The following is a 117,772-nucleotide window of genomic DNA, read 5'->3' as shown; positions in this document are numbered from 1 at the left end:
TGTGGCTGGGGGTGCCCCGAAGCCGAGCCTCCTCCTCCCTCCGTGGGCGCACTGTCCTGTGCAGTAACTGTGCGTGGTGTCCGCAGGGAAGACGGGGTGCACCATGGCGGCCCCAGGAACAGCCTTCTCTGTAGTAGGAAACCTGGGCGCAGAGCGGCGAGCATCATCCGTGGGGTCTGGCCGCCTCCGTGCGTTTGCTCTCAGCAACACCGAGAAGACAGCGGCCAAGGGAGGAGGAAGGATTAATTCAGCACAAGTTGCATCGACAACCTGAGCGATCTGGACAACTGAGTGACATTGGCCGTATTTCGATAAACCTTCATTAAATACGCGGGAATGCCTTTCCAAGACCAGATGGCCGTCAGACAAGGAGGGTCACCCGCCGAAGACCTCTCTGCTCCGCTGGGAACCGGAGGCCAAGTGTTCTTACTCCCCTTTGCGCCCTTGTGGTAATGTGCCTGGAGCAGGTCAGGGGGGCCCCTTGTAACGCTTCTGAAAGAACATACCCCTCCACATCTCCCCCTGGGTTGTCGGCAAGTCTGAGCTGCCAGAACAGTGGGGCCGGCAAGATGAAGGTTCATAGGAAAATGGACAGGGACCAGAATAGGAAGCAGGTGATCAAAAATGTTTGGAGAGGGATGAACCAGCCTTTTCCAGAAATTCCAGGACCTTTAAACAAAAGCCCTGTCTCCATAAGAGTTCTTCTTCATAGAACTGATCACTCCTGTTAATCCATTGCATTTTATTTGACAGCAAAGTTCCAAGTGCCAAGGGTTGTGGATACAAGATGAATCAGAGAAACCTGTTCACAGTCGCATTTCTCTGCAGTGTTTCTAGCATCTTCCAATTTGTTTCTGCAGTCAAAACCCATGAATCATGTGTGCCAATCTCTACCAGAAGTCTAGATTCTACATCAATTTTTTAACAAAAAAAATTTCCTTCCCTCCTCTCCATATTTGTCCCCAACCGTTCCTCTTTTCGAGATTCATGTATTCATTCATTCATGCTACAGCAACGACAAAAATAACGACAATGTGCTGAGTGTCTGTCATGTCTCCGTACGTGAGCCAAACACAGAAACAGCCACTGGTCCTTGGAGCTTGCGGTCCAGGGAGGGCGTCAGTTTTTAAAATTGAACAGTAATATCATTACAAATTACAACTGCTTCTCAGAAGGACAGATGTGGGGTGTTGGTGGAGAAGGTAAAGAGGGCAGCTCCTACAGCGTGGGGTGTCAGGGAAGAACTCTTTGAGGAGGCCACAGTCGGGTTCAAGTGTTACTTTGCCCCAGGTTCACCCGCAAGCAGGTCCTGAGACATGGATCCGGGTGCAGGTAGTTTATTTGGGAGGTTGGTCCAGGAAGCTGGAAGAGAGCACGTCAGGGAGGAAGGGAAAGTGTACAGGATATGATATCTAGCCGGCCATCCCTGTAGACGTCTGGGGCTCAGTCTGGCTGGGGTCCCTGGGGGAACTCTCTGGAGTGCACCTCAGAACTGCTCGACCATGGCTTGGAGTGCTGGACATATGTTCATCTGATTTCCATCCCCCAGACTCAGAACTGCTTGACCATGGCTTGGAGGGCTGGACATGTGCTCATCTGCTTTCCATCCCCCAGTCCTACAGTTCCATCCCCACTGGCCTAGTGCGGGTTCCTCTGGCCGAGCAACTCCTATACCTTCTAGAAAGACCGAGCAGTGGGTTTGGGCTACCAGCAGGTGAGTGCTGGGGACTGTGCAGCAGAACCACAATCCAGAGGACTGCTTGTGCCAGAGCCTGGGACAAGAGCAGGGAAGGGGCTCTAGGAAGGAGGAAGAGCAGGGAGGTGGAGGGAAGGGCAGGTGGGTCGGTGCTCTGACCGGTCAGAGTGAGGAGGACAAAGTGAGCAGAGGAAGAGTGGTGTGAAAGTGGGAGGAGGATGAGTCCGGGGTTTAGGAAACCTCTTAAGGTCTTTGAATATTATCCTGTATCCCTGCTCACATTTGAGCGGGGAAAGATACTCTCCACCGACAGTCATGACATTTGTGGATGAAGCAGTTTTATCTCTGCCTTCCCAATCTGTATACCTTTTATTTCCTTTTCTTCCTGCATGAGCCAGGACTCCGTCCCGTGCCATGTGAGAGAGAGTGTTGGGAGGGACACCTTTAACCATAGGGTTAACATGACCTTAGCTGCAGGGTTTCCATGGATGCTCTTTATGAAGTTGAAGAAGTTCCCCTTAGTTGCTTGTCTCATGAGAGTTTATATCATGACCAAATGTTGGATTTTGTCAAGTGTCCTTTCTGCATCTATTGATAGGATCGTGCAATTTCGTACTTTAGTTTGTAAAAGTGATGGATTACCTGCACTGGTTTTGAGTGGCAGACATTTTGGCTGCACTGAGAAGAGATGGACGGAGGTGAGAGTGAGGAAGAACGCATGGAATTGGGGAGCTCGGTCTAAATACCCGGGGGGGTTCCAGTGAGAGATGGTGGAGACATGAAGGCAGGGAAGGCCAGAAATGCTGCAGGGAGAACATCCTTGGCTGGTTTTCCTGGGCACGTTATAGGGGGGAGAAAGAGAGGAGAAGAGGCTCAGTGATGGTCCCACGCTGGGCTCTGCACGGGGGCCGATGGCACTTCAGGGAGATCACCGAGTGGTCAGCCTGCATGGGCAAATGGGTGACCTGGGGTCCTGTGACATAGGAACAGGTGCAGGGAGGGTGGTGGCAGAAGACACGCTGCATGTGGCAAAGTGGAGGCTGATGTCGTCATCAATTCTTTCAAGTCTAGGTGTGAAAGACATTATCACCTTAGGACAGGAGGAAACTCTGGTTTCTGGGGAGATTTTGTTGTAAAGCCACCATGTCCAGAGTGGGCTTGAAGTCCGGTGGGGATGTTGCCAAAGAGAAGGAAAAGTTCAGGATGCAGCCTCATTGAGGACATGATTCCTGCACACATCCCCTCCTCCTGCACCAACATGTTTTACTTTATTTCTTGGAGCAGTTTCCGGTTTACAGCAAAATTAAGGAGAAGGTGCAGAGACTTCCTACGTACTGCCTGCCCCCCCCACAGCCCCCCACTGTCCATGCCCCCACCAGATGGTGCCTCTGTCAAAACAATGAGCCCACATTGACCATCGTCACCCAGAGTCATAGTGAGCCCCATCAGGGTTCACTCCTGGTGCTGGACACCGTGTGGGTTTGGACAAGACTCACCATCTCCTGAACTCGAAAGTCCTATTCAGCTGTTTAACTGATGCCTACATTTCTGTGTCTCGTGAGCATCCAACCTCACGTGTCCCACCCCACAGGCCCCACCCAAGGGTGCTCCTCTTGGATGTTTCCCATCTCCTCAGTGCGGCTGCAGCCTTCCAGTTTCCCGAACAAAATTGTGTAGATGTGTCACTCTCCTCTTCAGAGCCCACACTGGTCAACACAAAAATCTCTTGCTCTGTCGTCGAATAGATCAGAAATCCGAGGACTTCTTCCTGCAAGCCCGGATGCTGCCGCCCTGACTCTGGCCACCAAGGTCCCTCTAACTGCAATGGCTCATACTGGTCTCCCTGCTTCCTCAAGGCCCCTCTGTGAGATGTATGTCGGATATCACACCTCTGCTCTCCCAGGCTGATGGTTTTCCTCCCTCGCTGGAGAGCGCAAAGTAGTATGATCCCCTCTGGGTCTTGTCCCAACACTGAGGCCTTTTTCTGACAGATGGCATCAGTCCTTCTGCCCCCCCCCCAAGAGTCTCAAGGGACATTGCTGCCCTTCTGCTGAGTGATATTTGCCCAGCTGTCACCGAGCCCTGCTCCCAGCCTGGCTCACACAACCTTCCTGACCATCCGCTTCCCCACACTCGTGTCCGTGTGACATATGACATGCTGTGTGTCTCACTTTATCCTCTCCTGTCTGCTGTCATCAGGCCATTCACGACATGTTCTCAGCCTCTTGAACAGTGTCCTGCGTTGACAGACTCTGGGGAATATATTTTCCAAAGAGGTAAATTCAAGAAGAGGAGAACACAATAAATCCAGGCCGCAGAGAGGGTGCAGTAGGGTTGGACAGGGTGCCCAGGGAAGAAACCCACCTGGGGGAAGTGGACCGGCGGGGAAGAGGACAGCAGAGGGCAGGGGTCTTCCCCACATTAGTCTGTGGGCTCTCTTCCTCCCCTTGGCCTTCACACCCCTAGTGCTGGAGTACCTGTGGACACCTGGGTGCAGGGTGGGCGCTAAGTGGACCCCTGCACTGCCCCCACCCCTGCAGCACTGGCACTCCTGATTTGGGGCCACAGAACCCCAGGTAACACCTTAAGTGGTCACAGAGCCACAGGACCAAGGGGCCCCTCCCACTGAGTCTGCTCTCCCCTTGACCCCCTCCTGCTGACCCTTCCCGTTATCTTCCTATGACCACGTCCCTATGAACTCCTTCCCATGACCCCCTTTCCGTAGCCCCTTCCCCCTGAACCCCTACTCATAATACCTCCTTAAACTTACAGTGTTGTATTTCAATTATATTTTAATAAAACTGGGAAAAATAAAAAATTCCCTTTTTTCATTTGAATACTGATAAACGGTAATAAGGAGAGGATATAGTTTAATAGGCTTTATATGAGACTGGAGTTCCCTGCATCTTCTGACTTTCTTCTAAGGCACCAAAACCGGGAAGCCGGCTCACCCAGTAGTCAGTCACTTCCCTCTGAGCATGCTCCAAGCACTAGCGCCCTTGGTCACGCCCACGGCACCCGCAAAAACCAATCCACAGCCGAGACTCCGCTGATTGGCATCCAGCGGGAAAGACCCTGGATCCCGATTGGGCACGCCTATTGTTGTGGGTGGGCATAGAGGGTCGGAATCCGGAAGCGTCGCAGCGCTACTTTGGCCCTGAAGTTGTTGGCGCCGGGATAGAGCTGGGGTCGCAGCATCGCCATGGCAGCGCTGAGACGGCACGGTATGTTGGGTAGGGGTCTGGGGGCGCGGGCGGGGGGCGCAGGTGGGTAGTGGGGAAGGGGACGCGGCCCTCCCAGTTCCTGCTCTCGGACCCAGACCCCGGACACCGGGCCCACCCACCGCCGGGAACCCAGAGCACGGGCCACCTCCTTCCGGGACCCCCAGCCCACTCTCCGCCCGGGCTCCATAGCCCTCCCTGTCCACCTCTCTCCCGAACCCCCGGCCTACCCTCCGCCCGGACCCCAGAGCCCTGTCCACCTCCCTCCCGGACCCCAGAGCCCTGGCCACCGCCCTCCCGAACCTCAGAGCCCTGGCCACCTCCTTCCGAGACCCCCGGCCCACTCCCGGCTGTACCCCAGAGCCTTGTCCATTTCCTTCCTGGATTGGGACCACCCACCACACAGACCCTAGAGCCCTGTTCACCTCCCACCCAGACCTGGGACCCCAGCCTACCTCTAGCTCCATCCCTGGCCCACCTCCTACCTGGTCCCCAGACCCTGACAGGTGTTGGGGAGGGTGGGGGTAGAGAACGGGGATCACTGAGGGCCAGAAAGATCACCAGGAGCCAGGAGGACCCCCACCCCCACCCCCTTTGGGTCCCCGGTGTCTCTGGGATCCTCATCGCAGCCCTGGGTGTCCAGGGGCACTGGGCAGAGGCAAGGAGGCCTGTGGGACCCCAAAGGAGGGAGGAAGGAGCACATTTCCATGAGTGACTGTGGGATTGCAGGGTGGAGATGGGGCGGTGGACACTTCCCAAAGCCGATGCAGGGACCTGCGGCTCATACTGAGCAGTCTGCTTGATAACTGGAATTCCTCCCTGGGAACAGGTCAGAAGCCTTTTTGAGCCTCATTTTCTTCACCTGTAAAATGGACATAATACTCTACCTTGTACCCAGCCTTTGTTAACTGATAATATTTTCAACCAGCACTCAAGGGGCGGAATACAAATGTATTGGTTAACATTTTGGAGTCTTAGAAACTGTATCTTCTCATTACCACTTAATCCTCAGCATTCAAATGACAAAAGGGAAGGTTTTGTTTATCCCCAGTTTTATTGAGATATGACTGCCATTCAACCCCGTACCTGTTCCACGTGGGCAGCACAGTGATGTAACGTGCGTGGACGCTGCCAATGGTCCCCGTAAGTTAGCACCTCACGTAGTCTCCTTGTGATGAGAACTCGTAGGATTTCCTCTCTTAGCAACTTTCAGCTCTACCACAGAGCATTGTAAACTCTGGTCGCCGTGCCGTACGCGACTTTCTGGGAGTTACTAGTCCTACAGGACTAGAACTGGAAGATCGTACCTTCTGACCGGCTTCTCCCAATCCCAGTAACCACCTCCCCTTCTCTGGTAACCACCAGCCTGTTCTCTGCACCTGGGAGTCTAGGGTTTTTTTAGACGCAGCAGATAAGTGAGATCATGTGGTATTTGTCATTGTTGGACTTACTTCGTTTAGGGCAAGGCTCTGAGGGTCAACCTATGTGGTTGCAAATGGCAAGATTTCCTTCTTTCTTAATGGCTGAATATACCACTGCGTGTATACACCACATCATCTTGATTCATCCATCCTGGAGGGACTCTTAGGCTGTTCCATGCCTTGGCTCTTGTCAATAGCACTGAAATGAACGTGGGGATGCAGATATCTCTTCGAGCTCCAGATTTCATTTCCTCTGAATAAATACTAGGAAGTGGAGTTGCTGGATCACAGGGTAGTTCTGTTTTTAATATTTTGGGGAGTCTGCCTTCTGTAGTGGCTGCACCAACTTACATTCCCGCCAACAGTGCACAGGGTTCCCTGTCCTCCACGTCCTACTATTTGTTATTTTTTGCCGTTTTGATCACTGCTGTTCTAACAGGTCTGTCACTGGTTTGGATTAGCACTTGGTAAACAGTGGTATCGAACATCTTTTCATGTGTCCTTTGACCATCTTTATGTTTTCTATAGAAACATTTCTATGCAGATCCTCTACCCACTTTCTAATTAGGGGGTTCGCACTTGTTGATTTTGGCTTTTGTCGCATGCACATCAGGTGTCATTTCAAAAAAATCACCAGGACCGTCACTGAGAAGTTCTTTCCCTGTGTTTTCCTCTAGAAGTTTTATGGCTTTTGAGTGAAGGTTTTTGAGACATTTCTTAATGTTGCTTGGACTGGTTCAGGCTGTGGTTATTTTTTTCTTCTTTTCTAAGTTTAGAATGGATGATTGTGGTTTTGCCCTTTGAAATGAAAAGCCAAGTGTCCATTATAGTTAATAAGTGCTTGCTTAAAGTAAGCAAAGGAAACTAATTTCTCAAAAAGGCAGAATATGGAGAGTACTAGAGTTCCCTTCTCTGTGGCTTCCTTTATGGGAAAACACCATGCTGGTGCCTCCCTACTGTACCGCATCCTGCTGAGTTTTGACTTCTCCGTAGTGAGCTCTAAAAACAGATCATCATAGGTTAAGATGACTTAATTTCTAACCAGTCAGATGTTAGGCTCCAAAAGGAACATTAAAACATCTTAATGAGTACTCAAAGCACTGTTTTTACACACACACACACACACACACACACACACACACCATAAGTAGGACTAGAGAATCTGCAGGTTAAACTGAGGTTCTTGGGAGCAGTCCCAACCCAGGTGGCCATTGTGGTTCTTCGTGGTTGGCTGATAAGCCCTGAGGGTTTCTACTCCCTCACACAGGAGTCCTTCCTCTTCTACTATGCGTCCACCCCTTCTCTTCATACCTTCTCACCCCGTGTGTGTTTGTGACCCTTCCAAGCCTCACACTGAATGCTCTTCCCTCTGCAAGAAATCATGGTCCTCTCCTGTGCCTCGTCAATTGTAAAGGCCTTTCTCAGCTCACTGAAGAAAGCTTTCATTGTTTTCCGCAGTCAGGAGTCTTCTCTGAAAAGACCTCCTTTTCCCATTGGATCGGTGATAAAATTGTCAAACAAAGTTAGGTTGTTTAAGACGTTGCGGTTGGAAGGGTGGATTAGTATGTATTAAATGTAAGTGGGAAACAAAATATTAGCTTTCTGAGTCTTTTTAACGAGATCACTGAAGAGCATGTCTCTGGGATAACACTCCCTCTTCCAGAAACACCTACGGGAGATTATAGTTGGAAAAACGTCTAAGCACTTGTAAATTGTGGAAGCATACGGTTTGGGAAGTGTGTGGTGCATGGAGAAGGCCGGGGCCGGTGCAGACTTGCGCTGGCATCCCTGCTCTCTCGCCGTCCAGCTGCCCTTCAGAGACACTGCTTCCCACAGTGGCTGCATCAAGTCAACTTCACGCAGAACTCTTAACACTGGCTCACATGGCAAATGTGTATTGAGTCTGCTGAGTGTGTGTGGCATCTCGTTCAGGCATTGGGGACACAGCAGGGAAGCAAGTGCTTCGCTTCTAGGGAGGTTCCAAGCTGTTCCCTGGGCTAGGGTCACGGTTGCTGATGAGGACACATCCCAGGAGAAAGGAACTCAGCTCTGGCATGTGACACGGGCGGGCTGGCAGTCTGTCTGAAGCGGTGGTCCTAGGGTTTTTCCCTGAAAGGTTGCTCCCACTGGGCTGTGTATCCCCCTGATGCCCTAATTTCCCCTCAGACAGCGTGTCGCAGAACTCTGCGGCATTCACGGGGACGATGCTTTGCCTTTGCAACAATACTACTTGAGTAATTTTTTTTTATTTACTATGCTCTATTTTATGCGGGAAAATGTGTGAGCAGTACGAGCAGACATCTCCAGGGCCAGACTCCGCACGCCTCTGTGAGTGAGCAGACAGATGTGAAATGCACAGCCCTCCATGACTGACGTGAACCGCACGGAGGCCCGCACATCCTATGTGGTGGCTGGAGTGGCTTCCTCCCTGCTCGGGGAGGGCGGGCGCATATCCAGCAGGGAACAAAGTGCTAAGTCAGGTGGGGTGGCCGTGCTCATGGGAGCCGGTGTTGGAGGAAGCCGGAGGCAGCAGGACAGCACTTGGAAGCCGGGAGGGTCCCCGGCGGATCAGGGATCAGGTAGTAGCTGCCCTGAGGGCCGGCTTCCCCGGGGAAGAGGTGTGTGGCGGGCGAGCCGGGTCCCCATGTCACACAGCGCCGGCCCTCAGCAGCTGCACGGTTAACCCTTCAGATGAGGGAGCAGGGTGAGTGTTCCCGCCACCTGCCTGACAGGCGCCTGTTCGTACCTTTCCGGACAGCTTCTTGTAGCAGGTGCGCAGCATCTCAGGAGGCGCCTCGTCCATCTGTAGAGGACCTCACTGCTGCACTCGCCCGGGTACGGCTTTGCTGCTTGGAGTGTGGACGGTGAGGATGGCGGCTCCTCAGACGGCGCCTCCCGAGAGTCTAGAGCGCCCCGTCCTCACCCCTCCCAGCTCATACTGCGTGAGGCTGTGCGGGCTTTGGCCCGCGTCTTACGGGAGGTGAGCTCCCCTGGCCCCCAGGACAGGGGGTGCTTACGTGCTGAGGCAGGGCAGCCTGGTGAGAGTGCGCTGTCCATTTTGGACCGGGAGGAACACACTCAGCTCCTGTCCCTCACTCCCTGGCACTCACGACCGCACCGTGGACGCCCCTGTCCCTCCCTGCTCCTGTACTCACCAGATGAGTTGTAGGTGGAGAGAATTAAAGGAATGGATGCAAGTCAAGACCATGGCAGAGTGCCTGTCCCCCAGCAGCGCACCTGTCTCTCATCCAGCACCCCCACCCTTCAGTTAATTTTTGTTAATCCTAAGATGTCTCATCAACATGAAACGGTCATCTCAGCCTCTCATGTTATCAGGATTAAGTGAGTGAGTGCCCGTGGCCCTGGCTTCCCACCTGCACGCGCTGGTACGTTGGTTGGGATCCTGAACCTGGCCCTGACCTGTCTCTGCCTGCACCTGCCTCCTGTGTTCATGAGGCCGACTGCCAGGTTGGGGAGTGCGTGTGTGATGCAGATGGTCCATTGCTTTTTTTTTTTTTTTTAACGTTTGAGAGACAGAGCACCAGCCAAGGAGGAACAGAGAGAGAGGGAGACACAGAATCCAAAGCAGACTCCAGGCTCTGAGTCGTCAGCAGAGAGCTTGACACGGGGCTCCAAGTCGTGAACCACAAGATCACAACCTGGGCCGAAGTTGGGTGTTTAACCGACTGAACCACCCGGGCGGCCCTCCAGTTGCTTCTTAATAAGAATTTGTTCCCGCCATGACTGGTCTTCCCAGGGCGCACCTCGCCCAGGAGCCAGGAGTGCGAGCCACAAGATCCTTGTCCTCCAAGGACTCTCCTTGGATGAGATCTGAACTGTGGTGGCCTCAGTTCCGGATGACCGAGCTCTTGTCCTCATCCCTGTATCCATGACTCTGTGGGAGGGCTCTGTGGTCAGCATACCCTACCCCTCACCGTGGTGCTCTCTGTGTCCTGGGTGCTGAGGATAGCGTTCCTAGACCAGCAGGACTGGGATGGGGCGTCTATGTGTGCATGTCTGTGTGTGCACATGTGAGTCTGTGCGCATGTGTGTCTGTGCTTGTGCATGTACATGTGTGTGTCTACCTGTGTGCATGTGTGTATCTCTGCATGTATGTACACATATGAGCCTCTGTGTGCATGTGTGTGTCTGTGTGTGTATCTCTTTGCACATGTGTGTCTGTGTATCTCCGCGTGTGTGTCTGTGTGTGCATGTGTGGATCTCTGCATGTGTGCGCACATGTGTGTATACATGTATCTGTGTGTGAACATGTGTCCATGTATGTGTTCCCCTGTGTGCACGTGTGTCTGTGCATGCGTGTGTGCATGTGTATCTCCACCGTGCACACGTGTGTCTTCTGTACGTGCGTATCCACGTGTGTGCGCACATGTATGTCTGTGCGTGTGTATATCTCTGCATGTGTGCGCACATGTCTCTTTGTGTTCGTGTGTGTGCACACGTGTATCTGCGTGTACATGTGTGTATCTCTGCGTGTGTGCACATGTGTGTCTGTGTGTGTGTGTTCATACACCTGTGTGCACGTGTCTCTCCAGTCATACCTTCAGCCTTCTCAGTGCCGACGAGGTCCTCTGTCATCTTAGAACCTCAGGCTCTGCTTGGGTTGCACCTCGGTGGGAAGGAGCCCTCCGTTTCTTTGGGCAGCTGCGTGCTCGGTGCCAGCTGGCACAGGGTGACTGCTGGGGCACAGCTGCATCCTTATGCCTGTGATGCTTCTACAGGAGACATGGTCTGGCTTTACTGGTCACAGAAATTGCCCAGGCCGGAGCCAGCAAGGCTGGATTAGCACCTCCACCCCATGGCGCCACCTCCCCTGATGGCGTGCTCCCTCCATCACACACGGCTGCCTTCTGCATCGTCACCACCGGATTCCTGTCTGAATCCTTCTACCAGGCAGGCTTCCTGTGCTCAGTAAGCATTTCCTGAAGGAAAGAATGAATGAGTAAGTGTGCTCAGTAAGCACTTTCTGAATGAATGACTGAGCTCAGTAAGTACTTCCTGAACACATGAATGAATGAGTGTGCTCAGTAAGTACTTCCTGAACAAATGAGTGAATGAGTGAGCTCAGTAAGTATTTCCTAAGCAAATGATGAATGAACTCAGTAAGCACTTCCTGAATGAATGAATGAATGAATGAACTTAGTAAGCACTTCCTGAACAAAGGAATGAATGAATGAATGAGCTCTGTAAGCACTTCCTCAACAAATGAGTGAATGGATGGGCTGTTAGTACTTCCTGAATGAATGAATGAATGAATGAATGAGCTCAGTAAGCACTTCTGAAATGAATGGCCCAGCGACCAAATGCACAAATGGCTCCATGTAAACCAAGGGGGTTGGGTGAATGCTGGGTCTTGGCCGCCCAGGGCACCTGTGCTGAGGGTAGGGACCCTGAGCTGCAGGTTTCAGGCATCACAGGGATAGTCATTTGCTTCCATTAAAGACCCCCCCGAGACTGGACAGCATAACTGTGGGAAGGGGCAGTTACAGTGGCAGGAGGGCCAGCTAGCGTGTTGTTGGGGGTTCGTGGGTATGTGGAGACGACGGGGAGTAAGGCAGCAGCTGCGGGGGACAGAAGCTTCCCAAAAACCCTGGATGTGAGGACTGACCTTGTAGGTTGGCAGTTACACACTACTTTCTTCAGGATCAGACACGGTCCGGTTGGGGTGTGTGGTGTGTGGGCAGCAGGTTCCATCCCCCAGGGTGGGACGCTGCTGTTCAGAGGGTGGCAGGCCCCTGTGATGGCACTCCCTGTAATCCTCAGTTGTCCCCTCCATCCGGGGGGGCCATCTGGTATTCTTGCGTGACACAGCCAGTCAGGTGCAGCCACAAGAGGACCCGGAGCGGAGGCTCAGGAAAACCAGGGTTGTTACACTCCTGGGTCCTAGAGACAGGGGCATGACATGGGGATGCCCCAGGAGGGCCAGGAGGCAGGGAAGGATTCACACCGTGAATGGGCTTTGTTGGGCTTGGCTGGGACAGGCCGGCAGGGCATGGTAAACAATTTGGGACCGGCTAGTTTGAACAATTTTGGTGAGTTTTGAGCAATAAAGGTGGCCCTTCTTGCCTTGCACCAGGGCCCAGGATGATCAACGCTGAGGGTTGCTGCCCCTGGGTGTAGGATCTGACGGGGGAGGCAGGTGGAGGGGTCCTGCTCCTGGGTGCAGGGACAGATGGGGGAGGCAGGGCGGAGGGGTCCTGCCCCTGGGTACAGGATCAGACAGGGGAGGCAGGGCGGAGGGGTCCTGCCCCTGGGTGCAGGATCAGACAGGGGAGGCAGGGCAGAGGGGTGCTGCTCCTGGGGACAGGGACAGATGGGGGAGGGAGGGCGGAGGGGTGCTGCTCCTGGGGGCAGGATCAGACGGGGGAGGCAGGGCGGAGGGGTCCTGCTCCTGGGGGCAGGGACAGATGGGGGAGGCAGAGTGGAGGTGTGCAGCTCCTGGGGGCAAGGCAGATGGAGGAGGCAGGGCAGAGGGGTGCTGCTCCTGGCGGCAGGACAGATGGGGAAGGCAGGCCGGAGGGGTGCTGCTCCTGGGTGCACGATCAGATGGGGGAGGTAGGACAGAGGGGTGCTGCTCCTGGGGGCAGGGGGGCAGGGGGACAGATGGGAAGGGAGAGTGGAGCGGTCCTGCTCCTGGGTACAGGACAGATGGGGGAGGCAGAGCGGAGGGGTGCTTCTCCTGGCGCCAGGACAGATGGGGGAGGCTGGGTGGAGGGGTGCTGCTCCTAGGGTTGGGGGTAGGGGGGCAGATGGGGAGGGAGAGCAGAGGGGTGCTGCTCCTGGGGGCAGGGTGACAGATGGGGGAGGCAGAGCAGAGGGGTGCTGCTCCTGGGGGCCGGGCAGATGGGGGGGGGGCAGGGCAGATGGGGGAGGCAGAGCGGAGGGGTCCTGCTCCTGGGGGCAGGATCAGACAGGGGAGGCAGGGTGGTGGGGTCCTGCTCCTAGGCGCAGGGACAGATGGGGGAGGCAGGGTGGAGGGGTGCTGCTCCTAGGGACAGGGGGCAGGGGGACAGATGGGGAGGGAGAGCAGAGGGGTGCTGCTCCTGGGGGCAGGACAGATGGGGAGGCAGGGCTCTGGATGGAGCAGTTTGCACATGGACGTGACTGCCCTGCTTTGCTCTCTCTTAAGAATGGGCTGCCCTGGGAGTGGTGGTCTCTGCAGCCAGAAAGTTTTAAGATGTCAGAACATCGTCTCCCAGCTCATCCTGGAACAACACGGGTTTGAAGTGCATGCGTCCACTTGTACGTGGGTGTTTTCCGGTCAGAACCGTGCAGTGCGATGAGTGTGTTGTCCCTTCCGAGCGACTTTCCTAATGACCTTCTCTTCTCTCTGGTTTCCTTTGTTGTGAGAACGCACGACAGGATACATGTAGTGTACAAGGCAAGTGTTCACCGACTGCTATTGGCCAGACTTCTGGTCAAGTTTAGGGAGACTCACAAGTTCTCCTGACTGGGGAATTTCAAGGACACAAAGGTCCGTGCCCAAACCCCACATCGTTCAAGGGGCAGCTGTACCCTGAAGGTGAACTGCGCGCAGCGTGTGGTGACACTGGCCTTATCCTAAGGGCTCTGCCAGAAGGCACACGTGAAGTGTGTGGTCCACAGTCACAGCCCGGCTGATGGTGACACAGAGCAGCACCGGCAGCCATCATGGGAGGGCATTGTTTGGGGGGAGGCCCACGCGTGCCCGGCTCGGGGGCTGGAGAGGAGGCTCCTGGAGGAGGCCCAGTCCCCAAGTGGAGGTGGCTTTAGGGACACCCGTGGGGTAACGTTGGGCAGTGGAAGGAGCGGGCACTCGCCAGTCTGCTTTTGCGCAAAGCAAGCGGTTAACCTCCCTACTCGTGCCAGTGACCCGCGGCCAGTCTCACCTTGTGCGCTTTGGGCAGAATTCGAGATCTGAGCGACGAAGAGCCACTCTTCGTCGAACTGGGAGCGATAAAAGTTCTGGAGTAAACGTGACGGGTTATCCTGGGTCCCCAGGATGTTGAAGCAAGTTTCTCAAGGCCCTTGCTGGGCCGCGCCCTGGGCCGCGGCATGTCCTTCGGGGTCCCGCGTGGGGCAGGGCTCCGCCATGCCCACTGGTGGCTGATCCAGTCAGTGATGTTGACACTCTGCAAGAATTAGAGACAAACTTTGGACTTTTCTTTAATGTGAAAGTTTGGGAGAAAATGAATATTCGGTGTACATCAATCCTTACACGGGAGAGCACGTGTCAGTCAGGGTGTACGTTCTAAGTACGTCCCATTTGAGAGCAGTCTCTGGTTTTATTTTGAGTACTGTTTCCCTTTTAATGCGTATTTCAGAAAGCTTGCCAACTCTTGCTTAAATCTTAGCTAATCATTCTTACATTTATGATTCTATTATGAAACTCATTAAGAAAGTATCATTTATTAAATTAACATATTATACTGAACTTTTCTATCTTGTGAAGTGATATAGTGCTATTATCAATTTATTCCTTTATTCCTTGATTACAGACAGTGGTTAAATACCTTGCTTCATTATTGGGATAAAATGGAAAAATAAAACATTGAACATTGTTGAGAAAGCTATGGATAGGCTGGCAGGTACCAGGCAGGCATTTGAACGCAGTCTTTATGGCAAAAATAAAATTCAGAACATGAGATCCCAAGAAATACAGTAACCGTGAGAAATTTAAAGCATCTGTTAAAACAAGATACTCAGAAGTCATCCATTTCAGGATGGAAAGGGGGGATGGCTTGACCTGGCATTTGCTGAGTGGGAGATTTCTCCCTTCTCGCTGGAGCCGTGACTGGTGCGTGTGTCTGTCACTGGTGCACTCTGGACGGTTTTCCTCGCGTCAGGCCAAGGTGAGGACAGGGCACGGTCTCTCAGCCACGGCCACCGAGCTTCTGTTTTCAGTAGCAGTGTTTCTTGAGTATGATTTCAGGAAGCCTGGCAACCGTCAAGTTCTAGATGATCACTTTTCCACATGTAAGTGTGTTCACCAGAAACCTAGAGAGTGTCGTAAACCTATTCTATGTTTTCCTCTCAAGCATTTTAAAGTTATGTGGATATTTGGGGTCCCTTCCATTTTTGTGTAGTTCCAGTGAGCATGTAGTCGCGTTGGCCATGCTCCTTCCCAGTAATGTCCACCCTTTAAAAGACTGCTTTTGAACTAATTGCCTTCCTCATGTCCCAGACTAGCCCCACACACGTTTTGCTTGTCCCCTCAGAGTCCCGCTTTTCCAGGAGACCGTGGTTTGCAGGGATGAGAACATAGGTTCTGACAAATTTGCCTGTAGAATCACAAACGAGTAAACACTTCTCATCCGCACCAGACAGCTCTCCAGATGTATGGCGTATACTTAGGAGGACTAAATGCACAGCCGCTCCCCGACTTTAAATAAAGTAGACTGTGAACACAAATATTGAGCGGAACCTGTATTACTTGGTGATCCAAGTGAACTTTTTTTTAAGAGAAAGAAAAACATTCCTGATATTGATGGGGGGGGGGGTAACTTCCTCAGTGGTGTCAAAGGTCATGGGGTGCTTTTTCTGTGCCACCTTTTATAATTCCCTTTTGCTTTTTTTCAGAATGGAATATTCTAAAAGAAAATGTTCCTATTTCCTTTCCTTTTTTCATAAGAGCTTTTTCAAATGGAGCACACAGCCGTTTTCCCCTATTGTGAGACTGCCTGGCTAGGAAGTGCTGCAGAGTGCAGCCAGCTGTCCTGCAGGAGTTCACCTGGGGGCGAGGGGGGACTCACCTGCGGGGACTCACCTGGGGGGGCTCACCTGGAGGAGCTCACCTGCAGGGACTCACCTGCGGGAGCTCACCTGGGGGGCTTACCGGGGGACTTACCTGTGAGGGCTCACTTGTGGGAGCTCACCTACGTGAGCTCACCTTCGGGGGCTCACCTAGGAGAGCTCACCTGCAGGGTCTCATCTGTGAGGGCTCACCTGGAGGAACTCACCTGCAGGGACTCACCTGCGGGAGCTCACCCGGGGGGCTCACCTGCAGGGGCTCACCCAGGGGACTCACCTGCAGGGGCCCACCTGTGGGAGCTCACCTGGGGGAGCTCACCTTCGAGAGCTCACCTAGGAGAACTCACCTGCAGGAGCTCACCTGGGGGACTCACCTGGGAGACTTACCTGTGGGGGCTCACTTGTGGGAGCTCACCTGTGGGAGCTCACCTGCGAGAGCTCACCTGGGGGGCTCACCTGGGGGGGCTCACCTGCAGGGGCTCACCTGGGGGACTCACCTGTGGGAGTTCACCTGGGGGCTCACCTGCAGGGGCTCACCTAGGAGACTCATCTTCGGGGGCTCACCTGGGGGAGTCACCTGGGAGGACTTACCTGCTTGCCCTCCAGAAGCTTGCTGCACACCGCACGCATGGCATTCTCGGGCTTCTGCTCTAACATCACAGCAAATGGGAAAGCAATTCCTTGAAATGCTGCCGTTAACACCTTTGTTAAAAATGGAATATACTCTTCCCTTTTTATGCCCGAATGTGAGATTTAAACCCAGTAATTGCATTGAAGAAGAGTTAACATTTGCAGTGAGTAAACACACACACACACAAGGTCAAAAGGTGCATTTCAGCAAACCAGAGATGAAAGACTTTTTAAAAATGATGCTTTGCTATGTACCAGCATCCTGAAAGACATAATGATATGGTAAAACCTTGGTTTGCGAGCAAAAATCATTCTGGAAACATGCTTGTAATCCAAAGCACTTCTTCTACGTGAAAGTGAATTTCTCCAAAGAAATAATGGGAACTCAGATGATTCGTTCCACACAAAAATATTCATATAAAAATGATTACAATACTGTACTATAATACAAAATAATAACAACAAACCAACTGACCTGCACTTATCTTTGAAACCCTTCATGGCCAGCATGAGGAAGACCGGAGAGAGGAGGGTTGCTATGCAGGATGACTTTCACTGTCACCGACAGAATGGCTGCCATCTGTTGGCTCAACGGAATCTTTTTCTTTTCGTGCAGCTTTAACAAGAAACCTACCCAATGACACTTGCCTTTGCCTCCTTTTGAGGATTTCATGCCTCCTTTTGAGGATTGCATTGACGATCATGCACAATCCTGCAGCAAGAGCGAGAGAGAGAAGAACCATCGGCTCAGTTGTGATCATGTGACGTTTGTTGTCACATACGGCTTGTATTGTAAGACCTCACTCATATATCAAGTTGAAATTTATTGGAAATGTTTGCTCGCCTCACGGAACACTCACAGAACAAGTCACTCGCAATCCAGGGTTTTACTGTACTTTCTTTCCTGCTCTGCTTTTAACATGAGTCACTAAGTAGATTTGGCCAGTTGGAAGACATGCTTTGTTTACAGAATTAAGTCCATATTTGCAGGAAGCCATCAAGCGGTTCGTCGAGTACATGTTTCATTCATAACTCCGTAGGCTCTGAGTAGCAGTGAGAGTTTAAGTGGCTGTACAACATGTTGTTAGGCCTGAAATAGCTGGCTACTTCTGTTTAAATAAACTACGAACTCTTTTAGCGACAGGAGAGTCCATGTGACTGCTTCCATGCACCGTGGCCACATTGTCCCCTAGAACTGCAGTGTTGCTGTGTGCATGCGGTGGGCCGAGGGCTTGTTTGTCTCAGCACAGCTGTGCGGACCTGAAGGTCAGGCACCCCGCAGAGTCTCATTCCCGACTTTATCGTGTAGTCTCAACACTGAGATAGAGTGAGGCACGTGACTGAATCTTTCAGCAATATTAGTTGCCAGAAAGTAATTGTTATTTTGTTATACATTGCTCTTTAAAGCTGATTTTTTTTAATTAAAGTGATATTTTTACAAAGACGTTATGCTTTAAGTTCTGGCAATTAAAAGCATTAGATGTGCATTTATTAGCAAAATGATTTCATTCTGAGATACCTGGATAGTTAGATTGGGTTCAGATTTATTAGTTAAAATTCTCATTGAAGACAAAACTCCCCCTTGACATTGAGAAACCCATCATGACATCTCTTAGATCATCTGTTCTTTTGCCTATTGATGGTGCACTTTGTAAGTAACTCATGGATCATGGACAGTAGAACATAAAGCCAGCATTTCCAGTGTTCAGTACCCTCGTCAATCCCAACGACTGTCAGGAATTGTGTACCAAGTACTCATTCTCCTGTGACAGTGCTGTACCAAGGAGCGGGGGTAGGAAGGAGTCTCTCGAGCACCTCCAGCTTCTGGAGAGCCAGCGTGCCATGGTGCAGTAGCCAGATGCCAGCCTTGTCCTGAGAAGCACCTAGTCCCGCGGGAAAGGACGTTTTTGCTTATGAGGTTTTAACACCTGCTAGTATAGGAGAGAAATCACATTCGCCACTTGGGTTTACGAGATTCTTAACCCAGCTTAGCTTAGGGTGCTGAAAGGTTTTCTTTCTGTTCTGGCTGTTGGACCACTGCGTTGAATTTGTTTGTTTGTTTTTAGTGTTTATTTTTTGAGACAGAGAGAGACAGAACATGAGTGTGGGAGGGGCAGAGACAGAGGGAGACACAGAATCAGAAGCAGGCCTCAGTCTTTGAGCTGTCAGCACAGAGCCCGACACGGGGCTCAAACCCATGAACCGTGAGATCATGACCTGAGCTGAAGTTGGACCCCTAACCGACTGAGCCAACCAGGTGCCTCACTGGGCCCAGTTTTAAAGGCAAAGTTAGGGGAACTGTGTCTGTCATTTGCTAAAATGTAAACTGAACAGACCTTCTCGACCTTTGTGAATCGGCACATCTGAATCTGCACTGTTCTCCCTCCACCTCCACATGGTCACATGGGATTTAAAGCTGAAGTGCAGAACTTTTATATTTAAGTTGTGTTTGTGTTTACATTTGTCTTCAAGCCTTGAGTACGCGGCCTCTTTTCCTGCGATCTGAGGTTGTCTGGAGGCTTGTTCACAGCGGCTCAGGTCACTGATGATCACCCCAGGTTTCCAGCCGCCGGCATCCTAGACAGACGAGGCGCACTGCATGTGCCCCTGTTCCTCACAGGCATGCCCAGGCCCTGCTTCTGACACCGCCTGCTTGTACACGATGAGGCTGGAGCTGCTTGTGGTGTCGGGAAGTGGCCCTGGGCATACAACATGGGGTGGGAAAGGCGAGTTCAGTTCTGCGTCATTGAAATAACCAGTGCTGTGTGTAAACACCAGCGTGGGTGTGGAGGTTCGCCCTTTAGTGGCTGGTGGGAAGTGTGTGAGGGGGAGAGGCACCCCAGAGAGCCCTACTCGTGGGTGAGGTGGGAGGGCCACATGTGGTAGGTGCAGCCACATCTGTCACACAGCCATGCCTGTCTCAGTGCTGCCATGTCGGGGGCGTTTCTGCTCATCTTGTGATGGGAAGTGCTGGGGCTCAGCTAGCCTTAACCCGGGGTCCTACCTAACGGGGGCAGAACAGAACATTCCTCTCTGCCCTTTAAGGAATCACACGGCGATGGAATTTCTAACTGATATCATTGAATACCACGGAACATTTTTTTTTTAATGTGCAAAACAAGCTGCTTCTCCCCACAATCCAGTTTGGGTGCTGCTCCGAGACACCCTGCCTGTGAACGTGTTCTACGGAAGGCTCTGGGAACACTTCCCCTCAGCAGATTGTACTGGAAACACGCTTTGTGCCAGGTCCTATGCCAGTGAAGATTTTGTAGAACATTCAACAAAAGTGCATGGGGAATCTTTTACTGCTAGGACCTGTGGCCTTAAATGGTTGTGTCACTAGCACGGACGGTTTTCCTTCCTCCCTGGGAGCCACCAGGCTGCACAGGCTCCCAGTGCCGGCCTGGTTTTAGTAGATTATCTGAGGAGCCATCAGGGTGGAGGGCACCCTTTCGTATTTTTAAACCCTAATTGTGTTTTTATAACTCGGCCAGGTCAGTGGGAGTCATTTCTAGTAGGGACACTGCCCGAGAGTGTGATGAGATTGGGAGGGTCTGTGACTTCAGGGTCCTGTCCCTGCCGAGGGCCACCCACTTCCAGTCCCCAAGCACCCAGCGATGGAGGGATCTGGAAGCTGGCCTGCCTGCCCCGAGCGCACTGACTCTGCCCCTGACTGCTGGCCACCCCAGAGCAGCTCTCTCCTTCATGCACCCGTTTCTACATTTACCAAGGTTAAAACAAACTTACTTTATTACGCTTTCCCTCACCTCTTCCAAGATGCCGTTTTGAGATTCAAGCCCGTTCTTTATCCACATTATATCCGGACAGAAATGCTTATTCATTATGACAGCTTTCTCCCCGGTTAAAGCAGAATGTCAACTAAAATAAACAAAGTGGAAAATCTCCCTGTACTTGCTGGAACCAGGCTTGTCTTCCTAAGCGCAGCGGGGAGTGTGTGCAGATGCACTTCCCCAGGGAGTGTCCTGTGCTGCGGGCCCCCCGGGCCCTGCTCTGTCTGCCCAGCTCCACCCCTCGCCCCGAGCTATTCTGTGTGATCCTGTCTAGGAGGACACTTTGCATCCAGGACCTGGACCCCAAATTCGGAGACTGGTTCACAGTCTGTACTTCACACAATTTCAAAGAGAGAGAACATTGCAGGGAAGAAAGACTACTTGTAAACCCAGTCATAAACACCTGAGTTCGTATGCTCCACTCTCCAGGCCTGCTGCCCTCTCTTCCCAGCCTGGCTCCTGTCCCCACACCTGTGGACATCCAGGCTGCTGGTCCTGTAGGGAGTGGGTCCTCTGATGGACCAAGCTGGGGGTCCCCTGATGGAGAGTGCTAGGGGCCCTTGGAAGATGGTGCTGGAGTGTCCTCTGATGGATGGTCCCAGGGGTTCCTCTGATGGACAGTCCAGGGGGGTCCTCTGATGGACGGTCCTGGGGGGATCCTCTGATGGACGGTCCTGGGGGTGTCCTCTGATGGACAGTACAGGGGTTTCCTCTGATGGATAGTGCAGGGGGGTCCTCTGCTGGATGGTCCTGGGGGGTCCTCTGATGCATGGTCCTGGGGGGATCCTCTGATGGACGGTTCGGGGGGTCCTCTGATGGACAGTGCAGGGAGGTCCTCTGATGGACGGTCCTGGGGGGATCCTCTGATGGACGGTCCTGGGGGTCCTCTGATGACCTCTAATGACAGTGCAGGGGAGTCCTCTCATGGGCAGTCTGGGGGGTCCTCTGATGGACAGTCCTGGGGGGGGGGGTTGTCTGATGGACAGTGCAGGGGTTCTTCTGCTGGACAGTCCTGGGATTCTCTGATGGACATTCCTGAAGGCCCTCTGATGGATGGTCCTGGGGGTCCTCTAATGACATCTAATGACAGTGCAAGGGGGTCCTCTGATGGACAGTCTTGGGTATCCTCTGATGGATGGTCCTGGGGATTCTCTGATGGACGATCCTGGGTGGCCTCTGATGGACGGTCCTGGGGGAGTCATCTGATGGACAGTGCAGGGGGTTCCTCTGATAGACGGTCCTAGGGGCATCCTCTGATGGGTGGTCCTGCGGGGGGGGGGGTCCTCTGATGGATGGTCCTCGGAATCCTCTGGAGGACGGTCCTGGGGGTGTCCTCTGATGGGTGGTCCTGGGGATCCTCTGATGGACAGTGCAGGGGTTCCTCTGATGGGTGGTCTTGGGTGTCCTCTGATGGATGGTCCTGGGGGGGATCCTCTGATGGACGGTCCTGGGGATCCTCTGATAGATGGTCCTGGGGGTGTCCTCTGATGGATGGTCCTGGGTGTCCTCTGATGGACAGTCCTGGGAGAGTCATCTGATGGACAGTGCAGGGATTCCTCTGATGGATGGTGCTGGGTGTCTTCTGATGGATAGTCCTGGGAGAGTCATCTGATGGACAGTGCAGGGGGTTCCTCTGATAGACATTTCTGGGGGTCCTCTGATGGTTAGTGCAGGGGGGTCCTCTGATGGATGGTCCTGGGGGGGTCCTCTGATGCATGGTCCTGGGGGGATCCTCTGATGGACACTTCTGGGGGTCCTCTGATGGACAGTTCAGGGAAGTCCTCTGATGGATGGTCCTAGGGGGTCCTCTGATGCATCGTCCTGGGGGGATCCTCTGATGGACGGTTCTGGGCGTCCTCTGATGGACAGTGCAGGGAGGTCCTCTGATGGACGGTCCTGGGGGGATCCTCTGATGGATGGTTCTGGGGGTCCTCTGATGGACAGTCCTGGGGGGTCTTCTGATGGATTTCCTGAAGGCCCTCTGATGGACAGTCTTGGGGGGGATCGTCTGATGGACAGTATAGGGGTTTCCCCTGATGGACAGTCCTGGGGGATCCTCTGATGGATGGTCCTGGTGATCGTCTGATGGATGGTCCTGGGGAGTCGTCTGATGGACAGTGCAGGGGTTTCCTCTGTTGGACAGTCCTGGGGGGGTCCTCTGATGGATGGTCCTGGGATCCTCTGATGGACGGTCCTGGGGGTCCTCTGATGGACGGTCCTGGGGATCCTCGGGGAACAATGCTGGGGGATCCTCTAGGGGATAGTACTGGGGGTCCTTGAGGGGACAGTGCTGGCAAGGCTTCAGGGGATGGTGCTGGGGGTCCTCAGGGGACAGTGCTAGGTTGTCCTCACGCACATTCCCTTTTCTCTCTGGTGGTAATGTCAGGCTTTGTCTTTATTTTAGGTAAAATCCATTTGCAATTTAAATGAACCCCCGTGAATAATTCTTTCTTCTCTTTTTCACTTGTAGTGTTCGTGGAGAAAGTTCTGAGGAGGCTTTTCCCTAGTGTTCCCTGTGGCCAAGAAAAGAGGGTACCCGTGGCTCCAGCTTCTGGAAACCCAGCTGAGAGGGTGGCCACTACGGACCTCAGGGGCAGGAGTGCCACCACCTTGACAGGTGAGGGGCTTGCGGGGGGAGGGGAGGGAGGGGTCAGTGACCTGGCAGTTGTCATGTTTTGCCCTGGAGCAGGCAGCTCTGGCCTGGCTGTCAGGGGTGGTGACCCTGCACGTCCTGTATCTGGCAGTGCAAGGTCACTGTGCCCACACTGTGGACTTCAGCGTGCTCAGTGTGGAGAGAAGCCGGTGCTGGCACCGCCGTTAAAGACCAGCTTGAGTTCACTGTGCTGGGCAGAGACTGTCCTCGTCCCGGTGCAGGTGCGGAAGCAATGTGAAGAGCTGTGGCCGGGGCGCGGGGAGGACCCCTTGTGAGAGCCAGGGAGCACGGGGCAGTGGCTGGGGCGCGGGGAGGACCCCCGGCCATTTCCATGTCGTTGTCCACACCCAGGAGAAGTGAAAACACATGTTGCACAAATATTTTCACGTGGGTGTTCGCAGCAGCAACGTGTCCTTACCGTTGTCCGTGCCACCGTCCACACTGTTGTCCTCTCCATCGTCCACGCCCTTTTCCACGCCATTGCCCACACCACTGCCTGCACCGTTGTCCACACTGCTGTCCACGACACTATCCAGCTCCTGCGCCAAGCAAGTGCCCAGGGTCCTGCAGGCTTACTTTGCTCAGCTGCTGGTCCCCCGTTTGCAAAAGGAGGACCTACCAGGCATAGACACCACCACGGTGTGCCCACCAAAGGGACGGTTGGGAATACTGGTCTCACAGAAGGAAAGCAAATTATTCTAAGGACACGCAACACATCTCTTTCCAAGTCACGTATTTGACATTCCTTTGCTTTCAGCAAAATTGAAGGCAACAGTTGAGTTATCAGCCGATCGTTAAAAATAGCTTTGTGAAGGGACGCCTGGGTGGCTCAGTTGGTTAAGTGGCTGACTTCAGCTCAGGTCACGATCTCATGGTTCGTGAGTTCAAGCCTCGCATCAGGCCCTGTGCTGATAGCTTGGAGCCTGGAGCCTTCTTTGGATTCTGTGTCTCCCTCTCTCTCTGTTCCTCCCCCACTCGCACTTGGTCTCTCTCTCAAAAATAAATAAAGATTAAAAAAATAGTTTTGTGAAGGGGCGTCTGGGTGGCTCAGTCAGTTAAGCATCCAACTCTTAGTTTCGGCTCAGGTCATGATCTCATAGTTTGTGGGTTCAAGTCTGCTTGGCATTCTCTCTCTCTCTCTCTCTCTCTCTCTCTCTCTCTCTCTGTCTCTCTCTCTGCCCCTCCCCTGCTCACGCACTCTCTCTCTCTCAAAATAAATAAACTTTAAAAATATTTAATAAAAAGTAATAATTTTGTTTGATGATGGATTCCTCTGTGATTTTTGGCATATTATTTACAAAGAATTCAATGAATCAAGTAATATTGCTATTTTTAAAAAGCCACATGCCGTCTTCTACCTATTTTTGTGTTCAGAGTTTCTGAGCAGTTACCTCTGTAAAATGAAACGGGTAGTGTTCCTGTAGGACCCTGTCTCATAGCAGTGACACATGTGCTTCCATACTCCTTCCCTCTCAGCAGAGAATCTTGGCCCCAGGGACTTGCTCTGTAGTGGGTAATGATTAAAAGCAGTAATTGTTACTTTGATCAATTGCCTTTTACTAATTCTAATAATGTAGAAAAAAATTATGTTTACCATCATAGACATTTTTTAAAGAAGAAGGCTTATTTGAGAAGCATGATGCGATAAAGTTATTATATTAGGGCAAACCTGTGGGGGAGTTGGAGTTCCAGAGGACAGAAGGGTGATTGAGCCAAGAGCTTGATCACGTATCTTATTTAAGTGGCTGTGGTGCGTTGGATCCCCCTTAGACACAGCACAAGTAAGTCTTCCATATGGCAGCTCTCAAGCTCTATAACTTGTTTGTACGGAGGCACCAGTTTTAAAACTTGTTTTTAGGGAATACGTGTGCGAGAGCAATGCCCACCTCCATGCTGACAGGCGGGCTAGCAGGTGGGTGGGCGTCGGTCAGGTAGGTTCGTGCTGTTGAATCTGGGCTTTTTATGGGTCCGTGAAAATCAGTATGTGGAGACACATCTATGAATGCCCGGAGATGTCATGAAAACAGACAAAGCTCTTTGGTAAAAACTGCAGTTTTCCATTAAGATGTGAATATTTTCTTATAAAATCTTGATGATACGACAGCTGTCTCGGAACCCCTTCCACCCAGGTCTTTTCCTTCTTAACCTTTGCCACTTCCCTGAAAGCCTGCTGTTGTATAAAAAAATGTAACAAATGGAGCTCAAGGGCCTTTTACCCAGTGAGTAAGCCAGGCAGAGAAAGACAGGCACAGCATGATCTCACGTTTCCGTGGACGCTGAAAACCTCAAACAGAGAGAATGGACAGAGGTTGCTGGGGGCTGGGCTGGGGGACGGGGAGATTATGGTCACGGGAACCGACTTAAAGTTATAAGGGGGATAAGTTCTGGGGGCTAATGTACAGCGTGAGGACTACAGTTAGCGATTCTGTACCGTGTACCCAACAGTTCCTGAGAATAGATGTCGTACTTATGTGAGGGGAGTGGCCATCACCTTGCAGTGTTTAAGTTGTCACATCAGTACACAGTACACCCTGAGGTTTCACAGCGTAAGTGAAGTCTTCGAACACCCTCCAGCCACGTCCCCCTCTCGTCTCCCTAGAATTTGGAAGCCCCGGTTCCTATGTAGTTTCATGCTTGCTGATACAGTGTGTATACTTTAGTATATATGTGTGATTCCTAGGGGGCTTGTGAAACTTTATATTGATGATGGCGATTGCTGTCTATGTAGCCGCTCTCCTGTGCTGTTGTGTGACTGTGTCGGGATGTACCCCCCACCTCTGGTGTCTAGCAGTCTGAGTTTTCGGAGCCTCGTGTGGTTTCCTCCACAGCTCTCCTTCGAGTTTCTGAGCTTCTTGGGTCTCTGGGGTTGTGATTTTCATCATGTGGGGAATGTTCCCTAACTGTTTCTTGGAGGGCTTCAAGTTCACATACGAGGCCACCTGACATTGCCCCATAGCCTACAGATGCCCTGTTGGTCCCATGCCTTGTCCTTTTCTGTGGGTTTTGTTGGACTTCCATGGGGCTAAGATGTTCTTACATCTCGGCCGGCTGGGTGTGCGTGGCCAGGCGGCAGGCAAGACAGAAGTCCACGTGGCCGCGGAAGCTGCCGTCTGTCATCCAGGGGTGCCCCATGGAGGTCGGAAGGGGCCACCTCTCCTGTGCTCCTGCCCACCCTCCCAGCTCTGTCTGGCCCTTCCCTGAGGTTGCTCTGCCCAGTGCCAGGCTGTGAGCCCCAGCCCCCGCCTGGCAGCTCCTCACAGGGCACCCACATCACGCTCAGCAGAACACGCAGGGGTCTCCCCCTAGAGCCCTGGGCTCGCTCGATGCAGCCCGCTTCTCCCAAGGACACTGCCCGTGGCCTGCCGGCGTCGGGCCTCCCTGGACCCCAGCTGCCAGGCCCCACCCCCAATCCTTGAGCTCACTCCGCCCCAGGCCAGCATGGCCACAGTCTCATGGCTGGTTCCCTTCCTCAGAGATCAGCATCTGGAACTTGTTTCATCAGGTTGGCCTGTCTTTGTGGCTGTTCTGGGCAGGATGGTGCACGCCTCCCACCACCCCGTCTTGACTGGAGAAGCACATCGTACGTTCTTCTGGCTTTTCTAAAAGTAAGGATACGCTGGGTCACCATCGACCTCTCCTTTACACACGGGCGTTTCCCAAGCATGTGTCCCCAGAGAAGTAGCTTCAGGTTTATTGTTCATTTTGCCAACTTGCCTGTCAGACGCGCACCACTCAAGTGACCTGCTAGTTCCTGTTTCCCGGGTCCTACTCAACAGTTATTCCTGTTGAGTCAAGCTGACCCTTGAACAAGCCAGGGGTCGGGATGCCAGCCTCCAGGCAGTTGGGACTCCCAGAAATTTACCTACTGTTGACCAGAAGTCTTACCAATAACACAGTCAACTAACACACGTCTGTATATGTATTATATACTGTATTCTTACTACAGAGTCAGCTAGAGACAAGGAAACGTCATTAAGAAAATTATAAGGAAGAGAAAATCTATTCATGTTCTGTACTGTACGTATCAAAATAAATCTCCGTATCAGTGGACCCCAGCAGCTCAAACCCATGTTGTTCACGTGGAGGGAGCCTGCACCTCATTCTACTGATGGTTAGTGAGGTAAAGAGCTCGGCGGCTTGCGCATGTGTGTAAACCATACTGTTTGCCCGTGTTCCTCTTGGGTTTTTTTTTGGAGTTTATCTTACAGATTTCATTTCTTTTTGTATTCCAAATCCCAATTCTTGGCCAACTGTACACCTTCTCTCCACGGATTCTCTTAATTTTTGAAAACAACAATGTGTTCTATTGTTTAGAAGTTCATAGAATGTGGTTTCTCAGTCTTTAAGTCTGCGGTTTGTGCTGTTTGTGTCTGGCTTAAGAAGTCTTCCTTGTGGCGCCTGGGTGGCTCAGTCGGTCAAGCGTCCAACTCTTGATTTCAGCTCAGGTCATGATCCCAGGGTCGTGAGATGAAGCCCTATGTCGGGCTCCGTGCTGGGCGTGGACCCTGCTTGGGACTCTCTCTCCCTCTCGTATGCTCACACAGCATTATGTCCGTGGCAGACACCGCCCCGTCCCTCCCCATCCCTATAAATGTCGAAGCCCAGAGCTTGTCTCCCTTCTCTGCTCTGTGTAGGTACCAGCCGTCAGCCCATCCTGAATCTGACCCCTTCCCAAAGGAAATCATTTGCTTGACTGATGTACTTCCCTTACCTCTTAGGAGGAAAGCCTGCCTGAGTTGCATGGGCACAAGTATTGGTGGCCCCGAGACTTCCAGAAAGGGTAAAAGAACTCTATTTGAGGTGCAGGAGGAGGGGCCAGTGATACCAAGATGGCAAAGATTGTGCAGAAAATGATCTGACCCCTCACCCAGCCTCAAAACTCCATTAAAATAGCTCAACTATTGTCCACATGAAACCTGCAACAGATGTTTACAGCAGCTTTGTTCATAGTTTCCAAAATGTGGAAGCAACCACGACTCCCTGCAGTGGGTAATGGGTACACTGAGGTCAGTTCAGACCCTGCAGCGGGTGGCAGGTTTGCTGAGGTCCGTTCACACCCTGGAATATTTCATGGCCTTCAAGCCGTGAAAAGACACAGAGGAGCCTTAAATGCAGATCTAAGTGAAAGAAGGCTGTCTGAGAAATCTACAAACTGCATGATTCCAACTACATGACATTCTGGAAAAGGCAAACCAGGTAGACAGGGAAAACGTGAGTGGTTGCCAGAGGCTGGGGGCAGGGGACGGCCAGGCGGAGGACAGAGGGTTTTTAGGGCAGTGATGTGAGTACAGGGAATCCTGCATTGTCCAGACCCACAGAATGCACAACACCAGGAGTGACCCTCACGTGGACTGTGGACCCTGGGTGATGACAGTGTGTCCGTGTCGGATCTCTGACTGTAACAGATGTGCCCTCTGATGGGGGTGGGGCGTGCCCATACTGTTGGGGGGCAGTGTGTGTGTGCAGAGGGGTATAAGGGAAATCTCTGTACCTTTCTCAATTTTGCTCTGAACCTAAAACCTCTAAAAATGTAAAGTCTTAAGTATTTTCTTAATTACTCAGCTCTCGAGGTGCTTGGGGGTGAGTGGACAATTTGTAGAAAAGGAGGAGGCTGAATTTTGCATCTGGAATGACAGGGACAAAGGAGAGGTAGGAGCCGGGCCCAGGACTGGGGCCAGAGCAGGGAAGACAAGGTGTCCCCTCCAGGACTCGTGGGGGCTCTAGGAGGGCTCTGGGCCGACCGTACCGTGTGGTCGGGGGTCAGAGCCAAGTTTCGATCATTCTACCGGAGACAGGAAGGCGGAGCTTACAGCCTGTTACTTGTGTGGGGGCTGAAAGTCTGAAGTCTGAACACCTAATGGCCACACCTGCTGTGTGTGTAATGGAAGGAAGGCACTAAACCAGTTTTTGATGGTGGCACGTGGTGTGAGGACACTGTGACAAACGTCTCTCCTTCGGTCAGTGACGGCATTTACTTGAACGTTTCAAAGCCTGGCTGTGCTGCTGGCTCTGTTCTGAGATGCTGGGTCGGACACCCGGAACCGGCTCGCACGACCGTGACCACCGTTAGGAAATACAGGGCTCACATGTGCAAGCTTCCGAAGCGCGTCTCCGTTACGGACAGGCCGAGGGGCCAGGGGACCCTGTAGGGACGCCTGTACATCTGAGCTCCTGTCCCGAACACGTCTTCCTCCTCACGAAGTCTGTGCTGCTCCTCAGGCACAAGACGAGTCATGGCCCCGGGCCTCTCCTCCGGCCGGCTGCCCCGTGTCCTGTGCTCGTTTCCCTCGTGGCTCTCCGTGTGGCCACGAGCACCGCGTTTCTGGCTCCCTCCCGGGCAGAGATGAGGCTGCCGTGTATCACAGTGTCCAGTGCCCCGCGGGAGGTGCTCAGCGGCCTCAGTGTGAGCCACTCCAGGTCCGAACAAGGAGCTAAAAGGACAGGACGACCAGGCACGTGTTGGCGACCACCCCAGAATGGGCTCCACTTGAGTCACGCGGGTCCCCGGAACTCCCCCCAACTGCACCACTGCCCCCACACTCTCTCTGCTCACACTCCGAGTTGATTCAGAGTTTGTTCCTGTGCGTGGTCCAGTGACAGAAATGACAGTGCAGCACGGGGACCAGGGGCCGTAGTGTCATACTGCCGTGTGCTGACAGATGGTGACCGTGCCTCTCGCAGGAGCAGGGCACTGTGCGTACAGTGGTCGAGTCGTATGTGGTACGCGTGAACGGATACAACACGCTCTGTCAGCTGTACGCGAATCAACTGTGGCCAATGCCACCCGATGTCGGAAAGAGAATGGGAGGAGGCAGGGTGGTGGGGATGCCGTTCTGGACCACGTGTATCAAGAGCCAGCAAAAAAGGTGCTCATCCTTTGGACCAGCAGTTCATCTCCAGGACTTTGTCTGAAGGAACTCCGTGGTCAAGTGTGCAAAGTTTGTGCAACAAGGACGGTCGTAGAAGCTGTCTGTGATAGTGAAAATTGAGAGTCAATCTCCATGTGCGAAATCTAGGACAATGTTTGAATTAAATTATAATTTGCCAAAACGTGGCATATTATGTAGCCGTTAAAAGATCGTGTAGATGTAAATATATCTTAATATATTTCCTCATCATGTTCTCTTAACTTCTGAATGATATGGTACACGTAATATACAAATGTGTGATTATCAAATGCATGTGGCAAGATCCCATTAAGGTGTGTGTGTACACAGCGTATGTGGGTTGTTCGCACGCCTGGAGAAATCCCAGATTGTGCACCAAAACGTCAAGAGATTCATGTTGTAACAGTGGAAGGTATGCTCTGTAGAATATTGTTTTTTCTGCTTAGTTATACTTTTACATCATTGTAAAACACAGAGGTTAGTTAATCACGGATCCTTCCTTTTTCCTGGCTGGATCTTGGGCTGTCCTGCTGCTCTGGCCAAGTGCTTGGTGTCCTGAGATCAGTGCTGACAGCAGTGGCTGGGCTTTGTGACCTGTTGGGTTTCGTGTCTCCAGTGGATGTGGTTGGGGAAGGGCCAGGGCCAGTGAGGGTCTCATCACAGTATGCCATGTTCACAGCCCCCTTGTCTCCTGCAGGTGGAGACTCCAAGGTCCCTCCTCGAAGGCGGCTCTACACGGCGAGTTTGCCTCCTGAGGGGTACGTCCCAGCCCCCCCAGAGCCGCAGGCCAGCCCGGCCTCCGAGGACAGCTCGGGCAGCGATGACGCGGGAAAAGGATGCCCCCTCTCAGGTGAGGCGTGATTCTGCAGCTTAACTTCACCCAAATTTACCGCGACAGGGCCGGGGAACAGGTCACTGGACGGCTACCCAGTGGGCTCGTTTGTGTCCTGCAATCATTAAAAGTGATGTCACAAAATTCATAGCGGCAGGAAAACAGACTTGAGGCAGGAGGAGATTTAGCTGGGACCCGACCGTGGCCGTAATCACTCGTGCTGCTATTAAATGCGTCACATGTTAATGGTAGTTGTTGTGGTTTAAGTAGAACTTTTTTCTTGATTTTCCATTTTATTCAGCACTTCTGAGATTGTATATCAGTTTTGTAATGATGGAAATAACTTGCTTTGCCTCACTTTTGTGAAAGAATTGAATGTCTGTCTTGCTTTTGTGGTCGAAGGTCGCGTGAACAAAAGACATACCTGCTTTGGTGGATGTGCCGATGTTATGTTAAATCCGCAAATAAGAGGTTTCACCCAGACGAGTTTCAACAAGTATAAACTCAGAAACTCTACCCTACAAATGTCAAGAGAACGTGGTTTCCTTGTACATTGATCTTTCCAAGTCTCTAATTAAAGGACCAGAAACCATAGAACCAAAAATGGGGTAGGTGAGGAATAATCTATTCATCTTTTCAAACCCTGTTGAAAATCTTTGGAATGTGATTAGTAGATAAAGGGATTATTTCATTAGGAAATTTAACTGTGTTCTTACGAGGATGAATTACTTTGGGGAGCACACTTCACCATGTGCTCAGTCTATTCAGTAAAAACCATGTGTCCCGTGCTGCTGTGCTCAGTCAGTTCTGGTTCACCCACAGCTGCACACAGTGGGCCCTGCTGAGGAGGCCAGCACGGGCTGGGCCACATGAGGGACCGCAGTGCCAGAGGCTTGAGTCTGTCCTGTGACCGGTAGGCTCCGAGCTGTAGGAATGCCCTCCTAGGAAGTCAAGGTGTTTGTACGAGGTGGACGGATGCCCTGCGGGAAGCCAGCCAGCTGGCCCTGTGGTGCCGCCCTGACAGCTGTGCACTGATGAGAGCAAAAGAGAAAAGACCAGGGAAACTGAGGACCTGGGATGCATTCCTTTTAAGCTCCATGGTCACCTCATAGTTCAACGCAAATTGTATACCGTTGACTGAAGCGTTATCACAGGGCATGTCTCTGTGAGGTGTTTGTCAGGAAATTTGTTAGTTTGTCTCTTCCTCTGTTACCTGTTGTGGGCGTGGCCATTGTGGAGAGAGCCTTCCGTGGGTCTTCCTTTCCCCGGGAAGGGAGTGATGATGTGGGGGATGGTACTTGGCCCATCACCCACCAAGGAGAGAGTGGACAGGTCTGTACCCGAGATCAGTTCTGTCCACGTTGCTCTGTCCACTGAGACTCGCCCTCACCTTCCGTCTGGGCTCCCATCGACTTGGGCCCTGATGCTGTGTGGCCGGCCGTCTGCCACTCGGGTCTGCAGTTCCTCACCGGCTCCACCCACCTCCATGGGGACCATGGCTTGGCTTTAAGAGGCGGCTCTTTCTAAAGGCCCTGTGAGTCCAGGGTCCTATGTCCACTTTTCCAGAAGAGCTTTGAATACAGATCCAGGCCTGGGAAGTCCTTAATCTTTCACTTTTGAACACTTGTAACTGACGTCTAAATGTTTCCAACTACTTTGTTTACTCCCTGTTCCTTGTCAGCCCAGGAAGCAGGGTATTGGAGGTGATAAAGTTGGAGAAGGCCTCCCACCAGTGGTCTCTGAAATGAAAAAGGCCGTGCTGTGCTGTGCGGTGGGCGTGTGGGCTGGGGTCTTGCCGAGGCCTGGGGCCCACGCTGCTGCACAGCCACACCTAGCTCCCTGTGGGGCCAGAGGACGCGCCAGGCAGAGGTGTGCAAACCTGGAAGCTGGGAGGAATCCTGAATCTTTTCATTTGCGATTTTAAGCAAAGAGAACATGAGAACTGAGATTGGAAAAAGAAGAAAAAGTCAAATCATTACTGTTTTTCAAAGAACCACTTTAGACCATTGACTTCCATTGAATACCCAGGACCAGTAAGTCAATTACATAGTGACTTAGAGAACACTTAAGGAGAAAAGGGGTGACCCTGTCTTGCCTTTGTGCCCACTTGTGGCCGCTGGGCCTGCTGCTGCCTGCATGCTCTGGGCACCCTCACCAGGACTCCTGCAGGACAGAGCTTTGGCCCAGAGCACACGGGAACCGAGGCACGTCCAGGTGTGGTACCAGAGCCAGAGTCCCCAGGCCGCCTGGGGAGCTGGCGGGAAGCCCTGGTCGCCCCACACCGCCCTTGGGAGCACTCGTCAGGGTCGCCCCGCACCACCCCGGGGAGCCCTGGTCCTGGTCACCCCACACTGCCCCGGGAGCCCTCGTCAGGGTCGCCCCGCACTGGCTCCATTGCAGGTGTCCCCTGGCCCTGGGGTAAATCTGCACTCGGGGCTTGTGAAGTGTTGTCATTAGATCTGTTCCAGGCACACGTGTTTGCTGTGGAGACAAGAATGTGCTCTTGTCAACCCAAGTATCAACTGTGTGCTCCTTGCTCTCTGTGCGGCCTTTTTCTGTCCTGTAGGTAGTGTCTGAGTGTAACAAATACAGACTTTGAATTCTTTTAGGCTTAATATTGGTTAGGAATGGGCGGGTGGGTGGGAGCTGTCGGGAGAGGAAGTAGTGTAATCAGACTAAATGCGTACCGTCGGCCTGTAGGACCCCCTTGCATGTGAGTCACTTCAGTACCTTCTACAGCTTCAGATAAAAAGAAATCCGTGCTCCCTGTGCTCCTTACTGCCTTAGACACCCCAGCCCTTCCCATCTTGCTCACACCGTGTTGCATGTTGTTCTCAGGAAGCTGGTAAACGTGTCCATTACCGCTGGAGCGTCCCGCCGTGTCCCGTTACCCCTGGAGTGGCCCGCCGTGTCCAGTACCTGTGGAGTGGCCCGCTGTCCTGTTCTTGGTTGTTTGTGTCGCTGTCCCAATGCTGAGGACACCTTCCCCAGCCTCAGGACAGCTGGGGCCTCAGGGAAAGGGCCCCAGGTCTGCAGCACCACGTCCTGTGCCAGGGATCCTTCTGTCCTCTGGACTCACTTCCCTCACTTGCTTCATGGCGGTAACAGCCCGGACTTGTGTGCCAGTTAAAGTGGGTTTACTGAAAAATTGCGCCAACATAAGCACAGCCAGCTTTTGTTCCCCCAACACCGGAGCCCGGACTTGAGTCTTTAGTCAACGTTGGGAGGTGAGGGCAGTAATTACTTATAGAAACAGCCCGTGAGGAAAGTCTGCTCTCCGAGTTCATAATCACCAGTGGTTTCGGCCATATGGACGTGGTTTTGTTCAGATGAATCTGCAAAGTCGTTAACATTAAGTCTTGTGATCATTATTCTAATAACATGCACGAAAGGAAATACTGACCTTGTGGCTTTTGGAAGCAGGAGCTAACTGCACAGTTCCCTGCAGACTCACTGTGAGCCAGGCATCTGTCCCTTCCGTGTATTGGCAGGTGGCTTCAGACTTGTCGCCTGTGTCTGGGCTGAGGGAAGCCCCACCCCTGGCTTCCTTGAGGCCTCCGAGGGCATCACTGTAGCACGTAGCCCAGCGCCCCACCTCGTTTGACTACCAAGTGCAGTTTTTACCAAATGCAGATGGAGGCCAGGGGGAGGCCTAGGAAGGCACTTGGCCAAAACCTGCTGACCAGGGGCCACGTCCCACCTGCTTGAGGGTGTGTCCGGTGGCTGGGAGGGTCAGTGGAGGGGGGGTCGCTCTACTGACGACCTGAGCACCCTCACCAGACGTGAGGTGGAACGAGCTGCCAGCCCCCGGAAGGCTTTCGTGCATCCTTGGGCCCCTGAGAGGCTGGAGCTCTTGTGCGCGCTCACGTTGTGTTCCTCTGGTGTCTTACCAACGCACCTGATGCTCTGGGTCCCTCCTTAGTGAAGTGAGCCAGCACAAACCTGATGAATGTTTGGTCATGGGCCCCGTGGCACAAGGTGTCAGAGTATTATTTTGAAATCATGTGCTGATGCACTCAGTTCACCTCTTCAGCCACGTTTGTTCTGTTTGCCCTTAATTTTCTTAAAGTAGAGCCACTGACTTTCCAGCCATCATTGGCATATACTCATAAGAAATTTGGATTAGAGAAATATGTAGATTTCTACTTTAGCTTCAAGTGAATGCATTGCAGTAATAGAATGAATTGTAAATACTTTTATTAGATATTGATTAATAGTTATTCAACTAATAAACGTTATAGAAGGAGACCCCGAGAAAAGAAGGTAGGACATTATTTCAGACAAGGACGTCTGTTCTCACACCACATGTACTCAATGCAGCATGGGAAGTCCTGGCCGTATCAGTCGGGCAAGAGGAAGGAATAGAAGGCATCCAGATTGGCAAGGAAGAAGCGAAACTCACTATTTGCAGATGACATGATATTACATAGAAGAAATCCTAAAGGCTCCACAAAAAAATTGTTGGAACTGATAAATTCAGTAAGGATGTAGGATACATAGTCAGTATACAGAAATAAGTTTCATTTCTATACATTGACGACAAACTGTTAGAAGTAGTCAGGGAAACAGTCCCATGTACACCTGCATCAAACAGAATAAAATATCTGGGAATAAACTTAACCAAGGAAGTGAAAGGCCTGATAAAACACTGATGAAAGAAACTGAAGACAAATGGAGAGACCTCCACGCTCATGGGCTGGAAGATTAATATTGTTAAAGCGTCTGTACTGCCCAAAGCAGTCCACAGAGTCAGTGTCAACCCTATCAAATTACCAATGGCATTTTTCAAAGAAATAGGACAAATGATCCTAAAATCCATATGCAGCACAAAATACCCTGAAGAGGCAAAGCAATGCTGAGAAAGAAGAACAAAGCTGGAAGCAACACAATCGCAAGTTTCAAGTTATATTACAAAGCTGTGATAGTCGAGTCAGTGTGGTACTGCCACAAAACAGACACGTAGATCATTGGAACGGAACCAAGAGCCCAGAAATCAACCAGCTATATGGTCAGTGAGTCTGCAACAAGACAGGCAAGAACACACAAATGGGGAAAAGACAATCTCTTCAACAGATGGTGTTGGGAAAACTGGACCCCTTTCTTACACCATACGCAAAAATAAATTCAATATGGATTAAAGACCTAAATATGAGATCTGAAACCATGAAAATGCTAGAAGAAAACATGGGGGAAAGCTCTTTGACATAGTTCTTGTCAGTGATTTTTTGGATTTGACACCAAAAGCAGAGTCAATAAAAGCAAAACATAAACTATCTGGACTATACCAAGATAAGAACCTTCTGCACGGTTAAGGAAACCAGTAACAAAACAAAAAGGCAGCCGAGGGAATGGGAAAAATATTTGCAAAGCCTATGTCCAATAAGGGGTTAATATCCCAAATATATAAAGAATTTATACAACAGTAGCCCAGAAACTAAAAATTTGATTAAAAAATGGGCAGAAGACATGAACAGACATTTAGACACTTTTCCAAAGAAGGCCTCCAGATGCAACGGACCCATGACAAGATGCTCAGCATCACTCCTCATCAGGAAAACACAAATCAAAGCCACAAGGAGATCCCACCTCACACCTGTCAGAGTGGCTACAGTTAACAACTCAGGGAGCAACAAAGGTTGGCCAGGGTGCGGAGAAAGGGGAGGCTTCTTGCTGATGGTGGGAATGCAAACTGGTGCGGCCGCTCTGGAGAGCAGTGTGGAGGCTCCTCACACAATTCGAAGAGCCACGTACGACCCAGCAATTCCACTTGTGGGCACAGAACCTCAGGGAGTGGAAACAAGATCACCGAGAGAAACCTGTCCCCGTGTTCACTCCGGGTGGTTCGCAAAAGCAACGCGTGGAAACAGCCCCTCGTGTCTATGGAAGGCTGGGTGGATGAAGTCGCCATCGTGTGAACGTACACTAGATGTTGATCAGCAGGAGAAAGGAGGAAATCCTGCCATTTGTGACCACACGCATGGACGTGGAGGCGAGTGAGCCACGTCTGAGGGAGAACGTGAAATCCCGCATGGCATCCCTTATGTGTGGAACCTAAACAAACAAAAGGCCAAGTCCTAGAAAGAGAGCACCGGGGAGGGGTTGGGAGAAATGGGACAGGTGGGTAATAGGCACAGATTGCAGCTCTGACAGGAGAGGAGTCTGGGATGTTTGAGAAGAGGACGGTCACACCCTATGCGGCAGGCAAGGACAGACACAGGGCATGCAGTGACAGTGAGCAGGACCACGTGAGTCCCATCAGAAGCCCAAGCACCGGCCCCACCGGTGCATGCCGAAGTTTCCAGAGGACATCCGTGCCTCTGGGCCACGCCTCTGGGCCACGCCTCTGGGCCACGCCTCTGGGCCACGCCGGGTGTCCGGGCTGCATCCTCACCAGCGCCCACAGACTCTACCACGCGGCTTGCGGAGTTCTCCATGCACGAGGTCACAAGTCCACGGCCAAAAGGAGGGTTTGTGCTGCGCTCCCGGTCAGGGCCTCGCACGGTCACCGTCTCCCTCGGGGCCGGGATCCCAGGCCTGTCTGTGCACGGAGCTTCGATAGCGGCAGCAGGCGAAGGTGGGGGTGTTTGGCCGCCAGTGCGGGAGATGCCAGGAAGAGGGACGTGCGGGGGTCTGAGGCCCAAGTTCTCCAGCCCTCTCAGCCACCTGACCGGCCTCCTGACCATGGGGGTCACGTTTCTCTCGTCTGTGTGATGAGGGGTTTGAACTAGACGGTTCTCTGAAGACTGTGCCACTTTGAAACGTTAGTGCACTTGTATTTCCTTGAATTGACTGTCCCGTAAAGTAATAACAGATAAAGAGTAGCCATGGAAATACTTTTAACTCTGCAGCAGCGTCTTGGAGCCACCAATGAGGGGGTGTGCCAGCATAGCACGCGATACCGGTGGACAGGGGGCAAACTGTTCAGCAGACAGTGTATTCTGGGGAGACCAGCGTCAGCCAGACGGACAGCATGACGTCGGAGAGCAGGGAGCGAGGGAAACACAAGGCAGCACCGGGCTGAGCCCCGTGGGGCCACCCTTTACTCAGCACGCGGTCCCTGTAGACTGACAGCTGGTCCCCCGCCCAGCTGTTGTGGACGGCAGGGTCCCCACCCCACTGCCTAGCCTGTCCGCGCACTGCAGATGGTGCTGAGCACTGTCGAGAGGTTTCCTGAGGCTTCAGGGAAGGGAGGTGCAGACAGACCACGTTCTCCCGGGTGGCGGCCTGTGACCTTCGTGTAGCACCAGCCGCCAGGTCACTGCACTCTCCCGTGTCTACACGGACACAAATTTGGTTTCACGTGGGACTTCACAAACCCTTCCTAAGAGCAGTTGACACCTTCTTCTAAATTATTCAGGAGATAGGGAATGAACAGTAAACGGGGACAAGTTGTGTGGTTATTGCAGACTTCAGCCCAGGTCATAATCTCGCAGGCCGTGAGTTGAAGCCCCATGTCAGGCTCACTGCTGTCGGCACAGAGCCTGCTTCAGACCCTCTGCCCCTCTCTCTCTCTGCCCCTCCTCCGCTTACACTTTCTCAGAAATAAAGAAAAGGTTAAAGAAAAGTGGTCTTTTGGAATTAAGGATTTCCATAGCTCTGCCGTGCCCTGAAACAACGAGGCAGCACGAGAACCCCGTGAATTCTGAACGGAGGTCCCATTATATTCCCACGCCTGTCACTCTCAATCTCAGCGTCCTCGGACCCTCAGGAAACACGAGTTTGCCCCAAACGGGGGCTTGTGAAGGAGCAGGTGGCCGCAGAAGAGCCAGTGATGGCTCCACCCCCAGCTTCGCGGAGGACAGTGTGGAGGCGCCCCACCCCCTTCCCCCGGGGTGCTCTCGTCCGTCTTTGGGTGGCGTCTCTGAGAGTGTCCCAGCCATCTGGACCCTGAGACACACTAGCTGGTAACCCAAGGAACCCCATTAGTAAGCAGTTAAGGAGACCCAGATCTCCTCCCAAATCCACCCTAATCACTCCGATGGAGAGAGAGAAACCCTGGACAAGAGAGCACCTTCCTGGTGTGGGATCAAAGTGGACCACAGGCCACAGTACTTCGGGCTCCAAAAGACAGTGGATTCATAAGAGAAATCACGGCTTTTGCTTTTGACTTTGAGGGCGCAAGGAGATCTGGCCTCCCCAGTCTCCTTACTTCCTCCTCGAGGCAGGATCTGAAACGCGAACTGTTTGCTGAGAACCTAGAACATCAGACACGGAGAGACAAGCATGGCCGAAACACAACCCTCTCGCGTGTAGGGCCCTCGGCCTAGTAAGTGGAATAGAGCCTGTGACGAGTTTTATCCTCACTTGCCGATGTCGTTAGTGGGAGGAGAGCCCTGGGGTCACGGGTTTGAGCCTGGACTCAGCAGTAAGAGAAGGCTGGCTCATAAGCAGGAAATAAGTTAGTTTTGGGCACAGGGAATGAAGAGCCGTAAAAAGGCCTGGTATGTTGATGTGAAAAATGTTGTAAAGGGTCAAATTTATCATTTCACCATTTTTTTCATTGTACTTTACTCAGAGCTCTGCACATAATGCAGCCAGCAGCTACATTCTGTCCTTCTCGGAAAAACGATGACGTTCATTTACGTGTAGTCATTGCCCAGTGGACACAGGCCACAGGTTATTCTGGAAATGCTGACACCTAAAACGATGCTTATATCGCTTATGTTGCCTGCATATCAGATCTAATTACTAACGTGCATGACTCTTTTTCAAGAGAAGTGAACCGTGTCTGGGTCGTATGAAATTTGCGAGCTAAGTTGCATCAAGACGTTACCCTTAGGAAGCAAACAGGATATGTTTCCTTGGGCGAAACCTTCCCTGAGCCCGGCAGCCGTGCTGGGTGTAAGCGGTCAGCTGACAACGTGGTGTGGGCTAGTTCAGTCTCCCCGCAGGGACCGCTGTCTGTCATCTGTAAAATGGGCACAAGACGCGACACAAGACCCGGCCTCCACGGGCTGTCGGGGCAGAGAGTCCTGTTGGCTTCAGGGAACGAGGCGGGAGAAGGATGCGTGTCCTGGGAGCAAAGTCCTCACGCTTGGTACCTCATGACCAGCCGGCCCCCTGGAAGCTTCTGTCTTCAGAGAACAGGTTCACACGAGGGCGGAGACCAGGCACTGAGCGAGTCTGTGGACGTGTGTTCAGAAGCCGCCGGTGCGGAGTCTGGTGGACAAGGATAGACGGTGACCCCATCCACCGTCGGGTGGATGTGTGAGGGGCTGAGTCGGGAGAGGGTTGGTGTGTCCACACGGGCCCTTCCACACCCAGTGCCCTGTGTGGACGCACGCAGGCTGTCAGTGCACACCCGGGCTTTGGCCTGGAGCCCGCTGGCCCTGGAGCCCTGGCTGAGTGTCCTGGGGGTGGAAGGCAGGTGCCCAGTGAGCCTACAGCTTGCAGCCCGGCGGAACCTGTAGCAGGGACCACATGCCCGGCACACACCTGCCTGCTCGGCCTGTGACTCCACCACCCCCCCCCCCCCCCCGTTCTGTTCTTGGAGAATATATTCAGTCCATGTAAACCTTTTATCACTTTGTATTTACTGAAAATTGAGGTGTCTTTTCCTTATTTGTGTTTTCATCACTTTCCTGACTTCCCATTCTTTAAAAATCCCCCTTCACCTAATTGTAACTTCAGTGAATCGTGTTGGTTTTAACCTTTTATTTAAGGGATGTAGCATTTTGTTGCCGTGTATTAAACCATTTATTTTTTTACTTTGAAATTTTCACCATTTTATTGGTCATTTTATTGAAAGTTATCATAGGGAACTAATGTGAATTGTCTAGAGAAGAATGTATCCGAATCTTTTTGTGGGTGAGGCCGTCTGTCCACTAAGCACCTGTTCCTCAGTTTTTAAGACCCAATAAATGGACATGAAAAGTAGTTTCATTTTCTGAAAACATAGAATTTAAGCCTCTTGGAAACTAACCCAGAAAATTTGGAGATCTCAGTGTCAAAACCTGATTCAGGAAAGAACACAGGAAGTAATGAGGCTGAAGATTATTAAATGTGTATGTTGACCACGTGTTTGTTACGTTCTTGCAAAGTCGATACTTATATAGTGGCAACAGATGAGAACATCGTTGCTTATCAGAGCAAAGTTCAACAGCTGGCCATAGGCATACAGACTTACAGTCATGAAATATTTATTATCTGGACTGGTGTTTTAGCCAGCCGCCCTTTCTGTGACATGCAGGTCTCGTGCGTTCTTTCAATTTTATTTGGAATTAAAAGCTAAATTATACATTGGGACCCAATGGAAGCTCAGGCAGAACTCTGCCCTGTTCCTGCTGTCACGGCTGCTTCCCCCACCACCGCCCCCGCCCCTTTGGAAGTTTCTGCTCTAGATACCCAGAACCAATACAACAGAGAGAGAGAATCCGTTTTTAAAGTTACAGGGAACTCTTACAGTCCCCTTTGCCCAAGATGCCTGCTGGGCTGTGAACCCGTCCCTCCCTGGCTCTCCCAGCATTCCCCTCCCACACCCCCCTTTCTCACCTGGCTGGGCGTGTGCAACCGGCACAGATTACTACCCAATACTGTCCTGATTTTTAGGCACCTAGACTATGAAAGTGACCAGAAGCCACTCATACCTCTATATCTTCACAATGACTTTGATGTAAACGGGGTCGTTGAGCACTAACTATAAACTCACTGCTTTGCACTAAGCGCTTAGGGACATTGATCGCTGAAGGGTAATTATCACAAGTGTTTGTAGCCTTAGCTTTGAGTCTAGAATAAAACTCACGTTTCCTTTACAATATTTAGCCCTTTACAAGCATTTAGCCCGATGCAACATGATACGCTGTGAGAATTGGAATAATCTGGAGACTATGGCTATTTTTAGTATCTAACTATTTCTATTACAGCAGTTCATCAGGATGTTGGTACCAAATAGTAGCTGCAAGAATTCGGACAAATTGTGATTATTTTTAAAATTAGCATGTCTGAAAGGTATGTTTTGGGGATGGCAGCTTTTCAAAATTAGTGTGCTTCTCAGAGTATAAATAGTCAAGCCACTGGTTCCCTAATGTAAATGTTCCTATAGCTTTTATTGTGGGTGAGGGTTTGAAGAAGGCAAGATGGTAGGCATGTAGTGGGCCCATGAAGATGGAACGTTCTAGAATCCATGGAGCAGCACGTTTGGAGAAAGTCACTTCAAAGAGCTGCACCTCAGATTGTCTCGTGAAACACAAGGTCAAGGTGGGCGAAGCAGGTAGAAGATGAGCATTAATGTACTTTCCATTGTAAAAGAACCTTGTTTTGAGGGCAGGGACCTTTAAAGAATGAAAAGTGTGATACGCTGCAGAGTCGAGAGTCTTCTCGCTGGGTCCTTGTTGTGACCTCTCTCAGCTGAGCCCTGCGTGGGGCGTTCCTCCACCAGCCTGAGCCCCGGGGGCACTCACACCAGGAGTCTGTGACGGACTGTCCCCACTGTGTGACGACTGGAGCCTGTCGGCCAGACTGGGGGGCAGTGGCCTTGTTCTTGAGGGCCTGGATGGACCCTTGGACCGTGCTGGCCAGCTAGGAGGCGGGAAGAGGGGCCAGCCCTACATCACAGGGCAGGGTGGCCACAGGGCTGATGGTGGCCCTGTGCGCAGCTCAGAAGGCCCTGCAGACCAAGGGGCAGACCTCGGTCCTCCCGCCTCCATCCACACCGCTCCTGGGTGTGGCCATGTGGGGGCCACACCTGTCCTCCGGGGGTGATGGCAGCAGAGGTCCTAACCTTTATGCTCCTCGTGCTCGACGTTCATCTGCCTCGATGTCCGGTTGGGACAGCGTACTCCTGATCGCCTCCTGCCAGGGGCCAGTGCTGGCGTTATGCCTGCGAGAGAAGTGACACGTGGCGGGATTTGGGGCCCGCGGTGAACACCCAGGCGCTCGGGCAACTGGTGGGACGCGCTAGAGCACAGGCTGGGCGAGAATGTGGGGCCGGTGTGCCCAGGGCCCTGCGCTGCGACAGGCCTGCCATGTGCGGTGTGGGCGCATCGAATCGGGCCGCGGCGTGCCTTCCGTGACGCGATTTTTGTGTGTCGGTTGCGCCTCAGCAAACCGGGAAAGGAATAAAAATAAAACAGGAGCTTGGGGCTATCAGGCCTCTTTTCTTTCTGCCCCTTCCCTTCACCTCCATCCATCATCCCTGGAAGCCTGGGAGGTCGCCGTGCATGGGAGCCGCTTACAGGTGTAACATGGGAGCCCGCGTTGTGCAGTTGTCACATTCGGGGCAGTGCAAGGGTCCTGAGACAGAGACACAGGGGCACAGAGACAGGCACAGAGGCAGAGACACAGGGACACAGATACAGAGACAGAGAGAGACAAAGATAGAGACAGACAGACATAGAAGAGAGACAGACACAGAGACGGAGACACAGAGAGATAGAGACAGAGACAGTCTCTTACTTGACACAGCAACAGCCGCAGAGCCCTCACTTGGCCGGCGTCCAGCACCAGGGTTTCAGGGTGAACAGGCCCAGTGTGGCCTCCATGAGTACATTACATGTCACTGAAGTAAAATAAAAAATCCGGTCACGCTGGCCGTTCACCGAGTGCCCAGCCTGCAGTACAGTGGACATTCCCCTCAGCAGGATGCTGTGGGGACCGCAGCATCCAGGGGCCTGTGACGTCCAGTGAAGGCACACAAGAGCCCTGTCCGGTCCACAGGGTCGGGGAGGCCGCCTGAGGAAGGGCCTGTGTAGGGCCGAGGGGCACTCGGCCGTGGACACCCCCCAACACAGCGGGCAGGTGGGGCCAGGCCACGGGCCCCGGTGCCCCAAGGCACGAGCACTTCAGGTGATGGAGCTGTGACAGCCTGAGGACAGGGGTCGAGAGATCAAGAGGTCAAGTTCGAGGTGCGGGGTGGGGTGGCCCTAACCCATCACAGAGTGAGTGGCCACCATGAGCAAAATGGGCTTTCTTCCATCAGCTGCCCTGGCCGGCGTCCCCCGGGAGCTCGCGTTCCCGCCCAGCCGTGGCCTGTCCTGCCTGCACCCCCTCCTCTGTGCGCCCTCTCTCTGCCCCTCCCCCACTCACTCGTGCTCTCTCTCCCAATAATAAACTTTAAAATGCATATATATTTAAATCCCAAGCCAGAGGCTGTTAGGATTCTACATGCAATTTATGTCAGTTCTTGTTTCAGGAAACTCATCGTTTAGAGGAGAAGGCAGCTACCACAGACTAATTTAAAATTTAACTGCCACAAGCCTTCGGTGTCTTAGTGCCGAATAGTCATACTGTCCACTGTTCTCTGCTGACGCTGAGGACATCATCACGGTCAGCCCAGCAAAGGGGCTCTGATGAAACCATGAGGTGTGTAAGCCCTGTGTTAGGTGTCTTTCCGCCAAGATGGAAATGCAGCTTTGTCTAGGAGATGCTTTCTGCCTTGGCAGGAAGCCAGGCAGGGTGGTAAAGACAGGCTGCGTCTGTCCCGTGCCCCTGGCAGGGCGCACTGAGAAAGCCTCTCTGTAGGTTACACTGGAGACATGACTCCGAGGCCGTATCTGATTTCCTTCATCTGAGTCATTACTGCCCCTGCGTGTCCAGGAGTTTGCATTTCGCTGGTGGTGTTTATTTTTTTTAATTTATCTGCTTTGAGAGAGAGAGAGAGCACAAATGGGGGAGGAACAGAGAGAGAGGGAGAGAGAGAGAATCCGAAGCAGGCTCTGAGCTGTCAGCACAGAGCCCAGGGTGGGGCTGGAACCCACGAACCGTGAGATCATGACCTGAGCCGAAATCAAGAGTCCGACGCTCAGCCGACTGAGCCACCCAGGCGCCCCTGCTGATGGTGTTTTTTAACTCCAACCCCCAAGGAAGTTTTCCTTCATCTCCTACGTGAAAGTTACTCACAAACGTCTTTTCTTCTCAGTCGCCAATATGTGTGCCTGGGTGTGGTAGCTCTCACAACCTGTGTAGCTGTACAGGTTGTTGTTTGTTTTGCTTTTCAATGTTTATGTTTAAGCGAGAGGGAGAGAGAGAGAGAACGCGTGGAGGAGGGGCAGAGAGAAGGAGAAAGAGAACCCCAAGCAGGTTCTGCACCGTCAGTGCAGAGCCAAACTCGGGGCTTGACCCCACGAACCGTGAGATCACGACCTGAGCCGAGATCAAGGGTTGGACGCTCAAAGGACTGAGCTCCCCAGGCGCCCCCCCACCCTGGTCTAGGTTTTAAATACGGCATTTAAAAAAAAATTTTTTTTAATGTTTTTGTTTATTTTTGCCACAGAGAGAGACAGAACACGAGCAGGGGAGGGCCAGAGAGAGAGGGAGACACAGAATCGGAATCAGGCTCCAGGCTCTGAGCTGTCAGCACAGAGCCCGATGCGGGGGCTCGAACCCACAGACTGTGAGATCATGACCTGAGCCGAAGTCGGACGCTCAACCGACGAGCCACCCAGGCGCCCCTAAATACGGCATTTAAATAAGCTGTGTTGTTTTCCTGTATCAGCTCCTACAGAAGGTGCCCTGCCCCACACTTCACCTTCCAAAAGGTTAGGAACTCTTTGCCGCCTGGTGGCGTTACGATCTAGGAGCGTGAAGAAGCGTGTGTGCACAGACGCGGGCGGGGCTGCCTGAGCATCACCCCAGCAGTTGCCATCTGCACCCTGCGCGGGCGCCCCTCCTCCACCTGGGTGCTTCACCGTCTTCCGCAGGGAGACCAGGGAACGGCGTAGGGGTGGAGGCCCGGCGTGGCCGTCCTGCCCCAGCTCCATACCGTCGTGAGACCGCGGTCTGCGTGCCCTCGCTCGCCGTCACCGTTGTGTGCTGTTTGCTTCCCCGGTGCGCAGGGATCTGCCCTCCCCCCCCGTGGAGCTGTGTGCTCGCGTGCGCAGGGCGGCCCATCTGCGCGGTCCCACGGGTGTTCTGTGTTTGCACAGCCGGCGTCTGTCGGGGCGTGTGCCACTTCTGTTACGCCTTCCCTCCCAGCTCCAGCACGCAGTTCCTCGCCTCACCGCCCCACCAGCATCTCTAGCAGGCGGCGTCCCACACCCTTCCTGACCTCAGAAAGGGCGTCTAGGACGCCACCCCACGCACTGGGCTCACTGTGGCTTTTCCGTAGCTGTCCTGTGTCAGATTCAGAATGTTCCAGTACCGTTTCTGCTTTGCTACAAGTTTTTATCGCGTTTCCCTGGAATCTGTTTAGTAATGCTTCGTGTAGGGTCATGGGAGGGACTTCCCGCGGCTGGCCCCTCTCTGAAGGTCCCCATCAGGGTCTGGAGTGAGGACAGATCTCACTGTCTGTTCTCTGGAAACGTCTATATGTAAGTTGGGTGTCGTTTTCTCCTTATATGCTGAATAGAAATAACAGGTGAATCCACATAGACCTGAAGTGCTTCCGCAGGATTATTTTTAACTAAAGGTTCCATTTTTTAAATAGAGACAGAAAACTCTCTGTTTCTTCATGTGTCCATTTTGGTAAATTATGCTTTTCTCAGGATCCTGCATGTCATAAAATTAATTAGTTGCATAGACTTGTTCAATGTCTTTTTATTCACTTAACGGTGCAGGTGCACCTTCACCTACACCTGTCACGCCCTGGCTGGTGACTCATCTGCCTTCCCTCGTCAGCCAGACTTGCCAGCTGTTTGAACTTGTTGACGTCTCTCTACCGCATTATTTTCTTTATTTTCTGCTCTTATGTATATTTCTTCTACATTCATTGTGTTTAATTTGCTGTTGTTTTTCTAGCTTCTTCTGGTGAGTGTTTACATCATCGGTTTATAGCTTCCTTCTTTCCTGATACATTTAAGAGTATAAATTCCCATTTAAGTAGAATTTACTGGCATCCCATATGTTTTGAAATGTTATAATTTCATCTAATTTAAAATGAGTTATTTTTTTATGGCAAAAACAGTGTCTACTCATTGCCCTAAAGTTGGAAATCAGGAAAGTACAGCAGGAAAAGCCAACCTATGCTCGCACCTTCCAAGTTAACACCGTTAACGTGCCGGGTGTGGACTCACGCTATCATAATGTGCGTCGTTTTCCTTTTTAAAGGTACGCACACAACGCATACGCGCCTGTGTGTGTGGAAGAGTGTTGTGTGCTGATCGTTTCACGGCCTCTTCTTTCCTGTTACTATTTCATACTCTTACCGATAGCGTGCTTGCACTAAGCACCCAGAATAGGAAATAAGCCACCAGGTACACGTTTGGCTTCGCCAAGACCCAAGGGAATCAGTGACCAGCTCTGGGCGCAACGTGGCTGACAGCGAGGACGCCCCTGGTCACCTGCCTTGTGGCCCCCCAGGGAGCTCTCCTTTGAGATGATAAGATGATAATAAAACACAGTATGGATCACTTTTCTCCAGATTAATGAAGGCGAGCACATATATTTTGAATAGACAACAGTGAGGAGAAATTTATGTATTTAGTTAGTTTAACCAGACCTGGGAAATCAAAAATGAAAACAAAGACAAAAAACAAGGACTTCCATAAGCAGCGGTCACCTCTCAAACATTGACACTTTGTAAGACCAGCTTTGGTCTGTCAGCCATACCTCGCAGGTCCCCTGCCAAGGCACGCTACATCAAATAGAATAGAAAAATACCGTGTTCAGTTACTCCCTGGTGATTGAGGGGAGAAAACACACTGCTCGTGGGACTGGACAGCCGTCTATGTCATGATTTCCTGGGGAGTGACTTTGGCCCCATGCCAAGTTCAAGGTATGGCCATCATGTGTATCACGAGAAAGAGCTGTCATTCAGAAATCAGCAGTGACTTTTTTTCCCGTTTCCAGGACACGGAGTCTAATTCGGCAAGGGCACAAAGCTGGCAGGGTGGGGGCATCTGTGTCGCCTGAGAGAGATGGGGACTCAGGCCCATCTGGACAGACGCTTCCAGCGAGCGGTGTGGTGTGGCCGCCCAGCCGGGGATGCGGGGTGCAGGCTGTGCAGTGGACCCTGGTGTCCGGAGCGCCGGAGGGAGTGACCTGTACCGTTGAGGCGCCCACAGTGCCATCACCTGCCAATTTGTGTCTCTGACGCCATCAAAGGGCTCGTAGGAAAGCCACCTGAGGGACCGCCCCATGGAGCACAAGGTAGACATCTTGTGCCCAAGTTCAGAGGTCAGGGTGGACGCCCTTGAGTAGAAAGTAGAGGGAAAGAGATTTTTATTCAGCCTACTAATCGTGTTGATTACAGCAAATTTCAGCTCAGTAAAGTTGGCTCTTGTGCCGTGTGTCACCAACTTCACACACAGTGTCACTTCCCACCCGTAATCCGTCACAGGCAGTAGAATGCTGCTCGGACAAATCTAACGAGAACTGGCTGAACAGGAGACTTTCTGGCAAGTGTTGGGGTCCCAGGTCTGCTCAGGCAAGGCCTGCAGGGTGCTTAGCTGGCCATGATGCACTGTGGCCATGACATGGTGCGTATGCACTTGTGGGCTCTGTGTTTGCAGGATTTCCAGGGTCACGGTTTCCGCTCGGTGGCCGTGTCCACCATCAGGGCGCTTCCAGCCAGAGACCCAGTTGTTAGCACTGTCTGCCCACCACCGACCCATTTCTGCAGACCAAGAGCCCAAATGGAATACCTCTTGCTGATTCCCACGGGCAAGGTGCCACTATTTATTGTTTATTCTCACATCCAGTGAACTCTTACAAGGCACCAAAGTAAAATTAAAAAAATAAATAAACAAGAATTCATGTTTTTTCCCCCAAGGCCACAGTACTGAAAATTTACTCCCTGTAAAATTGCAACAACTCTTACATCCTTGAAACCTCACCATTTATCCTAATTATAGCAACAGTCAATGTGTGTGTGTCTGTATCTATACAGGACCTTCTAGAAGAACACGTCAGCTATTCGTTTAACGGTAAGTCCCAGGTTCCTTGATCACATAATTAGTTGAGATAAAGTTGAGAATCACTGAAGTAAATGTTTTAAATTCCTTTTCTACCGAATTTGCAAGATTCCAAGCGAAAACTTTTTTAGCTTCATCTGTTTGTTACAGTTCCATCCACAGAAAGTGGTTGTATTTGAATTTTTGTTTTTATAGATCAGGATTTTCACGATCAACCAAAGAGAAGAAGAGCTAGAAAGCACAAATCAAAGAAAAATTTTAAAGATCCCAATAATATTCATGGAGAACAAGAAGAATTAGAGAAACAGCAGAGTCTTTTGCAAGAAAAATTGCAGCCACAGTGCACAGATGGCCCCACCATCAGCAGAAATAAAAAAAGGAAACTGAAAAAGAAACAGCAAATTAAAAGGAAAAAAGCAGCCGGCGTGATCACCAAAGCTTCTGGCGTCAACTTCCTGTACCAGCCTGAGCAGAGCGACAGCGAACGCGACGTCGAGCAGCAAAGTGATGGCGAGGACGGAGCAGACGCCCGCGGGGGGGATGGCGCAGACGCCCGCGGGGGGGATGGCGCAGACGCCCGCGGGCACTGCAGTACAGACCCCGGCGAGGAAAACCATAAAGACAGCAATGAGGAAGGTGTTAAAAGTATCAATGAAAAGGCGGCTGGTATCCTGAATTTTCTAAAGTCAACACAAGAAATTTATTTTTATGACGGTATGTTTTTTCTGTTCTTTTGAGTAGCGGCATCCACTTCTTTGGAAAAGTAAACGAAGAGGGTAAAATATTTAAGTGTTTAAAATACAAAACGTTAAGATATTCAATAGTCAAAATAAATCATTAGTTTCGAGGCAAAAATGAGAACATTTAAGTTCCCTCCCCAAAGCTGGGGAGTGGCCTACGTCCTCGCGAGGCAAACGACAGAAATGTCAGAGTCCTGGCAGGGCTGTGGCCCAACCATAATTGGCCTCGTGTCCCGATTCCTCTAGAGCCCGATCGCAGAGCAGGGTGGCATTCTCGGCTGTATTTCCCAAGCAAAGGCAAGTCCAGACTGCAGTCCGACGAGCTCACGTTCCCTCCATCAGCTCAGAGGGAGGGCGGGAGGCACGGCCGGCTCCTCTAGGACACACTTCGTGTCACCCCCCACGTGTGACTTGCTGATTTGAGATCCTCGGTGAGCGGCTCTCTGTGTTGACCGGGGAGACGAAGGACGAGAGCCGATATATTCTCACGGACGGTGACTCCTCCCACTAGTGTGGGGGGTACCGCCAGCCGACTTCCGGGCCAGGAAGGGACAGGTGCACACGCAGAGCCCCGCATTCACACCAGGGACAAAGCGCTCACAATGAACCGTTGCCTGAGTCAGGGCCGGGGTGGTTAGTGCTCCCCGTTTCCGCGAGAATCTGCCAGTGCCGTATGCGTGAGGTGCAGACAGACCGGCTGTGTGATGACCTGGGAGGCCAGGGACTGATTTAAGCAAGGATGTGGAAGGACCACTGTCAACAGAGCAGCGGAACCATGTCCCCCCGTTAGCACGTGTGTCAGTACTTTGTACGAACAGGTTGAAAACATACTTAGCAACCGTCCAAATGACGCTCATAGGAAGACCGTGGATGCAGTGCAGAACGGGAGGCTGGAAAGCTCTCCGTCCAGGATCTGTTCCGTGTGTGGGACAGTGTGTGTGGCAGGCAGCCTGTCCTGCCAGGGAGCTGGGACAGCCAGGTTAGGTGCACAGGGCATCCGCGAGGTTCTGGGGAAAAGCGCCTCAGGGGACAGATCCTCGAGGACGTGGCAGCACGTGAGGGTCGAGCCAGCATTCCACAGCCACCCTTTCCTCCAGGCAGTCTGCCAGGTCTGCACATGGGTCCGAGTCTGCTGAGAAAGGGGAGCGGGAGGACCACACGCTCTGTTGGTCTCTGTCAGAATCTGCCAGACTGCACGCCGAGGGTTGCGAGGTGGCCAGGAGCACAGACGTCTTGGCAGTTTTGAGGTGCAGACGAGGGTGACCAGGGTTGACCCCTGGGGCACCACAGATGGCCACGGGTAGGGCAGAGGACAGGAGCGTGTGGCCAAAACCACGAGAGAGGAGAGCAGGGGTGCGTCCACAGGCGTGGAGGGCACGGATGTGACCAGACAAGGAATGCAGAGGGCTTGATTAAGGAGCTCACAAAAATAGGGGGAAATGGAGAAAAACAGTGAAGAATTAGAGAATTTCACCAGATAATTTTGGTCTGCTAGGATAATCACACGGAAATTCTGAGAAACAGAATCGCTGAAATGACGAACTCCATGCCGGGGGTAAACAGCCCTTGGATTCAGCACAAGAGAGAAGTAGCAGCTGGAAGCAGACCGGAGCGGTGTCCGTAAGGGAGGGTGGGAACAGCAGACAGGAGCGCACTGGGTGCCGGGACCCAGGAGAAGGGGTGACACTTGTGGTTGGCGTCCAGGCCGGGGTGCAGGGGCCGTGTCCACACGACAGTCGGGAGCTCTTCAAAGTGGGTAAAGGCCATCAAGTCATAGACTCAAACAGCTGTGTGAACTCCAAGCAGGATTGAGGCAGAAACGGGGCAGGGGGCAGTGGGGTCTGACTGTTTGCCGCTCAGCACAAACGGGGGGCCTTTGCTCCCGGGCACCTCGGCCACCTTCAGAGCTCGGCCGCGTCCCTGCGGCCCAGCTGCGTGTCTGGAAGGTGTTGCGTGAGACCCATGCACACGGACGCCGGCCCCCACCGTCCTTCAGCAAGTAGCGTGTTGTGTGCGGGTCAGTGCTCTGCTCTGATGATGGCTCCTACATCCCAGACGGCTCGTTCCAAGTAGAAGTGGGTTACACTTGAAGCTTTCCTTAGGAGACGAAAGCTTACCTTCGGTTTAAAGCATAAACGTAAAAATGTGTTTCTAAGTGCTCCTCCTGGCTTCGTTTAGGTATCTGCCAGGATCCAGGCTCGGCCGTCCTCCTGGAAACCACTCAGGAGCTATTTAAGCATCTTGACGGTCACGGCCTGTCCCCCTCAGATGTGCTCCTGCTGGATCACATGAAAAGCCTGTTACTTCTGCAAGATACCCAAGGGCTGAAACGAGCCCTCGAAATGTTCCCGGAACGCTGCACACTGCCGCCAGGTATGTATTGACCGCTTAGTCCTTATGCTGCTGCAGATGCTTGTGTCCGTGTTGGTCCCGAAAACTTACGCTCCACCAGGGCGGTCAGGAATCAGAAAACGTGAGGACGCACGTACGGCTTGGGAGAATGGAGGAGTGTGGTCCTCGTGTCCCTGCTTGCTGTAAAAGCAATTCACAAGTCAGGGGCGCCTGGGGGGCTCAGTCGGCTAAGCGTCGTGATCTCACCGTTCCTGAGTTCGAGCTCCGCATAGGGCTCTGTGCTGACGGTGCAGAGCCTGCTTGGGATTCTCTGTCTCTGCCCTTCCCTCGCTCATGCTGTGTCTCTCAAAAATAAATAAATAAGCTTAATAATAAAATAATTCGCATGATAGATGCAGAAATGCCTGTGCAACCTGATTTTCCAGACTTGTGAGCTATGAACTAATAGTTTATTGGGGCCAAATATTGTCAGAGAAAATTTCTCCTCTCTCTCTTCCTTCTCCACCACTGCATTGCTAGAAGGTAAATTTTTTCTATCCTCTGAACACCTTGAAGAAGGGTGAATTGTAGGGTTTTCCCTGGTTACTCGCTCAGCCTCGATTGCTGATTCCACACCAGCTGTTGGGTGCAGGAGCCACGTGTGCTCAAGTGTTCCCGACACCATGGTCGTGACTTCTCGTTAGTAGCTTGAAATGGGCTGAGGTGGGGACGCTAGGCCACATGAACGTGCAGATAGCAAACCCCAGAAAATCGGGGTCTCTCGAGCGCCCCTCCCGTGCACACCCCAAACAGGCACTGGACACGTGTTCAGACGCATGAACGAAAAGGGGCCTGCCGATTTCTTTGCGGGAATGCCAAAGTAGCCGTGATGGCGGTCCCACCAGAAAGCTCGAAAGCTCGGGCTGCACCCCGGAGCCCAGACATCCCATCAGGAGAAAGGACAGGCGAGTGCAGGGAGGCGCTTCCGAGGTCAGGTGAGTGATGGGACCGCGAGCCTTCGTTCTCACGTTGAGGGGCTCGGTCACCGAGCCCCGGTCCTGGCGGAGCTGGCTGCTGGAGCCCCTCCCTGCCCCTCTCTGCTCCTCTCTGCTCTCAGCTGCCGTAGCCTCAGAGACCTGGGCAGGCGAAAGCCCGCCCTTGGGCACGGTGTCCCGGCACGGAGACGAAGATGGGATGAGGACGTGAAACACGTCATGTACGCACTGGGGCCGCAGCCGGCAGAGAAAGAAATCCGCAGGAGGGGACATTCTTGCAGCCGAGGACAAATGCGCAGGGATGGAGCGTGTCGGGCACCATGTGGTGGGAGCAGGTGGTGGCTGTGGACAGGCAGGAGAGAGGCCTGCCTGGCCGTGGTGTCGGCCCCGGTGCAAAGTCAAGCCAAGGCACGAGCAAAGACCCCAGCTGTCGGGTTGAGACCAGAGTGAAGTGTCCGGAGTGGGAGGCCAGGGGCTTTGATTGTGCTCTGGCTGAAAGAGGCCATCCGGAGGTGTGGTAGGTTCAGGTCGGCTGCGCAGGTGGAACCCACAGCATCGCTGGCCGACCAGGCGTGGGGCCTGCACCCCCGGAAGAGCCTGGTGGCCAGTCATGAGCTGTGACACTCGGGGTGAGACAGGGACCCTTGGGAGCCAGGGTCACATGCTGGCTGGACACCCAGCTGGGGGACTTAGGATGAGGCCCTTCACGGAACAGAGAGGGTGGAGGCTGGAGACCCCGCCCAGGGCCACTGCAGGGGGAGGCCAGGGGGAGCCTGAAGGGAGGGGTTTCAAGCTGGCAGCATCGCAGCGGAGGAGAGGCTGACAGACCCCAGGGCCCTTCTGCTGAGGAGCCAGGCTCGCGGGGCGCGGGGCGGCCATAGCTTGCTCGGAGAGGTCAATCCAGGGTCCGCATACATTGTTGGTTGTCCTATACTGAGCATTTAACTAATTTCAATTTCCAGAAGTTGTTTCTCAAATTGTGAAAAGCCAGTTTTATTAAATTAAATATGAAGTTTTTGTGAGACAAACATAAGTCACTTAAAACTTTTTTAATTTGGGGGGCACCTGGGTGGCTCAGTGGGTTGAGTATCTGACTCTTGATTTCGGCTCAGGTCATGATCCCAGGGTCGTGGGATCGAGCCCCAAGTCAGGTTCCATGCTGAACGTGGAGCCTGCTTGGGATTCTCTCTTCTCTCTCTCTCTCTCTCTCTCTCTCTCTCCCCTCTCCCCTTCCCCCTCCCCCTGCCCTTCCCCCACTCCCATTTATACTCTTTCTTTCTCCAAAATAAAAAATAAGAAGATAAACTACATTTAAAATGTTTTTGTTACTTTTTTGTGTGTTCCTCTCACAGAGGCCTTTCTTATGCATTGCTCTGAAACGTGTCAAAAGAGTTTTCGGCAGTAATTGGGGATTTAGCAGAAATGTTTCTCTAGGTTTCTTTTTTTTTTTTTTTTTCAACGTTTATTTATTTTTGGGACAGAGAGAGACAGAGCATGAACGGGGGAGGGGCAGAGAGAGAGGGAGACACAGAATCGGAAACAGGCTCCAGGCTCTGAGCCATCAGCCCAGAGCCTGACGCGGGGCTCGAACTCACGGACCGCGAGTCGTGACCTGGCTGAAGTCAGACGCTTAACCGACTGCGCCACCCAGGCGCCCCTCTCTAGGTTTCTTATACTGAAACCATCAGACGTGTTTTGTCTACAAGTGCACTTACTTTAAGTGATTGGCAGAACTAAAACTTACATATGAAGCACTTTTCTTAAAAATGGATTCCCTTTTGTGTATGTAGGATATATATTTAAATTTTTTCTTTTTTTTAAGTTTTTAATTTATTATTAATTCTTTTTGAGAAAGAGAGAGTGTGAGCAGGGGAGGGGTAGACAGAGGGGGAGAGAGAGTCCCAAGCAGGCTCCACACTGTCAGCACAGAGCCTGACGCAGGGCTGGAACTCACAAACCGTGAGATCTTGACCTGAGCCAAAGTCGGACGCTTAACTAACTGAGCCCCCAGGCACCCCTGCATTTAAAATGTTTCTATTTCAAGCTATTTTATTAAAATTAAGAAAAAAAAGAAGTGGGGTGCCTGGGTGGCTCAGTCAGTAGAGCGTCCGACTTTGGCTCAGGTCATGATCTCACGGTCCGTGAGTTCGAGCCCCGCATCGGGCTCTGTGCTAATGGCTCAGAGCCGGGAGCCTGCTTCTGATTCTGTGTCTCCCTCTCTCTCTGGCCCTCCCCTGCTCGTGCTCTGTCTCTCTCTGTCTCAAAAATAAATAAAAACGTAAAAAGAAAAATTAAAAAAAAGAGAAGTTGTAAATGGTGAAGCTTTGTTTTCTATTTTTTTTTTAATTTTTTTTTTCAACGTTTATTTATTTTTGGGACAGAGAGAGACAGAGCATGAACGGGGGAGGGGCAGAGAGAGAGGGAGACACAGAATCGGAAACAGGCTCCAGGCTCTGAGCCATCAGCCCAGAGCCTGACGCGGGGCTCGAACTCACGGACCGCGAGATCATGACCTGGCTGAAGTCGGATGCTTAACCGACTGCGCCACCCAGGCGCCCCTGAAGCTTTGTTTTCAAACACGGCATGTCTGTCCCCGACTTTTCCCTGGAAGTAGCGTGGGAAGCATGGGGAGCGGGTGCGTGGTTTGTGGGCTGGGCGCGTGTAGCGGTGTCCTGGAAGCCGGCACAGGGTCCTCCCCCGCCAGCTCAGTCATTACTGCTCCTGACTCTGGGATGTCTCATGTGGCTGGGCCCTGGACAGGCTCCTCGCAAGCTCGGTGCGTGTGTTTAGTGTGCGGACAAAGCACATCTCACCATATACGCGTGCACACATTTTACCACCAATATCAGCTGCCACTACTGTGTGTCTGTCACGCACCCTGCTTTACGCCTCGCAAGGGACTGAGGGGCCAGCATTGTGACCGAGGAGACGAGGCTGCAGGGGTCAGGCCGCTGTCCCAGGCAGGAGGGCGCCTTCAGAATGGCCTTGGCCGTGTGCCTCTCTTTGCTCGAAGCAGCACCTCCCGGCAGCCCTGGCTGCGTCCGACTTGGCCTGGGGGGGGTGGGGGGGGATGCTCCCTAGGACAGCGCCTGCTTGGAGAGGGTCAGCGGGCCGCTGTGCGTGGCGGCCTGCGACGTGTCAGAGCAGCTAGGAGGCCTGGCACTTGTGAAGAACCTGCACTGGAAGACGGACCAGCCGTGAGGCGGGAGACGGGCCCGTGGAGCCAGAGGCAGGCTGGGCGCCAAGGTGTATGGGCCGGCTCCCGCGTCTCAGCACCTGTGTCCCCGCGTCCTCACTTAGGATCCTGCTTCCGACCTGCCAGCAGCCCCTCACCTGTGACACACGGCTGTCTACACTGGGTTCCAGTCTGCCTTGTGGTCTTCCTGGAGCCCGGGTGGTCAACATGATATCGTACCCGGATGTTCTGAAGGTGCGACAGCTTGTAGACCAGCAGGGCTCTGACCCACATGAAGTTCAGACGTCCAGATGTGCTGTGTCCTGTAGGACTCACGTGCGGCATGTTCCTGCCAGCACTGTTTTCGTGCCAGAGTTGTGCTGTTTTAGGCCCATCGCAGGTTTTATGCCTGCAAAACGATAAGTCACCGTTTTTGTTCGGGGGCTTTCTTGTTTGGTTTTACTTTTGGTTTTGTTTTGTGTTTGCTTTGCAGACCATGCCAGAGTGCTCGTGGCCTTCTTTAATTACTGGATCACACACGTCCTTCCTGAGAAACAGTGAATAAAATCGGTACATCTATTTGAGAAGAGCTAACATTTGGCCAGAAAATGTAAAAGGCAAACACGAAATCGACAGAGACATGATTCCTGCGTACAAAAAGACGGAATCCCCTAAGTTTTCTTCACAGCCCAAATGGAACGTAGCCCAATGGGAACGTTGAAGACCTCACCGCCATGTTATTTATTCATGTGTTGTGCACAGCGGGCAAGATGCGATCTGAGACTTTAAGTGAGAAATTGGGATAAAATGGAAATTTTTCACTTATCTGAAATTGCTTGTCTCAGATTACTACACAGTGATCCTGTTTTCTGATTCTGCTAAAAATTGAAAACGGGTTTTCTGTTAAATAAACTGCAGTTTGAAGTTGTTATTTATTTTTATAAAGCTTAAATTGCTTTGTATTTGCAAGTCTGTGTTCTAAGAACACCTTGTAGACATTAAATGCTCTGGTTTCAGTAGCTTGGCTCTAGTTGAATTTGTTATTTTCTTCCTTGTTTCCTCTTCTCTACTTTGAGAAAATCCCCAACATCATCCTGCTGTTTGATCTTTCCTATTGTTCTGGTGACAGTCACCTATGTTTAGGATTACTGGGTTTTTTAAACATCTGTCAACTGACACACTTTTTTTTTTTTATTTTTTTAATGTTTATTTATTTTTTGAGAGACAAAGTGTGAGAGGGGAAGGGGCAGAGGGAGAGGGAGACCCAGAATCTGAAACAGGATCCAGGCTCTGAGCCATCAGCACAGAGCCCGACGCGCGGCTCGAACCCACAAACTGCGAGATCGTGACCTGGGCCGAAGTCGGATGCTCAACCGACTGAGCCACCCAGGCGCCCCATCAACTGACACACATACTAGGAAATCATTGGCTGTCTATGAAAAACTATTGTGGTAAAATAGACACAAAGTCACCATACTAGCCATTTTTAAGGGTAGGATACTCAGCCACTATTTTAAGGCTGGTTAACGCTCCACTGCATGGATACACCGCATTCTGCTGGTCCATCATCTGTTGATGGACATTTGGGATGTTTCCCCTGTTCCTGTTGTGAATGATGCCGCCCTGAACATCACACACACAACCGTGCGGACACTTGTCTTCCCGCCTCCCGGGGGTAGAAGTGCCTGGTCTGACGGTCACTCCGTGCATGACTTTTCAAGGAACTACCAGTCTGCCGCCCACAAGGCTGCACCGTGCCACATCCACTAGCCCCTCACCGAGGCACCATGGTCTCCACATCCTCACCGACACCGTTACTTCCTGTTTCCTTGATAGTGGCCATCTGGACAGCTGCAAAGTGTCTCATGGTGGTTTGGGTTCACATTTCCCTAATGTTGAATGCTTCTCATGCCCTTTTTGGCCATTCTCTTTTTTGGAGAAATACAGTTGGTATCATTGTCCGTTAGTGAATGGGATTATTTGTCTCTTTGTCATTGGATTATAAGAGTCCTTTCGTATTCTGGATATTAATCCCTTATCAGAGAAATGATCTTGTAGTGTTTCTTTCCCATTCTGTGACTTCTTTTCTCTCTCTTACTACTGTTCTTTGATGCACAAATTGTTTACATTTTGATGGAGTCTAACTTAATTATGTTTTCTTTTGTTGCTGGTGCGCCTGGTGTTGTATCCAGGAAATAACTGCCAGACGAGTATCATTTTTCCCTCATGTTTTCTCCCAACAGTTTTGTAGTTCTTTATAACTCTTACATTTAAGTCTTTGATCCGTTTTGAGTTAGTTTCTATACATGGTGTGAGGTAAGAGTCTAATTTCATTCTTTTGTGTGTGGATGTTCAGTTTTCCCAGGATCATATGTTGAAGGGATTGTCCTTTCCCCATCAAATGGTCTTGCACCCGTGTTGAAAATCATTTGACTGTGTATGTGAGAGTTTATTCTGGGCTCTCTGTTCGACTCCATTGGTCTGTGTGTGTCCTTATGCCAGGACCACACTGTTTTCATTACTGTAGCTTCGTAGAAGGTATGAGATTAAGACGTGTAAATCCTCCAACTTTGTTCTTCTTTTTCGAGATTGTTTGGGGTATTTGGGGCCCCTTGAGATTCCATGTGAATTTTTGTCTGGGTTTTCTATCTCTAGGAAAAACACCTTTGGTATTTTTATAGGGATTTCATGGGATCTGGAGATCACTTGGGGTGGTATGATCATCTGAACACCGTTATTTAAGTCTTCTATTCCGTGAACATGGGACATCTTTCCATTTATTTCTCTACCGAAATTCCCTTTACTGATGTTTTGTAGTATTCGGTGGACTAGTCTTTCTCTCCATTAAGCTTTTTGCTAAGTTGTTTTCTTTCTGATGCGATTGTAAATGCAACTGTCTTAATTTCCCTTTCAGATTGTTCGTCACTAGTACAGACTTGCAGCTGGTTTTTGTATATTGGTTTTATATCCTGCAGAATCCATACATTAGCTCTAATCACGGTGTGTGCACACATTCTTCAAAGTTTTCTGCGCATGGGATCATCTCATCTGTGAAGGAGATCATCCTTTCTGTTTCTTCCCTTCCAGTTTGGATGCCCCCATTCTCCAGAGGTCCCCTCCCCTCACATCCCTCATGTCCTTCAGAGACACCTGTTCCACTAAGTAGAACCTTCTGGAGGCAGACTGGGACAGCCGGGATTTGCTGCCAGTTCTGGAGATCCATCGGCTTGCAGGTAGCTGCCGTTAAGCCCCCGAGCTTAACAAACGTCAGCGAGCGGAGCCACCGACCAGGCCGGGACACCCGCATGGGCCCCCACACCCTCGGTCAGGAGTGTCACCTGTGTGGGCGTCCCCCCCAGCCCCCCACACCCTGGGACAGGAGTGTCACCTGCTTGGGTGGCCCCCACCCCACCAGGGTCACTGGTGTGGACCCCCCACACCCTAGGATAGGAGTGTCACCTGTGTAGGCATCCCTCCCCTCCCCTCCCACCCTCTGTCACCAGCATGGGTGTCCCGCCCACCCACTGCATCCTCTCCCCCTGACACCCAGGAGCCAGGCCCCTTCCTGCAGGGACAAGGGACCTCTCAGCAGGTGGGTGTCGGCTGCTCACCTTCAAGGACCTTGTGGCCAGCCTCAGGAAGCCTGACTTTCTGGTGTGCCATGTTGTAACCCTCTCCACAGGCCTGCAAGTTAGTAACTGTGTCTGCCAATATGAAAATATGGACAAATTCATAATTTTCCTATTAATTCTCAACATCCAATTTGTGTCCTTTAATAATGAACAGTTTACATTTAACATACTACTGACGGAGAGGAAAACCCTCCAACTGGCAGACAGGGCCCTTTACTTGGTTTCCTTCTCCACACACAATCCCTGTGAACTGTCCCCCACCTCTTGCCGCACCTCGCTGGGTCTCACGTTCTGTGTGCTCCTGACCACACTCGGAAATGCAGAGAAGCAGGGACAGAATCTGACAGGTGGGATGGCCAGGGTCAGCCGGCTCCGTCTCATTCTAATTCCAAACGGAAGAATGCCTCTTCCAGAAAACAGCAGCGAATAAATCCTGTCTCTAATGTGTCAGCATCAATATGATAATCTGTTTATCCCCATGGGGCTGAAGTTGGTTAGTAATTAGATCCATTTGTCTTTTATGATAGTGCACAGTATTCGTGGAGTCCATGTAATTTGTTTTCTGTGAACCGTACCCATCATGGCAAAGAGAAGGAAGCTCCCGGGAAATGGGAGGAATAGTTATTAGCTCGTTAATATTGAGACAGTGGTGCCTGGGAGAAAAGCCCACCCATGCTTTCCTGCAGTCCTGAAGCCCGAGAGCCTGGAGGCCACGACGTGTGCGTGTGAGCACTTCTTGCCCCCCACGACCCCGGTGCTGCAGTGTTTTCAGAGAAAAGCTGTCCTGAGTTCACCTGCACCCACCTAGCTGATCCTGGATTTTTCTTCTGTGTCCAGCACTTACTCCAGGGAACGGGTCTCCTCATGTGGGCCACGCACTCTTCAGAGAGTCTGATGAAAGCATCAGACCATCTCCAAAATAAGGAGTATACGCATTTCCACCCTACCCACCCCCACACACAAATATCGTGTGCAACTTTAAAGAGGCATATTCTCCGGTGTGTTAATGTTCTACTTCTGCACAACAAACTACCACAAACCAGTGGCTTAAGACAGCATCCATTTATTCCCTCCCAGTGTCTGCGGGTCAGGGGCCCGGGCTGCCTGGGTCATGTGCTCCAGGTCTCACTGGACCCGGACTGTTGGCAGAGCTCTGTTCCTGTGGTTTAGGACCAAGGTCCTGGTTTCCTTGCTGGCTGTTGGCCAGGACATCTCTCAGCTCCTTGGGGACCCCCAGGTCCCAGCCACAGACCCCTCTGAGTCCCTCCCAACCTAGCAGTGTCCCCTTCAACCCTGGCAGAAGAATCTAGGAAGAGCTGAGCTTTCTCCAAAGGGCTTCCCCTGACGGATGTAGCCCACCCCCACCGGCCCCAGGATGCTCTCTCTTTTGACCAATTTAAAACTGATGATTGGGGACCTTCAGGACACTGCAATAAATGCGGGCAAGGCTTTATCGTACTGACGACTGCCCATGGGGCACCCTGCCGCTTCTCAGTGACCGCCACACAAGATGCCTGGGTCGTGCACACATAAGTCAGAGAAGACATGGGTGTCCTGTGTATACACACACATGAGTCAGCACACACGGGTGTCTGGTGGGTACACGCATGAGTTGGCACATGCAGGTGTCAAGGACTGTTGTAAAAATTGTGTGATTAACCCAAGGGAGGCTCCTGTCACGGAACCTGCTGCAGAGCCGAGGTGGAAAAGAGTGTTTACTGACCTAGTCCCGGGAAGTTGAGATCAGTGTGTCGGCCTGGGCAGGTGGTGTCTCTTATTTGGGGAAAACACAACAGCACTCCAGTTCCCTCAGCCCAGATTTTTAAAACCCTCCACAAATGAATGTCTTTCTTACACTCCTGATTTTATCTTCCTTTTGGCTGTGTAAATACAAATTTCCAGAAAATAATGTTATCATCAACACGGACTCCAAATATTAAACCCTCTTCTTCCCCTTAGTGGGTTTTTCAGGGAATACATTCCTAGAGGACAAACACCCTGTGCAAAAGCCCCTTGGCCCCACCATGGCGATGCCACCCTCCGGGAAGGGTCCCTGTCACCGTTACCGCCTTCCTGCGCGGCTGGCTCGCTGGGTTTCCTTCCCTCCAGCCCCCGGGCCTCGACCTTTGCCCTTCAGCACTGGGGACAGCCGTGGGTTCACAGTGACTGTTCATACTTGGCACGGAAGGGGTCCGATGCAGAACACGCCGCCCCAAACACGGCTCTGGCAGGTCAGCCGCCGGGGGCCGAAGGCGCTAGAGAGGCAGCAGACGGACGGACGCGCTCCCTACCTCCGCCTTCCCCCCCACCCCCCCGAGGCAGGCCGTGACATTTCCCGAAGGAGGCCACCCTCCCTGCACCAGGGAGAGCGGAGACTTCCTGTCACCAGAGACCGGCTGACACCCAAGTGCATGTGGACAGACCCCCAGCAGCCCGGTCGTCCCCCGTGTCTCCCCGTCTCTGCTGCCTGCTCACCGCCCCCCCCGCCCCCCTCCCCCCGTCTTCATTTTCCCGCTGTAGACTCCACGCATGCGTACAAATAAATACTAACAGGTGCGTCAGCCTAAGTCCTGGGCAGTGTGACCGTCCACAGCCAGCCAGAGCAGAGACGGAGGCCGCAGGAGGTCAGAGCAGCCACGAGGAACGTGAAGGGTCGTGCAACACACGTTCATCGGGGCCGCTCTCAGTGTTCTAGCACCTTCTGGACCAGGAGGATGATGTCTGTGCTGCTGGGTAACAGAAAGTCCATTTTAGGCAAACTGTGAGTGGCATCAGCCATACGGGACAGTGGGTGCCACACAGAGGGTGAAACAGCGGGGACGAGGTCTGAGGAGGGGTCGCCAGGCCTCACCCGGGTGGCCAGCAGGCCGAGGCCGCTGAGGAAATGCTGTAAGCAGTCCCCATAAGATGCCTGGAAAGGACGGTCATCTGTCAGCCGTTGCGACGGTCGGCTTTACAGAATAAATAGCCCACATCAGTTCTTGTGACATAAGAGCTGCTTTTAATGGTCTTGTTATTTGGCTGCCGTACGCTTGGCAAACTGACAAAAGACAAATGGGACTTTCCGGCATGTTCTATCCATTAATAAAATGTGGCTTGTGTCTCACGATTCCACTGAACTTGACTCAGTGTGGGTGCGCGGGCACGGGCGCGTGGCGAGGGAGAGGACGCCCAGGCTGGAGTGAGGAGGCCCGTGGGGTGCAGGAGCAGAGCGGAGGGGCCTGTGGAGGAGGCCAGCAGCTAAGGAAGAGGCGAAGGAAGAGGGCCCCACGGGGAAGGGCTCTCAGCCTCTTGCTGTCCCGGCCAAGACACCATGGCAGGGAGGCCGGAACAAGTGTCTGTTCCTCACAGCCCTGGCAGCCGAGGTGCGGCTGGTGTGCGGTGAGCCCTCGTCCAGGCCTGAGTTCAGGCACAGGGGCTCTGTCGTCCCTCCTCTGCGCACAAGGGCACCAGCCCAGGGGCCCCGGCCCCACCCTGTGACCTCACTCTCTGGCTCCTCAGAGACCCCACCTGCAAATACAGCCACACTTGGGACGGGCCTTCAGCGTGGGCTTTGGGGGGCAGGGGCAGCCCGTAGTGGGCGGAGAACAATTGGAGAAGAAAGAGGGCTGGTCCGAGGTGCCGAATGGCCAGAGACCCAGGAGAAAGCTCCGCAGGGGCCGCAGGCGCCTCCCAGCAGAGGGGACGAGGGGCAGCCGCCACATCTCTGGCCTGTGAAGTATGGAGCCCCCGCCCTTGGTGCGTGGCTGAGGGTGGCACGTGGAGCTGGCAAGGCTCGCCTCCCAGGGGCCACGTCGTGGAGCTGTCGCAGTGAGGAGGTGCCTGCGGTGTTCAGACCCTGCCGGGGACACCGATCCTTCCGTCAAGAGCAGGGCGACCTCGTGCCCGCGAGATGGGTGGAGCAGTGGCCCAGCTGGGCGGGGCCTGGGTGCCATCCCAGGTGCGGGGGACCATCTGGCTCTTCCCACTGCATGCAGTGTGCTGGGTACCTGCAGGCACCGGGGGGGGGGGGTCTCCTGACCCCCGCAGGACCCCAGCGCCCCGCCCACTCACGTGCTGTCACCTGTACAGGGCAGGCTGCACTGAGTAAGCTCCTACTGTGTGCTTGCCCGTTGGAGGTGCTGAGACCCTGAGGGTTGGAGGCAGGATGCCTGTGGCCATGAGTGACCGTGGACTTTGGTTTTCCATCTTCCTTCCACTGAGGATTGTCAGGTGGGACAAATTAACCCAAGCGCAGAAACGCTTTGGGTCGGACTTTAAACCTTTACAATTTCATGTCTTGTTTTCTTCAATGGAGAAAATAAAATGTAGCGAGAGGCTCAGAGACCCATGGGAGGTCTAAAATGGACACAGGGGATGCTTGACTGTCCACGCAAATGTGCCCCTGAGAGCAGGACTTTGTGCAAACATTCGTGCGCTGGGGGCAGGCGGTGCATGCGGCCTGGCAACGGGCTGGCCTCTGTTTCCTATTTTTGTCCTCACTGGGAGTCCTTCCACAGAAGGTCACCTGAATGTCTTCAGTGCAGGTGGAAAGGAAACTACGAAAAATATAATTGTACCAGTTTTTCTGTTGGTTGTCCGGGAGGGAAAAATACACAGAAGGAGCAGTTTGCTCGAACCTGATTGCAACTTCACAGACCAGACTGGAAAGAAATCAAAGAGCTTCACAAAAACAAAGCTTTGATGACAAACCTTTGGAATCACACAGCACGGCCCCCAAGATAATCCAGAAATACCCAGCAAACAGCCCCGCGTTTACTATCTGGTCTGGCCTCTACTCTTCCAGGAGTTCATCCTGAATTTACACCTCCAACAATCGTTTTAGCTACATCTCCACACACACATACATGTTATGGACTGTGATACATAATTACGTGTGATAATGTGTAATATGCAATGCACATGGACGGACAGCGTCTGTTGCTAGTGATAAACTTCACATTTTCACCTGGAAGCTTGAATTTTGGAAAACCTGTATCCATCATTGTTATTGACATGGTTTCCTATTCCGCTTTGCAACTGACTTGTAAGAATCTGCAACTTACCGGGTTTTGCTGTTGCCTAAAATTATCCATAATTATTCAGAAAGACTACTAACATACTCCTCACTTTTCCCGCTCTATTGTAAATTTGCCAAAGAGCTTGCTTTTGAAAATGAAAGTTACTTGTCATTAAAATGTGTTATTTGTGTTAACATATGACGGGTTTGTTATTCTTTTAAGTTAACTAACATATTTTGTATCTCCGTTGCAATTTCTAGCCTGGTGAGTACTGACGGCATCCACACATGCACACAGCACAGCCCACCGTGTTCCTCACGAACTCTCAGGCCTACGTTCAGGAGCCACTGCTGTCTACACATCTGCATCAACTCCCCCAGACTCCTTGGAGAAGGGCTGATTCCAGGCCCCGAGCAGAGGTGCCCGGGGGTCGGAGTTTCTTGTTCCAGGAAGCACGTAAGGGCTCAGACATTGCAAAGGACTCATCAGAGTGACACAGAAGCCAAACTGGGAATCAGGTAAGCACCCAAGACAGCAATGACCTTAGTGGATCAAACAGTCGGAGTCTGGGGAAGAGGGGGGTCACGTGGCCCCTGGCAGGCCACCCCGAGTCCCACAGTAACTGCCAGTGGGGAGGCGGGAGGCCGGCCCCCTGCTGGGCAGAGCTGACCCTTCCCCAGATGGACTGCAGCCAGTCGCTGGGGGCTCCCACGAGGGGGCGTGGTTGGGGGGAAGGAGTGGGCCCCACGCGAGGTCCCAGCGAGTCCACGAAACCTTCCCCAGGGACCGCGGGGGTGTCCTCGCTCTCGGGCAGTGTCTAGTTTTCCATATGGCTCGGGAAGAGGGAAGGCATGTGCCCTCGGGGAGTCTAGGTGAGAGGCTCGGGGTCTGTTCTTGCAGCTTCTCTGGGGGAGGGAGCGTGTTCGGATCCGCGGGAGGGGGAGCGTGTTCAGACCAGAAGCTGGGAGGGAAAGGGGTTCACTTACCGAAGGCCACATGGAAACCGCTCGCCACACAGCTTGTCGTCTGAAACAAGCTGGGCCTCACCGGCTGGTTGCCCTGCTGGGAAGGGCAGGTTCAGAGCCCCCCCACCCCCCCGCCCCCGCCCCCGCCCCCGCGCGGTGAGAGGGGCTCCCCAGGCCCCTCCCCTCAGTCGGAACCTCCCGCGTCAGCTGCCTTCCCACCAGTCCTGGGGCGCTCCTGCCTTCCTTAAGGGCAGTGGGTGGTGGCCCTCTAGGTTCTGGTGGGGGAGACGCTCCCTGGCACTCCGACCCCAGGGTGGGGGCGGCCCCGGGGAGGGGAGGAGCCCCAGGGTGGGGGGTGCACCGCGGCCTACCTCGAGCCTCAAGAGGTTCCTCTCACCTGGCATTCCGGGTCAGCAGCCCTAGCAGTGCTCTACACACAGGAGACCAGCCTCCACCTTCGCGTCTCTCCCTGACCCTCCTGCTCGGGAATCGCCACCAAGGCCCTTGGGCTCAGTGACTGCCCCGTAAGGGGGCTTCTTTAGAGGCATAAACTCACAACTCACGATGATGAGGAGAAGGGAGAGGAAGCAAAGCCCTTGGGCAGATCTGGAAAATCAAATCCTAGTCTATTGGTACGAAAGACAATGAGCAAGAGAAAAGGCCGTGTACAGACTGAGTGTGGTCACATGGGAGAAAGTGAGCAGCATGATTAATTCAGCAACTGGAGTCCAGGAAACAAAAGACCAGCAACCAACCGTGCAGCCAACCACACACGAACCAACCAACCGAACAAGCACACGACCAACCGAAGCACAAAAGAGCAAGCTACCCGCCGTGGTGGGCGTGTGATTTACAAGCGCACTCACAGTTTGAGACGCGAAATCTGCTTTCCTGAGACTTGGAAGTCTCTGAGAGAAGGCAAAAGAAAACTAATGAAATGCGTATCAGATTTCTTAAATGTCAGCAACTCCGAGAGAACCCTGGACGTGCTAATACACACACACAAAGCTCTGCACAGGCCTAGTGACTATTTGCTGTGTCTGCTTCACCGACAGCCTGTTGCTCTCGCTGTCTGCACACGGGGTAGAGGAGACCTCGGGAAGGCACGCCGTCTGCGGACGACAGCAGGTCCCAGACCTAGACGAGGGGCGGAGCCCAGCACCACCGCTCTTCCCAAGACGCCCACACCTGTGCCCTGGACTGGGGCGGCCGCTGAGCCCCGCTGCGGACCCAGGCTCTGCGGAGACACTTCCGAGGACACGGCGAGAGCGTGGCTCCTGGTTTCCGCCCGTGGCCAATAGGCGTTTCTAACTGAAGAGAAGGTGCCCCAGTTGGTGGAGCTGGAAAATCGTTTACTTTTGTACTAAAAAACTCCTTCAGACACTCATGATTTTACCATTGTATCCTCTCTCTTCCCGATAGTAAGATGCATTTATCTACGCACGTGCCATTTTCCATTAGGAAAAATGCAACATTTATGCATAAAATTATTAACCGACATTGAGAAAGGGGTTCAGGGAGGCACATGTCAGGAACAGAAGGAGACGGGAGACAGGGGACGTTCCCGAGGATCCCCCACTAGGCGGACCCTCTGCAGCCGAGCCGCGGGGCGGGGCGGGCGGGATTACTTCCCCCCACCCCAAGCTCGCTGACGTTGGCCTGTGTGTCTCAAGCTCCCCCACGCCTTACTCTGTCAGTCTCCTGATAGCAGGTGCCCAGGAAGGGCCTCACGGGGGGCGTCACGGAGAGACCACGGCTCAGCCGCGGGGGGACGTGGCTTGTGAGCCAGGCTGCGCAGGGCGGGCCGTCTGCGGGCTGAGCGGCCGCACCGGTGCCGTGAGCACAGTTGGAGCCTGGACCGGGCTGAGGCTCCTGTGGGACAGACTCGGTATCACCTGCTCACACTTCCCAACACCCCACAGGAACACCCTTAGGATGCCCGTGTGGAGGGTGGAGCAAGGGGAAAAAGCTTCTCCCCCACCCCGGGTTCCAGGGGGGGCCCTGAAGTTCACCTGCGGCCACAACGCGGCACGTGCGTCTCCCCCCACCACCGGGTTCTCTTCCCTCCCCTCCGGGTTCTCTCCCCACCTCCCCCCGGGGTTCCAGGCGGGGCCCTGCAGGTGCACATGCGCCCACACCGAGGCACGTGGAAACCCCGGCGTCTGCTAGCAGGTGGAGGGCCCCCCATCGCAGGAGAGGCTCTTGGCATTGGGACCGGCCTCACCAGCACCTCGAAGAACAGAACATTGGCAGCGGGGTGGTGACCCAGAGGGAGGGACTTGGGCTTTTAGGGCAGCAAACCTGGAGGGTAGAGGTTGGGGAACCAAGGAGGTCACGGTGCCCACAAGGGCGGGCAAGGGTCTAGCACGACCCCTCCTCTTCCTGGCCCGGGAGAGGGGAGCCTTTGCCCACGGCATTTCTGTCCTTGTTCTAGGCCCACGGGTGGAGCAGGGAGCAGCTGTGTCTCGTGTGTCTTCTCAGCCAAGTGGCCTGTGCTGGGGTGGGTGTTGTGGCTTCCGGCTCCTTCCAGGGCCGTCCAGCTGTGGTTCAGGGTGCCAGTGGCCTGGCAGGACACTCGGGAAGAGCGGGCCAGGGCCTGAGGGAGGAAACACGGCGGAGCAGGTGGTGAGTGGAGACCCTCGGAGGACTGTGGGCAAAAGACAGAAACATTCTGTCTCCTGGGAAGATCACAGCCGAGGGCAGCCTCCTGGAGGAGAGGCGTCCTCGTTCGCCACGGTGTCAGTGTCGTTTCCTCATCTTAGCTGGTTAACAACCAGAAGCATCGACCGCGTTCCTTGCCCTGGAAGCACGGGCAGAAGGTGCGGCCGCAGGGTCAAGTCCCTTTCTGGAGCAAAGCCCACATCTGCGTTGCCTCCCCCGCGAGAAGTAGCCATTCAAGTCCTTCCCGCACTTGTTTGTTGACCACACGTTCTTATGAATCAGTTCTGTTTCATCCGAGCCTCGCGGCCCTGGTCGGGCGAGGCCGCTCGAATTCCCCGGACCCAGGCGTCCTCGGGGAATAAACACCACACCCTCATTTATCCCTAAGAGAATTAACGGTAATCCCCTGATCTCCGAATGACTGCATAAACCGCCTGCCACGCTCTGGCCCTGTGGGACAGCAGGCAGGCAGCAGGCCACCGCGGTCACCCCCACCCCTGCTCCGTCCACAACGCGCGCCTTGGCCTCCCAGAGACGCCGTGCCCCAGGACCTTCCCTCGGCATCTGCTCTGGAGAGACGGGTCAGTTCTTCCCAGGGTGGCCTGCGTCCTCCGCCAGGCCGCTGTCTGCTCCCTTCTGACCCTGTACTCCCTGGGGCTTCTGTCTCTGCGGTCAGCAGGTAAACTGGGTGACACTGCTCACCTGCGGTCATTCTGTTCCCTAAGCCTCCCCGAATTGCTCACATTGTCTGTGACGCTTTCCTGAACCAGCTGCAAAAAGGCCTTTCCCGTCACCCTCAGATGACCGTGGCTCCCCTACGAAGGCAGGGGAGAGTTCCATTTATCCCCTACCCGGTAGGAGCCAGCTTCCGGGTGGAGACTCCACGGGGACAGCTAGGTGTGTGTGTGTGTCCGTCTCTCTAGCCAGTTAGGGACTCGCAGATTTTCCTGGGGCCAGCGGGAGCCCCCCGAAGCTGCCCCTGTGTCCTCCCACTGTGCTGTGTTTTCGAGTTACCATTGCTGTCTGAAAGCAGCAGATGGGGGGGGGGGGGGGGAGAGCCTCACACTTCCTGTGCCCAGAGCTGGGATCAGCCGTTTCTCCAGGGATGGGTTCAGAATCAGAATCAGTATTTTTCAGAATCCTTCTTCCTCACAGACTCCCCCTGCCGCCACCGCCCGTGTGGTTCATGACATCAGGTAGTTTTGGGGTACCTTCACCCCTATAAAACCTGGCACAGTTCCTGGTACATAGAAGGTGCTGAATAAAAAAAAAAATAGAATGTCAGTTTTCTTCCTGCCCCTAGACTGACAACCTGCACTGAACCAGAGCATGAATTTAAGCCCAAAATAACCCACATTGACTTGCGGTGTCTCGCTCAACGTAATTGTCAGTCTCAGGGGCGCCTGGTGGCTCAGTTGGTTCAGCGTCCGACTCTTGGTTTCGGCTCAGGTCCTGATCTCATGGTTTCGGCTCAGGTCCTGATCTCATGGTTTGTGAGTCTGAGCCCATCATGGGGCTCTGTGCTGGCAGTGTGGGGCCTGCTTGGGGTTCTCTCTCTCCCTCTCTCTCCGCCTCTCCCCCACACACAATATCTCTCTCTCATAAACTTTTATTTTATTTTTAATGTTTATGTATTCTTGGGACAGAGACAGAGCGTGAACAGGGGAGGGGCAGAGAGAGAGGGAGACACAGACTCTGAAGCAGGCTCCAGGCTCTGAGCTGTCAGCACAGAGCCCGACGCGGGTTTGAAACCCACGAACCATGAGATCATGACCTGAGCTGGTCGGACGCTCAACCGACTGAGCCACCCAGGCTCCCCTCTCTCATAAAATTTTAAAAAGTACATCGGTTTCGTATCGAATCTAGCCATTGAAAAGAAAACGTGGTAAGTGGCTCCCAAGTCGTGTGTTTTCCGGAGATCACCGATCTTCCTGTGAGCGCGCCTGCCCGGGACCGCACTCAGCCTCCGTCTCCTCCTCCAGGCCCTGTGTCCACACAGTCCCACGGAGGCTGGGGCCCTGCCCTGTGAATCTGGGGGACACTCAGTGCACGGCACTGCTTGTCACCATCCCGTCGGGGAGACGTGGTGGAGGCCACTGGCACCACCGCCGGAATCCCCGCGAAGTCCCCGTGCCACACGCTCCCGTGAGCGTGTGGCCAAGTCTCACCTCCTCTTTGGACCTCGCCCTGACCCCTGGGGCACCTGGAGAGACCCTAGCGTGTCGCGTCAGCTCTCAATCCCCGTGTGTCTGCTGTTAGCTGGGCCTTCTACACACCCTGCACCCCCAGAAGGGCCCCTTGCAGCCCAGGGTTGGCCAGTCCACACGCTCCAGGTGGGTGATGCCCCAGGCCTGTCTCCCAGGCCGGGAGCTGGCGGGTCTGAGTCCGCCTTCCTGTGGAAGGACTGTCTGGCGATCCGGAGCTGGCTCCCGGTGCCACAAATGGGCTGACCTGAGCTTCTCGGGTGCATGGCTGCCACGGGGCTCAGCTCTCGCCCGGGGGACTGAGAATGTTCCACAGACAGGCAGGGTGCCCCTGTGGGCGCTCTCTGTGCTCGGCCTCGAGGGGGCAGAGCACAGACGGGAGGAGCTCGTTCCCAGCCAAGAAGGCGGCTTCCTCACCGAACACGAAAGCCACTTTGAGTTGTGCTATTTTCTCTGTGAGCTCCGCTCACTGTGCACGTTGTGGTAGCAAAACACCTCGGTGCCCGAAGGAAGCTCCGTCTTCCGATCTCCCCAAACCTTGGGAGACAGCAGCAAAGCGCTCTGGAGAGTTCAAACCCCCTTTGTCCTCACTCATGGGGTCAGTCACATGCGGCCAGTGCTTGTGCACGTGTGCGGAGACTCGGGCCAGCGCTTTCCAAGTGATGCGCTTAGCGCGGAAATGCAGGGGTCCCTGAATCTTTCTGCTGAGCTTTACATCACGTGCAGCCGTGTGCAGATTTCCAGAACAGACTCCCCGGAGCAGGTCCACTGGGACGCGGCAGACCTCGCAGGCATCGGGCACGGGGGGCCAGGCTGTTTCTGCTCGCTCTGCTCCGTTCCACGTGAACCCAGACCAAGGGCCACGGCCACCCGGCGCCGGGTCAGCCCAGGGGGGACAGGGGGACCCAGCGGGCAGCAGTCACCCCTCTGCGCCCTCAGCTGCGGGGAGGACGTGTCCCGCTCTGCCCCGGGCAGGGCCCCGCTGCGCGTACCTGAGCGTGCACACTCGGTAAATGTGCGGTGGTGTATGCATACAGGGGGCTGGTCCTCGGCCGAGGGACGCTGTCACATGGGGAGACCGTGGTGGCGTGCTCGTTTCTGTTCACGCCCTGTTTCTAAGAATGAGACGTCTCGCTCTTTGTGCATCTAACCGTGGATTGCAGCCGCCGTCCGGTATTCCACAGTCTGAGCTGACGGCCCATTCCGTGGGCCCCACGCCCCCATCTCCCTTCCCCGGTCAGTAACGGGTTTGCTCTGACCCGCTGGGCCGGCCGCGTAGCTGTGTTCTGACGGCGAGGCTCCTGGGGGCAGCGAGGGGCTTCACTCCCGGGCCTCACGAAAAGACCACGGTCGCCACATTCCGTGCCTCCCTGGAGCAACCTGACGTGGCCACACACACCAGCCTCAACCTGCAGAGGCTGGGTCAGGTGGTGGCAGGATGGCCGGAACGGAAAGAAGGAGGAGGTCTCACCAACCCTGGGGCCTGGCCACGTCTCCCTGGAAGGTGGGCCTGAGGAAGCAGGCGGCCATGCCCATCCTCACCAGCCCACTCCCCACGTGGGCTCGCCCGACACAGCACAGCACACCCAAGGTGCCTGAGGCCACGTGCAGGTGCATCTGGGTCTGTACAGAGCAGGGCCATCCCATCCCCGCCACCCCCTGCCTCACTGGCTCCAGGACGCCCACCCCATGGGCGCCCCCACCTGGCGCACATGCTCTTTGCCGGCTCCCGCTTCGGATGGGTGTCTCGTCCCCTCTGTGACTCGAGTAAGTATCCTCACACGCTTCCTCGGGGACCGCCCATTCGGGATCAGCCCGTCCCTCCGTTTCCTAGGGTTCTGTAGGGATTCCGTTGTCCTCGAAGCCTGGTGGGAATTCGCGGAACGCTCTGGATGCATATCCCTCCTCTGTGAGGACATCGTAAGACCCCTCCGGCATCTCAGATGTCCGTTAGCTGTGCTCGGTGCATCCTTACTGAACTGCCCAGTCTCCCCCAATTTCCGACCCATAAAAAATCCTGAGTGGTGCCATGGTCTTCGTTTGTTGTTCGCCAGCAGTTACTGGAACATGTGGCTGATTTATGGATAGATTTTCCTTGTTCGTGAACCCTTGCACTGACCCTCACTTGTTCACGGTGCCCAGTCTCCTTGTGGTCACGGATTCGGTTAGTCATATCTTCACATTCACAAGCGAGGTGGACCATACTTCCCTTGCTGTCTTCACACCGTGGCCACCCCACCTGGGCTGCTCCCCTGACAGCCTAGCGTGACAGGAGACCTCTCCCCACCCTGCGGTGCTGTCTCCTGTTCTTCCTGCCCTTCCTCCTCCTCAGTCTCCGGTCATGGCTGTTAGACCTACGTGATCTGAAGCTCCCTCTGCTCACCCCCTGTTCTTTCGCCCCGTGTTAGGGTTGAGTTGTGCTGAAGTCCTGATGTCCAGGCCTCAGAAGGTGACATTTGGAAATAGGGTCATTGCATATGTGATCTGTTAAGCTGCGGTGAGGCTGTACTAGAGGAAGGTGGGTCCCCAGCCCAGTGTGACTGTGCCCTTATAAGAAGGGAAAATATGGACGCCGACATGCACATGGGGAGAAAACCACGTGAGACAGAGGCAGACGATGGGGTGATGCATCTACAAAGCCACGCAAAGATTCCCAGGCACTGGAAGAGAAGTCGAACATTCTTCCTCACAGCTCCCAAAGGAGCCACGCCCCCTGGCACCTTGATCCTGGACTCCCAGCCTCCAGAACTCTGAGACAGATCATGCTTTCTATTGTGTGGGCCTCCGGTTCATGGCATTTCGTCACAGCGGCCTGAGCAAACTAACACACTCTCCATGCGTCACACACGCCTCTGGTCCCTTCCTGGCGTCCACTTTCTGAGGACCTATGCAGACGCACCGGGACCCCATGTGACAGTGGAGTGGAGGACACTCGCAGGGTGGCCCAGCGAACATCCACACAGAAGTATAAACAGATCTGCAGGTAATGTCTGGTGACCTTCATGAGTCCTGCTAGTCTAGTGCACTGACAGGGAACACTGTGAGGGGCTGGAATTTTCTTTGTACCACTCACCCAAAGAAAATCTAAGTTGAGGATTCATGTAATCAGAGTAACTTAAGTTGGGTTTTTACTTGATAAAACTGCGGTATATTCAACCTGACTGCCTGCATTATGGTTCCCCAGAGAAACAGAACGTTAAGAGATATATTAAAAAATATTTAGCATAAGGAAGTGGCTCACGTGGTTGGCCCAGCAAGTCCAAAGTCTGAGGGTAGGTGGGCAGATTAGAGACCCAGGACAGCCCGTGTTCCATTCCAAGTCTGAATGCCACACCCTGGAGCATTGTCTTTTGCTCAGGCAGAGGATGGCCTTTTTGTTCTAGCCAAGCCTTCAACTGATTGGATGAGGCCCACCACAGTAGGGGGGGCACTCTGCTTTCTGGAAGTCCACTGATTTCAATGTTAATGTCATCCAAAAACCACCTCACAGAAACTGCCAGAATAACGTCTGATTAAATATCTAAGCACTGTGGTCTGGTCACATGCACACATAAAACTAGCCAACGCACTGCATTTCCAAGGAATCAGAGAGGATTCCGTTTCCATGCGATAAGGACAGTGGCAAACAGCACACAAAACTGTGTTTTAGGTGTTGTCAGTTCAGAGATGGAGATGGGAGGGTGGGGAGGGTGGGGAGGAGGCAGACGTTCTCCGAGGTGAGGACACGGGACCCTGGGGTGCATGACTCCCGGCCATCGGTGCCACCCTGACAGGTCAGTTTTGTTCATTGTTGGTTGTTCGCCTCGGCAATGCCAGCCTCTCCCCTTGAGGGGAGGTTGAAATGGTCGTGTGGCTGTTGGGGGTCAATGTCATTCGTGTACCCAGTGAGACCCAGTGTGGACAACCCATGCCTGCATAACTACTGACAAATGGAAGTCAGCTTTTAGGGGCTCCCGTGGTTTAGCTGCACAGCACTTACCTGAGTTCAAGCTGGAATCGGGCCCAACGTCACGCTGTCCGTGATGAGCCTGACACAGAGGAAAACCCAGCTGGCCTTTTGGGGCCCTGATTTCCACCCTAAACTGAAAACCTTACTGGCGGTGCTAATTCCTGAGGTTTGCTTTGTGGGTTGGCACGGCCCAGACACGCCCAAAGTGCTGGCGGCTGGGCAGTGCTCAGTGCTCAGTCTCTCCCGGGCCGGCGGGTGGGCAGTGCTCAGTGCTCAGTCTCTCCCGGGCCGGCGGGTGGGCAGTGCTCAGTGCTCAGTCTCTCCCGGGCCGGCGGGTGGGCAGTGCTCAGTGCTCAGTCTCTCCCGGGCCGGCGGGTGGGCAGTGCTCAGTGCTCAGTCTCCCCCAAACTGGTTGGGCAGACACAGGGGCCGCTGCCCTGGCCACGTCCCAGCTGGCTGAGCCACGTTCTTTCTTATCTCCGTCCGCCTCTTCGACCTCATCACGAAGCAGCTCCCCAGGGCTGTGTGTCCGCATCTATCCAGGCTGCGCCACGGGAGCTCACCCTGTGTTTTCACGGGCGGTGGCCCGCTGCGTCCCTGAGGCCGCAGCAAAGATGACACATTCACCCCCGAAAGGAACAGAGGAGGAACACCGCCCTCTGTCAGGAGACGTTGCAGAGACCACGGTGTCATGTGACTGGCAACGTAAATTATTGTTGACAACCCGAAAAGCGTTTATAACAGAGCCCATCGGAGCTTTTTAAAATCCTCGTAAAACACTGGAAACTGACGAGGGAATACGTGTGACCCGTGTGACCCCTCCCGAGTGTCCTGTGGTGACCGATGTGTGGAGACACCCGGGCTGCGGTTAGGGACGCACAGCAAGGAAAACGCCTCTTTCAGCCAATTGTTAAGGTATTTAATGTTCCAGGGAAGTGTTAAAGTTCTCAGGGTTCGATAAATGATGATGGCATTTTTCGCACTGAAAATGCCGGAACAAATCCTGTTTATGCTCTTTTTTCAGGAGGCGGGTCGAAGGCTTTCTCAACAGTGGGCCAGTGGTTTCGGGGAGACGAGTGTCGGCTAACGGCACAGGCGTGCTTTCTGCCGGTTGCGAGATGTGAGGTCGTGACGTAACGGCCACTCGTTTATGTCCACGAGGGTCCTCGGTGAGACGCGCGTTGTTCCGCTTGGTCTTCTGCCGGATCAGCCTGAACGGTTTCCCCGGTCCTCCTGCAGGTGCTCCGTGTCCAAACCTGGCATGGGCTCAAGGTCAGGGCACGTGAGCCAGAGCCCTGGGCGCCCACGGGACTGGGCTTCCCTGCGACTGTGGAGCTCAGCCCTCAGGCGGTGGCCGCCCATCCAGTGGCCTGTGCGTCTGCTAGGGGCTGTCCGGGTGGGTGTGGCGGCATCATCAAGGCCCTTCTTAGCTGGAACATGTGTGACCCAGAAGAGCTAGGGCAATCCCCACCCCCACGTGGTCAGCTGGGGAACAGACACCCCCCGAGACCAGCAGCAAGTGGCCGGTGTGCCAGCGGGGCTGCTGGGGTGTTGTGCCTCCGGTTCCTCACCCAGGACCAGGTGACAGCGGCAGGACTAAGGGAGACAAGCGCCTTGTGTCCTCAGGAAGCCAGACCGCACCTCCGGGAGCCCTCACGCGGCCAGCGAGTAGGAGGCAGAGGCCGGATTAACTCCCTGCCCACGTTGCTGCTGGTAAGTAGCCTGAGGCACCGAGCTCTCCTTCCTCACTGTTTCTCTCCCAGGCAGGCGTGGACGTTGTGATGGGGAGGCCCGGGGCCCCGTGTTTCCTGGCAGAGTGGCCCCTCGAGGAAGAGTGGGGTCACGGCAGTGGAGGGATGGGGCTCAGGGACAGAGCCAGCGGTGGGAAATGTACCTACTGGGACCGGACATCCTTGGAACAGAAAGCACTATGCAAAACCAAGCTGGGTTCCGTGTTTCATTAAATGTCAATTTAAAATTTTTTTTTAACGTTTATTCATTTTTGAGACAGAGAGAGACAGAGAGAGACAGAGCATGAATGGGGGAGGGTCAGAGAGAGGGAGACACAGAATCTGAAACAGGCTCCAGGCTCTGAGCTGTCAGCACAGAGCCCGACGCGGGGCTCAAACTCACGAACTGCGAAATCATGACCTGAGCCGAAGTCGGACACTTAACCGACTGAGCCACCCAGGCGGCCCTCATTAAATGTCAATTTAGGCAAATTTCCCAATTTTAGTCTTTGTGAGACCTGAAGATTTTGCTGGCACTTTCTCGTCACTCCTGATGATCTTTTTCAACCTGTGGAGGATTGCTCTAAATATATAAGGTTGCTGTGATAGGGAAAAAATTCTAATTTTTCTCCTTTTAATTACAGCTTTGAATGCAATATCGATTTTGCTCAAAGTCCTTCTAGCCTGTAATTTAGTAAAGCTAATTCAAGTGAACACAGACTTCTCCCCGTTAGGTCTCATAATGGTTCGTGAAAGTCTTAATTAAGCATCTGCTAAAAGGTAAATGAGTTACGAAAGTGAGCATGGCTGTCACTCTGGACTAGCTACTACCAAACATTTGAGAAAGAGCTAGACTAACTCCTGCTTTAATTAAATGATGAACATCTCTCCATTAGACTCTGTATGGGAGTCACCTCGTGTAGGAGGCAGTGGGGACACTTGAAAACGAGGACGGCCCTGTGCCCAGTCACCGGCGTGCAGTCTGGCGTCCAGAGGCACGGTCCACAGGTCACATACAATTCAAAGCAGCACAAGGCGACACTTCCCCAGGGTAAACCAAGCTTGACTTGAGTCATAATTGGAGGCAGAGCTACAGTAAGAGACACCACGAGCCAGTGTTTGAAATATTCGGATTTTCCACTGCTTCCTGCGTCCACATGCCCGAGCACCCACGTGCCACCAAGGTCACGCAGCGGACGACGCAGGGAATCAGGGACGAGAAAATGCCCCGAGATCCCGGGAGGCCTTCGGTGGAGGCACCGGCAGGGAGCAGTCTGCTGTGGGAAGAGTCACGGGAAGGGTCCTCATCGCAGCTCAGGGAGCACACGGGTCCCGCGAAGGAGGTGCTGACACGGACTTCTCCTGAGGCCAGCGCCTACCTCTCCACGGGCAAGCGGGGGCCGTCTGTCTGCTGTTTGCCCCCAGTCTTTGCACCTAGTCGGGCCTCTGGCACAAGAGGGGTGGTGGTTGAGCCAGCGGGAAGGGGCAGGTGGGGCCTCGCGGTAACACGGGCCACTGCTCTGACTCAGAGGAAGCCAGTGCCACGTGTGGTGTCACGGCTCCCGGCACGTCTGTGGGTCCTGTGCAGAATACTGGGAAGGGGACACGGGGCTGAGTCCAGGACGTGTAACATGAAGGTGGCCGATCGTTTTCGGGGGAAAGCAAGCCGTGCCAAAATTTGCGCACACGTACGCAGAGACCTGTCTGGGAGCCCGGGAGACCTGCTTGGGGAGGACGGGAATGTTGGGACACATCGGTGACACGTGCACCACGGAACACGTCGGACCAGATGTTTTCTTCCCAAGAACAACAGCAGCGAGAATGCAGCCTGTGCCCGGCCCCTGGGAAGGCATGGGCCCTGCTATCATGCTATCGTGCCTGCCTGGGGACCCCAGAGACAGACTGAATATGCAACAGCTGGGCCGTGTGCAATAGAACTCTGACCCAGCCCTGCAGCCGCCAGCCAGAAACCAGCCTGTCTTCCAAGGTCACCAGCCCTGGGGGCCCAGCCCATCCTCAGAGGTCACCAGCCCTGAGGGCCCAGCCCTGTCCGCAGAAGTCACCAGCCCTGGGGGCCCAGCCTGTCCTCAGAGGTCACCAACCCTAGGGGCCCATACCCATCCTCAGAGGTCACCAGCCCTGGGGGCCCAGCCCTGTCCTCAGAGGTCACCAGCCCTGGGGGCCCAGCCTGTCCTCAGAGGTCACCAGCCCTGGGGGCCCAGCCTGTCCTCAGAGGTCACCAGTCCTGGGGGCCCAGCCCTGTCCTCAGAGATCAGCAGCCCTAGGGGCCCAGCCTGTCCTCAGAGGTCACCAGTCCTGAGGGCCCAGCCCTGTCCTCCGAGGTCACCAGCCCTGGGGGCCCAGCCCATCCTCAGAGGTCACCAGCCCTGGGGTCCTTGCCCTGTCCTCAGAGGTCACCAGCCCTGGGGGCCCAGCCTGTCCTCAGAGGTCACCAGCCCTGGGGGCCCAGCCTGTCCTCAGAGGTCACCAGCCCTGGGGGCCCAGTCCTGTCTTCAGCGGTCACAGCCCAGAGGCCCAGCCCATCTTTCAAGGTCACCAACCCTGGGGGCCCAGCCTATCCTCAGAGGTCACCAGCCCTGGGGACCCAGCCTGTCCTCAGACGTCACCAGCCCTGGGGGCCCAGCCCTGTCCTCGGAGGTCACCAGCCCTGTGGGCCCAGCCTGCTGAAGCCAGACGTGTCTCTAGGAAGTCAGACCTCTGTCTCTAGCAACCCATCCAAGAAGCCCAACAATCATGCTGGGACAGCTGTCCCCACAGCCAGAACTTGATCAATAACTGACAGCTTCCCCGATTTTGTCCCCACTTCCCTCTTAGGACCAACCACAGAAAGCCAAACACGTTCCCCAAACCAGTTCTGAGGACGACGCTCCAGACCTGCCCAGGCCCGACTTCATGGCACCCACAGCCTCCATCAGGACACGGACCTTCCTCTCCCTCCCCCCCAGCGGAGGCCCCGCTCCTGTGCCTGCCCGTGACCTTCTGCCAGAGGCAGGTGAGCCGGCTGACGGCCCTTGGACAGCAGGCTCTGAGTCAGCAGCCCCTGCCTGTCCTCCCACGGTGCGTCCCGGCTGTTTCCACACCAGCAAAGAGCAGGACCTCACGTGTTGGCAAGGCCACCAAGCCCAGGGTGTGTGCGTGCGCTGGAGGAAGCCCATGCCCCCCACATCGTGCCAGGAGCCCCTGCCCTCTGCTGAGGAGCCCTCGACCGCCTGACCTGGGTCTGGGCACCGGGGGTGAAGAGGGCGGTGACTTCCTGGAGCTCACAGGTGTCCACAGGCTCCTCAGGCCCCTGGCCCTGCTCCCCACATTCCCCCCCCCCCACCCACCCAGCGCCCGTGCCGGCCTCCCCTCTCTCACAGCTCAGACTCTGCTCTTCAGGAACGTGGCCCAGACGCTGAATTCTCTCCGGCTATTGTACAGCACACAAACATCCCTGAACCGAACAGCTTTGACGGTTCGGGGTCTGCAGAGGTTATCCAGAGTACAACCTCGGACCAGATGCACCTTTTTGGAATTCCCTTCCAGAAGGTCCCCAGAAGGCCGGAACGGGGGTGCCTGCAGGTAACCGTATGGTGTGTGGGCAAACTTGGGAGCAAGGCTGGAAATGAGAAGGGTCAGCCCTGGCCCCCCTTCATCAGCCCTTTGGAACCGGTGCTGGGGAGTCGGCTGGAGCTCCTGAAAAGCTGTGTTTCTCACCACCAGGCCAGCCTGCTGCAGCCCAACCCCCAGACGTGTGCAAGGTGGAGCCCCAGACAGGAGCTCCCGGCCTGGCCCTCCGCAGAGGAGGTCAGGAGCACGTGTGTCCCAGCCTCTGGCCCCCTGCCTGTGCCCTTCTGCCCCGGCTGCGTCTTGGGCCGGCAGTGCCTCCCTCGTGCTCAGCCTGGGTGGGCTGGTTGGAGAGGAACTCTGTTGACCCCCTCCAGGGCAGCAGGATGAAATGAAACAATGTGTCCTCTGAGAGCTCCCTGCCGCTGAGTTCTGGGTCCCAGTGCTGACTTGGGTTGGGGCTCCCAAGGGAAGGGGGGCTGGACCGTGGCTGCAGTGGCTGAGAGGAAGCCAGTGGCCCTGGGGTCGTGCCCATAGGCATCCGGAGCCTCCCCGGTTTTCATGACCCTCCTGTCTCCCCCTCCTCGTTCCCCAGATGCTTCAGATGATTTGCCCCATCCTGCAGGCGCTGGGAACGGATGGCGGACGGTGAGGCACCCCTGCAGTTCTGTTCTATTGAAGGGGTGCAGAGGCCCCACACAAACACGCGCTCGGGCACATTGCCTACTTTGAGCCGAAGTCATTGGAGAAGCAGAGCAGGTGGGCTGTCTGACTTTATGTGAAAAGGTGGATGAGGTTGGGGACTGGTGAAGTTTTAGGGTGATGGGAGTTCACGGGGTCCAGAGCTGATGGCCAAGAAAGAATTCTTGAAGACGTCTTTGGTGCAAAAAGGTGATTTTATTAAAGCAGGGGACAGGACCCATGGGCAGGAAGAGCGGAGCTGGGGTTGTGAACAGTGTCAGGTTTTATACTTTGGAGCTGGGGGGTCAAGTCAAAAGGGTCAAGTCACAGCCCCCAGAGGGACTGTGATCCCGCTAAGCAGGACTCAGAGATGCCAGAGGCCCGGCTGTTGAGGAGTTCGGGTTGTTTTCCCTCCGGGAGGCGTTAACATCAGGACGCTAGGGCGTCCTGGAGAGATGTTCTGCTCTGTATTTGCCACAAGTCTGGTCTCTGGGCTGCAGGTTATGAGGGCATTTAATTTCACCTGCCACTTCCTTCTTGCTTTGTTCCCACATCACTGTGGAGGGTGATGTTGGGGCTCCAGGAAACTGAGTCTATAGGCTTCTGGAGATGAGGCTATTGATAATAGTGCCTTTTCTTGTAATTTACTAAGATACTTATAAAGCGATGGAGACTGGTCTTACAGGATTGTGATCTCTATCAGGTAGCCATGTGTTTTTCCTTTTCTTTGTTCTCGGGCAGCCTTGAGTGCCTGAGGAATGTCACACGTACCCCACCTGGGAGGTGTGGGGGGGGTGTTAGCTTGTGTTTTGCCCTCAGCTTGCCCCAGGCCCTCTCATCAGGGACGCAGGGGTTTCTGGGGCCTCCCTTTCCCCCTGCAGACGCCACACTCAGTTCTCGGGCAGCCTGTGCCCAGAGGGCAGGGGGAAGCTGGTTTCCTGGTTCCCTGTTTGGTGCTGATCTTCACACTACTGTTTCTCCTGTAAGGGAACAGATGGGAACCATGGGAACCACGGACCATCACCCAGAATTTTCAGCAGCGGTGGAGGCAGGCGCCCAGCAGCACAACAGGTGCAGGTGTGGACAGGGCGCCCCCCTGTGCAGGTGTGGAACAGGCCCACAGGGGCTGTTTAACCAGCTGACGTGGTTTTTTTTCCACTCACAAGGGTGACTTAGCAGAATTGCCCGATTCTTGTGTCTGGGGGCTTCCTCACCTCTAACCACGCGGGAGAACCACCTCTGGTCTGGCTCCACGGCGGGAACTGTTCCTGTTAACTGGGTGGGGCTGCTGCACGCGGCCCCAGAGAGCAACAGCCGCTTCGCTCCACCACCTAACACCCGACCCCGCGGACGGGGACACGTGAACTCGCTCGAGCTGACCGCCTCTGAGTGGGACTCAGACATCAGTGGGTGAGTGATCTCAGACCTAATTACAGCGCAGTCACAGGAACTAATGACTCGGACACAGGCAGCTGTGGTTTCTGTAGCTAAAACAATCACTTGCAGACCTTGATCGTTTTAGGGAATTCTTATTAGCACGCCCCCCACCAAGGTGAATTAAGGGAAGGGCACACGCATGTGGACCGGGTCACAGCGTACGTATTTGGCTGCATGTGCCGAGCTCCAGAATCTTACCTGCCGGTGTGATGTTCCCCTCCCAAGACAGGCTGTGTGGAAAATACTCAAGTAACGTGGCAGATGCCTAAGTGGTGATTTTTGAAAACACACACACACACACACCCCTTCCTCATACGCAGGCTCGAGTGAAATCGTCTGCGTGAGCTTTCTCTGCGTCAGAAGGTATGTCCCTCCTCACAGAATTACGGGCTCACACACGACGCCCTTCTCCCTGCACAATTAATCTGAAAATACTATTACACTATCATGTGAATGATCTTTGAAAAAAGGTCTTGCAGATGTGGAGCAGAGGGACCTTTCGGAAGACGCCTTGGGGTACAAGCTATTAACCTTTACCAGGCTAATTAGAGCCATCCAGGGTTGTAATTGTATGTGATGTAACTTTGCCTTACATCAGCTTCCTCCCCCAGGGTTTTAGGGGGTCTTGGGGATTTTTCTTTTTTAATTTTTAATTTTGCAAAGGATGCCCTGCCCATACCATTTAGTGTAGACACTCAGGGACTTGCTAAACAGGATGATTGTTGTAAAGGATTTTTTCAAGGGTTATTTAATCCTTTCAGCATTATGAAGTACGGGTTTATACCATCCTGAAGACGTTTCCTACACAAGAACTCGTTTAAGGAAATTTGAAACATAAACTTGGGCAGGTTCTGACCCAAACCACCCCATCAGTTTCCACAGGTCCGTGTGTTTACCTGTACAAGTACTGACTGGACTGACTTCAGGCCCCTGCCCCCACTCGTCCAGGGGGAGAAAGGGAACACGGGCCACGTCCACACATAAGGGGCCAGAGGGGCTCTCCAGTGAGGCGGAAAAAGCAAGTGTTTTGTGGAATTTCACATCTCCCTCAAAACTCACTGACCCATGTAAGCAGCACCTCCTTGGGGCTGAGGTGGGCGTGCCCTGTCACACTCAGGAGGACAGGGCCAGTGACACGTGCCCTGGATCTGGTAGTTTTTCAGAATCACAAGCGAGATGACTCTACAAACGGGGGGAGCCCCGCTCACGCCCAGGGTGTTTGCGTACATTGCTTCTCGGGAGGTGAACTGGCAGAAAGAGAGTCGTCGTGGCCACAGAGGCGTGCTGGCCTGGGCCTGGGTGCAGCCCTCGGCGGTCACCCCTCAGCGGCTCCAGACAGGAACTAGAAAGTGAAAAGTTCCCCCAGAATACTAAGATTTCATAATTTTGTTACAAAAACAGGGCACTGCTGCCATTTCACGAGCACCCACCCTGCGGGCTCTTTAAGGGAAGTTTTTTTCTTTTAATGTGTATTTATTTGGGCGTGGGGGGTGGGGGGAGAGCAGAGAGAGAGGGAGACACAGAAGCTGTCAGCACAGAGCCCGCCCCAGGGCTCGATCTCAAGAACCCGTGAACCGAAAGATCACCTGGCCACGTGGGTGCCTGATCTCGGACGTCTGGCCCCCGAACGGTGAGAAGCGACGATGTGGTTTACAGTCCCAGGCCACGGTGCTGTTAGCAGTCGCCCCAGAGGGTGAGGACTTGGCCTTCTGGCCCCTTCCGTGGGCTGATGGGCAGCTGGGAGAAGCCATCCGTTCTCTGCTGTTCCGTCACCTTGCGCCCCAGAGGCCAGGGCCCTCCCGCCCTGCTGCCATCTCGGTCTTCCCCCTGAAACAGGGTGCTGTCGAAAAAACCCACCAGACGCCGAATAGAAGCGAGGCAGGATTTTATTCACGGCCGGGCCAAACCTGATCTCCTGATCTTAAGGAGAAGAGTGCAGAGAATGGCCCCGCACAAAGGTAGCAGTGAGCCTCTATGGATTTTAGCAAGTCAGAATACGTCATTATTTGGTTAACCAATTGCAATTTACAGCATTTCATGGTAGCCATATTGTGACACACAGACGTTAGTGTTGGCGGGAACCTATCAACTTAAAGTTCTTTGTCCTAAGAGGGTTTAAAACGACCAGTCGTAGTTAGACACCTAAGATACCGTGGGGCAGCGAGTTGGTGACTTTTTACGTGTTGGTCTTGCCTAGGCCAGATCTTGGTGGAAGGGGTGGGGGAGCGTTTTGCCACCTAAGTTATCTATTTAGCAAGCAGGCGAAGTTACAGAAGCGAGATAGGGCGGTTAGTAATTTCTGATAACCCTAATAGGGAACTACATAAGCTTCTATCTCAATTATTCATGAAAGGTGAGTTTAAGCCGAACTTATATACAATAAGCTTTCTGATATCTTATAAGTTGACCTATTACACACCCACCTGGCCGGACCCAGCTGGTGCTTCCGGCACCTGTTGGAAGATTGCAATTCCACTCGCCCATGAAATACTGTAACTCTTTTTGTTCTTGCTGGGGGGGGGGGGGGGGGGGCGGAAGTTTTTCTTTTCAGCTTTGCTGAGATACAACATACGTGATGATGTGATACACAAACATATTGATACACAAACATATTGTGAAATGACCACTACCGGGTAAGCTAACATGTCCATCACGTCACAGAATTGCTATTTCTGTGTGTGGTGAGAACACATAAGGTCACTCCCTCCCCGCCTTCCCGGTGCACGTGCAGCACAGTCCTGTTCCCTGTAGCCGCCGTGCCCCCCGCTAGGTCCCCGGGACTCATTCATACCCAAGCTGACAAGTTGTGCCGCTTGACCAACGTTTTCCCGTCCCCTCACCCCGGCCCTGGCCAACCCCGCAAACGCTCCTCTGTGAGCTCAGCTCTTTTAGATTCCACACGTCAGTGAGGACCCCCAGCTCTTGTCTCTGTCTGGCTTATCCCCCCCTCAGGCTCCATCCACGTTGCTACAAATGGCAAGATTTCCTTTTTTTTACGCAAAAGGATAGGACTTTTTTTTTTTTTTTTTTTGCTACTGCGTTGTAGTAACTCCTTATACATTTTCTTTTTTTTTTTTTTTGCTACTGCGTTGTAGTAACTCCTTATACATTTTCTTTTCTTTTTCTTTTTTGCTACTGCGTTATAGTAACTCCTTATACATTTTCGAAGTTACCTCTTTACCAGATCCTCTGTGCGAGTTCTGTTGACAGTCTCCTCTGCTGTGCGGAGGAATTTTAATTCCGTGTGGTCTCACTTGTTTGTTTTTCTCTGTTGTGTGCTTTTGCTGTCCTCTCCAAAAAGTAACTGCCAGGACCCGTGTCAAGGAGGCTTTTCCCTATTTTCTTCTGGTGGTTTTATAGTTTAACATCTTACACTTAGTTCAAGTCAAATTAACTTTTTTGTGAACGGCGTGAGATAGGGAATCCGTTTCATATTTCTGCTAGTGACTACCCAGTTTTCCCCGCACCCTTTATTGAAGAGACGGTCATCCCCCCACTGTTCACTTCTGACTCCTTCGTTGTAAATTAAGTGACCATACGTGTGCGGGGTTATCCCTGGGCTCCCTGTTCTGCCCACTGAGCGAGGTGTCTCTTTTGTGCCAGTACCACGTGGTTCATATAACCCCACCTTTGCCGTAAAGCGTGTTGCCTGCACTTTGTTCTTTCCCAAGACTGATTCTGCATGAACCTCGGGATCGTTTTCCACCTCGATGAAAAATGCCACTGGAGTGTTGAGAAGGATCGCGTTGCGTCTAGGGATGACTCTGGGAAGTGTGTAACAACGTTAACTCTTCCAGTTGACTAGCACGAGAGATCTTTCCACCGACTTGTGTCTGCTTCAGTTTCTTTCATCAGTGTCTTGCCGATCTGCTACCGCCTTGGCTAAATTTCTTCCGAAGCTTTTGTTACTTTTGATACTGTTGTAAATAAGATTGGTTTTTTTTTTCCCAATTTTTTTAAAGCAGGATTCATGCCCAGTGCAGAACCCGATGCGTGACTTGAGACAGACCCAAACTGAGATCTAGAGTCAGACATTCAGCCGACTGAGCCCCCCAGATGCCCCTGAGGTTGTTTATATTTCTTTCTCAGATACTTTGTTCTTAGTATACAGAAATGCAATTGATATTTGCATGTTGATTTTGTATCCTGCCACTTTACTAAATTGATTTATTTTAACAGTTTTTTGTGTGTAAACTTTATTCCAAATATAAGCTCCTCTGCAAATAGGGATAATGTTTCAAATCTCTTCCTCTGTGACTTGCATGCTCTTTATTCCTTTCCTCGCCCGACAGCTGTGGCCAGGACGCCCGGTACCGTGGTGAATAGTGGTGGTGAGGCCCCCGTCTTGTTCCTTACCTGAAAGGAGCAGATGTCCACCTCTCACTGAGCGTGATGTTGGCACGGGCCTTTATTATGCCGAGGTGGTTTTCTTGTATACTCAATTCATTGTGTCTTTATCAGGAAAAGATGTTGGATTTTGTCACATGCTTTTTCTGCACCTATTGAGATGATCACATGACTTTTATGTCTCGTCGTATTCCTGTGGGGCATCGATCCCGTGTACTGATTTGTGGGTGTGGAGCCATTCTTGCATCCCAGAGACGGGTCCCTCTTGCCCATGGTGTATGATCCTTTTAACGTGCTGCTGAGTCAGTCTGCTAGTATTGTATTGAGGGTTTTTGCACCTGTGTTGGTCAGGAACGCCGGCCCGTAGCTTTCTTACAGTGTCCTTATGTGGCTTTCGTGTCTGAGAAATGCTGGCCTCGTACAATGAGTTTGGAAGCGTACCCTTCTCTTCCGTTGTTTGGAAGAGGTTGGGGAGGACCGACCCTCAGGGGCCAGCCTGTAGATTGGGTCTGGGAGGCCGGTGCGGCGCTGGGGTGGGCCAGGGGCCGAGGTCTGGGGAGTTCAAAGCCTGGGTTCATGATAGTTGGCCTGTTGCCGGACCCAGCGGGCCTGGGTTCGGGGGAGCCCAGAAGGAGCCTGGGGCTGCGGGACCCAGCCAGTGCCGGGAGCCTGCGTTTGCTGGAGTCCACGGGTGCCTGGTGCCACAGGAGCCCCCGTGGGCCAAAGGAGCCAGTGGCATCGTGGTGGGGGGGAGGCCTGGGTTCATGGAAGCCCACTGGGCCACAGGAGTCAGCCTGGCACTGGGTCCCCGCTGAGATCGAGCACCCACTCCCGTAATCGTAAAACTCAGTACCCGCACAGTGGCTGGCGTGGGAGAAGGTCCCCGCGGGTCCACAGGAATGCACGGGGTCTGTTCCCAGGGAGCCCCTGCTTAAGCCAAAGCTGCAGGTGGGCTTGCCGAGAGGGCCTGAGAGACCCCTAAGTGCTTGAGAGAGAGAGAGAGAGAGAGAGAGAGAGAGCGGGCCCCTCTGTCAAAACAGCGGTGCTTGGCGGTAAACCAGGGCTTAATCTAAAAAGGACCGGTCATGTCTACGTAATGAAATTTGACTGCTAAGGAAATAAGCAGTAAGCAGCAAGAAGGCAAACGTGAGGGATTTCTGTCCTGTGTGTTCTTAGATTATGGTCTGGTGGTCAGACACGCGCATTTAGAGCGCATCCAGCCTGCAAGCCTGCAACCATCCTGCCTCTGAGTCGTCCACAGGTGGAGAATTTCTTCTAAAGCATCCAACTCTTGATTTGGGCTCAGGTCATGATTTCACGGTTCATGGGCTTGAGCCCCACCACACTGGGCTCTGTGCTGACAGCTCAGAGCCTGCTTGGGACTCTCTCTCTCTCTGTCTCTCTCTCCCTCTCCCTCTCTTCCCCTCCCCTGCTCATGCTCTGTCTCTCTGGTTTATTCTGCAAGGGGGTGAGTTAGATTCTACCCACGGGACTCACAGATGAAAGAGAGACCGTCAGAGGGGAAGGACTGTTACCCAAGTGACAGTGTCAGGGCCACCACTGGGGTCGGCAGTCCGGGGCTGCTGGTGACCCCCTGGTCCAGCAGCAGATCGCATGAGGAGGTGGAACAGCCTGGTGCCTTTGGGAGCGACCTGAGGGATGCTGATGGGTATTTCCTGGAGCAAAGGAGCCAGAATCTACTGCTGGAGGCACAGCATCCCTGGGAGCTGGTCCCAGAACACTCAGTCAGGTGTCTGTTCCAGAGGCCAGCTAGGGCATTGTCCATTTGTTTGTTTATTTAATAAACACATATAAGGCCCCTACCTGGTGGCAGGCCCTGGAAACAGAGGCGAGCCTGACCCGCACCACCTCCAGGCTGATGGGGGAGGGCGGACAAGAATCAGAACTTACAGCACACACCATGGTGCATGCACAGCTCCCTTGAGAAGGACACGTGGCGAAGGCACATGGAGTAGGTGGGGAAGAGTAAGAGTCACTCACGGGGCAGCCTCTGGAGAGGGATCAGTCTTCAGGAGAGCAAGGAGCCCCCTGGTGTCAGGGCAGAACTGCTGGGAAGTCGCGTCTGTTCAGCAGGGCTGGGCAGTGCTAAGGCTGGCAGCTGGAAGAGGGACATCGTGGGGCGGGAGGACTAAATATTCAAGTGACAGGAAAGCAACTGCATAGGGCAGCCAGAAAATCACGCAGAAATGTGTCTGATAGCAAAGTCATAGAAGCCCCAACCACACGGGACTGTTTTGGTCTCACCAAGAAGTTGATGAGTAGGTGACCTCTTATGCTGGTTTAGCTCCTCAGCAATGCCACTGGGGGACCCAAACCCTTCATGGATTTCTCTTCCTCTATCTTTAGTATGTTGGCTCTTGCTTAATGCTTCATGGTCACAGGGTGGTTGCTGTACTTCCTGCCATCACATCTGCATCCCAGACAAGAAAAATGAGGAAGAACGGTTGATCCAGGCACACCCACCCTCTTTTATCAGGAACACCTACATCCAACTGGTCTTTTGGTTCTGTTGGGGAAAAATCTGTTCTATGACAGCGACAGGACTGATAAGGGAATTGCAGTCCCTGCCTAAAGGCTTCCCTTCTGCCTTCCGTTCCCACCCTGCTTGCCTCAGGCGCTAAATTACTCCTAATGAGAAATGTGGAAGTAACAGACTATAAATTGTCCCTTCTGTAGATGCCCTGGGCTCAGATCTCTGGAGAATGATCTCCTCTGGGCCCACCCGTGTAAATAAACCTCCTTCCTTCCAAGATCTCCGAGTGCCGCTTGGTTCTTCTGCCTGGTGATCCAGACCAGTTTCTGTAACAGTTCCACTGGCCATACCTGGGTCACATGGCCACCCTTAGATGCAAAAGGGATCAGAATGTGCCACACTACAATATGTCACTTTGATATAGGAATTATTAGAAGCTAAAGACAGTGGCAAAAAAGCAGACGCAGGAAGAGCTCTCTGTCCTCTCCCTGTCTCCCTAAGAGCAGAGCATACACTTCCTTTGTCCAAGTGTCCCCCTCTTCGATACCAGAGAGAGGAAAACAGCCCTAATCACTGGAGGTGGTACCAAGACGAGTCGCATAAAGAAACTCTCCTAAACTCTCCTTAACGACCATTAGTTTCCCGCATGTTTTTGTTAGCCATCTTCCCAGCATTTATCAGCCCGAGAAGTGCAAGCCTCCTTTCCACTGTCTGGTCACTTCTCCACAATGTGTTGGCCTTTGTTAAGATGGTGCTTAAGTCCCTGAGTCTAACCGATTCTTTGGGGTTTTACCTTCTTTGCTGTGGAGCCCCCAGGCATATAAAAATATTAACATTAACAAAAATTGTATGCCTCTTCTGCTGTTAATCTGTCTTTTGTCGGTTTAATTTGCAGGTCCCAGGTACATTACTAAGAGCGTAGAGGACAAGCTTTTCTTCCCCCTGCAGCCGCAAGGGAAGCTGGGAACATTGAGAACAGGTCACGGTGACTTTCCTAGACCAGTTACTATCTGCTAGTTAGGTCTGGGCGCAGTGCTGCTCCCAGTTCTAACAAAAGGGGGGTGTTGTTTCAAGAAAGAGAGGCAGCCCAGGTGCTTGGCAGCTCGGCCCATTGGGCGGCTGACTTCAGTTCAGGTCATGATCTCACAGCTCATGAGTTCGAGGCCCTCAGCAGGCTGTGTGCTGACAGCTCAGAGCACGGAGCCTGCTTTGGATTCGGTGTCTCCCTCTCTCTGCCCCTTCCCTGCTCGTGCTCTGTCTCTGTCTCTCAATAATAAATAAACTTAAGAAAAAAAATTTTTTTTAAAGAGGGGAAGTACGGGTATCAGGAAGGCACTGAGGACCATTTGCCTGCTATGACGTCATGCCAGGAAAATCCTATGCAGCCTCGCCGTTTTATAGAAATCTAGGAAGAACAGAGACCTAGCTCACAATTCACAAACGTTAAGCCTGCTCGTCTCTCAACTACACTTGGCTCGGCATGCAGGGCCCTTGCCCGGGCAGAGGTTTGCGGGCCAGGCTGCGCGTCCGCGTCGGGACCCACAGACTCGCGCAGCTCCGAGAACCCGCCCGCAGGCAGCGGCTCCTTGCTGTTTCACCGGCAAGGATCCGGGAGTTCCCTGCTTCACTCCACTGGCCCCATATTGTGCGAGAGCCACCCACCAGACGGTAAGTGGCGTCCCCTCTGGAAGGACGAAGCTGCAACTGACCAGACCCTCACATCCAGACGCTGAGCCGGATCACAATAAGCTGAGGCGGTAACGAGGCCTCTCGGGGAGCGAGCGTGCGCTTACAGGTGTGCATGTGACTTGCATCAAGCTTGTTAGGATCGGTGCTGCCCACTACGATTACCATTCAGTTGCCGGAGCCTGGATTCCCGGGTTCCTCTCCAGCCGCCCGGGTGCCCGTGCGCACGCCGGCCCCTCTCCAGCCTCCCGGGTGCCCGTGTGCATGCCGCCCCCTCTCCAGCCGTGGTCCTGCCGGTGCGCATGCCGCCCCCTCTCCAGCCTCCCGGGTGCCAGGGCGCACGCCGCCCCCCTCTCCAGCAGTGGTCCTGCCCGTGACCACCCCGCCCCCTCTGCAGCCTCCCGGGTGCCCGTGCGCACGCCACCCCCTCTCCAGCCTCCCGGGTGCCAGGGCGCACGCCGCCCCCCTCTCCAGCTGTGGTCATGCCGGTGCGCACGTCGCCCTCTCTCCAGCAGTGGTCCTGCCCGTGCGCACGCCGCCCCCTCTCCAGCCTCCCGGGTGCCCGTGCGCACGCCGCCCCTTCTCCAGCCTCCCCCGTGCGCACGTCGCCCCTTCTCCAGCCGTGGTTGTGCGGGTGCGCACGCCGCCCCCTCTCCAGCCTCCCGGGTGCCCGTGCGCACGCCGCCCCCTCTCCAGCCGTGGTCCTGCCCGTGCGCACCCCGCCCCCTCTCCAGCTGTGGTTGTGCCGGTGCGCACGCCGCCCCCTCTCCAGCCTCCCGGCTGCCCGTGCGCACGTCGCCCCCTCTCCGGCCGCGGTCCTGCCCGTGCGCACGCCGTCCCCTCTCCAGCTGTCACCTCCTCTCCTTGAAGGTGAGTGCGTTGAGGAAGACCTCGCCCACACACCGTGAAACCCGAAGACGGGAGAGTGGGGAAGAACATCTCGGTGTGATGGTGGGCACTCCGCCTGCCTCCCTCCCTCTGCTCGGCGCCAACTCTGACAGGCCAGCCAGGGCGGCTCAGGGCCCGGGTCCCAGGCCGGCACACCGTTCAGGCAGTCACATGTCTGTGCTGCATCAGGGAAACCTGAAGCAGTGGAGGGGCGCGCTTCCCCAACTGGGGCAGCTCCGTGGGAGCCCGCCCTGCATCTCCGACCCCTGCTGCCTTCTTCCCTCCCACTGCCGTCTGGCTCCCGATTTCGTATGAGCCCCGCGACCCTGAACAGAGCAGGTGTCCCCAGAACTGAGTTTCCTCCTTGCATCTTGAGCCGAGATGTGAATTTTTTCCTGCTCGTTTGGGGCTGTCAGAGTGGGATGTCACCTCAAATGCTTGCAGGGGAGAGAGCCTGAGACAGACGCACAGACACCCACTCTTGCAGAAATGCTCCTTTTTAGACAGGTTGCTCTGGCAATCCACATGTCAACTTCTGGGAGTTTCTGAAGCCTTAGGCCGTGCTGAGCCCAAACCCCAAATGCACTTGGAAGCAGTGAGAAGCAGGTGGCTGTGGGACAAAGCCCCGAAGGCTGCTTTCTTCCTTCTCCCCGCTTCCTTCCCCAGAGGAACCCCAAAACCACATGTGTCCCTGGGGCCAGGGTGGTTCCTGAGGGCCCTGGTGGGACCCATTCTGTCACCCGATTCCTCCTGGGTGCAGGCCACGGAGCTGCTGAAACCTGAGAGAAAGAGCCTTCGTCCTCCATCGCTTCCCCCGCTCTGCGGCTGGTTAGTGGGACGGCGCACGCGGAGGGCTCTAAAGGCACGGGCTCTTTCCTCTCTTTCCTCGCGGGGGAGAACTGCTCACTGCACCTGTGGCCTGCCGGCGGCCAGCTAGGAGCTCGCTGCGTCCGGCCCCGTGTCCGTCCCCATGCTGATTTCACTGCTGGGAGCGCAGGTTCCTCCTCAAGCCCTGCGTCCTCCCTCCTGCACACAGTGAGCACCTGTGGCCTGCCTGGCACCTTGCTGGGCACTGTCGGTGAGTCAAAAACAAATGTGCTTCAGAAGCTGCCAGCCCAGCACGCCTCCACTTGGTATTTGTGGCGTGTACGTAATTAATATCACAGAGAGTAGAAGACGAGCTGTCTCACTCCCCCTGGGCAGCCCCCACAGGACACCATAGACCGCGGCTTCTCACGGTTCTGGAGGCCGGACGTGCAAGATGGAGGCGCTGGCGGGTCCAAGGTTGCGAGGTGGTGCGAGGCCTCCTCCTGCTTGGTAGACGGTCTTCTCCCTGTGTCCTCGCTGTGAGGAGCGGCCATCCCAGTGGGTGTTAGGAGAGCATCTTTCATGTGCTAATTGGCTGTTTGTGTGTCTTCTTTGCAGAGATGTCTATTCAAGTTCTTTGCCCATTTTTGATCAGGTTGGTTGTTTTTTTTGTTGAGTTTTAGGAGTTCCCTATAGATTCTGAGTATTAATCCCTTATAAGATACACATTTGCAAATATTTTCTCCCATTCTATGGGTTGCCTTCTTACTCTGTTGATAGTGTCTTCTGATACACAAAATTGTTAAATGTGCATGAAGTCAGTGTGTCTGTTTTTTGTTGTTGTTCCCTGTAACTTTGGTGCCCTATCCAAGAATAAATGTCAGATCTGGTGTCATGAAGTTTTTGCCCTATGTTCCCTTCTAAGAGTTTTATAGTTTTGGCTCTTACAGTTAGGTCGTAGATCTGTTTGGAGTTAATTTTTGTCTATGGTGTCAGGTGAGGGGCTAACCTCATTCTTTTGCGTGTGGACATCCAGCATTCCCCACGCCATTTGTTGACAAGATTGTCCTTTCCCCTTTGAATGTCCCCAACACCCGTGTCAAAAGTCAGTTGACTGTATATGTGAGGGTTTATTTCTGGGCTCTCTCTTCCGTTCCATTGACTTAGAGGTCAGTTTCACACTGTTTCAGTCACTGTAGTTTTGTGGTAGGTTTTGAAATCGGGGGCTCTCATTCCACGAGCTCTTTTATTTTCAGGATTGTTTGGCCACTTGGGTTCCTTGATTTCCCGTGTGGATTTTAGGATGCATTGTTCTATTTCTGCAAAAAGTATCATTGGGATTTTGATAAAATTTTATTTTTTATTTTTATTTTCTTTAATGTTTATTTTTGAGAGAGAGAGACACACACACACAGTGTGAGTGGGGTGGGGGCAGAGAGAGAAACAGACACAAAATCCCAAGCAGGCTCCAGGGTCAGAGCTGTCAGCACAGAACCTGATGTGGGGCTTGAACTCATGAACTGAGAGATCGTGACCTGAGCCTGAGGTCAGACGATTGACCGACTGAGCTACCCAAGTGCCCCTTGATAAAATTTTAGATAACATTGTTCTTAGGGTTGTAAAATGTCCTATAAATGTCCTTTTTTTTGGCAGATGTTAGCACTCTGATTGTGGGATTCATCCATGTTGATATGTGCGTCCTACTTTGCTCACTCGGATGCAATACAAAGTTACACGAATGCATCCTCCTTCTCCCACTGATGGATGTGCCAGTTTCCATTTCTCAGACAGCACTGCATGAGCATTTTTAACCATGTCTCCTGGTGCCGGAGTGAGTTTTTCTAAAGCATAAACCCCAGTGCAATTGCAAGGTCATAGGGTGTGCACATCATCACCTTTACGAGACCATATCAGTCGGCACCTGTTCACAGTCCCACCAGCAAGTCCGACATCCACATTGATCTCCATTGCCTCCTGTGTGTCTCAGGATTTCTTATCTCAACACTGTTAACATTTTCAGTGGGCTAATTTCTTGGGGGGCGTCGCGGGCCTCCACCCACTAGATGTCAGTTGCACTTCCCACTCATGACAGTCAAAACTGACTCCAGACATCGCTGAATGTCCCCTGAGGGGCAATGCCACCCCACTTGAGAACAACCAAAGATCTTAACTTTTGTCAACTTCGTGTTGATGATGTCACTCGCCTCCCTTTTCCTCTCTCCAGGCACCAGTCAGATGGAGTGCCGCCATGGCCTTTGGCCACCATGTTTCCTCTTCTGTGAATTTTCTGTTCCCAACTTTTGCCCATTTTTGTACTGGGTTTTTCGGTTTATTCTTACCAGTTTATAGATCTTTAAGTATTTTGGATGCTTGGTTTTTTGCTACTTATTCTAATGGTCTTTCTGTAGCAAAACAATGTTCATAAATTTATCCTTACAAAGATGGGAAATATAAAACATATTGAGTTGATAAAGCATTGTCTAGTTTTAAACAGAGGAGCTTTAAGAATCTTTGGTCAATTTCATTGCTCACTTTCTTTTAGTCTTAAGTAGGAAGAGACGGTTTTTTTCAGAATTTCTTTCTGGTTTGGCATTTACTTTTCACTCGAGTTGTGCTGCTAATTAGGAATCAGTTTGGCCAAAATCAGTCATAGCTTGAGAAAAATTATCTCACGGATGTTTTTCTCTGAAAACACTAGCTAGTGAAAGTTATTAATTAACTCAAAGTGTTACACATTTTTCTGTAAGGATTTTGGTGGGGTTTTTTTAACTGAATTTCTTTTATTCCTTTCAAAAGAGATTTACTGAGGATGCAGATCCGTTCCAGGGAGGACGCCATAGACGCGATCAAGTTGAACAAAAAACAGTCTCCACTTGAGCAGTTAATAACTCGTTGGAACTAACGAGTTAATTGGGGCTGGGACAAAAAACTATAACATCAGGATTGAACAGCTTGTTAAAGAAACACCACCCCCTTGCAGCCAGACGCCAATGTTTACGCAGTGAACCATGTCTCTCGCAAGGATGGAGTTCTGTCTATGCCTCTCGGGAAGTCCCTGCTCCATGGAGGGAATCACGGTGTGTGTCCTCCGTATGCAGAGATGTGTCCTGTCATTGTAAAGCTGTGGGAAGTGTCCAGAAGCAGGGAGCTGCCGCCCCGGCCCTTAAAGAAGAGGTGGGTGTCCCGGGAAGAGGGAGGGTGGGCATTTGGGGGCTCCCCACAGATTGTGGGTGTTTGCTCACAGAAGCAGTCACGGCACTGACCCGGGGGAAGGCCCATGTGGAAGCCACACTGGGAATCACTGCCGGGGCCCGTCCCCCCTGAAGTGTCCCAGCAGCCTGTCCCCGAGGGCCCCATAAAGTCAGCCGGTATGGCACGTATGAAAATAGCAAGTCTCGTGTGGTTTTTAGGAGAACTGCAAAGAAATGTGTTTCTCTTAATCACCCACAAATTAAAACCCAAGGAGCCAATTTGTTATCTGATGAAGAAAGAGCTACAGCTGCTGGGTGTTGGAGGGTCCCTTTAGAGGAAGCCTGATCTGGACATGCTCTGTCTCTCCGTGTGTCTATCTCTCTGTCTCTGTCTCTCTCTATCTCTGCATCTGTGTCTGTCTGTCTCTGTCTCTCCATGTGTGTGTCTGTCTCTCCATGTGTCTTTCTGTGCCGTATCTCTCCTACCCTCCTTTCCTCCCTCCCTCAGGGTCCTGGGTGCTGGCATGGAGTTTACTCTGCCCTGGACGTTGGGAGTAGCTGAGTGAGGTGTCTCTCCAGTGAATTCCAGGGGGCAGGAGCAGGTGTCCGAGCAGCCACACAGGGGGGCCAGATTGGCAGGCACCGAGCCTGGAAGGGCCAGACCCAGCCCCCAGTGCAAGACCCCCCCCCCCCACCCCAGGCGGCCGGACCCCAGCCCCCACTCCCCAGCCGCAGTGGACAAACAAATGTGGCCGGTCCACACGGCCGGCAGGAAGGCAGTCCTGACGGGCCGCGGCCTGGACGAACGGGCCGCGGGCGGTGCCTGGAGGGTCCGATCCGCGGAGCTCGGGGTGGGCGGAGGACGGGGTGGGAGGCGTCCAGTGTGGACGGAGCTTCAGTTAGGGATGACGGAAGGTTCTGGAGGTGATGGTGGTGAAGGTCGCACAACATCATGAATGTGCTTCATGCCGCCGTACCGCGCCCTCAGAAATGGCTCAATGTTAGTAGTTTAGCAGAATGCATGTGGGAGGCCGTTGCAGCACTAGGACCAGGAGCATAAATCCGGCCTCGTTGGCTTCCCGCCCAGTGTCCCTGACTGGAAGCCACGTCTCCCAGAGACCAGCCTGGAAGCTGAAAAGTCCGGGTGCTTCCCCGAAGTTCCTGCCTGACTCGTCCCCAGGGACCCAGAGCAGTGGGGACAAGGTGGGTGCCCTCGTAGCCTGTGTCACACCCGGGGGGATAGTCTGCAGGGCAGATGGGCAGATGGGACCAGAGAGCCATGTCCCCTACTCATCTGCAGAGACCCACACTCCAGGGAGGCAACTGAGCCCAGGTCCGGATGGCCGGGAGCTGAACCGAGCAGGAGGTCCCCACACAGACAGTGGTGGCCCGTCGCCTGCCCCCCCTGAGTGTGCCCATGACCCGTGTAGCCCTGCCTGTCACCTGCTCCCTGAGGGGCACAGGACCCGTGTAGCCCTGAGTGTTGCTGAGAAGACCTCAGCCCCCAGGTGGGGATCCATGAGCATTGGGCCAGGACGTGGGGCCCTGGCTATGGCAGCTCACGGGAAGGGAAGGGGCCTTGCCAGGACCCCACCAGGGACCTCAGCCTGCACCACGGGGCCCTGGAGCCGTTGTCCGCCCTACACTGCTGCCCCCCAGAACAAAGGATCTCAGCTCCCGGTCAGGGGGTTGCCCCAAACGGCAGTTCCAGGCCAGCAACTGCCTGACAGTGAGCTTGGCCTCCTTCGGGGCCCACCTCCCCGCCTCACCTGCTGGCTTTTGGGAGGTGATGTGGGGCTAGAGAACCCGAGTCTGTGGAGGGCGGGACGCTGCCTGGAACCTGTGCTCCCCGGGTGCCCACACCCTCAGCTGCTCTGTCTCCTGGGCTCTTTGCTCAACCCTGCACGGAGGGGGGGCCCGACTCTCTTCCCCCTGGGACCCGAGGGCACTCTGCCAAGGACAGAGCTGAGGAGGGAATGTCAGGTCAGGGAGTGGCCAGTGAGATGGCCTCCAGGGGCTTTTCCAGAGCTCATTAGAGACGTTTGAGAAACATAGGCGACTCCGCACTGCGTCCTGCCCTCCTCCCTCTGCACCTGCTGCAGCCCTGGGCACCTGCTTGTTCTCTGCAGGGCCTGGCCTGTGGGGGCGGGGGGAGGCGTCACTGCCTCTGCCCACCTGCTGGGAGGCCCCCGGGGCGACCAGAGCCACAGCTCCCCCGGCCACACGCTGTCTCGTAGCCATGGCCACACGAAGGGACACCTGATGACGTGCTCTGCAGAGGGCGGGGGCCTGGCTGCCCCGGGCCTCGCCGTCTGGTTCCCGCCGCCCCGGGCCAAGGCAAATGTGGTGGGGCAGGGCATGGTTTGCTGTGAAAGTCTTCTTGTTCGCTAGCAGTCTGGTTTTAAGCAAGTTAGTGAACTTTTCTAAAACTGACTTTCTCTGTGTGAAGAAAGCAGGGGCTCCTGTACCCTGCCTCAGAAGGGTGTGATGGAAATAAATGAAATCACTCAGTGCGAAGGCCAGGCCCGTGGAAGGGAGGAGGGGAGCAGGAACGACCACTTACCCTCACATGCTGTGGACGAGGCCCTCACGTTGTTCTCCTAGATGAGTCTCCTTCGTCCTCGTATTGTCTCCAATCTTTCTGAGAAATCCGAGGCTCAGAGAGGTCGAGTGAATTGCCTAAGGGCACGCAGCAAGGAGTGAGCAAATGTGGATGCAGGCCTGGGCCTGTGTTGTCTGTTCTGGTCTGCCTGGTACCACGACCTTGACTGGCCCCTGGTGTCCAACAATGCGTGTGTCCCTGTCCAGCGGGAGCCCCGTAACATACGAGTGTGGTCCCCCAAGGAGACCAGGTGTCTCCAGGCTGAGTGCTTAGGAACTACTGAGCTGAATTCCTCTTACCTCCTCTGGAGCGGATCTGAGCCTCGTTTTGGTCTGTCCCGGAGGATCATGTATCGCCCTTGGGAAGGACCACAGGAGCCGGATGCCGCTGCGTCTGCTCTGGACGATCTCCCAGCAAGACCGGGACCGCCGTGTGAACAAAGGTTTGTCTTTGCCTCAGATGTTGACTCCTCGGCTCGGAGGCTGGGAGTCTGGGATGACGGTGCCGGTGGGCTCCGCTCCTGGTAAGGACCCCGTCCTGGCTTGGGAACGGCACCTTCCCTCCGAGTCCTCATGTGGCGGGCAGAGAAGCGTCTCCCCTGGTCTTGCGAGGGCCCTGCTCCCATCGCAGCCCAACCCTCACGCCCTCACCTGACCCCAGTCATCCTGAAGCCCCCTCCCAACAGCACCCTCTTGGGGTTAGGGCTCCATCGTGTGTCCGGGGGACGCACACGTCAGTCCCTAACAGCTGGCCAACGTAGAAAGCGGGACGGAACAGAACACCTTCCAGGACTTAAAGCTGAGTCCGACGCCACCCCTCGAGGTGGGCCCGGCCTGGAGGGTCCCCAGGCAGGGCAGCCGACCCCTCAGGGCCACGACTCGGCTGTGCGCACCGAGTGTCATGTCTGACCCCGTGACGCTGCTCAGAGCGGCACCTTCTCAGCCCCCGACAGGTTGTACAGAGACAGTTTCGTCCTTGTGTCTGAGCAGAAGTTCCGTGTACTTCCTTGTGCACACGCCGTCCAGTGGCGTTCAGAAGCGCCTGCGCCCTGCCCCGCGCACGCAGCCGGGGACCCGGAGTCGCCCGGAAGGAGGGCACGAGGTCTCCGGAGGAGCGACTGAGGTCCTTCTCTAAACTGTGCTGAAGTCCTGGACGCCTGGCTCTCGGAAGATGGGCTTTTCTAAGACGTCAGTTTCTCACCAGACGCAGACGGAACTACAGGCAGTTCGTGCGGCAAACTTGAGCCACGCGTCTGCTCAGATTCCCTGAGACGACGTCAAACCCAGACCAGCCTGCTTTCCCCGGGAAATCTCTCCGGGAAGGCCGAGGTGGGTGGGGGGGCTGTGGAGGTGGTTTGCACGCCTGCAAGATCTGTGTGCAGGGGCGGGGGGCGGCGTGGAAGTCTGGTTGGCGCTAAACCTCCACCCCCGATGGGCCAAGCACAGACGTTTCTAAACAATGTGACTGCTGGCTATGGCATGGAAAAGTCTGTGTCAGTTTTCTTGTTCAAGGGCATTTTTGGCCCCAGGCGACATCCATGTGGCCTGACCAGAAACACAGGGAGAAATAGCCTGTCCCAGGGTGAAGAGAAGACATAAGTCAGTGAGTCTGGAAACTTGAGGAACGGGCCTAAGGTGATGCACGGCTCAGAGGCGGGTTTTACACACGTCTGTCCCCCAAGTGTCCCCTGGGCTAAGGGAGACATGTGAGCGCCATGATCTGTTCTGCAGCGCGTGTTGGCTCATTCGCTCAAAGTCCGCACCTCGAAGGCTCCCCTGGAACCACCGCGTTGTGCAAACACTGCCTGACGGGGTTGAAAACGCTTGTGGCCCCCAGAGAAAGCCCGTGGCTCCGAGACTTTAGCACCGGCCGCACTGTCTGCTCACAGCCCCTGGCAGCCTCTCTTCTACCTGTGGGTCTGCAGACGCCCCCCGGGAGTGGGCCCCCTGTGGTCCTCCGGGCCCCGGCCACGCACCTGCGTAACATGTTCAAGTTTCCGGTGGTCGGCCCCTCATCCCTTCCCAGGCCGAGTGACGCTCCAGCGCGCACACCGCAACCTCAGATGAGGGACGCGGGCCCGCTGCCACTTGGGGCCGTTAGGAGTGATGCTGCTGGAGCATTCACGCTCTGCTATGTGGACATCGCCGTCGCTTCTCCCGCCGCGCCTACATCGGGAGGGACGCGCACACCTGTGGGTCACGGGGCCATTTTATGTTCAACTGTTTGGGGAACTGCTAGACTACTCCCCCAAGCGGCGGCACCATCCAATTGTTTTTTTAAAATTTCTTATTATAAATTTAAAAACACTTTTTTTAACATTTATTTATTTTTGAGAGAGAGAGTGCGAGCAGGGGAGGGGCAGAGAGGGAGGGAGACACGGAATCGGAAGCAGGCTCCAGGCCCTGAGCTGTCAGCACAGAGCCCGACGCGGGGCTCGAACTCACAGACCGTGAGATCATGACCTGAGCCAAAGTCGGATCCTTAACCGACCGAGCCACCCAGGTGCCCCACATTTATTTATTTTTGAGAGAGAGAGAGTGCGAGCAGGGGAGGGGCAGAGAGGGAGGGAGACACAGAATCGGAAGCAGGCTCCAGGCTCTGAGCCATCAGCACAGAGCCTGATGCGGGGCTCGGACTCGCGGACCGCAAGATGGTGACCTGAGCTGAAGTCAGATGCTCAACCAACTGAGCACCCCTCCACCCCCACCCCGCACCCCGTGGCAGCACCATTTTACGTTCTCGTCAGCAATGTGTGCAGCTTGTTTTTCCGTCTCAAGGGCTCCAACCTCCGCGTGTGTCTGACACTCCATGTGGTCTGAGTCCTCGGTTACAGCCGTCCTAGCACCTTGGAGGGACATCTCAGTGTGATTCTGCTTCGCATTTACCTGGCAGCTACTGAACTTGAACATCTTTTCGTGTCTTATTGGCCATTTGTATGTCTTCTTTGAGGACATGTTTATTCAAATCCTTTGCTAATTTATGATAGGGTTTTGTGGGGGTTTTTTTTGCCTTTTTGTTATCAGGTTAAAAGAGTTCTTTATATACTTTGGAGGCCAGTTCTACCTTAGATCTTGCAAATGATTTGCAGTATTTTCACCCACTTGCAAATATTTTCTCCCATTCTTCTTGGGTTGTCTTACTTTGTTGACACCACTTGCAACAAAAAGTTTTAATTTCAGTGTGGTCTAATTTATCTATTTTTTCTTTTGTCACTGGGCTTTTGATGTTGAATCTAAGAAACCATCACTGACCAAAGGTCATGAAGACTTACACCTGTTTTCTCCTGAGAATTTTACACTTAGGTGCATGGTTCACATTTAGTTAGTTTTGTGCGTACTGTAAGGACCAGGCCCCAACTGTTGTTCCTTATGGGAATATCGCACTGTCCAAGCACCACTGGTGTGAAAGACTGCCCTTTGCCCTTGGACTTGTCCTGGGACCCTTGTCAAAAGTCACCTCACCAGACAGAAGAGTCAGGCTGCGGAAGTTTCCTCGTACTGTAGTCTGGCGAGCATTTTTGTAATGGTGGAAAGGTGATGGGTTTTGTCGGGATTATTTTCTGCATCCATTGAGATGCCCGTGTGGGTTTTGTCCTTTATTCTATCCATCACACGGTGGATTCCATTGATTTCTGTTAAGCCAAATGTACACGGCTGGGTAAATCCTGTTTATGCATGTTGTGTCGTCTGCCTCCGTGCGGCTTTCCTCTGTGCTGGTGAGCAGATGGACATTCCGTGTCTGTGTTCCTAGGGGACATCAGGCTGCACTTTTCTCCTCCCCAGGGGTCCGTGCCTGGCTTTGGTGTCAGGGTGGTGAAGAGCTGGGAAGCATCCACACCTCTGACTCGTTGGTAGAATTTGGGAGGTGTTGACGCCAATACCTCTTAGATGTTCTCGAGAAGTCACAGTGCAGCTCTGTGGCCTAGATGCTCATAGAAAGTTTGCATTATTAATATTTCTACTTGTTTTATATCTTTTCAGAGTTCCTCTTTCCTCTTGAGTCTGTTTCAGTGTTTGTGTTTTCCTAGGGTTTATCCACTTCAGTGAACTTTGCTGATAGCGCTCAATTCTAATCTTCTATTATATTTATAAGGTCATTATTTTTATAAGACATCCCCCCTTGTTCCCGATTTGCTAATTTAATCGTTTTCTTTTTTCCTTAGACTCGTGAGAGGATTGTCATTTTACCTATTTTTTCAAAGAAATATTTTGGATTTGTTGGTTTCTCTATTCTCTTTTCTGATTCATTTTTCTGCTTTGATCTGAATTATTTCCTTCCTTCTGCTGGATTTGGGCGTTCTCTTCTTTTTCTAGTTTCTCAGGGTGAGAAGTTATTGATTTGAGGTCTTTTTTAAATATAGGCATTTGTAGCTATGATTTTCCCTCTGAGTGCTGCTTTAACCACATACCATAAATGTTAGCATGCTCGCTAATCTCAAGGGTTTCTAATTTCCCTTGGGATATACTCTTTGACCCAGGATGTGTTGTTTAATGTACATATTTGTGAATTTCACAAATTTCCTCCCATTATTTATTTCATATTTAGTTCCACTGTATGCAGACTGCATACTCTGTATCGTTTCCAGCCTTCTAAATGTACTGGAGTGTGTTTCATGGCGCCTGACACAGCACCAGAGAACGTCTCGGTGTACTTGCCCACGTCTTCTGCTGTTGGGTGGAGCATTCCCTGGACATTGGTTAGGTCTAGTGGGTTTGAAGTAGGGTTCCCTTGTGCTCGCTTCGGCAGCACATATACTAAAATTGAAGTAGGGTTCCCTGATGATCTCTGGCCTGGCCTTCCCATTAATTATTGACATTGGGTATTGAAGTCTGTAACAGCTGTTGTTAAATTGTCTATTTCCCCTTCAATTCTGTCAGTTTCATGCACTTGGGGTCCCACTCTTCAGTGCATATAAATTTAAAATTGTTATGTCTTCTTTATGAATTGACCCTTTTATTATTATAAAATCCCATTTTATCTCTAATAACATTTCATGATTTATTTATTTATTTACTTATGTATTTATTTTTGTATTAGAACAAAGTAATTTTTCTTTTCTTTATTGAGGTATAATTGACACAAAATATCAGTTAACAACATGGTGATTTAATATTTGTGTACATCACAAAATGATGATTAGCACAGTGAGTCTACCTCTTGTCTCCACCATGCAAAATGATTACAATATTATAGACTACATTCCCCATGCTATACATTACATCCCCATGACTTATTTATTTTATATTAGAATTTTGTATGACTTGATCTCTTTCACTCATTTAACTGCCCCCAACCACTCTCTGACAACCACCAATCTGTTTTGTCCCTAATAGTATGGGTTTGGTTTTGTTTCTTTGTTTCGTTCTGTAGATCACACCTGTAAGTGAACCCATGCGATCTTTGTCTTTCTCTGTCTGACTTATTCTACTTAGCAAAATAGGCTCATGCATGTTGTTGCAAACAGCAGATTTCATTATTTTTTAGGACTAATATTCCATTGAATACTAAACCACATCTTTTTTATCCATTCATCTATCAAGGGAAACAGTTTACTTCTAAATCTTTACTATTGTAAATAAAGTGGCAATAAACATAGGGGTGCATATATTTTTTCCAAATTAGTGTTTTCATTTTCTTTGGATAGATAACCAGTAAAGGAATAGCTGAATCATATGATAGTTCTATTTTTAATTTTTTGAGGAACTTTCCTACTATTTTCCATAGTAGCTGTACCAATATACATTCCCACTAACAGTATGCAAAGTGTTCCTTTTTTTCCATATCCTAGCCAATACTTGTTATTTCTTGTCTTTTTGATAATAGACATTCTGACACGTGTAGGGTGATACCTCACTGCAATTTTGATTTGTGTTTCCCTAGTGCAAATGACTAGTGATGTTGAGCATCTTTTCATGTGCATGTTGACCATCTGTATGTATTCTTATGAAAAATGTCTATTTAGATTCTTTGCCCATATTTTTAAAATTTTGGTTCAAGTTTATTGTTTTATTTTATTATGTATTTTTAAATTTGCATCCCAGTTAGTTAGCACATGGTGCAACAATGATTTCAGGAGGACATTCCTTAATGTCCCTTACCCATTTAGCCCATCCCCCCTCCCACAATCCCTCCAGTAACCCTCTGTTTGTTCTCCATATTTAAGAGTCTTACGTTTTGTCCCCGTCCCTGTTTTTATATGATTTTTGCTTCCCTTCCCTTATGTTTTTCTGTTCTGTGTCTTAAATTCCTCATATGAGTGAAGTCATATGATACTTGTCTTTCTCTGACTAATTTCACTTAGCATAATACTCTCTAGTTCCATCCACATAGTTACAAATGGCAAGATTTCTTTCTTTTTGTTTGCTGAGCAACACTCCATTGTATATATATACCACATCTTCTTTATCCATTCATCCATCGATGGACATTTGGGCTCTTTCATACTTAGGCTGTTGTTGATAGTGCTCCTATAAACATTAGGGTGAACGTGCTCTTTCAAAACAGCACTCCTGTGTCCCTTGGGTGAATACCTAGTAGTGCAATTACTGGGTCATAGGGTAGTTCTATTTTTAATTTTTTGAGGAACCTCCATACTGTTTTCCAGAGTGGCTGCACCAGTTGGCATTCCCACCAGCAGTGCAAAAGAGATCCTCTCTCTCTGCCTCCTCGCCCATATCTGTTGTGCCTGAGTTGTTAATGTTAACCATTCTGACAGGTGTGAGGTGGTATCTCATTGTGGTTTTGATTTTTATTTCCCTGATGATGAGTGATGTTGAGCATTTTTTCATGTGTCGGTTGGCCATCTGGATGTCTTCTTTAGAGAAGTGTCTATTCATGTCTTTTGCCCATTTCTTCACTGGATTATTTGGCTTTTGGGTGTTGAGTTTGATAAGTCCTCTATAGATTTTGGATACTAACCCTTTATGTGATATGTCATTTGCAAATATCTTCTCCCATTCCGTCAGTTGCCTTTTAGTTTTGCTGATTGTTTCCTTCACTGAGCAGAAATTTTTATTTTGATGAGGTTCCAATAGTTCATTTTTGCTTTTGTTTCTCTTGACTCCAGAGATGTATTGAGTAAGAAGTTGCTGCAGCCAAGGTCAAAGAGGTTGTTGCCTGCTTTCTCCTCTAGGATTTTTGTGGCTTCCTGTCTTATGTTTAGGTCTTTCATCCATTTTGAGTTTATTTTTGTGTATGGTGTAAGGAAGTGGTCCAGGTTCATTTTTCTGCATGCCTCTATCTAGATTTCCCAGCACCATTTGCTGAAGAGACTGTCTTTAGTCCATTGGATATTCTTTCCTGCTTTGTCAAAAATTAGTTGGCCATATGTTTGTGGGTCCATTTCTGGGTTCTCTATTCTGATCCACTGACCTGAGTATCTGTTTTTGTGCCAGGACCATACTGTCTTGATGATACAGCCTTGTAATACATCTTGAAGTCCAGGATTGTGATGTCTCCAGCTTCAGTTTTCTTTTTCAGGATTGCTTTGGCTATTTGGAGTCTTTTCTGGTTCCATACAAATTTTAGGATTGTTCTAGCTCTGTGAAGAATGCTGGTGTTATTTTGATAGGGATTGCATTGAATATGTAGATTGCTTTGGGTAGTATTGACATTTAACAAGATTTGTTCTTCCTATCCAGGAGAATGGAATATTTTTCCATCTTTTTGTGTCTTCTTCAGTTTCTTTCATAAGCTTTCTATAGTTTTCAGTGTATAGATTTTAAACCTCTTTGGTGTATAGGTTTATTCCTAGATACTTTATGGTTTTTGTTGTAATTGCAAATGGGATTGATTCCTTGATTTCTGTTTCTGTTGCTTCATTATTGGTCTATAGGAATATAACCGATTTCTGTGCATTGATTTTATATCCTGTGACTTTGCTGAATTCATGGATCAGTTCTAGAAGTTTTTGGGTAGAATCTTTTGGATTTTCCATATAGTATCATGTCATCTGCAAAGAGTGAAAGTGAAAGTTTGACTTCCTCCTTGCTGATTTGGATGCCTTTCATTCCTTTGTGTTGTCTGATTGCTGAGGCTAAGACTTCCAATATTATGTTGAATAACAGTGGTGAGAGTGGACATCCCTGTTGTGTTCCTGACCTTAGGGGGAAAGCGCTCAGTTTTTCCCCATTGAGGATGATACAAGTGGTGGGTCTTTTCATATATGACTTTTATGATCTCAAGGTATGATCCTTCTATCCCTACTTTCTTGAGGGTTTTTATCAAGAAAGGATGCTTTGTCAAATGCTTTCTCTGCATCTATTGAGAGGATCATATGGTTCTTGTCCTTTCTTTTATTGGTGTGATGAATCACATTGATTGTTTTGCAGATATTGAACCAGCCCTGCATCCCAGGTATAAATCCCACTTGGTCATGGTGAATGTACGGTTGGATCCAGTTGGTTAGTATCTTGTTGAGGATTTTTGCATCCATGTTCATCATGGAAATTGGTCTATAGTTCTCCTTTGTAGTGGGGTCTCTGTCTGGTTTTGGAATCAAGGTAATGCTGGCTTCATAGAAAGAGTTTGGAAGTGTTCCTTCTGTTTCTATTTTTTGGAACACCTTCAAGAGAATAGGTGTTAACTCTTCCTTAAATGTTTGGTAGAATTCCCCTGGAAAGCCATCCGGCCCTGGACTCTTGTTTTTTTGGCAGATTTTTGATTACTAATTTGATTTCCTTACTGGTTATGGGTCTGTTCAAATGTTCTATTTCTTCCTGTTTCCGTTTTGGTAATGTATATGTTTCTAGGAATTTGTCCATTTCTTCCAGATTGCCCATTTTATTGGCATATAATTGCTCATAACATTCTCTTATTATTGTTTGTATTTGTGCTGGGTTGATTTTGATCTCTCCTCTTTTATTCTTAATTTTATGTGTTTAGGTCCTTTCCTTTTTCTTTTTGATCAAACTGGTTAGGGGTTTATCAATTTTGTTACTTCTTTCAAAGAACCAGCTTCTGGTTTCATTGGTATGTTCTACTGTTTTTTGCTTTCAATATCATTGATTTCTGTTATAATCTTTATTATTTTCTATTTTCTTCTGTTTTTTTTTTTTTTTTTATTGATTTGCTGTTCTTTTCCAGCTCTTTAAGGTGTAAGGTTAGGTTGTGTATCTGAGTCCTTTCTTCCTTCTTTAGGGAGGCCTAGATTGCTGTATACTTCCCTCTAATGATCACCTTTGCTGCATCCCAGAGCTTTTCATTGGCTTCCATGCACTTTTTAATTTCTTCTTTAACTTCTTGGTTAGCCCATTCATTCTTTAGTAGGATGGTATTAAGTCTCCAAGTATTATTTTTCCAAATTTTTTCTTGTGGTTGATTTCAAGTTTCATTGGTTGTGATCTGAAAATATGCACGGTATGATCTCAATCTTTTTGTACTTGTTGAGGGCTGATTTGTGTCGTAGTATATGATCTATTCTGGAGAATGTTCCATGCGCACTGGAGAAGAATGTGTATTATGCTGCTTTAGGATGAAATGTTCTGAATATATCTGTTAAGTGCATCCAGTCCAGTGTGTGATTCAAAGCCATTGTTTCCTTGTTGATTTTCTATTTAGATGATCTGTGCATTGTTGTAAGTGGAGTCTTGAAGTCCTCTACTATTAAGATATTATTATCAATGAGTTTCTTCATGTTTGTGATTAATTGATTTATATATTTGGGAAATACACATTTGGAGCATGAATATTTACAATTGTTAGATCTTCTTGGTGGATACACCCCTTAATTATGTTATAATGCCCTTCTTCATCTCTTGTTACAGTCTTTATTTTAAAATCTAGACTGTCTGGTATAAGTATGGTTACTCCAGCTTTCTTTTGTTGACCATTAGCATGATAGATGGTTCTCCATCCCCTTCCTTTCAATCTGAAGGTGTCTTTAGGTCTAAAATGGGTCTCTTGTAAACAGCGTATAGATGGGTCTTGTTTTCTTATGCATTGTTACCCTATGTCTTTTGATTAGAGCATTTAGTCCATTGACATTTAGAGTGAGTAATGAAATATATGAATTTATTGCCATTATGTTGCCTGTACAGTTGGAGTCTCTGGTAGTCTTCTCTGGTCCTTTCTAGCCTTTTTTGCTTTTGATCTTTTTGGGGGTTTTTGTTGTTGTTGTTGTTGTTGTTGTTTTTTTGTCTTTTCTCCCCTCAGAGAGACCCCTTAAAATTTCTTGCAAAGCTGGTTTAGTGGTCACAAACTCCTTTAATTTTTGTTTGTCTGGGAAACTTTTTATTTCTCTTTCTATTTTGAATGACAGCCTTGCTGGATAAAGAATTCTTGGCTGCATATTTTTCTGATTCAGCCCATTGGATATATCCTGCCACTCCTTTCTGGTCTGCCAAGTTTCTGTGGATAGGTCTGCCATAAACCTGATCTGTCTTCCCTTGTAGGTTAAGGACTTTTTTTTCCCTTACTGATTTTATAATTCTTTCCTTGTCTGTGTATTTTGTGAATTTTGCCATGATATGCCTTGTTGATGTTCAGTTTTTGTTGAATCTAATGGGAGTTCTCTGTGTTTCCTGGATTTTGATGTCTGTGTCTTTCCCCAGCATAGGAAAATTTTTCTCTAGTATTTGTTAACATAAACCTTCTACCCATTTTTCTCTCTCTTCATCTTCTGGGACCCCTATGATTCTGATGTTGTTACTTTTTAATTAGTCACTGAGCTCTCGAATTCTTAAATCATGCTGTTTTGCCTTAGTCTCCCTTTTTTTTTTCTACTTCATTATACTCCATAAGTTTGTCCTCTATATCACTGATTCACTGCTCTGTTTCATCCATCCTTGCCACCATGGCATCCATTTGAGATTGCAGCTCAGTTATGATATTTTTTATTTCGTCCAGTCTAGCTTTTACTTCTTTTGTTGCCACAGAAAGGGATTCTAATCTATACTTTCAACCCCAGCTACTATTCTTATTATCATGATTTTAAATTCTGGTTCAGACATCTCGCTTGTATCTGTGTTGGTTAAGCCCCTGGCTGTCATTTCTTCTTGTTCTTTCTTTTGGGGTGAATTCTTTCATTTAGTCATTTTGAAGAGAGAATAGGAATTAATAAAGTAAAAACAATAAAAATTTAAGAAAAAAAGGAAAAAAAGAAAAAAGAAAAAGGACATTTGAAAATTTGAAAAAATGAATACAATAAAATAGAATAAAATGAAATGATGAAAGTGGAATAGAATTTTAAAAATTTATGAAAAGGTAAAAAAATAGTAGAAAAATTAAAGAAAAATCTTTTTAATAAAAATGGAAAATAAAAATATTTTTTTTCTCTTTCTGTATTCAAGAAAAACAAAAGAAAAAGAAAAAAATTGAGTAGACAGACCAGTGAACAGAATGAAGTATGATTGAAATTATATCCAGTTTCTCCTAAAAATTGAACTATCAAGCACTTTATAGTCCATAAACTAAGCAGGCAGAGATACTTGTGGTGTTCCTGAAGAGCAAGGTTGGCCCAGTTGGGCGGGGTTTATTTAGCGTAACAGCTCCATTGTCCACTAGATGGTGCTGTTTAGCTTACTGGGGTGGACCGTTCTGCCAAGTGTAGGTATGTATGTGCATGCACGTGAGGGTTGAAAATGACATCACCCAACTACCCAGTCTCTAGTATCAGAACTCTGTGCTCTCCCCCACCAGCAATCAAGCACTCCTCCTTTGTCTCCAGCTTCTGTCCACTCACTGCTTCTACACTGTCCCTGACCAAGCCATCAGGCTGCCAGGCAGCACCTCCCTCCTGAGTTTTATCTCAGATGTGGCTGTGTTTCCCAGCCCCTCACTTCTGAAGAACTGTGTCTTTGACACGTTCTGACCCTCTGGGGGAGGGTCTGGCTGAGCAATGGCTGGGTGCCGGCCTGCCCCCAGGAACATTCGCGAATCTGTGCCACTGCTGACACCCAGACACTAGCCGGGTGCCGGCCTGCCCCAGAAGAAGTTCACACGATTGTGTAGCAGCAGCATTTCAGGGATTGTGGGAAATCACAACATTCATCTGGAGCCAGGCTTCCCCTTAACATCCTTGTTCCAGCACCAGCAAATGTGTTGTTCTCCAGGGTCTGCTGGGACCTTTGCCTGTGGGATGGCCACACAGCCTCTACCAACAGTCCTCCCAGCAGGGGAACTGCCTCTCCCCATGTGGCCTGAGGATCCCTGGACCTCACTCTACTCCTGGGGATTTGCCTTTGCCACCAGAGCACTGCCAGGTATCGAGATGCAGAGTTTCAGACTCTGCTCTCCTCCTGTGTGTAGAATCTTACTGGAATTTAAACCCTCTCCTTTCTCCTTTCTCCCTTTTTAGTTCAGTCTCCATGGCTGTTTCCACTCTCCCCTTTCTCTCTGGCTGTTTTTCGGGAGTGGCGGGTGCTTTTCCTGTACCCTCCCCCCATTTCTCTGTCCTCTCTCCACAGAAACACCTGCCTACCCTCTGCAACCTCTCTCTCCCCCAGTTCACCTCTCTGTGCCGTGTACCTGCCGAGTTCTGTGGTTCAGGTTGTGCAGAGTGTTGTGTTAATCTTCCACTCAATTTTTGAGGTGTGCAGGATGGTTTACTGTTGATCTGGCTGCATTTCAGGGACAAGAGATGCAAAAAAACTTCCATGCTCTTCCGCCATCTTGGCCCCTCAACTTGTTCTGTTTTAAAGTCTATTTTTTCCTGATGTTAGTATGGTCCTCATACTAGAGGATGTCCTCATCTCTCTCATGGCTGTGGTTCACATGGCCATCTTTTCCTGCTCCACACTGGCCTCCTGTGGACAGTGTATATGTGTGGACGTGCGTACGTAGACCCAGCGTGTGCAGTATAGATGCACGTCTATGTGTATACGCTTCCCTTTACCCAGTCTGATCACCTGTGAGTCCTGAGGAGCCATTCCAGTGATTCACAGACAGTGTCACGGTTGGTGTAATTGGATCCACATTTGCCATTACGCTCTGTGCTCCCTGTGTCCCGCTCCTCTGTCCATCCTGCACCACCTTCCATGCTCAGCGGCTCTTTCCTGGTACGAACGTTTCCATTCCTTTCAGACTTTTGTACCGTACTATTGAGTTGTTTTCTTAGTGGTTGTCCTGGGGCCTACAAGATACATGTTAACGCCAGGATCTACTTCAGATGTGTACTGAGTACCCATGAGATACAGAAATGTCACCCTGCACAATAGCTTTCATGACTGCATTTTCATGCTGTCGCTGTTGTCTTCGCCAGTCTGTGTCTCAAATACAGTGACACATTGTCATAATTATCATTTTATATAGCCTTAACTTCTTAAAGAAGCTGAGGGAAGAGAGAGCGGGTATGTATTTACAAAGTTTGCTAAATTCAAGTTCTCATTCGCCATCTGACCCCCACCCCTTCCTGTGGGCGGGGGCACCTCTGTCACCCCGTTTCTCCACTGCCTGCCTCCTCGGTGCTGTTTTCAAATGTATTACATTTCTCTATGATACAACCAAATAATACAATTGTACACATATTGTCTTATGCAATCATTCTTAAATCAGTTAAGAGAAGAAAGGGGGAGAAACAAGCCTGGACCATCTTTTAAAAAAAAAATTTTAACATTTATTTATTTTTGAGAGAGAGACAGAGTGCTAGCGGGAGAGGGGCAGAGAGGGAGACACAGAATCCAAAGCAGGCTCCAGCCTCTGAGTTGTCGCCACGGAGCCTGACGTGGGGCTCGAACTCACGAACTGCAAGGTCATGACCTGAGCCGAAGTTGGACACTTTAACCGACTGAGTCACCCAGGTGCCCCAAGCTGGTACCATTTTTTCTAATTATAGATGCAGTAGCCTCTGTTTTACCACATGACCTTGAATTACTCTCTGGAGCCGCTTCCTTCCAGCCCGAAGAGACTCCTAGCGTATCTCGTAAAGCGATTCTGCCAGCGACAGGATCTGTTTATCTTCATTCGCGGCATTTCTGAAAGACCGTTTTGCTGGATGTGAGATCCCTGACTGACGGCTTTACCTTCAGCACGTGGGGTGTGTCCTTCCACGGCCTTCTGGGCTCCTTTGTCCGCTAACCCAGCTCTTAGCTCTGTTGGGGTGTGTCGGCAGCCTCGGGAGGGGAACGGGACGGCTTCCGAGTCCAGATCAAGTGCAGCCTGGTGCTTGGGGCTGCTTCCTGCCAAACAGAGACAGAGGAAACACGGACACAGTCTGAGGAAGACGAGGAGGTGACGAACCCTCTAGCGTGTCCCAGCCCGTGGCAGGGTTACCCCGGCCTCGCAGGCTCAGAGGAGGCTGAGGGCTGGCGTTGGTGCCCAGGGAATTTTGGCCGCTTGACCTCAGCCGGAAGGCAGAAGTCCTGCAGTGGTGGTGCTGTCCCCAGAGGCAGGTGCCTTCATTAAAGGCCCCGCAGGAAGTGGGGACCCACCAGCACTGGGGAAGGTCCCTGAATGGGAGAGCCCGGAGTGTCTCCTGACAGGCCTCTTAGCCTCAGTTCCTAAAATAGATGCTCATCCTACCCTTCCTCAGGCCTAGGCCTCATCCTCCCAAATACGAAAATCAAGCGCTACCCGGATCTGTGCCTCCAGACACAGTTGGATGTAGAGAAACCGTCGTTAATCATCATGTCCTTAGTGTAGCTACACTCGGCTAGTTATTTCCTTCATTGGTACCCTTACGTGTGACATTTAGGACGTATGAATGTACCCACGCAGAGAAAAAATTACCAGAAACACGACGTGCACGTCGTGGACTTCCTTCCTGTGCACGTTCCTGGACGTGATGTAGAACTAATACCAGCAGAGCCGCTCGCAGGTCCCTGGTAACTCCTGACCGTTTGCATCTTTGAGAAAACAACATTCTACAGTCATCTGGACCATCTGAACTTGGTCATTGAAGAGGATAATTTTCTTAGCTTCTCTTTATTGCATGGGACTGCAGCATCCTCGTGGAAGAGGAAGACTAAGGATTGACAGAAAACAGGAGTTGGAAATCTGTAACAAGATGAAACGTAATTTTCTGTCTCCTGCAAGCTGTTACCACACAGATAACAATGGGCGCCTGCCTGTCGTTTCTCTTAATTCACACCCGAGTCGACCCCAAAGCAGCAGAAAATATGTTCTCTTGCTGTGTGGACCGCAACACTGACACAGCATTCCCAGGACACACGCGTCTGGCTGGCTGCGTTACCATGGAAATCATGGGGACCACTTTTTGAGCACAGCCTTTTGCAGGAATGGCATCATCCTACCCAATGCTCGTAGAGGTTAAGAGCCGCCCCGGATGCTGTTGGAGTACTTGGTCCTGTCATCATCCTCACTTTGTGGTGGAGGAAATGAAGTTTAGCAGGACTGACCTTAGGGTCCCTTCCGCCCCCGTGGTCAGCACCTGTCTGTGGATCAGTAAATGTGGAATTAAAGCCGAGACAGTTCATATTCCCTAACCAGCTATTTCTGGGAGTCCCAGGCAGATCTAACACCGACCCAGTAGGATGATGACGGACAAAGGTAGCAGCGAATTGACTTACAGAGCTGACCTCGGCTGTTTCAGGTCAAAATCGACACTGACTTCCTTTTACTGAAATTATTCTGTGTAATGAGTAACTTTCTTAGGAAAGACCCAGGAGCCCAACACTCAGCGATGCAGGGACTTACGGACAGCTGAAATCTGCCGTCCTCCTGCCCAAAGTGGTGTGAATGCAGGTGCGGCTGTAGTCCTTCTGACTGGAAGAAAGCCCACAGCTCAGACCTGTCCCTTGTCCATCTCCCGATACGTGTGATCCACAGACGATCTCATGCAGGCGAGGCACTCTACTGGCTGCGTGGGCTTCCTCCACCCAACTTCCACCCAACCTGAAGGATGCCCTTTTCAAATTAACCAATCTCAACGTCTAAACACCCCTTCCTACTTTTTATTTAGCCCCATATGAAATCCAAAAGGAAAATAAATTCCAGCCCTTACCGGAAAGCACTTGGAATATGGAAGGGGACACACGCGGCCATCAGTGCTGTCGGCAGGTTACCGCCAGCAACGTGACAGATCTGGTAAGACGCTGCCTGAGTAGCCTTGCATCATCCACACTAATGCAAAGGGGGCTTTGGCAAAACTGGAGCCACATGACCAAGCACACGAATGTTAACACGATCCCAGACCGGAGGAAGTTAAGTGTCTGCGGGCATACGAAGCCTGACCAGATGGCCCCCTTCGGCTTTAAAACAAGGAGGTGAGTGCTGCTCTTTCTTTCTGAAAGGTGTGGTCCCAAATCTCAAAGCAAATGAGTTTCCAAAGGATCTGACCGTTCTGCACACCCGTCCCCCAGCCAGCTGAGAAGCCACGTGCAGGACGCAGGTGAAGACAGGCCCACTGCACTGTGGCGGCAAAAGGGCAGCTGGAGACGGTGGAGACGGCGGAAGGCGAGGCATGGAGTCGCCCCAGAGAAACGTACGACCGTCCACAGGTTCTCAACAGCAGGCAGCCTGTGGTTTGCAGGTGATTCGGGGACAGAAAGGCGCCGGTGTTCAGACGCCGACTGAGCGGCCTAGAAAGGTGTGCACCGACATTGGCTCAGCTGCCCCTGTCGCCTTCCTGCCTTCTGTCTGTGCTGTGGGGACACTGTTCCTTCTGGGCACACTGCTGGAGAGAGCCGGGCCTGTCTTCTCCCCCAGGGACACACGCCTGACAGCCACCACCGCCCCCACTCGCCCGCACTGCTTCAAGAACTTGACGAATATTTAAGGAATAAATGACCAGTCGGGGTGCCTGAGTGGCTCGGTCGGTTAAGTGTCTGACTTCGGCTGAGGTCATGATCTCTCGGTTTGTGAGCTCGAGCCCTGCTTAGGGCTCTGTGCTGACAGCTCGAAGCCTGGAGCCTCCTTCGGGTTCTGTGTCTCCCTCTCTCTCTGCCCCTCCCCCACTTGCTTTCTCTTGCTCTCTCTCTCTCAAAAATAAACAAACATTTTTTTCAAAATTTAAAGAATAAATGACCAATAAACCAACTCAGCATAGATTTAAAAATTTTCTAGCCAATTTGGGACTTAGATCACATGTCAGAGAACAAAGGCAGAGAGAAATGAAGGAGGGCCTTGCTGATCTCCTCAGTCAGATCAGCTTTGACCAGGATTTCATCACTCACTTCACTCTCCTGTTCCTTAGATCGAGTCTCACGAATTTTTCATTTCTCCTTAAAAACACATGGTTGTGTCTGCATATGTGAAATTCAACCAAGCAGACTTAAATTTTCTCACACAAGATAACCAATGCAATTAAAATACACTTGGGCGCAGTATTTCGGCTGTGTGTGCGCCCATGCTTTTGGGCCACACGCTCCATTTATGGTCATGTCGTTTTAAGTAAGTATTGGCAATTACACGAAAATAAGTCTTTTTACTTCGGAGAGTGATCGTTAGTGGAAGATGTAACAGATCTGCAAAGATTTTAGTCGTCCTGGGAAGCAGGCCCCGAATGGCTGAGCTGCGTCTTCCAAACGCTGTAATTTTGCCTTCTGCCAGTGCTCACCCTCCATCTTCAAAGTCAGCATTAAATTGTGCCACTTGTGTGTCATCAGTTCTGTTCTCAGTCGCCTTTGAGTCTCTCTGCTTAGAATAGGAAGCTCGTACTTGACATTGACTGGAAAGACCCAGTCTGGCTTCTCGAATTGACCAACACTGATCTCGGTGCCTCTGCTCCTGCCTCTACTGATGGTAAGAAATGGAGTTCAGAGAGAAAATAATGATAAAACATAAGCTTTTCTTCCCTGTTTTTTAAGAGTGAATTTCTGTGTGCTACAGAGAAATTACCCATTTTGTACATCTGCTGGGATTGGTGATTGAAATGGATAAGGAAAGTTTCATTCCTGTGAATTCAGTCATTTGGTGGAAGTTCATGGCTGTAGACTGGCCTGACCTCGGATCATGGCTGCAGGGAGCTGGAATCCTTCACACCCTGGATGGCAAGCATCACCCAGGCTGCTTTGAGGAGCTTGGAGGGAAGCTCAAGCTTGGAGGGCTCTTGAGTGCCCACCTGTCCTCCAGGACGCAGCCCCTGGGGTCCTGTGGGCTGTGTGTTGTGTACAAAGATGCCTGGGGGCCTTATACGCGACAGAGACTGAGCCCCCACGGTTCTGGAGGCTGGAAGACCAGCATCAGGGCACGCTGGCAGGTCCGGTGTCTGGTGAGGACAGCGTCCTCACTCGTCTTCCTGGGAGTCTTCTCGCTGCCTCCCCACGTGGTGTGGGTGGGGGATGGCCAACCCTCATGACCTCATCTCCCCCCCCCCACATCACTCAGGGAGTTACTTTGTGGGGACACAGACATTGGGTCTATAGCAGCCTTGAACAAGTCAGTGTACTCTACTTTCCATAACTGTGACATGGGGACGGGACCAGAGGGTCTCTAGGAGAGTCCCTTCTGTGTCATTCCTGCCAGGACTCTGTTTCTTCAGGGATAGCAGATGCCAGGAATCCCACCAGGTCTATTGCTTCCAGAAGCGACAGGACATCGTCAGTTAAAACTAATGACATTAATAAAACCAGGTGTGTGTAGACATCTTCATGACAAGACCGTTGTCTAACACGTGTGCCGGTCTGCACCCCTGTCACCTGTGGTCACCTTTGGAAAAGCCCTAAGGCCCTGTGACCACAATTTTCCATGTTTTGCCGATGGGAACATTGAGCAGCCGATTTGAACATCCGTGTTTCCTTCCTTTGGATGGACTGACGGAGCACATAGTGGAATGTGAAACCTAGAAGCAGAGCCCCCAGTGCCCCGGTCTCTCTTCTGGGTCTCAGGCCCTGAGCTCCGACCTCCCCTGTAGGGAGGTGCTGACGTGGGCCTCACTTGCGGTGACTTTCCTGTGGGGCTGTCCGTGCTGAGAAGGCGGTGTCCTGGGAATAACATGTCTGGGGAGAGCCCACGTTCCCCCCAGGGGGTGTTTGGCGCCCGAGATGTGAACGGTAATTACCCGCCCTGGTCCTGGCGGCAGAACCCACCGCAGCTGCATGTCAGGTGTGGTTCGCACCACAGGTCTTGTCTCCAAAACGGACTGGTCTCTAGTGCTCACACGCCTGAGTCCTAGAAGAAAAAATTCACGTGAAATAAACAGCCATTAACACGTGGTTTTACTAGGCCCACAGAAAAACAAATTGTTTGTCTCCCAAGCTAATGTGGGTCTACGGATGTCACTCTGTCAGACCTCCGTCTTCTCAAAAGTCACTTTGGGACACCTTCTTTATGTCTCCGATCTGAGATTAATGTTTCTCATGTCTTTTTGAACCAAACAAAATGTCTGTTGGAACAGTGGTAGCAATGTCTACGATCTTGCAATTAGGCAAATGCTCGCTGAAATGTCTCCAAATCAGAAGAGAGGGCACCAGTGGCTCTTCCAATTAGGGCACCCAAAAGGATGTAAAAACTAATGTCTGGAACCTGAATGTGGACACAATGACACTGACTGTTCCAAGGTGAAGTAGCCCATTAACCTCCTTTACAAACATTCATTTGAAGACGAAATAGATGAAATTGGCCTTACGGAAGCCAGCGCCCACAGTCTGAGTTCCGGACCACAAGCAGGAACAGCCAAATGTGTTCGTAACTGCAGGCCCTTTATTTAGGAAGTGACAGCCACACTTAGCACTTATTCTGTTGCCCAGAAAAGAGATGTTACAGTATTTTGGTAACGGGGTAATTTTTGGAGAAAAGTTTTATATTATTTTTAAAGCATTTTTCAAACAGATGCTAGTTCTAGAAAAAAACACAAATCAAGTAGAAATGAGACAGTTTCTGTTTTGTTGACAAGGCAGTGACCTATTAATTTGCCGTCTGTAGACAAAGGTGATGCCAATCATTTATTACAGTCCATTAGAAACCAAGTCATTAGTTACACTGAACAAGCACAGGGCACCTGGTGGCTCAGTCGGTCGAGCATCAGCTCTTGATCTTGGCTTAGGTCATGATCTCCAAGTTCGTGGGATCGAGTCCCAGATGGGGCTCTGTGCTGACCAGTGCTTGGGATTCGCTCTCTCCAACTTCCTCCCTGCCCCTCCCTCACTTACTACACGCACTCTCTCTTTCTCTTTCAAAATAAAGAAGCAAA

General features: G+C 52.2%; 2 protein-coding genes and 1 long non-coding RNA gene across 6 annotated transcripts; 2 read left to right on the top strand and 1 right to left on the bottom strand.

The window, feature by feature from the left end:
* The first annotated feature begins 4,783 nt into the window (after positions 1–4,783).
* ERICH1 (glutamate rich 1) lies at positions 4,784–56,924 on the top strand. Of its 3 annotated transcripts, XM_045055163.1 has the most exons (7): positions 4,840–4,920; positions 17,332–17,507; positions 22,977–23,123; positions 30,744–30,896; positions 48,860–49,378; positions 51,583–51,777; positions 52,549–53,840. In XM_045055163.1, exons 2-7 carry the CDS (start codon positions 17,387–17,389, stop codon positions 52,617–52,619), a joined length of 1,206 nt encoding a protein of 401 aa, XP_044911098.1. In that variant the 5' UTR covers positions 4,840–4,920; positions 17,332–17,386; the 3' UTR covers positions 52,620–53,840. The 3 variants fall into 3 exon arrangements, with proteins under 3 accessions (XP_044911100.1, XP_044911098.1, XP_044911099.1); XM_045055165.1 differs by lacking the exon at positions 17,332–17,507 and having other exon boundaries at positions 4,784–4,920; positions 52,549–53,832; XM_045055164.1 differs by lacking the exons at positions 4,840–4,920; positions 52,549–53,840 and adding an exon at positions 56,399–56,924.
* A 5,594-nt stretch (positions 56,925–62,518) lies between these two features.
* On the bottom strand, positions 62,519–66,210 carry LOC109498672. The gene is made up of 2 exons (XR_006596184.1): positions 65,900–66,210; positions 62,519–65,596 (listed from the first exon to the last, which is right to left on the bottom strand). It is a non-coding gene; the product is annotated as an uncharacterized LOC109498672 (long non-coding RNA).
* Positions 66,211–76,418: 10,208 nt separating this feature from the next.
* On the top strand, positions 76,419–95,786 carry LOC102901673 (proline-rich receptor-like protein kinase PERK9). Of its 2 annotated transcripts, XR_006596183.1 has the most exons (5): positions 76,419–79,059; positions 79,446–79,628; positions 79,770–80,372; positions 81,461–81,704; positions 85,403–85,845. XR_006596183.1 is itself a non-coding variant. In XM_045055162.1 (2 exons), exons 1-2 carry the CDS (start codon positions 90,523–90,525, stop codon positions 94,828–94,830), a joined length of 687 nt encoding a protein of 228 aa, XP_044911097.1. In that variant the 5' UTR covers positions 90,139–90,522; the 3' UTR covers positions 94,831–95,786. The 2 variants fall into 2 exon arrangements, 1 of the variants encoding a protein (XP_044911097.1); XM_045055162.1 differs by lacking the exons at positions 76,419–79,059; positions 79,446–79,628; positions 79,770–80,372; positions 81,461–81,704; positions 85,403–85,845 and adding exons at positions 90,139–91,128; positions 94,750–95,786.
* Positions 95,787–117,772: the final 21,986 nt, after the last annotated feature.

The sequence above is a fragment of the Felis catus genome, chromosome B1 (genome assembly GCF_018350175.1).
Source record: "Felis catus isolate Fca126 chromosome B1, F.catus_Fca126_mat1.0, whole genome shotgun sequence".
In the NCBI taxonomy this organism is placed as follows: domain Eukaryota; kingdom Metazoa; phylum Chordata; class Mammalia; order Carnivora; family Felidae; genus Felis; species Felis catus.
This window is presented reverse-complemented; position numbering and strand designations above follow the sequence as displayed.

What these genes read in the sequence shown, in the direction of transcription:
- ERICH1 (XM_045055163.1), top strand. Translation starts at nt 17,387, where the DNA reads ATGCCTCCTTTTGAGGATTGCATTGACGATCATGCACAATCCTGCAGC. An exon ending in GAGTGCCACCACCTTGACAG is followed by an intron (nt 23,124 to 30,743) that starts GTGAGGGGCTTG and finishes TGTCTCCTGCAG; the next exon opens with GTGGAGACTCCAAGGTCCCT. An exon ending in ACGCTGCACACTGCCGCCAG is followed by an intron (nt 51,778 to 52,548) that starts GTATGTATTGAC and finishes CACCCCAAACAG; the next exon opens with GCACTGGACACGTGTTCAGA.
- LOC102901673 (XM_045055162.1), top strand. Translation starts at nt 90,523, where the DNA reads ATGCCGCCCCCTCTCCAGCCGTGGTCCTGCCGGTGCGCATGCCGCCCC. An exon ending in GTCACCTCCTCTCCTTGAAG is followed by an intron (nt 91,129 to 94,749) that starts GTGAGTGCGTTG and finishes TCCTTTCAAAAG; the next exon opens with AGATTTACTGAGGATGCAGA.